The sequence below is a fragment of the Cynocephalus volans genome, chromosome 6 (genome assembly GCF_027409185.1).
Source record: "Cynocephalus volans isolate mCynVol1 chromosome 6, mCynVol1.pri, whole genome shotgun sequence".
Lineage (NCBI taxonomy): Eukaryota > Metazoa > Chordata > Mammalia > Dermoptera > Cynocephalidae > Cynocephalus > Cynocephalus volans.
The window spans coordinates 145,687,091-145,831,269 of record NC_084465.1 but is presented as its reverse complement, the minus strand read 5'-3'; the positions used below and the strand labels follow the sequence as shown (position 1 = coordinate 145,831,269).

Genomic DNA, 144,179 nt, shown 5'->3' with positions numbered 1-144,179 from the left:
CTTTTAAACAATTTTTTTTATAGCATCGCATTCATTTTCACAAGGTTTTAAATTAATCTGACTTTCCATATCTATTTGTAGCATCTTCTATGTTTCTTCTTTATATTTGAGGACTTTCTCTTAAACTGTTTTCAGTGTGGGTCTTTGTGTAACGATATTTCTGAGGTCTTGTATTTCTGAGATTGTTATCATTAAGCTGTCACGTATAAATAGAAATTCAGCAAAATATAAAATTCTGGATTCAAAGTGTTGTCCTTCAATGGATTGAAATATTACTGTCTTTTTGTCTCATATGTTTCTAATGGGAGGAAGAATAACATTGCTTATTTGAAGGTCACAGAAGAAAAGCCCCTCCCAAGATGCTGGCACCTTGATCTTGGACTTCCTAGCCTCTGGAACTAGGAGAAATAAATTTCTTTTCTTTCTAAATTACCTAGTCTCAGGAATTCTATTATAGCAACACAAAATGAACTAAGGCAATATGCTTTATCCTTCACTACTGCTCCAAATACTCATAGTTTTTAAATATAGCATTTATTTCATTCTTCTTTGAAATGTACTCCTTATTTTTCTCAAGTCAACTTAGAATGTTTAGCATGTGGAGACAAATTTCCTTTCCCCTCTACGGAAGTAGTTACCTCTAAAATCTCCTGCTCCCTTGAAATAATGCACAGGCTGACTGAAAAGCCACATGCTATTATTTCCCAGCCGCCTGTATTCTATGTCTATGCTGCATAAATAATTACCACAAACACAGAAGCTTGAATCAACCCAGGTTTATTACCTCACAGTGTCTGTGGGTCAGAAGCCTGGGCACAGCCTAGCTGGGTCCTCTGTATAAGGTCTTGCAAAGCTGCAGTCAAGGTGTCTGCCAGGACTGGCTGTCATCTGGAGACTCAACTAGAGAAGGATCTGCTTTCCAGTTCATGTTGGCAGTTCCATGTGGCTTTAGGAGTTCTGGCAGCTTGCTTCTTCACAGCCAGCAAGGGAGAGAGAGTCTCTGGAGCCAGTTGGTTAGCAAGACAGTCATACAATGTAACACGGTCACAGGAGTGACATGCCATCACCTTGACATATTCTATTGTTTAGAAGCAAGTTGTGGGTCTGGCCCACACTCGAGAGAAGATGATGCAAAGACCTGAATACTAGGAGGATGAGATCGTGGGACCACCTCAAAGTGTATGTGCCACACCGCTACTGCCTTGATCCCATAAACTTCCGTCTTTCCCAAGCCAAGGGACCTGGCTTCTGGGCTTCCAGATGTTTGGTAGAAAACACAACAGTACCTCAAAAAGTTCATGGAAAAATAGAATTAAAAGATAATATAAACTCTTCCATGAACCTTTTGAAAAAGTAGTTCTCAGCAGCCTAGTAACTTCTGAAGATTTTCATCCAATAACTCACTAGGAGAGACCCCTTTCTACCTTGATTTAAGTCTAATGTGCCAAAATTTAAATGTTCAAGGATTAGTTGGGATTTAAGTTTGGATGCATGCAACAGAGACCAAAGATAAAGTGACTTAAACCAAACTGAGTTTTATTTCTTTCTCACAGAACAGTCCAGAGTTGAATGGTTCCAGGGCTCTGTTCCTGGAGATTATCTGGGGACCCTGGCTAGGTATACCTTGTTGCCCTGCTATCTGTATGCACAGAGTTGTCTTCGACACATGTCCACGAAGGCTTCCTATCAGATTCATATTTTAAGCAGCAGGATACAGGAAGAGAGGAAGGCACATCTGACAAGTTCTATTTATCACTTTCCCTCACATCATATTGGCCAGAAATCACTCATGTGGAACACACCTACCAAGGGAGGCTACTCCGCATTATTGAGTAGTCACATTTTTGACCCCCAAAATCAGAATTCTATTTCCAAAGGAAAAGAGGAGAATAAAAATCAAAACACAACCAGCATTCTGCTGCAGTCCATCAAAGTGAATCTTAACTCCACTTTTTTTAAAAATTTTTTCTTGAGTTACCTAAAGGAAGTCCTTCTCTTCAAATCTCCCCAGACCTCCTACACAGCCAATCAAATTGTGCTCTCTAAAATGGGGTATTTGAAAACAAAATATTGTATTTCAAAATAAAAATTTTTAAGTCATTCATTTATTGGACAAGAAAGTCACAGGAAAAAGCCGGATGTGTGTGCCACAGTACTGACTGCAGTTTAATATTTTCATGTTTTTCCATCCCCTTTTGCCTTCAGAATTGGGGGTCACTCCTCTCAAGTTTATTCCCTCCATTGTGTTTTAACTAGAAATAGATTTATTTCTCATTGGTTATCCTAAGACCTACTAAGACATAGGACTGGGACCTATTTCTTATGGCCTCAAGTGCTTTACTCTGCTAAAGAAACAAAATAAAATAACATCATAAATTAAAATGTTTCTGTGGTCCAGCTAGCAGTGATTGAGCAAGAATTTACCTTAATTTTTTTCATAGTCCTTGTAATTTGTATGCATGTTGGACACGTGTTCACATTTCCATAGCTTTTAAGGTGATGTAATCACAAATAAAGCTTCCTGTGTAAGGTAGGGTTTCTTGATTGCTCTGTGCAATCCCTACAAGCATGTGTGAATATGTGTGTAACAGTAAAGGTCTTGAAGTATAACCCTGAACATTAACAGTGGATTGCTATTATTTTATAATAGTGGTAGAGGGATGGGCGACAGTGGGGCAAGCGGAGGAGGTCTCATGTGGAAGGCTGAATGATCCCCCCAAAAGGATGCCCACACCCTAATCCCCAGAACCTGTGAATATGTTTTCTTTCTGGCAAAAGGGACTTTACAGACATAATTAAGTTAAGGATCTTGAGGTGGGGAGACTATCCTGAATTATCTGGGTGGGCCCTAAATGTAATCACAGGTGTCCTTGTAAGAGGTAGGCAGAGGTGACAATGGGATCAGGGATAGGAAAGGTGATGTGACATGGCCACAAGCCAAGGAATGAGGACAGACTCTAGAAGATGGAAAAGCCAAGGAAATTAATTCTTCCCTAGAGCCCGAAAGGGAGCGTAGCCCTGCTGACACTTTGATTTTGGTCCAACAAAACATATTTAGGAATTCTGGCCTCCAGAACTATAAAAGAATAAATCTGTGTTGTTTTAAGCCATCAAGTTGGTGGTAATTTGTTACAGCAGCAATAGCAAACTAATAGAGCTCAACTTTAACATTTTACTTTGATCACTCCTATACATTTGAATTGTTTATAACAAGCATGTATTATTTTTTGTTATGAAAAAATAATAAAGAGAGGGCCGGCCCCGTGGCTCACTGCCCCGTGGCTCACTCGGAAGAGTGTGGTGCTGGGAGCGCCGAGGCTGTGGGTTCGGATCCTACATAGGGATGGCCGGTGCGCTCACTGGCTGAGTGTGGTACAGACCACACCGTGCCGAGGGTTGCGATCCCCTTACTGGTCAAAAAAAAAAGTAATAAAGAGGAAAAAGGATTATTTCTGATCATTAAAATGATCTTTTTACCTTGTAGGTTTTTAAATATGTACAAGTATTACATGTTTAAAAACAAAATATTTATATTAAAAAACAAGGTGAAGGATGCAGATTTATGTTATCTATTGGTCATCCCATAGTCTGAAGTGTGTAGGAGAATGTGAGTATCATGGCCAACCATCCCAGGAACTTGGCCTTTGGCGACTTTATTTTTTATTGGTTGGTTTTTGTACCCATGTTCCTGGTGCCAGTATAGTATCCTAGTGATGTATAATGGCCTACCAACAAGACAGGACTGCGATTTCAATTTGCTCCTCAGCATTAACCAGCCATACTGTCAAGACTTTCAATGATTAAAAAAATATATTAGTGAACACAGGCTTTCTGTTTGATGAGGGTATTCATTAGCTTTTCTTCTACTCTTATCCATTGGTCCAAAGCTGTGGAAATAACCCCAAGTCAATTTGACCCAGTTTCTTCCCTGGTTAATTTTTTATCTCAACAACTCAGCCCCTGAAGATTAGGGACATCCTCAAGTAATACAGAGCCCGCATTATTTGAAGAAGCCACCAGATAATAGAAAAATGGTAGGGAAAGACGCTTGTTGTTCCTTCCACCACCGCCATTCATAGACTTCAGCTTCTCTGTGATCTCCAGCGGGGAGATGGAACCACAGTATGTCAGTCTCTCCAACGACCCACCAATGCTTCCAGACCCAGCCCTTACAGGGTTTTCTCCCTTGCACCAGAATGTTTTTTTCTTATTTCCAAAAATACTACACTGCTGTCTCAGAAAAGGTAGAGAACTGCGACTCTCCCATACCTTCCTTCACTTGGTCCAAACTGTAATGCAGGCAGCAGGAATTCCATGACATTTGTACAATGTGGTTGGCATTGTACCTAAATTCAAGATTTATCTTATTTTATCCACCAAATTTTTTTTGGGGGGGGATCTTTTGAGAGGTTTTGAGGTGAAAAATGAAAACCAGTAACATGTAAAGCTTGCTCTTATGCTTATGTATTCCTTGGTTATCTAAATTTTCTAATTTTTCTAAAGTGACTATATATTTGTATAATATAAAAATAAATTTTGCCTATACTTACTTAAAAATAAATGTCATTACATTTCACTACAGTATTTTCCAATCAATCACTTAATTCTTGCAACAAATATTTGAACTTATAAAATGTGCCAGGATGACATTAGCTTTAGCTAAGTTGTAATTATCTGTTTAGATAGAGCCTCTTTTATTCCTTTTACTGTTAGTAAGAATATTATATGAGCCAATTGAAATGCACCTCTGCTCAGAAAAATGTAGGTGAAAATGACCAATTAATAAGTTTTGAATCTACTCTAAGGCATTCTCCTTGAGTCTTTTCAGTCCAAAGACTATTATAAATGGGATAAAACATCAGCATTTAGATAAATAGCTGGATTTAATTTAAAATATTTCCTAATTATAATCTATTTAATTTTTTTGCAGTTTAAGGGATTTTTGTTGTTATTGTTATTGGGGAAAATCCAATAACAACTTACTTGTGTTTCTTATATGACAATCTTATGTTTCTGGGATTCAGAGCTGAAAAATATGGTGGCAATTGCTCTGGAAGGCTTGTCTTCTTATTTTGCTCTTTTAAGTTTTATACCCAAGCAATAATTCTCTTTAGGGAGAGGTCCTGAACACAAAAGCCTAATCTCACTAAATCATGCAGAAATAGAAGTTGCCAAAACTGGAAGAAGCCCAGTGAATCTCGGGGAAAAGGCACAAAGACCAAATAAACATGCTTACCATATTTACTCCTCCTGAAAATTAGAAAGTCCAGAACAATATAAAAGCTACCTGAGCCCAGGATTCTGGTTTTTCTCACTTTTCTGCGTTTGAGAAACTGGAGACAAAGCCCGGCTATGACCAGCATAGCAACAGCTCTGAGAATCAAAGCAGAGTTTCACCATTTCAAGAGAGACCATTTTTTATTTTACAAGTCCACACATGACAGTTGATCTGATAACTGAGATGGCTACTAAGTGACTACCAGGCAGGGAGCGTCTACAGCGTGGAGACGCTGGACAAAGGGATGATTCATGTCCAGGGCAGGACAGAGCAGGACAACATGAGATTTTTCATCATACCGCTCAGAATGGAGCAGCAATTTAAAACTTACGGATTGTTTACTTCCGGAATTTTCCATTGAATATTTTCAGACCATGGTTGACCATAGGTAACTGAAACCACAGAAAGCGAAACCATGCACAAGGAGGGACTACTGTAGACTTCAAGAAAGAATGAATCACTAATGATAGAAGGGTCAATTAATCAGGAAGACAAATCCTAAATGTGTATGCACCTGACTTCAAAATACGCAAAGCAAAAACAGATAGAACTAAAGGGAGAAATAAAGAAATCCACAATCATAGTTGGAAATTTTAACCCCACTCTCAGTAATCGATAGAACAAATAGACAAAAAATCAGTAGGGGTATAGAATATATCTGAACTACATTATTAATCACTTTTACCTAAATCGATATTTACAAAACACAACCCCAGTACATGAGATGTTTACTAAAATGGATTATACATGTTGGGACATAAAATAAAGTTCAATAAATTTCAAAAGACTGAAATCATATATACCATATTCTCTGACTACAATAGAATTAGAAATTAACAACAAAATATATCTGAAGCTTTTTCAGATATTTGGAAATTAACACACATCTGAATAATTTACAGGTCAAAGATGAGTAAGTCTCCCTCTTCTTCTGTCTTGTAGTCATACAGTTCTTTTATGATCACTGTTGCCAGTTTCTCATACATTCCTTTGTAGATGAGCTATGCATTTTCAAATATATACATAAGTATTCTCTTTGTTAATACAAACACCAGCATACACCCTGTGGCAGCTTACTTTCCTCATCAAACAAATCATGTGGATGTCTTTCTATAATTAGTATATTTAGAAATGCCTCATTTGTTGCAATGTATGGATGAACCATATTTTATATAATCCATTCTCTATTGACAGTCATTTAGGTTGTTTCCAGTGTTTTGCTACCATCTAGGGGTGGAATGGCTGTGGTCAAGAATGTACATATTTCCAAATGTGATTGAAAATTCCAAATCACCTTCTCTAAACTTGTACGAATTTGCACTCTAACCAGCAATGTATGAGTATGTAGAATACCTTAAAATTCTTATTAGGAGTAGGGTGATTGACAGGGTAATCATGAGCAATCAGTGCATGGAATAGACTTACATTTCCAATTTCTAATAGCAGACACCACTACCCACTCTATCTGTGCAGAAGGAGCTTAGGGCAGTGTGTCCTGACAGTGTTAACACAAGGATCTGGGAACACATGGGCCTCTCAGCCCAAGATTCTCATCTCCAGATGTTGCATCAACCCTGCTTGTGCCATTGAATTTGGGAGTAAGCTCTGCATTTCTCCCTGAAAACCCAGGATAACTACTAATCCTTTCGCACTATAATCACATGTGATATCTTTTTAATTAACTTTTCCATTTAGCTTGTGAGGAAAATCTTAAATTCAACTCAGTCTTCATCACAGATGCAGTGAAAAGTCTAGAGCAAGATACTAGAACCTGTTATCTTGCTCTTGTTTCTGGAATGCTATACTTCTTCCTTGAGAAATATCATGTCAACAAAAGTGAGTCATTATAAGTCCTTGGTATGTAAAATATTGCTCAGTTTGATCCCAAAGGAAACACTGTGGGCCATCTTTTACTATTGAAATCAATACTATTGTAATTAGTAATTAATTGTTTTTGTAAGGTACATTAGGATATCATATATGAAATTACCTTTCAAGCCTCCAATAATCTTGAAAGTAAATGTCTTTTTGAAAAATATAAAGACATTTCTTTCCAGTTAAAACATTGATATTACTGGTTTCCTATGTCTTGTCCCTTATCGTGTATAACAGATTCATGTTACTTAGAGTATTTAGTTAGATATATATCTGATATACTCTCAGATTAAGAACTACCTAAATTTGCCTGACGTGCAAATAAAAAAATTGTTGAAGATACAAATCTGGAATATAAAGTTCTGATAATGAAAAGTACGGAGGGTAGTTACCTTCAAGAACATTTCATAATTATACACAGGCTTTCTTGATTTAAAAATTGTTTTTCTTAATTGCTTATTTAGCTAAGTCCATATAGAACTTCAGAAAAGAAAATATTTCAGTTCCTTCATAAAAATACAACCGCTCTTCTGAAGGCATCTGTCGATGGACTTTGGTTCTAATGGCCACATAGTGACCAGGGGAGAAGAGAAAAGCTTAGGGTTCTTTCCTGATGGGATTCTAAAGGAGACACTTCCATAGAGTTGGGACCCCTATATAAAAGGATGAGTTAAGAGAAGCTCACTGGACAGAGGTAGACAACCAGGGAACTTGCTTGTCTTAAATTTGACACCGAATAGAGAATGGAAAAAAATCATTAAAAATTAACCATTAGCTGGTATTCATGCCAGTTATGACTGAACACACAGTACCTGTATGACCAAAAAACTAGAACTAATAATTGATATTAAAGTATAATGCTGGTAGTGCCCCACATGAGTTCCAAAAGGAATAAATAAAAATAAATTTATACTTAAGACATCATAGTGAATCTGCAGAAATGAAAGACAAAGAGAGGATCTTAAATGCAACCAGGAAGAAAACTTACTATCAAAGAGACAAAAATTAGATTGAAAACAGACTTCTCAACAGTAAAAATTATATACCAGAATACACTGGAATAATATCTTTATATATTATTCCATACAATAGAAATCTGTTTTATAACCTACAAAACCTGTTAAGAGTGAGTGTGAAATCAGATTTTTTTTTTTTCTGGACAAAAATGAAAACCAAGAGCTTACCCCCAACAGACTGTCACTAAAAGATCTTCTAAAGAAATAATTTAGACTGATCCCAAAAGAAAAGTTTGAAATGCAAGAAGGGATGAAGAGCAAAGAAAGTGGTATATATAGGCATCTAACATTGATTCTATAAAACAATAATGTCTGTTTGTCCCTAAACCCAGACACACACAAAAAGATAAAAACAAAAATAGAGGACCATAAAACAGCATGTAATTTGAGAGGGTAGTTATGAGAGAGAGAAGTAAATTCCTTTGGATTTTGCTACCATAGTTCATCCCATGCCCTAAAAGAGTTACAGGAAAGAACTTGTGTTTTATTATTAGGATGACAGAAAGCCATTGGAAATTTTTGACTCAAAATGAAATTATTACAAATTATCTGTATTATCAAGAAATAGTGAATTACCTAATTCCATGGTAAGAATTATGGCAACAGAGGATGCAGCAAGTCAGTAGGCTTTTCCAGCAAAGTAAGAGACAGGAGGGTGCCTTGCGCTGGGGTGGCAGTAAAGATATAATTTGGGTTACTTTGAGGATTTGCTTATTGATTTGACAAACAAATTGAGAGAAAGAAAGACATCAAAATAATTATAAGATTTTGGTCCTGAACAACTGGACAAAAGGAGGGTTTCCTTTCTGTTATGAGGAGCCCGGAGCAAGGAGCTACTTGAAAGGGAAAATCTAGAGCTCTGTTTGGATATGTTAGATTGGAAACCTGTCAGACATTCTCTTGAAGATGTGACTTAGGCACAAGGGTATATGAGTCTGGAGTTCAAAACTGGAGGCTTAAAATATAATTGAAATAAGAGAGGGATATTTTAACATGCTTCCGTTTTAAACTAACAAGTCACAGAGACACAAAAATTATTTAGGATAGGGAAGATGTATTTTAATGACACAATTACACACCCACACACCATAACTATATAATACATTGTGCATACTGAAAAACATTTGAAAGTGAAAAAGGACACAAATATTATAATGAGACAGCAGGTATTAACTGCAACAAAGTTACACTACATGTACCCCACATCCTATACCACATTCTCTACTATAATGATACTTAATTAGAAATCAGTAAAGAAAATGAAATAATATCTTTCCTGAAAAAAAATTAACAGCATAAGTTTGAAAACAAAGTGACAAATAACTGGTAATTGTAAGGTAAAATCACAATAAAAATTTTGGGATTTTGGAACTAAGTGGCAGGGAATATATAACATATTAAAACCTGTGAAAATAGCTTCCTCTTGCCATCTCTTAAGGGAGAACCGCTACTGGTGGCCGGTTGTGGGGGGTGACCGCCACTTTGCCCCTGGCAGGAGAGGCTGCCTCATTTACAGGCAACAGCTTTGAAGTGTGGAGCAGGAAAAGAACTGTTTCTTAGCTGCAAAAGTGAGTCTCGAAACAGGGAACACGGCGCCAGGGCTGCTGTGGATGCAGCCAGGATCCCGGAGGCCGGGGCCACGCTGAAGGCGGCCAGCTGCCCTATTCAGGATTTGAGGTTTCAGGCCGGCATTAAAGAAGATTCCTGGCGCACTCGGTAGCGTGCTGCGCTAGGAGCGCGGCAATGCTCCCGCCGCGGGTTCGGATCCTATATAGTAATGACCGGTGCACTCACTGGCTGAGTGCCGGTCACGAAAAAAAAAAAAAAAAAAAGAAAAGAAAAAAGAAAAAAAAAGAAGATTCCTGGGAGCGCCCGAGCTGCACCGTGACTGAACAGCTCGAGGTGGCAGCGGCTGAGAACGGGGAAGGCAGCAAACCAGAGGCAGAGAGTGAGCGCCCGACCTGGCACAGCCCTGTGAGTGACCCTTGGCCCAGCCCTGCTCTGGGGGCTGATGCCCACCTGGCTTCCGCCTGCATCACCGGTTCACTCACCGCCCCGGGGCTGCCTCCATTTTCCCAGGTGCTGGCAGCTCTGCCTGGCTCGGCCATCACTGAGCCTTCCCACTTGCTTGGCCCGGTGCAGGGCTTTCCGGAGCCTGCGGGCCGACCTCCCCTCCCACTCCCTCCGCGGTTCTCTGGCGGGTTGGTGGCGTGGGGCGTCCCCGACCAGTGTTAGGAGGGCAAGGAGGTACGGGCCGGCCGACTGTCACTGCACCACACCCTGGACTCTGGCCCCCAGTAAACTTCCTGTTACTGGGAGGCAGATACCATCTCTGCGGCCACCAGTTCGGAAAAAAGCCTAACCAATTTCTGGTTGGGAATAGTGTGGTAGGAGAGTTCCCAGGTCCACTTGAACCTGCCGGAGAGCTGGCTGCAGGCGGGCGCTAACTCAGCTTATACCAGGGGGATACAAAGGTGAACAAGTCCCGAGAAAGATCTACACAGTGCTACAAAGGCACCCAGAGCGACCGGTCGTCTGTGCCTAGCAGAAACCTGGCAGACTTCCTGGGCGAGGCGGTGCCGAGCAGGGTCTTGAAGGCCCAGCTGATAGACGAGGGTTGCAGAAGACACGCCCCAGCCCAGCACAGTGCGCTCAGAGCAGGGAGACGTGTGGCCAGGGAGGCGGAGACTCAACAGAAACCACACACCCTGTGGGGTCGCCACTGCATGATCCAACAACCTGGGCCAGAGCACACGGAACAGGGAGAAGTCCTGCACAGGAAGTGAAAGCTCAACAGAGATCACAAACCCTGTGGTACGTGATCCACCAGCCCAGCAGAGTCCAAGCTGACCAGAAAGGTGGCTCCCCGGAGAAGCCCAAGACCCGAGGCAACCACACACACAAGGCACTAGAGGCCAACTCAGCAGCCACGGAGGTAGCCATACGAAATTGGCAACCACAGCAACATCCTAGTTAGTCATTAGTCTCAAACTGGTGGACTGTGAAACCCCCCGCCACAATGAATAAACATCAAAAAAAAGATACCAGAAATACAAAAAATCAAGAAAGTACACCACCAAAAGTTAATAAATCTCAAACTCTAGATCCTATAGAACAATAAGCCCCTGAAATGACTGACAAGGAATTTCGAGTGATAATTCTAAGGAAACTGAATGAGATACAAGAAAACACAACTAGACATCATGATGAAATGAGGAAAAGTATAAAGGATCTGAAAGAGGAAATGTACAAAGAAATCAATGTCCTGAAAAAAACTGTAGCAGAACTTGCTGAACTGAAGAAGTTATTCAGGGAAATAAAATACACAACGGAGAGTTTAACGAGCAGGCTTGTCGAAGTTGAAGAGAAAACCTCTGAACTTGAAGATGGGCTGTTTGAAATAACACAAGCAGACAAAAAGAAAGAAAAAAGAATCAAGGACATTGAAGAAAATCTGAGAGAGATATCAGACAACCTTAAGTGCTCAAATATCCGAGTCATGGGTATTCCAGAAGGGGAGGAAAATGGAGATACCATTGAAAACATATTCAACAAAATAGTGGCAGAAAACTTCCCAGGTATAGGAAAAGTCACAGATCTTCAGATCCAGGAAGCTCAACGATCTCCAAACGTATTCAACCCAAAAAGGCCTTCCCCAAGACATGTCATAGTCAAATTGGCAAAACTCAGAGACAAAGAGAGAATCTTAAAAGCTGCAAGAGAGAAGCGTCAAATCACCTATAAGGGAGCCCCAATCAGGCTAACATCAGACTTTTCATCACAAACCCTAAAAGATAGAAAGGAATGGGATGATATTTTCAAAATACTAAAAGACAAAGATTGCCAGCCAAGGATACTCTACCCTGCAAGGCTATCCTTCCGAAATGAAGGGTAAATAGTATATTTCTCAGACAAACAAAAACTGCGGGAGTTCACTACCACACGACCAGCCTTACAAGAAATCCTCAAGGGAGTACTGGGTTTGGTTCCTGAAAAATAACTACCACTGCCATAAAAACTCAAGAAAAATCAATACCCACTAGTATAATAAAAATGGCATTCATGAAGAGAAAACAAGCAAACAAAAACGCTATCTACAACCTAAGGAACCAACAAACACAGAAACCAAACAGTAAATCAGAAAGCAAGGAACAAAAGACACCTAAGACAAACAAACAACCAATAAAATGCTAGGAATAAATCAACACCTTTCAATAACAACTCTTAATGTAAAAGGCTTAAATTCCCCAATCAAAAGACCCAGACTGGCTGACTGGATCAAAAAGGAGGACCCAACTATATGCTGCCTACAAGAGACCCACCTCACCCATAAAGATTCACACAGACTAAGAGTGAAAGGATGGAAAAAGATTTACCATGCAAACAGAAAAGAAAAACGAGCTGGAGTAGCTATTCTTATATCTGACAAAATAGACTTTAAACTAAAAACCATAAAAAGAGACAATGAGGGACACTACTTAATGATAAAAGGACTGATCCATCAAGAAGACATAACAATCATAAATATGTACGCACCCAATGTTGGAGCAGCCAGATTTATAAAACAAACTCTATTAGACCTAAAGAAGGAAATAGACACTAATACCATAATAGCAGGGGACCTGAACACCCCACTGTCAATATTAGACAGATCATCTAGCCAAAAATCAGTAGAGAAACACAAGATCTAAACAAGACTCTAGACCAATTGGAATTGGCAGACATCTACAGAACATTCCACCCAACAACCTCAGAATATTCATTCTTCTCATCAGCACATGGATCATTCTCCAGGACAGATCACATATTAGGTCACAAATCAAGTCTCAAAATTCAAAAAAATTGGAATTATCCCATGTATCTTCTCAGACCACAATGGATTAAAACTAGAAATTAATAACAAACGAAACTCTGGAAACTATACAACCACATGGAAATTAAACAGTATTCTACTTAATGACATATGGGTCCAAGAAGAAATCAAGCAGGAAATCAAAAAATTTCTTGAAACTAATGAAAACAATGATACATCATACCAAAACCTGTGGGATACTGCAAAAGCAGTATTGAGGGGGAAATTTATTGCATTAAATGCTCACTTCAGAAGAATGGAAAGATGGCAAGTGAACAACCTAACACTTCACCTTAAAGAACTAGAAAAACAAGAACAATCCAAACCTAAAGTTAGCAGACAGAAAGAAATCATTAAGATCAGAGCAGAAATGAATGAAATTGAAAACCAAAAAACAATTCAAAAGATCAACGAATCAAAAAGTTGGTTTTTTGAAAAGATAAATAAAATTGACAAACCATTAGCATGGCTAACAAAAAAAAAGAAGAGAGAAGACTCAAATAACAAAAATTAGAAATGAAAAAGGCAATATTACAACTGATTCATCTGAAATACAAGGAATCATTCGAGACTACTATAAACAACTATACGCCAACAAATTTGAAAATCTGGAGGAAATGGATAAATTTCGGGACACACACAAACTCCCAAAACTGAACCATGAAGACGTAGAAAATTTGAACAGACCAATAACAATAAAGGAGATTGAAGCTGTTATCAGAAGGCTCCCAACAAAGAAAAGCCCAGGACCAGATGGATTCACAGCAGAATTTTACCAAACATTCAAAGAGGAATTGACACCGATTCTTTACAAACTATTCCAAAAGATTGAAATGGACGCAAATCTCCCAAACTCATTCTATGAAGCAAACATCATCCTGATACCAAAACCAGGGAAAGATTTAACCAAAAAAGAAAACTACAGGCCGATATCCTTGATGAATATAGATGCAGAAATCCTCACTAAAATACTAGCAAGCAGAATACAGCAACACACATGAAAAATTATTCATCACGATCAAGTGGGATTCATCCCAGGGATGCAAGGTTGGTTCAACATACGCAAATCAATAAATGTGATACACCATATTAATAAACTCAAACACAAGGACCATATGATCATCTCTATAGATGCTGAGAAAGCATTTGATAAAGTTCAGCACTCATTCATGAGAAAGACCCTCTATAAGTTAGGTACAGAGGGAAAGTATCTCAACATAATTAAAGCCATATATGCCAAACCCACTGCCAATATCATCCTGAATGGGGAAAAGCTGAAAGCTTTTCCTTTAAGAACAGGAACTAGGCAAGGATGCCCACTCTCACCACTCCGATTCAACATAGTGTTGGAAGTACTAGCCAGAGCAATCAGAGAACAGAAGGAAATAAAGGGCATCCAGATTGGAAAAGATGACGTCAAACTGTCCCTGTTTGCAGGTGACATGATCCTATATATCGAACAGCCTAAAACCTCTACAAAAAAACTGCTGGAATTGATAAATGATTTCAGCACAGTAGCAGGATACAAAATCAACACACAAAAATCAGTAGCATTTCTTTTCTCCAATAGTGAACATGCAGAACGAGAAATCAAGAAAGCCTGCCCATTTACAATAGCCACCAAAAAAATAAAATACTTAGGAATTGAGTTAACCAAGGAGGTGAAAAATCTCTATAATGAGAACTACAAACCACTGCTGAGAGAAATTAGAGAGGATAGAGGAAGATGGAAAGATATCCCATGCTCTTGGATTGGAAGAATCAACATAGTGAAAATGTCCATACTACCCAAAGTGATATAAAAATTCAATGCAATCCCCATCAAAATTCCAAAGACATTTTTCTCAGAAATGGAAAAAACTATCCAGACATTTATATGGAACAATAAAAGACCACACATAGCCAAAGCAATCCTCAGCAAAAAAAAATAAAGCTGGAGGCATAACACTACCTGACTTTAAGCTATACTACAAAGCTATAATAACCAAAACAGTATGGTACTGGCATAAAAACAGACACACTGACCAATGGAATAGAATAGAGAATCCAGAAATCAACCCACACACTTACTTACATCTGATCTTTGACAAAGGCACCAAGCCTATTCACTGGGGAAGGGACTGCCTCTTCAGCAAATGGTGCTGGGATAACTGGATATCCATATGCAGGAGAATGAAACTAGATCCATACCTCTCACCATATACTAAAATCAACTCAAAATGGATTAAGGATTTAAATATACACCCTGAGACAATAAAACTTCTTAAAGAAAACATAGGAGAAACACTTCAGGAAATAGGACTGGGCACAGACTTCATGAATATGACCCCAAAAGCACGGGCAACCAAAGGAAAAATAAACAAATGGGATTATATCAAACTAAAAAGCTTCTGCACAGCAAAAGAAACAATTCACAGAGTTAAAAGACAACCAACAGAGTGGGAGAAAATATTTGCAAAATATACATCTGACAAAGGATTAATATCCAGAATATATAAGGAACTCAAACAACTTTACAAGAAGAAAACAAGCAACCCAATTAAAAAATGGGCAAAAGAGCTAAGTAGGCATTTCTCTAAGGAAGATATCCAAATGGCCAACAGACATATGAAAAAATGCTCAACATCACTCAGCATCCGGGAAATGCAAATCAAAACCACATTGAGATACCATCTAACCCCAGTTAGGATGGCTAAAATCCAAAAGGCCCTGAACAATAAATGCTGGCGAGGTTGCAGAGAAAAAGGAACTCTCATACATTGTTGGTGGGACTGCAAAATGGTGCAGCCTCTATGGAAAATGGTATGGAGGTTCCTCAAACAATTGCAGATAGATCTACCATACGACCCAGCTATCCCACTGTTGGGAATATACCCAGAGGAATGGAAATCATCAAGTCGAAGGTATACCTGTTCCCCAATGTTCATCGCAGCACTCTTTACAATAGCCAAGAGTTGGAACCAGCCCAAATGTCCATCATCAGATGAGTGGATACGGAAAATGTGGTACATCTACACAATGGATTACTACTCAGCTATAAAAACGAATGGAATACTGCCATTTGCAACAACATGGATGGACCTTGAGAGAATTATATTAAGTGAAACAAGTCAGGCACAGAAAGAGAAATACCACATGTTCTCACTTATTGGTGGGAGCTAAAAATTAATATATAAATTCACACACACACACACACACACACACACACACAAAAAGAAAAAAAAAAAAAACGGAGGGGGGAAGAAGATATAACAACCACAATTACTTGAAGTTGATATGACAAGCAAACAGAAAGGACATTGTTGGGGGGGGGAGAATGGAGGGAGGTTTTGGTGATGGGGAGCAATAATCAGCCACAATGTATATCGACAAAATAAAATTTAAATAAATAAATAAATTTTTAAAAAAGAAGACCTAAATAACAAACATTACAAATGAAAAAGGAGACATTACAACTGATACCACAGAAATACAAAGAATCATTAAAGACTGTTGTAAACAACTATACACCAACAAATTTGAGACACTGGAGAAAATGAATAAATTTCTGGACACATACAAACTACTAAGACTGAACTAGAAACAAGAAATGGAAAACTTGATCAGACCAATAACAAGCAATGATATTGAAGTAGTCATCAGCAGTCTCCCAACAACAAAAAAGTGCCCAGGACCAGATGGCTTTACTCTTGAATTCTACCAAACCTTTAAAGAGGAATTAATACGAATTCTCTTCAAACTATTCCAAAAAATTTAAACAGAGGCCATTGTTGCAAACTCATGAGTTCGCTAGGACTTGACACCACTTCCTATTACTACTTTTTCTGTTTTTTGTTGTCTACCCTTTTTTCAGAACACAATGTTGTAGAAAGAACATTGGCCAGATCAACAATAACAATAATAAAAAATACAGTGTTTCAAATGTAGAGAAAGGATGGTATCCGCCACTGGTAAATTTTTAATTCTATCAACACTTTAGGTTACATATATTAAATATGGGCTCTATCATCAGATTTCACTGCTTGTGAAAGAGTCATCTGTTAATACACGCAGAAAAGCAGGCCATTCATCAAACATGAAAGCTAGACAGGATGCATTGTACAGCAGAGGCCTACCCTATTCTATAGCTAAGCAGCAAAGCTCTGCCATGTGGTTCTCATCAAAGATCTCTAACGGGCATTTCACATCCTAATCTAAAGAGACAACCCAAGATTAAATGCAGGCCCAACACATATACATTTCAGGATTCAGTAGAGGTATTTCAATTGTATAACATATGTAGTCATTTCTGGTACATAAGTTGGATTTTTACAGGCCTGTACAGAATCCATAAAGAACTCTATCTCTTTTTTATGCCCTTTCTGACAATGCTTTGTATAAATGTTGACATTTATCCTTTGAGTTGTATTAATTGGGTGGTATGGCTTCTGCATCCCTGTAAGATGACTTTCAGATATTAGTGTGGAGGAGCAGGAATGAGCAGGCGAAGGAACAAGTAGGAAAGAGAACAAGAGGATGTTGATAGAGGTGAGAGCAGGGAGATAGGCGGAAGTGAGAAGACGAACAGGGAAAGGGCAGAGGACAATTAGAGAATCTACCCCAAACTTAGGATACCTTATTCTTACTGCTCCTGAGACTGCCATGCCTCACCAACCCAAAGGGAGACACAAACCTCTTAGCCTCCTGACAGAGGCAGAATAATGATACCCCCAAAATGTCCACATCCTAATTTCTGGAACCAGTGAATATGTTACCTTACATGGCAAAAGGGACATTGCAGAATTGGATTTAGTTAAGGATCTTGAGATGAGGAGATTTATCCTAGATTATCTGAATGGGCCCAATGTAATCACAAAGGTCCTTAAAAAAGAAAGGAAGAAGGTTCTTACTTAGAGAAGAAGATGTGATGGCAGAAGCAGTGGTCAGAGAAAGAGAGAGAAAAAAAGAGAGTGAGATCTGAAGACTGCATTGCTGACTCTGAAGATGGCAGAAGGGAAGGAGCCAAGGAATGCACGCAGTCTCTTGAAGCCAGAAAAGGCAAGGAAATGGATTTTCCCTAGTGCCTCCAGAAAGAATGCAGACAGTCAACACCTTGATTATAGGACTTCTGAACTCCAGTACTATAAGATAACTGTGCTGTTCTAAGCCACTAAGTTTGTGGTAATGTGTTACAGCAACAATAGGAAACTAATACACCTTTCCACTCCCAGTGAAAAGTTACTGACAGAGAACTTCATTCCTTCAAATCTCGATAGCCCTTCCCATTCTCAAAGTCTGTGTTTCTGTGATTACTAACTAGGAGACTATAAGGAAACCTAGTTATATTTTTAAATAAGCTGACAGTACATTCTTCTAAACAAATTATGTGTCCTGACATGAAAGACTCAGAGCCAAACGCCAGTGGGCCACAGAAATGGGGTTGTATAACACATCGATTGCAGCTGATAAGAAGCACGGGAGCTCTGCACCCACAAGACAAGGTAACCACTTACAGCGAGGGATGTCCACCTTCACGTACATCATCCTTGTCTTTTCCTGCACAACCTGAGAATCCCTACGTTCACTTCCAGAAAACCAAGAATTTTCACCTTTGAATACCTTTCACCTACAAGTACTAAAATGGAAATCCCCCCTTATAAATATAAACACACATCTAAGAACGACCACGTACCTGTGGAAAACCAACAATGTGAAAAAGAACTAACATTTGAGGAAACAGAATTTTCAAAGGAAACTAGAGAAAACTGCAAAATAATTAGTATCCTCACAGAGATCAGAGGATATTACAACAAGAAAAAGTTGGCACACCAAGAGTGATCAGAGTGGTTGAAAAACACAAAAAACTGTCATCCCCCAACTCCACAAATAAATCTTAATACATGGGTTGAATTGCAGGAAGGAAATAAGTGAAGATTAAAGAAGTGACTTAGAAATGCAAGCTGAGGGATTCTTGAGAATACATTGCAAAACAAGAAGTAATGAAATGACAAGGAAAAGGTTAAGAGACAAGGAAAATAGATAAAAGAGTCCACTGAAAGCCTAGCAGGAACTGTTGGGGATAAAGCATAGCAGGCACATCTTATTGAAATTTTTGATAAGAATAAAGTTATTCAGGGGTCAAAGAAGGAAGAAAAAGGAAGAAAGAAAGGAAGAGGGGGAGAGACAAACAGGAAGGAAGGAAGGGTGAGGGAAAGAGGGAGGGGAAGGGAGGAAGGGAAGGAAAGAAGGGTAAAATGCTAAATAGGTTACATATGAAAATATTCACATAGATGAGCATATAACTACGCATCTGCAAGAAGGCTATGGAGCAATGTTATCTCTGTAGTACAATTATTTTAAACTCAGAATTCAAATACAGAACCAAACCATTATGTAATTTTGAAGGGAAAAAAAGACATTTTCAAATTAGAAGTATTCTGTAAGTTTACTCCTCATGGAATCGATTCTGAAAGAATTACTAAAAAACATAGTTTATTAAAAAGAACAACAGAAAGGTTGGTCAAAAAGGCATTATGAAATTCAAGAAATAATGAAAAGCAAAGAAATCAGAAAAATGTCATTTTTGTTTTACATGACTTGGAAAAACAAGTCTACTTGACAAATCATTTTCCTAAAAGTAGAAGAACATTATTTAAAAATAATAAAAATATCAACTACAATTTTACAGACTTCTCACTAAGAAAATTTAATGGGTTGGTTAGTAAAGAGAGGTTGACTTTTCAGGTTATGAAAGAGGCAGGTAACAGAGAAGGATTGTCAATGTTGGTAGAAAAATATAAGGTTACCAGTTTGAAAACTAGTAATAAAATGTACAACTTTCAAACCACAAAAATATTGAAAAAGAAAGGATGGGAAGGATGAAGGGAGCAATACTGGGGATGGGGGAGGGAGAGAAAAAAGAAAGAAAAAGAAATGAGCACTTGATAGGTTGAAAAGAAAGTCTAATAAATGGGAACACCAAGGTGACAAGTGTAATAGTAAATATATCATTTACTGCAATAATAATAAATGGATTAAATCCAGCAAATAAAAGACAGAGATTCTTGAACTGACCTAGAAACAGAAATAGAAATGAAATCCACCTGTATGCTGTTTACAGAAAACACACCCAAGTCAAAAAGATACAGAAATTGAAAACAATAGCATGGAAACTGATAAACTAGATAAATGCTAATGCTTGGACACTATTAATGTTAGCCAAAACAAAATCAAAGCAGAAAACATATTTTGTTAAGAAGATACAAATAAGAGAAGTGCCTTCTTTGTAGTAAGGAGAGACATAGATAAACAGATAAGCATGTTAGGATTTATTAAACAAATCACCAATATGTAAAATGAGGACAAAAAAAAAATAGGAGAAGTTATAACATGAGTATGGCACACTAAGAAATCTCTCACTAAGCTGGTATGATGGGTGGAAGACTGGAGGCAAATGATTACAAACCATGCCCCATGAACAAGCTTAAGCTAAGCAGTTTTATATTGGGATGCAGAGACATTTTTTTTTTTTTTGAAGAAAAAATTATAGAGAGTGAAATGCATAGACCTTAAGTGTCTTTTTGAAAAATATTTCTTTGTGCTCCCTTGCAGTCAATCCCCAACCTCCTTATGCAATCACTCTTCTGATTTCTATCACCATACATTAGTTTTGCCTGTCCTTGAAATTCACATAAATGAAATCAAACATCAATTTCTGGCCTCTTTCAGTTAACACTGCTTTTAGATTCATCCACATTTTGCTTAACAGTTCATTCATTCCTTTCTTAATGCTGAATAGTATTCCATTCCAAAACCAACAGTAAAAAGACAAACAGCCAATAAAATTTATCAAAAGACTGAAGAGACACCTCACAAAAGAATACATGAGTGCTTAATAAACACATAAAAATGTATTCAATATGATTAGTTATCAGTGAAAGCACTAACCATTTAAATTAAAACCTGCTCATTAGAAAAGACACCATTGTGAATGTAAAAAGACAAGCCATAGACTGAAAGAAAATATAGTATACATATCTGACAAAGGACTCATTTCCAGAATATATTTTTAAAAGTAGGCATAGAAATGAACTTCCTTAATCTGATAAAAAGCATTATTAAAATAGATATAAAATTCTGGGTAAAGAGATCTTTTTTTCTTTCAACACATTTAAATATCTTGTTTCATTATCTCTGGCCTCCATTGTACTGACAAGAAATAAGGCTTTGTGTCCTTGTTTCCTTGGCTGTTTCCAAGATTTTCTCTCTTGCTTTTATTTTCAGTTAGATTATGAAATACCTAGGTGTGACTTTCTTTGTATTTACCTTACTTTAGGTTCTCTGAGTTTTGTTTTGTTTTGTTTTATCACTATGTTGGTATTTTTAACTACACTTTGGAAATTCTCAGCAATTGCACCTTCAATTTTTCTCTTCATTCTCATTCTCTCTTTGGGATTCCAAATACATATATATGAGAGTACTAGGTAATGTCCTATAGGTCCCTAATTAGGGCCATTTGTTATTTATTTATTTATTTATTCATTTATTTTTCTGTTCCTCCGATTATCTATTTGTTGATTTATTGATTTGACTTTCTATTGATTTATCTCCAGTTCATGATAGTTTCTTCTGCCATCTCTAATATATAGGTAAGCCCATCCAGAAAATATTTCATTTTAGATATACTTCTTTTCATTTCTGGAATTTCAGTTTAATTCCTTTAATCCATTTCTATGATGAAATCATTCATCTGTTTACTCATTGTGGCCATTTTCCTTTATGTCCTTGTATGTTAATTCTAATATCTGGGTCATCTCAGGTTGATTTTTCTCAACTATGGATTGGATGTTCTTGCTGATTCACTTTTGTAGTAAATTTTAATTGTATAAAGAATTAGTCTATGCTACAATTTGAATGTGTTCCCCAAAGCTGATATGTTGGGAACTTGATCCTCAATGCAGAGGTGATGGGAGATGGGACATTTAAGAGGTGTTTAGGTCATGAGGGCTCTGCCATTATCATGGAAGTGGGTTCCTTATCACAGGACTGGATTCCTTCTAAAAGAATAAGTTTGGCCTCATCTTGAACTCTCTCTCATCCATGTAACGCTTTCCACCATGTTATGATGCAGCAAGAAGGCCCTCACCAGATGCTGGCACCTTGATATTGGACTTCTCAGCCTCCAGAACAATGAGTCAATAAATTTCTGTCCATTATAAATTACCCAGTCTGTGGTATTCTGTTATAGCAGCACCAAATGGGCTAAGACTATTATGAGCTACTATTCTATTACCAAGCATCATGATTTTTGTCTTTTAGACAAAATAGTAACCATATGAGCTAGATGGAATGGTGGAAAGACAGATTCAAAGAGATCAACTGGAAAATTCTAACTAATATTACAGATTATAGTAGTAATAGAGGAGATATTTAATGAGGACCTGAATTAAGGATAAGCAGTGGGGATTAAAGAAGAGGGAAGAGATTAAAACTGTTAATGAGGTAGCAACTACTGGACATTGTCAATGGATAGATGGTAATAAAAATGAGTCTAGCACCTACTAGCTTTCTGCCTTGGGTCATTGATGTTAAGATAGGGAATACACAAGATAGGATATTCTTGGGTTGGAGGAGGAGAATAATGGCCTTTTAGAAATATTGGGCTTAAGGATTCTGTGAGATCTCCAATAGTTATTTACAGTGATTTGGGCCTCAGAAAAAGGACTGTGTGAGAGACATAGACTTTAAGATCAAAAGTTGCAGCCATAAGTGCAGATGAGATAACTCAACAAGAAGATGCAGAGCAGGAGTTTATGAATGGTTCCCTGACTCTTAAAAATGTATACAAAATTGTGGAATATAAGGTGAATGACAGTTTGGAGAAAATATTTGTACAATTTGCTTAAGTTGTGAAACGCTCCCACAAATCAATAGGAAAACTCTAATAATTCAAGCAAAGATGGACCAATAAAAGCAATTCAAAGATAAAATTCAAATCAAATAAGCATATAAATAAATTTTTAATTTCAGTAATAAAAAAATTAAACAATCAGATGCCTTTTGCTATCAAAATGATAAAAATTAAAAGGATGATAATACCATGTGTTGGTAAGGATGTGAATAGATTTTTTTTATATAGTGAGGTAAATTGGTATAAACCCTTAGGAGGGCAATCTGGAAGTGTCTATGAACACAGAATGTTCCCACCATATTTCTCTCCCAACATAGACTTATGGTCCATCATTTTAATTGAATAAACAGAGAATTCATATTCTTTTCAAATACACATGGAACACTTAGAGAAAACAACTGTATTAGGTCATAAAGAAAAATCTCCAAAAAATTGCAAAAAGAAAAATTTAAGACTATTGTTTGACCTGAATACAATAGTAGCAGAAATTATTAACATAAAGTAAGTCCCAATTTTACTGTACCAAAAAGTTATACTATGGTAGGGGGTGGGGGAGGGAACTAAGCCAAACACTTTTATAATAAAGAGTTTTAGGCTACAGAAGTAAGCATGTGATAAAATCCAGCACACATTCAAGATAGACCTTTCAGGAAACTAGGAATGAAAGGAAACTTCCTCAACTTGACAAAAAAATCTCCAAAAATCTACAGCTAACATCATAGTTAATAAGAAGAAACTAGAATCTGTCCCACTAAGAACAGAAACAAGGCAAGGTTATCCCCTCTCACCATTCTTTTTCAACATTTTATTGGAAGTCCTAACTAATGCAATAAAACCAGAAAAGGAAATAAAATGTATACAGACTGGGAAAGAAGAAATAAAACTGTCTTTGCTTGCAGATGACATAATTGTCTATGTAGAAAATCTGAAAGATTTGACCAAAAAACCTCCTAGTAATAACGACAGATTATAGCAAAGTTGCAGGATATAAGGTTAATATACAAATGTCAGGCCGGCCCTGTGGCTCACTCAGGAGAGTGCAGCACTGGTAGCACCAAGGCTGCAGGTTTGGATCCTATATAGGGATGGCCAGTGTGCTCACTGGCTGAGTGTGGTGCAGACCACACTGTGCGAAGGGTTGAGATCCCCTTACCAGTCAAAACAAAAAGCAAAAAAGAAAGAGTACTCTAAGAGGTAGAAAATATAAATAGTCTAATCATGGAGACACTGAAACCTATAATAGGCAAAAAATAAAATAAAATAAATAAAAACAAATGTCAATCTCTTTCCTATACACCAGCAATGAACAAGTAGAACTTAAAATTAAAAACACATTATCATTTACATTAGCACCCCCCAAAATGAAATATTTAGGTATAAATCTAACAAAATACTTATAATATCTTGATGACAAAAACTACTAAACTCTGATTTTAAAAAATCAAAGAACTAATAAATGAAGACCTGTTCCATGTTCACGTATACAAAAAAATCAATATTGTCAAAATATCAATTCTCTACAACTTGATCCATAGATCTAAGACAATTCCAATCAAAATCCCAGAAAGTTATTTTGTGGATATTTATAAATTGATACTAAGTTTATATGTAGAAGCAAAAGACCCACAATAGACTACTCAGTATTGAAGAAGAATAAAGTCAGAGGACTAATACTACCTGACTTCCAGAATTACTAGTATGCTACGGTTATCAAGACAGTGTAGTATTGGTGTTAAAATAGATAAACAGATCAATGGAAGAGAACAGAGAGCCTAGATATAAACCTACATAAACATAGCCAACTGATCTTTGATAAAAGAGCAAAGGTCAATACAATGAAATAAAGATAGTCTTTTCGAGAAATTGTGCTGGAACAACTGGACATCCACATGCAAAAAAAAATGAATCTAGACACAGACTTAACACTCTTAACAAAAGTAAACTGAAAATGGATCATTAAATGTAAAATATAAAACTATAAAATTCCTAAAAGATAACATAGGAGAAAATCTAGATGATCTTATGTATGGTAATGACTCTTTAGATATGACATCAAAGGCATGATCCATGACAGAAACAATTGATAAGCTGGACTTTATTAAAATTAAGATTTTCTCTTTTGCAATAGACACTGTCAAAATAATGAAAAGACAAGCTACAGACTGACAGAAAATATTTGCAGAAGACATACCAGATAAAGGACGGTTATCCAAGACAAAGAACTCTTAAAACTCAACAATAAGAAAACTAACAACTTAACTAAAAAATGGGCCAAAGACCTTAACAAACACCTCACCAAAGAAGATATACAGATGGTAAATAAGCATATGCAAAGATGCTCAAAATCGTATGTCATTAGGGAATTGCAAATTAAAACAATGAGATACCAGTACACACCTATTAGAATATCCAAAATTCAAAGCACTGACAACACCAAATGCTGGTGAGAATGTGGAGCAACAGGAACTCATTCATTGCTGGTGGAAATGCAAAATTGTAGAGCCACTTTGGAATACAGTTTGGCAGTTTCTAGTATTCCCTCAAATTAATTGAAAACTTATATCCATGCAAAAACCTGCACATGGATGTTTATAGCAGCTATATTCATGATTGTCAAAATTTGGAAGTGACCAAGATGTCCTTCAGTAGGTAAGCAGAAAGCAGATAAATAAACTATAGTACAGACAGAGAATAGAATATTATTCAGTACTAAAAACAAATGAGCCATCAAGCCATGAAAAGACACGGAAGGGCTCTGGACACAGGGAAGATGGCCAACTAGAGTTGTCTGGCACTTGTCCCTCCCCCCAAAACAGACCAAAACAAAATACAAACAACTATATTTTGACTGGAATGACTTAAGAAGTACACTGCAGAGCACCAGGGGAGGGATGAAATCCCTGTGGAGCACAGAAGACCAGGATAGTACCATTGAGAGCAGAGAAAGGCATCCAGCCTCTGCCTTGCTGCAGGCACTGGCTTGGAGTCGGGCAAAGAGAAGGTAAGCTGGAAAACACCCAGCTGTTTCCAATGCCACCACAAATGCCAGCAATTGCTGCCACAAGAGAGTCCCCTGGTCTTCACAGACCCCAAACCCAGTTGGAGAGTAGCTGGGAGTTTGTGCAGCTTCATGGCCTCACAGCGGAAGACCAGGAAGAGCCACCCCCACCCCAACCTAAGCAGGTATGGCACAGTGCTATCTTAAAACTAAATCCATGAGTAGAGTGTGGCCTGCCCCAGACCCAGTGAAACTGACTCCCCCTATTCTGAGGTACCACCTACATTCTACCATGTTCACATGGGTAGACCACACATGGCAGGATCACAGCCTCAGCTGTCTGGAGCATAGGACAGACAGAAAGACTGAGACCTCAGCATCTGAACACACACTGGGAAGCCACCAGTAAGTGGAGACCTGCCACATTTGCGTGCACCCACCCTGAAAATCCACAGGCCTGCTGAGCCCACAGGTGCTGCATCAGCTGACAGCCAGCCCAGAGGTAGTTCTGTCTCTCCCACAGCCGTCCACAGAAACGCCAGGTCCTGTTGCACCAGTGCACACCTGCTCCCTGGTCAACTGCAGAGGAGGCAGTGGCATTGGCCCTCTACAACAGGCCTCTACAGAGCTGCAAGGCCTGACTGTACCCTTGCAGGCTTGCACTAGTCTCAACAGCTGATCCAGCTGCTCTCCACACAGATGCCAGCCCCTTGGCCTACTCCTTGCCCAACAGCAAACTGGGCAGCAGCCCTACCTCGCACTGGTGGGCCACTATGGAGCTGCTGGGCCTTGCTACACCCTTTCAGACTTGCTCCAGACTTGACTGCTAATCCACTAGCCCTCCATAGAACTGCCAGACCCTCTGCATCATTGCATGCCTGCTCCCTGCTGGACAGCAAGTTGAACAGCAGCTCCACCTCCACCTGGCCCTCCACAAAGCTACTGGGCCCTGTGGCACCATTGCAGGCCTGCTCTGAACTCAATAGCTGATCTGACAGCCCTCCACAGAGATACAAGGCCCTGCTGCACCCAAGCCCACCTGCTCCCTACTTGACAGTGGATTGGGTGGTGGTTCTGCATCCTCAGATAAGCCTCCATAGAGCCACCTGTCTCTGTTGCACCCATGCGCAACAGCTTCTGACCAGGCAGTGGCATTCATTCCTTTGATGGGACTTCTCAGAGCAGGCTGACCTCCCACCCACACCCAGTCTCACCTATTTCAAGCCCTAAGTTCATCAGGCAGTGCACCAACTCTTGGAAGAGACAACCTCAGAGCTGTGTGCCCATGCCTGGCCTGATAGCTGGTCAGGCAGCAACTCTGAGCCTCAGAGAGACCACAAACAGCTGGTGTCCCTTTACACCCACACACACCTGCCCCAAGAGCAGCCTGGAGTCTCCAACACAGCAAAATAGTGCCAGTATTGGCACAAACTTCTGCAGATATTGCTTAAGAGAATTACAACCACAGAAAAAGCACAGAGATTATGTTACTGAGTCCACCCAGAACCAAAGCCAATGCAACGTATCTAATGGACACCCCAGCACCTACCTACAGAAAAGTCATTTCTACATAACCCACACCATAAAATTGGAAAAAGCAACTACTCAATTACATGCACAGATAACAATGTAGGGACACAAGAAATATGAAAAAGCAAGGAAACATGATGCCCCCAAAGGAACACAATAAGTCTCCAGTAACAGATGCTGAAGAAAAGGACAGTTATAAAATGTCTGTAAAGAAATTTCAAATAATGATCTTAAGGGAACTCAATGAGATACAAGAAAATGCAAACAATTCAATGAAATCAGGAAAACAATTCATTATCTGAATGAGAAATTTAACAAAGAGATAGATATCATAAAAAAGAAACAAATGGAAATCTTACAGCTAAAGAATTCAATGAATGAAATACAAAATACAGTTAAGAGCTTCAACAACAGACTAGGTCAAGCAGAAGAGAGAATTTCTGAACTTGAAGACAAATCTTTTGGAAACAGCCCAGTCAGAGGTGGATAAAAGAAATAAGAATAAGAATTAAAAAGTATGAAGAAAGCCTATGAGACTTATGGGACAGCATTAAGCAAACAAATGTTCAAATAGTAAGTGTTTCAGAGGGGGAAGAGATGGACAAAGGCCAGAAACCATATCTAAAGAAATAATACCTGAAAACTTCCCAAGTATTGGGAGAGATATGGACATTCAGATTTGGAAAGCTCAAAAGTCTCCAATAAGACTCAACCCAAAAAGATATCCAAGGCACCTCATAATCAAACTATGAAACTATTGGAAGAAAACATAGGGGAAATGACCCACAAATGGGGCTGGGCAAGGATTTTTAAAATAAGACTTCAAAAGCACCAGCAATAAAAGCAAAAATACACATGTGGGATTACATCAAACTAAAAAGGTTTCACGCATCAAAGGAAACTTCTAACAGTGTGAAGAGACAACCTATAGAATGGAAAATACTTGCAAACTATATATCTGATAAGGGGTTCATATCAGGAATATATAAGGAACTTAAAGAACTCAACAACAAAATAAAACAAATAACTCAATTGAGAAATGGGCAAGAATCTTAACAGACACTTCTCAAAAGAAGACATACTAATGGCCAACAGGCATATGAGAAAATTCTCAACATCACTAGTCATCAGGGAAATGCAAATCAAAACAACATTACAATACTACCTCACTACAGTTAGGATGGCTATTATCAAAAAGACAAAAGAAAACAGTGTTGGCGAGGATGTGAAGAAAAGGGAATGCACACTGTTGGTGGGAGTGTAAACTAGTATAGCCACTATGGAAAACAGTATGGGGGTTCCTCTAAAAATTAAGAATAGAACTGCCATTTGATCCAGCAATCCCACTAATGGGTATATACCCAAAGGAAATGATGTTAGTATGTCAAAGAGATATCTGCACTACCATGTCTATCACAGCACAATTTGCAATAGCCAAGATATGGAATCAGCCTAAGTGTCCAGCAATAGACGAATGATTTTTTTAAAATGTGGTATATATATATATATATATATATATATACACATACACACATGGAATACTATTCAGCCACTAAAAAGAATGAAATCCAGCAACATGGATGGACTTGCAGGTCATTATGTTAAGTGAAGGAAGCCAGACACAGAAAGACAAATACCATATGATCTCACTAATATGTCGAATCTAAGTGGGGGGTGGGGGTTGGTATTATAGAGGCAGAGAATAGAACAGTGATTACCAAAGACTGGGGAGGGAAGGGTGAGTGGAGGGGAAGGCTGGATAAATGAGTACAAAATTACAATTAGGAGGAATAAGTTCTGATGTTGTGTTGCACAGTAGGGTGACCATGGTTAACAGTTAAGTTTTGTATATTACATAATAGCCAGAGAAGAGGCTTTTGAATGTTTTTGCCACAAAGAAATGATAAATGCATGAAGTGATTCATACATTAACTATCCTGACCCAGTTATTATACAACATATATATGTATCAAAATATTAGATTGTACCCCATTAGTATGTACAATTCCAATGTATAAGTTAAAATAAAAAAGAAAAGACATAGAGGGAACTTAAATGCATGTTACTAAGTCAAAGAAGCCAATCTGAAAATGCTACATACTGTTATGATTCCAACTATATGACATTCTGAAAAGATAAAACTATGGATGCAGTAAAAATATCAGTGGTTGCTAGGAGTTTGGGGAGTGGGCAGGATGAATAGGCACAGAGAATTTTTAGGGCAGTGAAACTATTCTGTATGATACTACAGTGGTAGATACATGTTATTAAACTCTTGTCAAAACCCACATAATGTACAAAACCAAGAGTGAACCATAATGTAAACTATAGACTTTGGGTGATAATGATGTGTCAATGTAGGTTCTTTGCAGGTTCATTAATTGTAACAACTGTACTCTGGTGGGGGTTGTTCATAGTGGGGGCAACTGTGCACATTTGGTGGGGGCAGAGGGTATATGGGAACTCTGTTCTTTCTGCTCATTTTTGCTGTAAACCAAAAACCGCTTTACCAAATAAAGTCTATTAAGTAGAGGGTGGAATTAATCAATATGGAAGAAAAATTAATAGAAACATCAACAATAAAAATTTAGGCTTTGTCAATAAAATCAAGATTTTAAGGTGGCAAGTGTGATCAAGAATGTTAGCTGAAAAAAAGACTTTTGAACCTTCTAAAACTGACCCTAACATTACAAACAAGCATGTCTGCCATAACTCATCCAGAAATAGCATCATTTAAGTAAAGAAAGGGAGAGAGAGAGGGATAGTGCCAGATTCTGATGAAGAATACAATAGCAGAATTGTCTTATAATTTGAAACATTTGGAAAAGGAAGCCTATTAGAATTAAATGTACTCAATATACCAGAGTCAAAATCATTGAACAATTTAGTTTTTAAAGTTTGGTGGAAAATGAAGTGCAATTTTAAATCCCTTATTTTAACTGAGTGTTTCCAGAAAATAGTTCTCTCCTCTCACAAAAGAAACCTACTAAAATCTCATCTTTAATCTCTAAAATAATTTTAAAGCCAACACATGTTAGTAAATAAATAAATAATTTTAAAGCCCTAAATTAACTCACTTTTACAAAATACTGGTGGCATTCTCATTTTATCTATAATGCCTCTATTCAATCCTCCAAAACTTCTCTTTAAAAAGATAAATGTATACCATAGGAAGGAAGTAGTTCTCTCCTACAAAATTCAGGATCAGTTATGCTCTCATTTCCTTCACCTCCAGCCAAGTCAACCTCCATGGAGGCTGAAGTGTTATTTGGCCCCAGGACTGTTATGAAGTCTGTCTGTTCACTTCAGCTAAGCAGGCCATTTCAAAACAAAAAGGCCCAGATACGGGGAAAAAAAGACACAAAGTCACAGAACAAATCTGGCAAAAAAAAAAAAAAAAAGTACAGCCTGTAAGACTTCTCAGCTGGACAGTGTCTAAGTTTTCTCTGAACTTGACCTTTATACAGAATCTCTCATGTTACTGAAGAGCTGCTGCCACCTCATGGAGAACTGAAAGATCTCATTTAGAAGCATTGACTGTAAATCATACATTTACATCTTGCCTTTTTATCTTGCCTTTTCTCTTTTACTGAACTGTTAAAAAGAAAATAGCCCAATGCGGGGGTCCTGAGACGAGGGCATGGGCCAGTCCCACACCCACTGGCAACCAGATTTTAGAATGTACTTATTAGCCACTTGTGTTTCTTTGGGGTGTGTGACTTATCTGTTCATGTCCTTCATCAAATTTCTGCTTAGATTTTTCTAATTCATTTTTAAGAGTTCTTTTTGCAATAAGTTTGTTAATCTTTGTGTGAAAAAAAAAAAAAGAGTAGAATAATGGTTACCAGCAGCTGGGAGGAGTGGGGAAGGTGGGCAGGATGAGGGGTGAAATAATGGGGACAAAACTATGCTACTTAACCTAAGTGAATCATTGTGCAGTATATGCATGTATTGATCAACACACTGTACCCCACAAAAATAAATATAAATAAAATTAAAATTTTTTAAAAAACATATATTTCTTATAGAAAAGACCCATTTTTCTTGATCTTTTAAAATAACTAATTGAAATTTGATAACCACAGTATTATATGAGGGGACTTCAAAAGGTTCATGAAAAAATGAAATTAAAAGATAAAAATAAAAAACATAAACTAAATTTTTAACATAAGCCTCACCCAGTTCAAGATACTTTTGTAAATGATGATACTTCATCCTTAAAAAACTGAGGGCCCTGAGAATTTAACCATGTCAATGCAGTATTTTTACATTATTAACTGAGAAAAATGGGAGCCCTTTTAACATTTTTTTAAGATTAGGAAACAAAAAAAATGTCAGAAGTAGCCAAATCAGGACTGGAAGGAGAATACCTAATGATTTCCCATCAAAACTCTCACAAAATTGCTCTTGTTTGATGAGAGGAATTAGCAAGAGCATTGTTGTGGTGCAGAAGGACTCTCTGGCGAAGCTTTCCTGGGCATTTTTCTGCTAAAGTTTTGGCTAACTTTCTCAAAACACTCTTATAATAGGTAGGTGTTATTCTTTGGACCTCAGAAAGTCAACAAGCAAAATGCCATGAGCATCCTAAAAAACTGCTGCTGTGACCTTTGCTCTTGACTGGTTCACTTTTGCTTTGACTGGACCACATCTGCCTCTTTGTAGCCACTATTTTGACTGTGCTTTGTCTTTAGGATCATAGCAGTAAAGCTATGTTCCATGTCCTATTATAAGTCTTTGAAGAAAGGCTTTAGCATCTTCATCCCACTTGTTTAAAATTCCCATTGAAAGCTCTGCTCTTGTCTGCAACTTATCTGGACACAATGTTTTGGCACCCATCGAGTGGAAAGTTTGCTCAACTTTAATTTTTCAGTCAGAATTGTGTAAGCTGAACCAGCTGAGATGTCTACGGTGTTGGCTATTGTTTCTGCCATTAATCATCAGTCCTCTTCAATTAGGGCATAAACAAGATTAATTTTTTTCCTTGCAAATTGATGTAGATGGTCTGCAGCTGTGGGCTTCATCTTCTACATCATCTTGTCCCTTCTTAAAATGAGTTATTCTTTGTAAACAGCTGATTTCTTTGGGGCATTGTCCCCACAAACTTTTCATAAAGCATCAATGATTTCACCATTCTTCCACTCAAGCTTCACCATAAATTTGATGTTTGTTCTTGCTTCAATTTTAGCAGAATTCATGTTACTCTGATAAGGGCTCTTTTCAAATTGATGTCTTATCCTTCTTAGTGCCTCAAACTAGATCCTGCTCAGACATGTTATAAGTTAGTACAAGTTTATTTTCGTATAAAAATTTTTTTAAATACATGCATTTCATAACATGCATTTTCATAATCACATTTTCCTTGAGCATTTTGAAGATCACTTTGTAGAGCACATGCAAATGAAAGGAATAAACTATCGTGTACTTTAATGATTGTTACTTGGATTTAGATATACCGTCAAATTCTGTTCCCCAAACATGACTGCAGAGAAATAGCCTGACGTGACAGCCTACAATTCTGCCCTGAATGCACATGGTATAAAGCTGATAGCTAAATTTCAAAATTTAGAGAATAGCAAAATTGAAATTGATCTTGATGCTCTGAGTCCACCTTCCCTGCAACATCCTGACTGAAAGTTAAATATCACTCCTTCTTATTTTTGTAGTATTGCCTCTCAAATTTCAAGAGCTAAAATACGCTTTCAAGGAGTTTTGCATCTTATTGGCAGAGAAAAATAATGTTTCCTTTCCTGCCAAAGGGCCACAGTGTGGACTTCGATCCAGAAAAAATGATCTCAAAGTATAAGATGTAATTTTCACAAATGATTTTCTTTACTGGAGATTGAAATGGGATTTCTAATAGTGGCATCTTAATCATTTAGAACCAGGCAAATTTTGCCATTTCCATGTCTTTCCCTTTGAATGCTTCAACCAGGTCCTCTCCCCCATCAAAATGTATTAAAAAGTTAGGTTTTTACAATTTTGGTCACCTACCTTTGACCCCATCCCAGCCCTGTACTCTTTTTGGGATCTCACTTAAACAAACCTTAGTAGAGTTTGAAAACAAATCAGAATTGCTCAATTTGTATTTTGCAAATCTTTCAAATTTTTTGAAGGTTGGAAGAGAAGATTTAAAGGTAAACAGTCTGTTTTCAATTTTATCACCAAGGCTGGTATATACAGAAATTTAAGAAATCTCCAAAAATGAGCTTCACCATATATATGTGTGTAAATACACATACACACACACAAACAACACATAGTAGGGCTTCAATGGGTGTTCCTCATATTACTCTTTATAATATGTCTACATTATCTATATTCTTTTATAAAGATGAAAATTTTATTAAAAATGAAATAAAAACAAAAGAACACATGGTTGCAATATTATAATCAAATTAAGCAAAATTCAATGCCCAAACTAATTAAATAAGACAAAGAGGGACTATTACGTAATGACAGAACATACAACAATAAATCATACATGCATCATATTTCTTCATGAACTAAAATCATAAAGCCAAACTTCCAGAACTTTAGGAACATGATAAAATTATCTATCATGATAATATCCCTAATACAACTCCTTCTGTATTTGACAGTTCAAATAAACAAAACTGCAATGTTTTGGAAAATGTGAATGATAGATGTTTTACTTAATAGATGTATCTATATAAAACTTTGTATTTTATAAATAATGTACATTAAATTTCTTATGTTTATGAAGTATTTTAAAAAATCAGTCAAGATCCCAACTCTATTATGTTTTAGCTTTGTGACCTTGGGAAAGTTACTTAATCTTCCTGAGTTTCCATTTCCCTCCCTGTAAGTAAAAACCATCCTACTCACCTACTCACTGGATTGTTGTGAAAGTCAAATGATTAATATGAGTGAAAGCCAAGTATATGACATGGCACCTACAAGACAGTAAGTAAGAGTGTTTTTCCTTTCAGTAGTCATATTTCTTCTTGGTCTTTCTTCATCATCCCCAACTTGAGTACTAAGCACTTTTTACTCCATCTTTACATCACAGCTCTCTACTACTTGGAAATATTTTAGATGCCTCAAACTGGGCCACCCAACATCCTACAACATCATTGCAGATGAGAATCAGAGTCAGATGGACTCACAGACCAGCATGACAGATGAGTTCTTCTTGCCCTTGGCCACTCTGTGTCATTCAAATGTTAAGTCTAAAATAAGTAACAATAAAATATGAATAAACCAACCAGAAAAACACAATGAAATTCTTGGCCACCAAGAAAACTTTAATGAATTCCAAAAAATAGAGACATTTTATATTCCACATTCTCTAAACATAATTGAATTGCAAACTAGTTTATATGAAGAAAAAAATAACGTAAGGGGGCAATAAATAAAGTCTTTATTTATAGTTTTCACATTATAAACAATGTGAAATTAAGACACATTCTTCAAAATAGTTCCTACCCAAAGACATAATTAAAACTGATAACACAAATTTAAAAAATCCTTGACATAAAAATATCTGGGCATAGCTAAATTATATACAGTAGAAAATAGCTTAATTTTAATATAGTTTCTATTACTAAAAAGAAAGAGTAACAATAAAGTAAGCAACTAAAGAACTTTTCTTAAATTATGATAAATCAAAAGAAAGTTATAGAGAACGAAGAATAAAAGGGTGATGAACCAGTAACCACACTTCTTTGACACTTATGTCCACACAATGTCTGTACACAACTGCTCACAGCCAGTTTATTTGTAATAGCCCCAAACCAAAAACAATCAAAGTGTCCTACAATAGGAGAACGATTAAACCTATTTGTGATACATCTATAGCATGAGATACTACTGAGCAATAAAAACAACTCTTGATAAACACAACAACTGGAGTGGATTTCAAGGGAATTATGCTGAGTGAGAAAAGCTAATCTTAAAAGGTCACAAACAATATGATTCCATTTATATAACATTCTTGAAGTAACAAAGTTATATACATGGAGAATGAATTCATGGCTCTCAGAGGTTAGGGACTGTAGGGGGCAGGGGGAGTCATGACTATAAAGGGATAGAACAAGAGACATCTTTGTGGGGATGGACCTGTTCTGTATCTTGATTGTGGTGTTGGTTACACTAATCTACGTGTGATAAAATGGCACAGAAATATACGCACATATTGTACCAATGCTGATCTCCTGGTTTTGATATTGCACTATAGCTATGTCAACTATAACCATTGGGGGAAATTGGTCAAGGGTACATGGGACCTCTTAGTACTATCTTTGTAACTTCTTGCAAATCTATAATTATTTTTAAATAAAAAGTAAAAATAAAACAAAATCTTGTTATTTGAAAATACAAATAAAATGGACTAAGCCAAAAAGTTTGACCAACTGGGAAAAAAAGAGAAAATGAAAATATATAATTAGGAATAAGAAATAAGACATAATCCCACCTACAGAAGAGAAATTAAGAGAGACATTACATATACAGCTCAATGGCAATAAATCTGAAAATTTAGAGTAAACTGATCAACTATGAGCCAGACACTTTTTTGAGTAGGGTCTCCATGGATGGCCACACAATTTTTGCCATTAAATTTCTGCAAGGTCTCATTCCCACAGATCACAATGGTGAGGTCTACAGGGGAAGTACAATTGTGTGTAAGAACTGCCCTTGTTATAGGTGTTTAACATAGATCAATTTATGAGACCCCCATCCATGCTTTCATGCAATTTATAGATGCAAAAGCTGTAAATAAACCTGAGTTGAATCCAGCAGTACATTTTTAAAAAATACGATACAGACAAGTAAGATATACTCCAAAAATGTAAAGACAGTTTTGCAATAGGAAATCTTCAAAATAATTCATTATATTAAACCAAGCAACCAAACTATTTCATTATATCAATATGTGGCAAAAAAAAAAAAAAAAAGAATTTGGAAAAATTCAGCTACCATTCCAGAAAATACTGAAGTAAGATACTAAAAGAATTAAGTGAAATTAATATTTCCAAAGATTACTTCTTGAAATAAAAGAAAAAAATCAAACAGCCTATTTAAAGGCAAAATACTAAAACTATTGTCATAAAATCACAAAAAGAAAAATTATCTTTACTCACACAATTACAAACCTAGAAAACAAGAAATACTAAAAAGAGATTAGCATTAATAGCACATTTGTTAAGATGAAGTTTATAAAAAATATATGAATAATAATTTTTCTTTGTCACAGAGAAAAATAAACAAGAAATGGAAATTCTCTAAAAAAACTTGATACACTATAGTAACAAAAAATGATAAAATACCTAGGAATACATTAACAAATATGGCTAGAGGGTCTATATGAAGAAAACTCTAAAATATTATAAAGGACATAAAACAAGAACGGAATAAATGGGAAAATGTGCTATGTTTCTGGATAGGGAAACTTTTTAAAATGTCATTTTAATAAATTAATATATAAATTTAATGCAGTCCCTGTTGGAATTCCAAAGGTCCTTATTTTGTAACTATATACAATGATTGCCAAATAATTGTTAAAAAAAAAAACCATGAGTGAACTTGATTTACAAATATACTATAAATCAAAATGGTTATGCTTTTGGCTAAGGACTACATTTGAGGAACAGAGTAGAATTTAGAAACAGATTCAACAGTCTATTGAACTTATTTTTTGATTGAAGAAACATCCATAATTCACCTAGCACCTTGGCCTCCTCACTTTCAACTATCTTGTCTTCCACACCACCTCAGGCACCCACATGTGGTTAAAACAGTGACCTACCACCAAAATCTCAATGCCAAGCATCTCTCTGACATTGCCTATCTTTTCATCTCACTTGCCAGGGTACATCCACAATCAAAGTATTTGAGCACATTAGGAATGCCCATCCTTTGGTTCTACCCTTTTTCCTCCTCCCAACAGTTTCTCGTTGACCTCATCTTACTCTTTATCCAGTTCAGGTTCCATAATACATGATTATATTTGTCCCTTGTATTTACTTCCAAGTAACTTGTGCATCCATCTCCCATTTCACTCCCTTGGGAAAATACAAGCCCTGGTTAAATTCAACTTTCCACCCATCCTGTGCTCCTAACTGAACATAACTAGAGAAAAAATATATGACTGACTGGCCTCTATTTTTGAGCACAAATTTCAAATAATCACTTTGTACTGCTTATCAATTCTACTATATTTCCCTAATAAAGTTTCTTTCCTACTCTTCTAGATAGTTATTTCCCATCTTCCTCAAACCCTCTCCACTAGTCACCTTAGTGAGGATCTTGCTTTCACATGGATGACACAGAAGCATCAGAAGAGAACTCTCACATACTCCTACTCCACGCCTACAAGCTGCCCACCTCTGTGCTCACAAGTGGTCTTTCCGCCTGATACAGGGGCTGCACTATCTTTGCTCCTATCTAGGGCCACTACCTCCACTCAAGCAGTGGATCCAATCCCTTCTCACCTACTCGCAGCAAACTTGTTATTTCCTTGCTTTCTCGTAGATCATTCCCATCAACATACAAACATTCTGTAACATCTCCCCTCCTATCTCTTCCTTTGTAAGCGCAAGACCCACTTACCCTTCCAGCTATGACTTCATTCCAGCAAAACGTCTGTTCTCTCTGCCTTCATTTTCTCGTTTCCCAATCTCTCTTTAAATAACTCCCACCAGGCTTTCATCCTACCACACCTCTAAAATCAGTCAAGGTCACCAATGACCTTCATATTACCATATCCAAGTGTGAATTCTTTGTTCTTGTATGACTCAACTCTCAGCATCGGGGGGGATAGTGTCTAAAAGCACTTTACACCAGAGGGCAACACAGAGGTTCAGCAGCCAGACCGCTGGTCTTGAATCAGGTGGAAAACATGGGCAAGTTTCTTATCTCCCTGTGTCAAGGTTTCTTCATTTGTAAAAGGAAGATGATAATATTATTCTAATATATTATAGGGTTGGAAGTATTCTATGATTAAATATGTGTAAAGCACTTCAAAAATGTATAGCACACCATAAGCATTCAATAACTGTTGACTATTATTATTATTGACCAGACCTTTCTTCTTGAAATCTTTCCTTCAGCTGACTTCCGGGATACCACACTACTGATTTTTCTGGCAACTCCTACTAAAGTCTCCTTTGCTAGCTCCTCTTCCTAGTGTTTAAACAGCAAAAGATCCTAGGAGTGATTACTTAGCACTTTCTTCTCCTCTACTTATTCATAGATATATTCTCTCCATGGGTAATCTCCTGGATATCTCACGTGTCTACAGCTTTGAATTTCATCTAGGCGTTGCTGATTCTCAAATATATGTATTTCCAGATCTCTCCTCTCTCCTAAGCCTCAGACTTTCATACCTAAATCTCTATTCAAATTTTCCTCTTGGATATCCAACAGGGAACTCAAATTTACTAAGTCCAGAATAAATTCTTCTCCCCAGATCTGTTTTCTCTATTTCCCATCTTATAATGGAACACCATTACACAATTGTTAATGCTAAACACCCAGGAATCATCCTTTGATTCCTCTCTTGTCCTCATCTTCCTCACTCAATCTATTAGCAAGTCTTACCATATCTACTTCCAGAATATATCTTGGATCTGATTACTTCTCACCACCTCCCAATACCATCCTTGGTCTAATCCATCAACATCCCTTCATTACACTTTTGCAACACCGTCCTTACAGGTCTCTTGGCTTCCACTCTTGCTCCCAATTACCAGTTAAGTCATTTTTCTGAAACATGTACTAGATCACAATATTTCTACAGCAAATTTGTTAGTTATCTTCCCCATACCCATTATATACTTCTTCTTTACTTACAGAACCTTTATGCTATTGGGGACAGCAATGTGTCTGATCTAGAATGTATTTTCTAGCTTTCTTTATAGTTAGGTGTAGCCAGGTGATTACATTCCAGCCAGTGGAATAAATGGGAATAGAAGTATTATGTAAATCTTTAGGAAGTTTTACTACAGGGTGCTGACTCAGTATGAAAATATGCCCTTTTTTCTTTCTCTTTCCTGCTGCCTGGACTATAGATATGATAATATCTATAGTAATTTGTGGAATTTTCAAGAGGAGAGAACAGAACTGAGGCCACCAGATGCGAAAGGGGGAGGGGATGAGGGGTTGGCAAGAAATTGGTAAATGGCCACAAAAAAAGTATTGCATTGTGTAATACTGAATATACTAACTACTCTTATTTGAGCAGAACATACTGCACACAGGTATGGATATTCATCACCGTGCCCCATAGATATGTACAATCAATTATGCTTCAACCAAAAAAAGAAAATTAGCATACCGAAAAGATATCTGCATCCTGTTTATTGCAACACTGTTCATAATAGCCAAGATATGGAATCAACCTATCCATCAATAGATGAACAGATAAAGAAAATGTGGTATATATACACAAGGGAATACCACTCAGCCATGAAAAAGAATGAAATCCTGTCATTTGCAGCAACATGGATGAGCCTGGAACACATTATGTTAAATGAAATAAGCCAGACACAGAAAGATAAATACCTCATATTCTCACTCATATGCAATAGGAAAATAAAATAAGTTGACTGTTTTTTTTTTTGACCAGTAAGGGATCGCAATCCTCGGCACGGTGTGGTCCACACCACGCTCAGCCAGTGAGCGCACAGGCCATCCCCATATAGGATCCGAACCCACGGCCTCAGAGCTACCAGCGCCGCACTCTCCCGAGTGAGCCACAGTGCCGGTCCTAAGTTGACTTTTAAAAGTAGAAAATAGAATTTTATTTACTAGAGGCTGGGAAGGGGGGCAAGGGGAATAGTGAGAGGTTGGTTAATGAACACAAAATTATAGCTAGATCAGAAAAATAAGTTCTAGTGGTGTACAGCAACACTAGGCATCTACAAATAATTATTGTATGTTCTCAAATGACTAGATGAGAAGGGCTCAAATGTTCTCATCACAAAGAAACAATAAATTTTGCAATGATGAATTTGCTAAATATCCTGATGTCATCATTACACACTGTATACATGTATTAAAATATAACTCTGTACCCCATAAATATGTACGTTTCAATAAAAAAAATAAATTTCAAAAAATGATTGCCTTAGGAACTTATCCTTCATAGATACAAAACAACACATACATAAGGTTATTCACTAAAGCTTTATTTGTCATTGCAAAACATTGCAAACATTTATGGGCAACTGGTTGAATAAAATGGCAATCCACAATGGAGCACTTGCAAACCATAAAACAAAGAATGAGGAAGATCTCTACGAACCTGATATGTGGAATGATTTTTTTAGATTACATTGTTAAGTAAAAAAGCAAGATTCTAAAGAGTGCATATAGAATGCTACCTTTTGCAAAAGAAAAGGGGGGAAATTGCATAATTTTTGCAAAAACAAACAAAAACAGAAGGAATGAACCAGAACCTAGTGAAAATGACTACACATGGGGAGTCTGTGAGAACAAGATGGTAGACAGGGACAGTAACATGACTTCTTTGATGAAGCTTTTCATATAGTCTTGACTTTCAAACCATATAAATGTTTTAGTTATTCAAAAGATTAAATTTAAAAGATGAAAAAGTAAATCCTAAAATTGAATACAAGAAGAAACAAATGAACTTACATCAAACTGATAACAAAACTACACAGAAAAAAGAAGAATTTATTCAAGTAACTTGAACATCTGACTGTACATCCATAGTGAGATAAAACCTAAGGACAAAAAGAATGCAAACATTTTAGTCAGTTTGTGGCTGGTAGTTCTATTGTCATTTTAATCTTGAAACCATTTTCTAGGAGTGATTTAATCATATTACTAGGAATGAAAAGCAAATTGGGCAAGAGGTAAGTGTAAACAGATGTGTTTATAAATGCAGCTATTCCACTGATGGGAATATACCCAGAGGAAAGGAAATCATCATGCTGAAGGGAAACATGTACTCCCATGTTTATTGCAGCACAATTTACAATAGCCAAGAGTTGGAACCAGCCTAAATGCCCATCATCGCTTGAGTGGATAAGGAAAATATGGTATATCTACACAATGGAATACTACTCTGCTATAAAAAAAAATAAAATACTACCATTCACAGCAACATGGATGGATTTAGAGAAAACTATATTAAGTGAAATAAGCCAGACACAGAAAGAAAAATACCGCATGTTCTCACTTGTTTGTGGGAGCTAATAAAAATAAATAAGTAATTATACAAACGAACGGGGGTTGGGGGGAGAAAGAAGACACAACAATCACAATTCCTTGAACTTGATAAGAAAAGTGAACAGATATGATGTTTATGGGGGGTAAGGGGAGGAGGGAGGAAAAGGAGTAATTGGTAAAGGGACACGAAAATCAATTACATTGTATATTGATAAATTAAAATTTTAAAAAAATAAAAAATAAAAATCTATAGCTATTCCTATCCCCCATCAGACAGCCCGATTTGTGTGGCTGGGCTTCTGCCTCTATCTTCTACTGAGTGCTTCCCTGTTAGGCTGCCACTCTGCCTGAGCGTAGGCCCACTTATCCAACCAACCTGACTCTCACTGGCCCCCCTCCCATGGCAAGGGAGCAGGGCATTGGCAACCAAAAGGCTTCAGCTCGCAGTGCTCTGATGGGACAAGCTTAAGCTTGCTGAAGATTAAGACTGAGACCAAGGTTAACTCACTGCAGGGAAATACTTACAATGTAATAATAACTCAGAACCATGGACTTGTGCCAGTGCCAACTATATGTAACTGTCCCATGCTGATTGCTGCCATATTGATTCATTATGTTGGACTTTCTTGGATAGCAATGGCTTCATCACATCTGAGTTCACTGGCACCTTTGGGCAACTGGATATCTTTGTACAAGATGAGCTCCTGAGCCAGAATAATTCTACCTTCCCACCTTCGCCTCCAGCCCCTACAACAAAATCTCCACACAGCTTAGTGTCATTTCCTCTGAGACCCAACTTCCTAGAATTTTCCTCATGGGAATCAGAACTCGAAAAAAAAATCTAAGGATGGGAAAACACACCAATCCTTGCCATGTTGCCCAGAGGCTCCCCCTTATTCCAACACCAGATTTAGAGTCCTTTAACTGAGTTCTGGGAGCTGCCACTGGCTCATCAAAACAAGGTGCCCTAATATTGTTCTCCAGCCCTTGTTCCCTTAATGCTGTTATTTCCAACTAAGATTTTTATTGTGTACTTGTTTGCCAAAACACATATAAATCAGAACATGCACTTTGCAAGGCTTAAAAAAAAAAAAAGATTTGCATGCTAAAAAAAAATTGAAGAGGAGAAAGAACTGGCCTCACAAGCCACAAAACATATTATAAAGCCACTATTCTCAAACCTTTTGCTTTACTAGACCCCTGTGGCAGTGTGATGAAACCTGCAGCCATTCTGAAAATGTTTCTTAAAGCATAAAATAAAATATACAGGATTAAAGAAAGCCAATCATACTGAAATATATTACTTTCCAAGGTTAAGAGCCCCTAAAATAGAAGGCCAAAGTAGATTATAGTACTTAAGGGAATTTCATCTAGGACAAAAATGCTATTTCAGCTCCATGGGAAAAGGAAGGTTTATTTACTGTATAGTGCTGGCACAACTGGCTATCCATATGAGGAAGAATGAGATGGCTCCTTATCTTGTGCCATAAACAAAAGTGAATTCCAAGTTATTAAAGATTTAGAAAGAAAAAAATAAAACAAAAATCTCAGAAGATGTTAAGGGAACCATTTGTACCATCTAAGAGTTAGGGAAAACAGGAGCTATAAACTATGTTTTAAAAAACTGTAAGAAAAACATACACTAAACAAAACTTAAAAAACAAGACTTAGGTTAGAATACTTATACACATTTGGATTAATATCCATACTATACAAAAAGAGCTCATATAACTGATGATAATAACTGATGATAAAACCACAAAAAACTGAACAGAAAAACTGGCAAAGGAAATAATCATTTCAAAAAAGAACTCCAAATGGCCTACAAACATGAAAAAATACTCTGCAGAAAATGTAAAGTAACAGTCACATCCCACAAATCATACCCTACAAATATCAAAGTAGCAAAAATTAAAATGTGAGAACACTTCTTGAGGCTGGTGTGGAATTCAGGAAAAATGATACAATCACATATTGTTAGTGGAAATGTAAACTGTTACAGATTTTTGGAAAGCTATAGGCAAAATACATCAAAAGTAAAAAATACACATTTTGTTAAACCCACGGATCCACCTGTTAGACATCTATCTAACAAAAAGATATGTGTACAAGGATGTTTACTGTGGTACTACCTTGAAGTGGCAAAAAAATAGAAACAACAAAATCCCCACTACTAGAGTAATGTCTTAAACTGTTGTACATCCATACCATGGGATATTAATATTGTACAATCATCGAAATGGATGTTACATGTATATATAAGTTGGCTTGGAGGAATTTTCACAATTATTGTTAGGTAAGAAAAGCAACATGCAGAGATCCCATTTTTATAATATGAATATATTGTTTATATACAAGCAAAATTGTAACTATAAAATAAATGCTTATGTATATATACATATTTGCATATGATTATAGAGGCATGGAGAAATGCAGAAAGGGTACACATGGCCAGGTTGTAATACTGCTACCTCAGGGAGGAGAGGGGTGAAAGAGACTGCTCCAGTGACAGAGGAAATTAAACAAAAGAACAAAGGGTCCTTGTATGAAGTTAACTAATTTACAGTTTTCTATGTATACATCCTTAACAAAATCTATGAAAGTAATACCACTAAAATGTTAAAAGTTACTTAAGAATAGTGGTTTTTCAAGTGATAGGCTTATGCTTTTTCTTCCCTATGCATATAAACATCAACATATTGAACTCATCAACATAAACACCAACATAAAGAACCTCCACAAATAAGAAAAATACATACACTCACACAGCATACATTTGGTTGCAAGAAAAGAGAGAATCAAAGTCAAACTAGCTTAAACAAACAAAAAAAATTTATTGAATCACATAAGTGAAAGTCCAGAAATAGATCTCACTTCAGGTCCGATTTGATCCAGAGGTTCCAGATTGCAGCAGGACTCCAATTTAGACTCCCTTTGGTTTCCTTGGTACTGCCTCAGTCTGGCTCCTTTACACTAGAAAAATGAGCTGGAGCAAGTTCAGAACATATTTTTTCGTAGTACACTATCTCCAAGAAGGTATCTCCTTCAATAGTTTCTAAAGAAGCTTCAGAAAACAACTTCTTATAGACTGAGCTGGGTCAGGTGCCCACCCTTGAATCATTTACTATGGTGGTGAAAAGGGGGGTTGCTTAAAGTTAACTGGGACAATCTAGAAAGCTGAGGGTGTGATAGTGCCACCCAAACTACATGCACGATTATTTGCACGGGTGGGGGGGGTGAGAGAATGGAGTAGAAACTGGATGGGTAACAACAATGGAGAGAACGGAGTAGAAACTGGATGGGTAACCACGACATACATTAACAAGAACTTAAAGTAAGAAACGCAAATATCCACTAAAATATAAAAGTGTTCAGTGACACTAATAAAGAAATGCAAATAAAACTACATAATTTATTGTTCATCAGCTTAAAAAAAAGAAAAAGAACCAGTATGTGGGTATGTGCATGAGAGATAAGAGGGCAAGACTGAGAACAGGCACTCACACTGTCATTCAAAATATGCACGCGTGTGTGTGCACACGTTTGTGTGTGTGTGTGTACAGAACAGCTTTAACTACAAGGCACTTAATACCACAATCAAAAACATTACTGATTCCTACATACAAAACAATAAGTTAGCAACAAAACAGTAAAATTTAAAGCCCCATAATAGAATTTGATTATATTTTTTCTCCTCTAATCTGACAGATGTTCCTGTTTAAAAATTTTTTTAAAAGATATCTGGGTAATTCTATATTAGCCCCGTCTTTTTTTTTTTTGGCAGCTGGCTGGTACAGGGATCAAACCGTGTACCTTGGTGTTATCAGCACCATACTCTAACCAACTGAGCTAACCAGCCAGCCCTAGCCCCAGGTCTTGACTTAGCTTATATACATCTATCTACGAGGGTACTTCAAAAAGTTCATGGAAAAATAGAACTAAAAGATTATAGTAATCTTTCCACGAACTTTTTGAAGTACCCTCATATTCTCTTCTTTCAACTCTCATTTTCTCTTCTTTTATCATTTTAGACAAAAATCCAGGATGAAGTCTATAGTTGACTATCCATGGCAAGGTTGGAGTAAGAACCAATAAAATGTCTTCTGAAAACTGACTAAATATTTTTACCCCTAACTACAGAAAATACATGAAGGACAAAAAACTTCCTAAGTATTACTGGTGAAATGGACTCCAAGGAATAGAAGCATAACACTTGAATAATGAGACAACCTCTAATCTGTAACAGCTGAAGGACTGTTTTCCAAGTTCACTTGAAAAAATAGTTAGAAAAAAGACATACTAAACTGTACTGAAAGATATTATGGATATGACGTGAGTCTGTGCTATCCCACTGGTAGAATAAGTACTGGTGTAAGGATTCTCTTATGAGCTGAGGCCAGTCCCAGGCTTAGTAGAGAATCATGGATATTTCTCAAATATGCAAACAACACTGAATCAAAATCAAGTCTAACCTCCACTGCACTCAACAAGAATGTCAACACCAAGTGTGAGTCTGTAGATGGTGATCAAGTACTAAAAATGAAAACACCCACTCAGATTTCATTTTCAAGCAGCAGACTCTTTCCAGACAATTTCTTTTCTCATATCCAATTACAGATAGGAATTTAAGGTGCTATAAGTCCCCATAACTTTGTACCTTTTCCAAGTCAGAGATTTTTATTATGCTCTGAGAAGGTAAAAGAACTAAGAGGTCACCTACTCCACTACCTTAACTTTTAGGGTTTACATCACTGGGATTTACTTTATAACCATTAAATCTGAAATATTTCTATTACATATGACAAAAGAGAGTGATAAAGAAATAGGGGAACTCCCTTAACTCACCTATGTTAAAACAAAAAGCTAGTAACTAGTCACAGTAAAGGGAGCAGTGGTTAAGAGTGGGGAATCAGAAGGGAAAATGCCTTGACTAGAATCTAGCTGGATCACTGATTAGCTATGTGAACTTTTGGGAAGTTACCTAACATACCTATATTTGATTATCCTCATCTTTTAAATGGGCATAATAGGAATACCAATCTCTTAAGGTTGTTGTGGGGTTTAATGAGATAATTCAGCACTTAGAACAGCACATGGCACCAAAAAAGCTTTCAATAAATGCTAATTATTACTCATAAATTGAATGTTTACTCATTTGTTTAGGTCTATGTCAGTACTCCTAGAATTCAAAATACTATATTCTAATTGTTCTAATTTGTACCATCTGCAAAAGACCCTCTAAGATTTCTTCAAATGATTCTGAAAAAAAGAATTAACAAAATCCTCAGTTATGTAGGGTGCCTGATTTTTAGATATTACAACTATCTCACTTAAAAAACCTCTACTACAAAAGACTAAGCTTGCAACAAAATAATAATGTGAAAGTCACATAATATAATAGAGGTTGAATAACACTATATTCAAATGTTCCTCAGCTGATAAGAGTAATGGGGAATGTACAATACTTCCTGCACAAATTCATCTAAGGAAAGCAGGCTATATTTATTCAAAAACTATAAAGGGTTACAATATAAATCTATGAAACAAAATTAATTTTTAAAGGTTATATTCAAGTGATTCATATATATCCAAATTCTGACCAAATCAAGACAACAATCCAATGCACAGAAAGATTATTATATAGCTCAAGGAGCAAAAAGCAATAAACATAAAAGTCTTGTCAATACAGACTCTACATAAACACACAAACCTAAAGTTTTAATGTAACATGAACAAATCATAAGTACGTGTTGGCTACCTTTCTCCAATATAAGAGTAGCAAATGTTTTATATTTAGTAAAAACATACAGAATGTATGAAACCTTTAATCACATGTAGACTAAAAAGTGTAAACCAAGTAAAATGTGACATTTTCATATGTGACGATGTACATTTCAGAAAGAACCCAACTTGAATAAATCCATTAACACACATATTGTAAAGATAACCCACAAAAATGTTAATCTTTTGCAACTGTATTTAGAGAATAAATGCCCAGAAATTAATATTAGAATCTTACAAAGGAGTATTACAGTGATCAGGCTTAAAGAACAAATTACTTATTTGGGGGCTTAACATAGCAGAGATCAATGTCAATTAAATAACATATGAGTGAAAAAATATATAATGTACAATAGCAAGAGGTTAGAAAACTGAATACTGTGGAAAAGATTTATTAGTCTGTACAAGTTGGTTTTGATAAACTATTAGTTACTTGTTAACAGAAAATTATCAAGATTTTAATTGCAACAGTACATATTTTCCCACACACATCAGAATCTGGAAGCAATATGCCTTTCTCAAATTGTCATTTAGTGTTTTTCCCCCATCCCTCAAAACACAGAAATAGGTTTTTGAATATCAACTAGCCATTTATGGAAGCCATAAGATACAAATATTCATAAACATTACACAAGTACACAAGCTACAATTGAAGTACCTGGACAAACACTATCAACATTTATGAAAAAAGTTGTTGGTTTTAAAAGTGAAAAGCACTACAGGAGTTACAATAAACACTGTTTATATCCTTGTGAAACCAAAATGGGGTAAAACCTTATTACCATTTTGCCAAACACCACTTAACTAGAAATGCTGCACAAAGGGTCATTAATCCAATGTACATATATCACAGGATTAAAACTCCAGTTAAGCAACTGAGATAAACATTGAAGTAAACTAAAAAGTAATACCAACCTTCTTTAACATATCAATGCTATTTTAGAAGCATCATCAGAACAAACAGAGATTTAATTATAATTGGCCTGGGCTACATTCTGTAATGAAGATTTTGCTTAGTACTAAAAGAGACTCAAACACCCTAGAAAGCTATGGAATCATGCTTTTTGCTATTTCTGAAAGGAAATTTGCCAGGTTTGATGATACCTGTATACCTCCTGTGGTCCTAGGAGTTCTACACATCAGGTAATTCAATAATTGATAGGAGTATTTAAGCAAAAAGAGACCAAAAGTAGACCTTATATCAACATATGCTAAATAGATGGATTTTTTTTAAATTACATGATAAATGTAAATCATAAAATCAGATGTACTTATAAAGGTACACTTATTTTATGTTACATAAAAAACTACAGACTGCAAACTGTGCATGCTTACCCTAACATTTTACCTGGGAAAGCCGATGACTGGGATTTCTTGCAAATATTTACTGCCATGATACAAAACAATTATGTGCAAACTGCAAGGTCCCTAAAATAGCAGTTAAAGAGTTTATATACAGAAAGATGTCATTATCTGATCAAATATGCAAGAGATAGAATTTCCCAGAGTTTATAAGACAGAACAATAACCACCACAGGCTCCTCCTCCATGACCTTCTTCCCTGTGTGACAGTTTGACTCCTTTATTCTGGTTCTCACTTTCCCACAGTCCAGGCGTCTGAATGATCTTTTCAACAAGTTCCTCAAAGGCACATTGTACACCATCACAGGTTTTTGCACTTGCCTCTAAAATTCAAGGAAAAGTGTCATAGTATATTCCTTTCTGGCTATATTCCCATGTTCTTCTGGCAACTATTATGGCATAAATATCAGCCTACTATCCAGTAAAAGCCAAATCAGCAATTTTTCTCCACAGGTTTAATATTAGTGAATTTCCCCCCAGCTCTCAAAATTGTGCTATTTAAATTCTATCCATAAGAATATTACATATGGGCCCCAAGATTTTTGATGTAATTGTAACTTGTTTTCAGTTAATTCTTAAACTATCCCCCAAAGCAGATATTATTCCTATTTTTTAAAATAAGGAAATCCATGTTCCAAGTTAAACAATTAACCTGATTATTTTGTGCCTGCAACCAAGCAGCTGTAGGTGTCTGAATAAAATGGCATACAACCACAAACACTAGTCCTATTTTAAATTTATGCTCAATTGCACACTCAGCACTGCTTCCCAACCTTACATTTCCCTAGTGATTTCCTTTTTCACTGTCTCACTATTTTATGTCTTCCTCTCAAAGCTCCTCTATTTCAGCTGATGATCTAGCTTTGAGAAAAACAGAAACAATCTGGCAAAAACTACCTGATCATCCCACTTTGTAATAAATGTGCCAACCTACCAGCATGCGTATCCTGATACACTCTGCCTTCACTCCTGTTACAATGGATGAACTGTCCCTGCTGCTACCTACAGCCACACCCTTTTCTAGTTCCTGGAATGCCATTCCTTCTCATTCACTGAAGGATCATGTATTCTCTACTGGATCACACCAATCAGCCTAAAAGTCTGCCAAATTATTTTCTATCTTATTAAAAAACAAACTTGCCCTCTAGCCCATATATCGTTCTTGCAGCCACCCAGTTTCTAAACTCTCTCTGAAAATTGTTCTAAAGAATTATCTACATAAGCTATTTCTACTTTATCTCACGCTCTTTCTTCAAACTACTATAAATTAGGCTTCTGTTCCCACCACTCCACTTTTCAAGGCCATCAACACCCTTTATCTTGTCAAATCCAATGTCCTAATCTTACCTGGCAACTTTCAGCATTTCACACTGGTAGTCACTTCCACCTCCTTTAAATACTCTGTTCACTTCACTTGCAGGACACTGAACACTCCTGGTAATCCTCCTACCTCGTGGCACATCATTCACAGCCTTATTTGCTGGCACTTCCTCTCTGCTGACCTAATTGTTGGAGAACCCCAGCATTCAATCTTCAGCCCTTTACTATTCACATTCTTTCCCAAAGTGATTGTTCCAATCACATACCCTTGTATGCCACCTAAATGCCAATGACCAGCATGTCCACTGGTTATATGAAAAACATCTCATTCTTATGTCTAAGCAAAATTCTTGATTTCCCACTCCCCTACCCCAAACCTGCTTGTATCTCACTTCCATATCCCAATTAATTGCAGCAAAATCCACCTGTTGTTCATTTCAAAAACCTGGAGTTGTCTTTGACTGCTATTTCCTTATCCTCCACACCCACACCCAATCTATCCACATATCTGGTTCAGCTCTACCCACAACGTATCTCCCAAAACTGCCAATTTGCAACCATATACTACTGCTATGTTGTCAAAGTCATCCAGGCCACTGCAAGAGAAGAATGAGTCTCTTGCTTCCGCTTCTCATTGTCCATTTTTGTAGAAAATGGACTACTTCCCTGCTTTCCACCATACTTGTAATAAAATCCATCTCTTTACCATATCCTTTGAGGTCCAACATGACCTTTTTAATCTCATCTTCCACCTTCACAAGCCTCCTCCCCAATACACACTATGTCCCTGCCCACAAGCTTTCTTCCACAAGCTTTAGTTTAAATACATTAAACTGGTTCCTACCTCAGGAAATATTTGCTATTCTCTCGGCCTCAGATGATCTCCCTCTAGATCCTAATACGATGGATTTCTGCTCAAATGATACTGCCTCAAAGAACTTTCCCTAATCAGCCCCCAACCTGGTCATTCTCTCTCCCCTTATAATGTTTTGTTTCCTTCTCAGCACTACTTATTTCAGTCTGTTTCCTCTACTAAAATGTAAGCTCCATAAGGGTAGGGATTTTGTCCATTTTGTTCATTGTTAAATCTTCAGAGTTCAATAAATTACTGAATAATAAGCAATGTACAGAAATGAGGGATACAGAGCAAGTAACCAGTAAAGGTAGTACTCAATTCCTTTCTGAAAATCTCTATACTTTCCAGTTAAACCACCCTACTTCAATCTACATATGATGAAATTCCATTTGCAGCCTGGTAGCTTCTAATACCATGGAACAGCTAAATCAATAATTCCTAAAGCAGGCTTCACATCAGAATCAACTAGAGTGCTTTTATTTAATAAACTGCCTTTCAGATAAGGCACAGGGACTTATAATTTTAAAAAGCTCCCCTTTTAAAGGGTAATTCTGATATAGCTAGCCCACTTTTTTAGATGAGGCACTGGCAACCTTTTTCTGTGAAGGCCCAGATGGTAAATATTTTAGGCTTTGTGGGCCATATAACCTCTGTTATAACTACTGAACTCTGCCATGGAACACAAAAGCAGCCATAGATAATATGTAAACGAACAGGCATGGCAGTGTTCCAACACAAACAGTGGGGCCAGATTTGGTTCACAGTGTAGATTGCCAACTCCTGCTCTACAATGTTTCTCAAATATTAATCAGCACACAAACCGTATAAAGATTTTGTTAAAATGCATATTCTAATTCAGAAAATCTGGGCTAGGGCCCGAGATGAAGCATTTTGAACAAGCTCCCAGGTGGTGCTGATGCTGCCGGAACATGGATGAGCAAGGCACAAATGCTAGCACTGAGTGCCAAGCTTTATTGAATGACATTACATCTTCAAAGGAATGATGTGACTTTGTTCTACATGATTTCACATGTGATCCTACTTTACTTTTACAGAAAGAAAAATAAAGAACCTCTTTTTATAATTAGATTTTGTAGCACGAGGCAACTATAAGCTGTATAAATATATTTTATGGTTCATAAAGAAATAAACTTAGCAAAAACTCCATTTTTAAATTCCTCATCAATAACAAAAGGATAATCACAAACCTACCTATAAATAACATGGAATGCTTTCGTGCAAATTTCAGGCCTTCATTTCTATCAACTTCACGATTTTCCTACAAGATAAAAGCAATGATTAAGAAAAGCTAACAAAATATAAAACCAAAATGCTAGTGTCTGCTTTCTTACCTTATCAATTTTATTTCCAACTAGCATGTTTACTATGTCATTTCTTGTACAGTATGTTTCCAATTCATTTAACCAATTATCCAGTTTAACAAAGGTGTCTCTTCTTGTGACATCGTAAACTGAAATAAAAGGAAAGTTATTTATTAAATAAGCATTAAAAGTAAGAAGCAATGATATTATATTTCTGATATGTAGCTAGGAGCTAACATTACTACATAGGCAAGTCTGTTTTTTGTTAAGCCTTCAATGTCTACTGATCCAGATGGAAGAAACAAGCGGGTTTTTTTGTTGTTTTTTTTTAAACATATACACACACTTCAATCTTATTAGCACATACTGTAAAAGAAATGAAATTATATCCTGTGTGACAACTAATTAAAAACCAATTAAAACCAATTAAAGCAAAACAGCTGTTTCCATTCATTATGATAAAGAGGTCTGTCCAAAAACCAAACAATGTTTAGACTCACATCTGTGGCAAATATAAAAACAAATTATATGAATTTAAACATCTATGACCCTGTTAACTGGTTCTTACAAAGACCAGAATTTGCAACTTGGAAATAATTTAGTAGACTTAGTGGATGAGATCCTGTCTTCCTCTGTTACCACTTTTATTGTATATCATCCTACATTATAATAAAGAGCTTATTAATTTAAAGTGTTTTCTAAACTTAGGAATTGCTGAACCAAAATGATAAGTCACTCTCAAGTCAAGATATCAAACATATAAATCTCCCTACAATTGATCAATATTCAATTGATCAATATTCATGTTAAACAGTTTCTTGGGAATAGTATGAATAAGCACTTTTTCAACAAATTACACTGAGAATCCACATTTGGTTTCTAAATTTTGTTTGATTATGAATCAATAGTGTTAAGTGCTTTATGCTGTTTTTCAGGATTGATAAAACAGATTCTACTAAGCAACAAATACTCTTCTTCCTTTATAAAATGCAGCAAATACTAATATGCTGATGAGTGAAGACCAGTTTCTGATAATACTCCAAGATAGACCAATATATGTGGATTAATCCTCAGTTATGTCCTCATCAACATGTGCTTTTAAACTAAATAAATTAGTTTTGTCTTTATTTTTTAATTCTAGACAAAGGGCTGAAAAGAAATAAAACAAGTTTTAATATTAGTATTAATACTAGTATTAAATAAAGTTTATATTATTTCGTGTTACATAAAAGTAGCCCTAAGGAAAAATAAAGCAAAAACTTATTGACCTTAACAGATAAGGAAAATCAGAAATTCCAACAAACAATAATATTTTCAAACAGTATGTTAAAGTAAAAACTTACCTAATATAACACCCTGTGCACCTCTATAATAGCTGGGAGTTAATGTTCTAAATCTCTCTTGACCAGCAGTATCCTAAAAGTGACAATCAATTATTATTAAATAAAACAAAGTATAAATAATATACCTTCAATTCTCTAATTTAAGAGCAGAAAGTCAAACAGCACTAATCAAAATAATATCAATGCACGAGCTCATTAAAAACCTGAAATTTAAGTAAGATATGTTCTCTTACTGACAACTCTTACATAAAATAAAATTAAATTCTGATCCATTTCTAGAAAAATGCAACTAAGTACAGTAAAGCTTTTCTGACATTTTGGACTTAAGATTTTTATCACACATAAAAACCATTTCATTGAAAGCCATGATTCTCAACTCAACTGCACAATGAAATTTTCTAGGAATCTTTGGGTCCAACCCCCAGAGATTCTGATTTAATTGGTCTAGGGTAATGACAGGAATTTTAAAAATCTTCCCAGGTGATTCTAATGTAGAATCAAGGCTGAGAACCACTGACTTAGAATTACAAGGGTGTCTTATTTTAGGTAAGAATTTTTAAGTTGGGTTCTTTTAAGTGTTTTCTATGTATCTTCTTTTAGAACAACTCAGAAAACCAAACCACTCCTTATTACATGTTGTTTCTGACTCATGTTAGGGTTAATGAACAACAAAAGTCATACACTGGGTAGGAAATGTAAATTTCATGAAGGCAGGCTCTCATCTGCTTAATCACCAGTTTAACCCCATTGCTCAGAGCAATTCTTACCATAGTATAATTGTTCAGAACTTGTTGCAGGCTGGGGAAAAAGAATGAACTCATTTAACAAGCCTCTACTTCCAGGACTGGTTCCTTCTCTCTGACTTCTTTCTACCATACTTGGACTGTAGCTTCAAGGTGACTAATACTATACAAAGCAGCAGTTGTCAAACTGCTGGCTCCACCCACCATCTGTTCCATTACATAAGGTTTTATCAAATAAGGTTTTATTGAAACACAACCAGGCCCACTCATTTATGTATTGCCATATGGCCTGCTTTAGGGTTGGACTAAATATTTTCTACATGGCCCTTCAAAAAAAAGTTTACAGCCTGCTGATGTAAACTAACCTGAAGAAAAGTAAAGCCATATATCAAACATCAACTTAGGTACCAGTCCCAGTGTTGTACATGTGAGTTTTGCTACAAGACAAGCAGAAACTCCTTGAGATATGAAAAGAGTTAATAACCTCTAAGAGGTTTACATGATTGGAGAGGAATTTTAAACCAGCAATGAGGGGCTCCAGCAATACCTAGTTTCTTTACCTGGCCAAAGTTAAATATGCTTTAAGACAACAGAGAATATCTGAGGTAATTTCTAGCCCCAGAAGAGAAACTTAAGAGGAAAATAACTTCCAATGTAAACCACTTTGAACATTCACCACTCTTCCACCCATACACTTACATAAATGCAGAATGTCCTTGCTTCTAGATTCTCACCACTCTGTAGTGGTTCCACCCACGTAACCTCCACCCACATTACGCTTAAGTAAAGAAGTAACAAATGAGAAATTAAATTTTCTAAACAGATAAATGTATGGGATAGAAAATGATTTCTCTTTACAAAAATTCTCTGTGCTTCAAAATTTCTTATAAAACCTGCCTCTGATATTTAAAATTATTCAATTTGCATATTTACTCAACTTTTCAAGAATAATTATATAAATCAAAAGCTGCATAAAGCAAAGTGGACTTACGATCTAAAGCAGATTACAATTTTGATAACATGATATAGGTCAATACTGTGATTTAATAATCATTAATAAAATACCACATGGATGCCCAGTAAACATTTTTTGATCACTATGATCAAGTGACCAAAACTCAAGTTTGCAGAAAAAAGTAATCAACTGGAAGCCATGATGTTATAACTTCTATGTTTAACTGAACTACCACTTTTAGAAAGCAACTGGCAATATATATATCAAGAAACGAGAAATGCTCATAGCCTTGAACCAGTACCTATTTCAGAAAATCCAATTCATAAAAACTAAATAAAAATTTATATTAAAAAGAAACATTATGAGAAACATATGCTAGCTATTCACTTACACGCAAAAAATGATAAATAAGCAGCATTCAAATTACTCAGTATCCATATACATTACAACTTTTGGAATTACATCACGTTAAGCATTTAACTTCAACTTTGAGTACTACAAACTATCATTTTTTGAGAGAAAGGGGAAAAGAAGGAAAAGCCATTATTTAAAAGACAAGACTCAGTTTTAGAACAGAAAATTTTAAAATTTGAATTAGCTGTTTTTCCATAAATGAATCAATGTTCCATTATTATAACAAATATATTGCAGCAAGAACCAAATATGAAATATTTGAGTCCCAAGACTTTGTTATGATAGGAAAAAAGTCATACTATTTGCATAATGAAACTGCATCAATAACTTTAATAAATTAATTTCCAGAGCTAGCAGAAACCAAGTGAATATGAACTTTGTTCTCTCTGCTCTCCATTGAGATCAACTTCAAAAACAGCCTTGATGAAACACAACATAAAAATCAGAACTGCAATTTCAGTTAAAATGTCCATAAAGCTTAATGTTTTAAAAGTAAAGATTATAGTAAGTTATGTTTTAATGTTAAAATATTACATGTGATTTTAACACTTTACATGTAAATATTTAATTAGGCTAGATATTTAAAGTCTTGACATTTTTGGATTCACTTATAAAAATGTTTAAGTGGGTGTGATAATTTGGGGGGAATAACTGTGCCATATCTTTGGATCAGGATTTATAATAACTATAAAATTCATATGCTTAAGTAGTCAGAAGTTAGATTTTTGTTTGTGTTTGTTTCCAAACCAGGAATATGTTGTAAGTGTAATGACATCTTCATAAGATTAAAAAAAGCAGAGCTTTTTGTCTCTATCCTGTGGTTTTATTTTCTGACGGGGGAGGGAGAGAAGAGACTATTGAAGATAGATATGGATAAGGCTAGAATTGGGCTAGAAAAGATCTAGAAAGGCTAAAAAATGGAATGTAGGACGTGAAAGTGAGGCATGAATGTAGAAAAAGGAAACAGAAGAAAACAACCTTACAGATGGCATTTAGGTCATGATGAGCGTGCACTTTCAAAAGGCAGTGGGGGGCAGGACTATGCTTAATTATCCTATTTGATTTCAGAAGAAGCTTCCAAGTGAAAATGAGTTCCCAGAGGAACTCATTTTATTTATATAAATAAAACCACATAAGAATTAGTGAAAATTATGGATTCAGATATTTTTAATAATGAGTGGAAAGGCCTTCCTAAATACAACATAACACCCAGATGCCATTAAGAAAATAACTCATCTGACCATATAAATACTAAAACCTGGGTATGGCAAGAATATCCCTACTCCCACCCCCCACTCATCCTTAACAAGATATGAAGGTAAATAACAAATTGGAAAAAAAAATCTGCAGCATATGACAGTTATTAAACACACACATAACAACACAAACACTCATCTTAAACAAGATTTTAAAGACAAATGACAGAGTGGAAGAAATATAGCATATGACAAAGAGCTAATATTTGTAATATATAAAGACTTTAACCATGAAAAAAAGAATGCTATTGTAAATTGGGCAAAGTATATAAAAAAGAAAATTCATTTAAAATATGATCAATATGAGAAAAAAACCTCACTGATCAAAAGAAATGCAAATACAAACGAAAAATTATTACTGAGAGACAAAAAATGAGAAAGACTGGCAATAGTAAGCAATCTGTACTAAAGTACAGATTAAGGTGTGGAACAGGGAATATGAAAATATAATTGGTTGGAGAATAAAATGAAAAATAAGGCTTTTTAATGTATATCAATGTTAAATCTTCATATTCTTTAAGCCAACATTTCTACTTCTTGGTATACATCTTAAAGTAACTAGACAAGTATGCATGGATATATAAATCAGGTTGCTCATCAGGGCATTGTTTATCTTTGTGAAAAACTGGTAACAACTTAAATATCCTTCACTGCAGGTTGACTAAATTAAAGTGTGGCCATGAAATGGAATACCAGATGGCCATTTAAACTGACACAGAAAAATGTACACCTTATTACGTGAGTGAGTGGGGGAAAGGAGGAAGACAAACAGATTAAAAAACATAAGATATAATCCCTTACTTTTGGAAAACTGCATATACACACATGGGTAACAGTACATATGCATGTGCTTAGATATTTTAAAGGATGGTCACTAAAATGTATACACTGGTTAAAGATGAACTTTCTTCTCCCTTAATTTCTTATTGTCTCAGTTATCATTTTTAGAATTTGCCTGTATTATTCTTATAGTCAAGGGAAAAACCTCTATTCTTTAAAAATATTTATAGGGCTATAGTAAAAATGTCTCTTCAATAATACCTGCCAGTCTTTTTATTAGGCGGGAACTAGATTTAAAACAAAAACAAAAAACCCTCTTGTATGAGAGAAAAATCTCACTGTAATCGTCAAGCCTCAGCTCCTACTCATTACTGTGTATTTAAATAAGCAGCAGCAAGGGCAGAAAGAGGTGACAAATCAACCATAAAAAGCATATGGAAAATCAGGCCTCTACTTTAGTAGAGAAAGCAGCCAGCATTCTCAAATTGTTCAATATATTTTACTACAGTCTAATCCAACATTTTCCAAATTGTTTTCTGTTAGACATTGCTGTTCTGATTGGTATTAAATATATTTGGGGAAGAAGAGGAGCAAATAGGCTAACAATCATAAAGTATTGTATGTTAGAAAAATATGAACATAAAAATATTAAACACACTTACACAGTTACTCATTATTTTGGAGTAAAATGTTCATGCCATTCAGAACACCAGGAAGTAGAAGGACATCGTACAGTGCATGAACGCTTACTCTTTCAATCTGTGATTGATGTACAGGCAGCATTTACCACTTAGCCACCATGTGGAAGTATGTCTCAATTTGATAACTGCTGATCAGTTCTAATATTATTCATTACTTGTTATAAAAATATATTACAAGTATATGTTTAGCATAGTGTACGTGAAAATTAGATAGGTAAAATAGTATAGTTTTATACTTAAAATAAATAATATATTTATATATTAGCAATAATATTTAGACAGAAAGATAGATGAAACAAAGGAAGGAAGGAGAAAGGGAAAGACAGACAGACATAGACACTAAGCAACTAAGCATCTTGCATGTTTTTGACAGTTAATGCTCCCTTATTCAGCACTAGCATGAAGAGGTCTAGTTAGCAGAGGAATATGGATCAGAGTGGTTGGATTCACAGTGAAAAGAAAAGAAGGCAGTTAAGGAAAGAAGAGTTATCAAAAAATAAATCCAAAGTTGGCAAACTCAAATTTTATAAATACCTATACTAACAAACAGAAAAATAAAATTTTTTCCCAAGTATTACTTCATCTCTCTTCCCCTCAACAACTAACTTTAATGTTAGTTTAGTCTAGATAGTATTTCTAAAACTTTAAAGAAACACATCTAACAACAAGATTCTCTCTGGCAGACAAGATGATTTTTTTAATACTCTGTTTTGAAATATTCTGAAGGGACAGTACATTTTAAAAACTTAAGTACAATAAGTACCTGCCTAATCACCCAATTATAAGATATAATTATTGCTTTATCCTTTAATCAACATCAACTCTCCCAAAAGCTATTTAATATTAATTGTTTGTTAACCTCTAGAACACTATACAAATCCCATTTCTGCTTCCCTAAAAAGTACAAGTTTAATATTTATAAAAAATACATTTAAAGAACTCTTACCCATATTGCAAGTTTAGCCTTATTTCCATCCACTGAAATTGTTTTCACTTTAAAGTCAACACCTTGAAGAAATAAAAATTTTGATAAGTCTCCCAGTAAAATATACTTTTAAAATCTATTACCAAGAAAAACAGAAAGGAAAAGCCACTTTATCAAATGCCCAGATTTACACCACAAATTCCTAGAATTCTGGATGTGAAGATAAAAGAAAAATTGTCACTACAATTCAGCAGCTTAGGATTTAATCAGGATAAATGAAAATCAAATGCCTGTAGAATTCAAACACTTACCTACCTGTACTTTGTCCCAAAAGGAAAAATAAAATTCACTTTAAAGTCATGATAGAATATGCACATTAAAAGTTCAAAAGCTAGAGTTATGATGCTAACATAAAAAGATTACCCACGGCTGACTGTGGACCATGGCGGTTTTCAGGGACTCCCTATGCATCCACACTATTATTAAGAGTGTTGACCATCACCAGTCAACCACTAACTCAGATTCTGACTGTAAGCAGCTTGGAGAACTGGTAAAACATAAAAGGCCACTCACTCCTTGTGTTATGAATTCTTTATTTTGTTTGTTTTCATTGTAAAGTTTCATTGTAAAACTTATCAGTTTTATATAACTTAATCAGTCATCACTTGCTACTGCACAATTTCAAAAAAAGAATTTACACACAAAAACATTTACAACCAACCCTCTAAGAATCTTCATAAGTGAAAGAGGGGTCCCCAAAGGTCTAATAAAAAGCTTCTATAAGTTACTAATATATGTAAAGAGAAGAATTTTCAAAAGAAGTCACACAAGGCTTTATTACAGCAGCAAAAACATTAAAAAACTCACCCTTTCCAGGAAAAGGAGTTGACACATGCCATCTGGCTTAAATGAACAGTAACTGCCTAAATATTTTTAAGAGTATCAAAAATAATGTGCTCTCTACCCCACTGGCCAGAGGGAAAACATTAGCTAAAGAAGCTTGGAAAGAAACTTTCAAAAGATCTTATTAGCTTGTCACAATTAATTCAGATCAGCCCCAACTAAGATGAAGAGCACCCTCATGGACTAAATGCTTACCAGAATACCTGTCACCTATACGGAAATATATTAATAATTCTTGGATGACTTCTGCTGATCCATTACATAACAAATTAGGTAATAAAAATACACATTCAAAATGTTCATTATGCCAGAGTTTTCTGTATGCCAAAGATGGAAAGATAGATAGATATCTTTTTGGTTTGGTTTGGGCTAGGGTGATAAAGGAGTTGATAAAACCATGCCTAGAATGACAGACGGGCAGCCATTAGTGAAAGGACAGTCCTGATTACATTGTCCAAGGAAAACATAAGTATAAAATTTCTTTGCAGCCAAACAAACAAACAAAAAACCACATACACTAAACAATCTTATATTCACCAGGTCTAGATAAATAAGTATTATGCCACTTTATATAAACAATTGTCTATATGGATGGTTCCACTTTTAAAGTGGCATAATACTCTTCCTGTTGCTTTTAAAAAAAATAAAACTTGAGATAATTCAGAGGTGGGAAATGGTTCTGAATTGGTGCAGGAACTAAATTAAGGCCATTGGTAGACATTACATAGAGATAGTCTGTCATGAGAACTTTACAGTTAAATCTCAAAGTTTGTCAGAGGGTATATAAGGCACTAATTTTTTTTTAATAACCCCAAACATATGTTCAGTGGAAGACAGGTCTCTTTCCTAGCTATCAGCTAATTAGTTTACCCCCCAAAAGAAACTCACTGTTCCCTAAATGTCTGGGTTTTCTTCCCCTCTCCCCATTTCTTTCTCTTTTATTATTTCTTGTTTTTACATATGTTTGTTGACAACAGACTAATAACCTTCTCTGTCATACAAATAATTTGCATGTGAATAACTAACAATGTCCCCAAGTTATTCTTTTGACACATTATATCTGGAACTTACTGTTAACACCACAGAAGACACTACCCACTGGAGTCCTATCATCAAAGCCATCAGACATGTGTGGCCTCAAAGGGCACCTTAACAGGATCCAGACACCTAAAGTCCCCATTCATTTTCCCTTAGTTCTTCTGATGAATCTCATATGTAGCAATTGAGCTCTTTAGCTCTCACATGCTAAAAATGGTTCTTCACCACGCCTAGTTCTTCTCTTTTCTAAGTGGTTGATAATTTGTCTTTCTTGGTGGCAGGAATGGGAGGTTTTTTTGTTTTTGTTTTTTTATAAATTTGATTTTGCCAACTTCTTACCAGATTTGATTAAACCATCTTTTCAACCTCTTCATGTGGGTGACAAGGAGCTCATACCAGAAGTAGAAGACTGTCATCTCAGCTCTTTTCTTGTTGTTTATTTGTATTTTGCATTTTAAATATGATCTTTAAATTCAGTTTATTTGCATTAACCTTTTTATAGGCACACTTGCCCATGTTATGAAGGTTATTTCAGTTAAAACTACATGATATGATCAATTAAGCCTTTGAAATAAGCAGTAAATGGAAAATGAAAACTTAGCAAAGAAATATAAACTCAGCAATACATACTTGTCAATGGGAGACCAGAACATAACAGTGGAAGCATGTGCCTTGTCAAAACGGAGAAAAATCAATCAACAGAAACTGACTCAGAACTAACACAGATGTCAGAATTAGCAAACAAGGACGTTAAAAACTATTATAACTGTGTACCACATGTTCAAAAAGTTAAGAGGACATGAGTAATATCAAAAAGACCCAAATCAAACTTTTAAAGATGAAAATGGCAATGTCTGATATGAAAAATACACTGCATGGAATTAAAAGCAGATTAGAAACTGCAGAAGATAACATTAGTGAATGTGAAACTACCCAAAAGGAAGGAAAGTTGCAAGATACAAAATCAACATGCAAAAATCAGTTGCATTTCTATACAATAGCAATGAACAATCCAGAAAGGAAAATTTTTAAAAAACATTCCATTTACAATAACATCAAAAAGCATAAAATACTTAGGAATAAATTTAACCAAGGAGGTAAAAGACCTGTAAGCTGAAAACTACAAAACATTGCTGAAGAAATTAAAGATTAAAGAAAACATTAAGTGGAAAGACATTCCACGTTCATGAATTGGAAAGCTTAATATTGTTAAGATGACAATACCACCCAATATAATCCACAGATTCAACACAAAACCTATAAAAATTCCAAGAGCTTTTTTGCAGAAATGGAAAAGCCGATAATCAAATTTTGTGTGATGTCACTAAAAGCAATACTTACAGGGAAATTTTTTTTTTTTTTTTTTTTTTTTGTCGTTTTTTTTTTGTGACCGGCACTCAGCCAGTGAGTGCACCGGTCAGTCCTATAGAGGATCCGAACCCGCGGCGGGAGCATCGCCGCGCTGCCAGCGCAGCACTCTACCAAGTGCGCCACGGCTCGGCCCCTTACAGGGAAATTTACAGCACTAAAAAGCCTATAATAGAAAAGAAAAATGGTCTCAAATCAATGATCTGAGCTTCCAAATTAGGACAATAGGGAAAAGCAGAAATTTAAATCCCAAGCAAGTTAGAAGAAATAAAATAAAGTTCAAGTCAGAATTGCAAGAGGCACCCTATTGCAAAATGATCTTGAAAAAGAAGAATGAAGTTGGAGAACTCATACTTTCCAACTTCCAAATTTGCTATGAAGCTACAATAATTAAAACAAAATGGTACTGGCATAAGGATACACATATAGACCAATGGAATAGAATAGACAGCCCAGAAAATCAACCTTCACATATATATGGCCAATTGATTTTTGACAAGGGAGCCAAGACTATTCAACACATAAAGGACAGTCTTTTCAACAAACGGTGCTAGGAAAGCTGGATATCCACATGCAAAAGAATGAAGTTGGACCCTTACTTTACACCATAAACAAGTTAACAGAAAATGGACCAAAGAGCTAAATTTAAGAGCTAAATCTCTTAGAAGAAAACATACGGAAAAATCTTCATAACATGGGATTTAGCAATGAAGTTTTGGATATAACACCAAATGCACAGGCAATAAAAGAAAAAAAGAAAGATAAATTGAACTTCATCAAAATTAAAAACTATGTGCATCAAAGGATAATACCAAGATAGTGAAAAGACAACCCTCAGAATGGGAGAAAATATATGCAAATCATACATCTGATAAGAGACTAATATCCAGAGTATATGAAGAACTCCTACAACTCAACAACAAAAAAGTCTACCTCAAAAATGGACAAAGGATTTGAACAGACACTTCTCTAAAGAATATATTCAAATGGCCAACAAACACATGGAAATATGCTCAACATCACTAGTCATTAGAAACATGCATATCAAAACCACTTCACACCCATTAGGATGGTTATCAAAAAAAAAAAAAAAAAGAAAAGAAAAGAAAAAGAAAAGTAACAAGTACAGACAAGAATATGGAGAAACTGAAACCATTGTGCATTGCTGATGGGAATGTGAAGTGGTGCAGCTACTATAAAAAACAGTTTGGCATTTCCTCAAAAAGCTAAAAATGGAATTACAATATAATCCAACAATTCCATTCCTAGGTATGTACCCCAAAGAACTGACAGTGGGGAGTCAAACATATACTTGTATACCAAAGTTGATAGCAGTATTATTCACAATAGCCAAAAAGGTGGAAGCAACCCAAGTGTCCATCAAGGGATTAACAGGTAAACAAAATGTGATATATGCACACAATGAAACATTATTCAGCCATAAAGCAATGAAATTCTGACATATGCTACAACATGGATGTACCTTGAAAATATTATATTAAGTGAAATAAGCCAACCACAAAAACACAAATATTGTATAACTCCACTTATATGAGGTACCTAGAACAGGCAAATTTCATAGAGACAGAAAGTAGAATAACAATTACCAGGAGCTGAGGAGTGAGTGCGGTGGGGAATTACTGTTTAATTGGTTCAGAGTTTCTGTTTGTGATGATGAAAAAGTTCAGGAAATGGATAGTGGTGATGGCTGCACAACAATGTGAATGTACTCAATGCCACTGAATTGTACATTAAAAATCGTTAAAATGGTAAATTTTATGTTATGTTTATTTTACTGCAACAAAATAAATAAACAGATAACATGGACAGTCCTGTATCTATTAAAAAAAATTGAATCTGTGGTTAAAAACCAACCCATGAAAAAAACGCCAGGACCTGAGTGAATTCTACTAAACACTGAAATAATAATCCATTCAAAACAAACTCTTCCAGGAAACTAAAGACGAATAAACACTTCCTTTGTCCTTTGATAAGTCCTACATTACCCTGATACCAAAACCAGACAAAGACATCACAATCACAGAAAACTACAGACTAATTAATATCCCTCATGAACACAGACAGAAATCTGAAACAAAATTTTATATAATGAACCCAAAAGTGTGTAAAAGTACAACACACCATGACCAAGTGGGTTTTATCCCAGAAATGGAAGGTTGGTTTAACACTGAAAAAAATCAATGTATACTTCACTATATTAAACTAAAAAATAAATATCATATGATCACCTCAGCAGATGCAGAAACACATCTGACAAAATCCAATATACATTCCTGATAAAACTTCAGTAAACTTGGAATAGAAGGGAACTTCCTCAACCTGATAAAGGGCATCTATGATATACAGCCAACATCATACTTAATGACAGAAGACAGAATGTTTTCCCCTTAACATCAGGAACGAAATAAGGATATCAGCTCTCACCACTTCTACACATCATTGTACTGGAGTTTTTAGCCAGGGCAATAAGACAAGAAATATCAGGCATCCAGACTGAAAAGATTGAAAAAATCCACTGGAATCTACTGACCCCTCCCCCCGCCCCCCAAAAAAGAAACTTCCTTGAACTAAAAAGCTAGTTTAGCAAGGTTGGAAGATAGAAAATTAACATTTAAACATTTTTGATATATTAGTAATGGACAAATGGAAATTGAAAAAAATGTAAATAACATTTTAAGTAAAAATCTATAGAATATTTACGCCGAGCCCGTGGCGCACTCGGTAGCGTGCTGCACTGGAAAAATCTATAGAATATTTAGGCTAAATGACAAAAGATGTGAAAGACCTGTACAATGAAAATTTAAAACACCCTGAGAAAAATTTTAAAGACCTAAATGAATGGAGAGATATAACTTGTTCAATGATCACAGACTCAATACTGTTAAGAGTTCTTCCCAAATTGATCAGCAGATCGACACAATCCCTATAAAATCCCAGCAAACTTTTATTTTTAAACCAACAAGCTGATGTTAAATTCGTTGGGAAATGCAAAGGAACTAGAATAGCCAAAAAAACTTTAAAAAAGGACAAAGTTGGCAGATTAACAATATCTGATTTTCAAGCTTATTATAAAGTTACAGAAACCAAGACAGTATGGGCTGACCAGTTAGCTCAGCTGGTGATAGCACAGGTTGTAACACCAAGGTCAAGGGTTTGAATCCCCATCCCAGCCAGATGCCAAAAAAAAAAAAAAAAAAGACAGTGAAGGTACTGACATACAGACAGATGAATGGAATAAAATAAGAGTCCAGAAATAAACCCACGCAAACAACTGATATTTTTACAAAGCTGCAAAAGCTGGTGTAGAAAGAACAGTCTTTTCATAGTGTTAGAACAACTGGATACCCATATGCAAAAAAAGAAAAAAGAACTTCAATCCATACCTTACACTGTATGCAAAACTTAATTCAAAAAATTATACTTAATGTAATACCTAAAACTACACAACTTCTTTCTAGAAGAAAACATAGGGAAAAATCATTTTGACTTTCTGTTAGTTATAACACCAAAATCATTATCCATAAATAGAAAAACTGATTAACAGGATTTCATCAAAATAAAAAACTTGTGCTCTGGGCCGGCCCGTGGCTCACTCGGGAGAGGTGCAGTGCTGACAACACCAAGGCCCCGGGTTCGGATCCCTATATAGGGATGGCCGGTTAGCTCACTGGGTGAGCGTGGTGCTGACAACACCAAAGTCAAGGGTTAAGATCCCCTTACCAGTCATCTTTAAAAACAAAAAACAAAAAAAACTTGTGCTCTTAGAAGAATGAAAATACAAGCCAAAGACTAGGAGGAAAATATTTGCAAAGGATAAATACACACACACACACACACACACACACACACACACACACACACACACACACACACACACACACCATTTAATAAGGGACTTGTATACAGAATATACAAAGAACTCTCAAAATTAAGCAATAAGAAAACAAAAAACTCAACTGAAAAATTAACAAAAAATTTGAACAGACACTTCAAAAAAAAATATGTGTGTGTGTGTGTATGCCAGTGTTAGAGGCAGGGAAAAAGTGTGACTAAAAAGAGATAGCAACAGAGAATGATGGAATTGTTCGGTATCCTGACTGTGGTGATTATATAACCATTTACATTTCTTATATGTTAAAATTCAAATAACTACACACCAAAAAAAAGTCCATTTTAATGTATGGTAACTTTTTAAAAATACTGCTATCAACCATTTGCCAGGAACATAATAGGTCAAAAATATTTCCTGAAAGAATAAATCATGAGAGAACGTGTACTGTAAAATCTCTAATTCTTTTAAGATTTACTTTGTTGCAAGTCCAGGATTGATTCTTTAAAACTGTTCTATAGGCTTTTTAAAGTAATGAGTTCTTTATCCCAAAGATTTGATTGTGTCATTCCTCCCTATGGTCTTATTTGTGACTTTTAAATCTATCTAATTATGAGAGAAACAGAACAAATCTAATATAACTGTATGTTCATCAAACTCTTTTTCTTGTGTTTTGAACAAATTTTACTTATATGTATAGCTTCTACATTTGGTGCCTACTTATTAATGACGTTATAGCTGCTTTGTTAATTAATTGGGTCTTTCATCATTACATAATATCCTCCTCTATTCTGTTCGGTGCATTAACCTTAAATTCTACCCTAACTTGTGTTATATTACTACACCCCTGCTTCTGTATTGTTTGCATTTGCCTGGCCCATTCCTTTATTTTCAACCTTTATTTAAGTACTTTTCAACCCTATCTGACAATCTGCATTATTTGGAGAATTAGATCCAATCACATTTAATTTATATATTTAATTTTGCTGCTTCCCTCTTACATTTAGCATTTTTTGACATTTTTTTTTTTTGATCTGTGGTTGATGTTCTATGACGTAATTAACAGAATACCAAATTAGGTACTCAAGGCCCCTCCCCACCACCATGGAGGTGGACCACAGCAGCCTTGCAGACCATGCACTGCCTCCAGCCTGCCCTGCTGCTGCCGCTGCAACTCACCTTGCTCATGGTTGCAGAGGCCCCCGAAGTGCCAGTCAGCGCACATGGGAAGAACTGCTTGCCTGATGTGGGAGCCCAGACTGCAAGCAGTTCTTCCCATGTGCTATTTCTACTAGCAGGTGGTCAACTCGGAGGGCCAGAACCTCACTCGCTCACCCCCAGGTCAAACACTATTCAAAGTAGTAGTCAAATCTTTCACCTAAAGAGTTAGTCCAGATTCATGTCCCTAAAACTCTAGATAGAAATGACCGAACACTTTTGATGAGATATAGGATGTATGAAACTGAAAATAGAGGTCCTTTACGGTGATGAACATGTGGCTCAGTCTCCCTATATTTTGAAAGATCCAGTCTACCATGAGTACTGTGACTGTCCGGAAGAGGATCCTCATGCCTGGCAACAAACTCTCTCTTGTCCAACCAGAGAACCACACACTGCTAAAGATTTTGCTTCTTTCCCCAGCATCAATCTCCAACAGATGCTCAACAAAGGTTTCAAAAGGTTTAAGAACCAGAGAGGCGCCATTGTTTATTATATAACTCTCAACCACATTTCATTGTTTATTGTATAACTCTCAACCACATTTATCAGAGATGTTTAGGGAAATACACAGACTTTAAGATGTTCTCTGATGAGACTTTGCTGTCACTGGCAAGAAAGGTCCTTCTCCAGATTTATAATTTTATATTAATCTTGGAGATCTGCTCTAGAAGTATCAAAAAGTCAGTGAAATTCCTGGCCCCATACCATACCTATTATTTCAAGGTGTGGCTCTCTACATTCAAGATGTTATCCTTCCAAAATATGACATCACCTACTCCACACTTGAAGCAATAAGGGATGTTACAAATTATCTCCTCTCTTTTCAGGGATATAAAGGACCTTTCTGGATCAATATAACAGAGAAAGCTCTCCTCAGAGGTAGAGAAAGCCAAGATGAGAGGCTCCACTTCGTACAACTGTCCAGAGAAATCCACAGGTAATAGATGCAGAAATTACAGAATATTTCTTTCTCCAAGAGAAAGAAAGTGAGCTTGGAAAAGCCAGTTTAATAGGTTTGATTTCTTCAAGAGAATTATCAAGTGAATGTGGTGGGACTGTGGCTGCTCACAGATACCCATGTCTCATGCTGGGCAACAAACAGTCTGGTTCTGAAGCAGGACTCACCATATTATGAATATCTGTACAGGGCACTTAAGCCTTGGAAACATTACATTCCAATTAAAAGAAATCTTAGTGACTTACTAGAGAAAGTCAAATGGGCCAAGGAAAATGATGAAGCAGCCAAGAAGACTGCAAAAGAAGGGCAGTTGACTGCTAGGGACCTGATATAGCCACACAGGCTTTACTGTTACTATTACAGAGTACTGCAGAAATATGCCAAGCACCATTCCAGCAAACCTGAAATATGTGATGCAATGGAACTAGTTCCTAAGCCAGATGATAATACACCCATCTGCCAGTACCACAGGAAAAAGCCTTTAAGAAAAGAGCTTTAAGGCAGCTCAGATTCACACTGTTATGTATGCCACCCATCTTTAAGGGAAGCCTTAAGATAGAATCTAAGCTGTGAATTACAGTACAGAAGACTTTTACCCAGTGGACTGGCTAGTTCTCTTGGTGGCTTTATATAATGTGGAGAGATACAGCAATATATGAGCAAGTATTACAAACATCTTTGGATATTAATTTCCTTTAAGTAAAAATTACTATTATCAGCATAACAACCTCTCTGAAAGGAAAACCTGGAAAACACAGCACATACAGAGGCTTGCCAAAATATAAATCACTGTCTATGAAACTGTTTACATCCTATTTATTGGTTAATTTCTATCCCTTGTTCACTTTCTCTCTTCCACTTCCAATTATGAAGAGAAAATCTTTGTGTGGGTTTTTTTCCCCCCTCACTGTGTAATTTCTCCTCTTACAAGCTTCTTTTGGCATTTGGTAATAGCAGCCTCCTCTTGGAAGGTCTGATGAGAATAATTAAAGAAGATGACTCTGTTATTAAAGACAGCATGGAGACTATGGGGGGAATACTTTTTTAAAGCACTGCTCATATCTTTAAATTTCATCAAGGCCTGAGAAAAAATTAAGGCAAAATTGTGCCTTAAGCTAGTAATTCCCAATCTATATGGGTTGTACACACATCAAGGACAACACAGTTATTACTGTAGATGAAGGCAGCATCCTAAGGACATCATTCATTACCTATATATTCAACAGATAAAAGATAGCTGTAGTCAGGTGAGGACCTTTAACTCTTTTTAACCTTTAAGAGGGATCTTGAAAACATTGAAAACCTCTACAACAAGCTTCAGGAATCCTGATATCCTGGGATGTACTGATAAGCCTACAACAGAGGCCCATTTTTCACACCCTTCATCTATTTCAGCAGGTTTCATTGCTAAGATACAGACTTAGGAAATTTCCTCTGTCTTTTAGGACAGGGTTGAGACTTAGGAATCATTGCCCAGAAATTCATTACACACTTCTTGTTGTAGTGCTACCAACCCAAGATTTAGTTCACTAACGTGCTAAAACAAGAGCTATCCATACTACCAATTTAAAAATATTTACTCCCCTAACTGAAATATTTATTTAATCTGGAAAACAATGTAATCATTTTAAAGTGGTCATATCTCTTCTTTTTGAAGAACAATAAAAACACAGGATTTTTTATTTTTTAACTAGACAAAAGCAAAACCAAATTTCAAATTTGTGATTACAAAAATTTCACTGGAATCAAACCCAAGTATCCAAGGCAAATCTAATACTCAGCAATTGTTCAAACTGCAAGTGTATAAGTATAAAATAAAGGGTAAGCTGTCCTGATACCATTAAAAAATAATAAAAAAACCAAATTAGAAGCTGGGAGACTAGGTTTAGTCCCAGCGTTCTTACTAAGGTCTAGCTAGGCAAGAGAGGAACTTAACTTCTTTAAGCCAATTTCCTTCTCACTAAGGAATATAAAATTCCTGCTTTACTGCCTTTTCAATTTTTTTTTTCCCAACAGGGTGGCGTGAGAGGGTGGAGGGCATCAAAAGTAGCAATACAAAATTTTTCAAAATCCAATGGAGAACAAGAATATGATAACCTAGATCCCTAAATCTATGTTTACAAACAATTTTAAAAACACTAACAATGAAACATGACAAGTGCTTTGCTACTCCAGAGGACAGTGAATAGGTTTCAAGAGTTAAGAGTGGAAGGTGGGGTAAGAAAAGGAGATGTATACAACCATATGAGGATTAGAGTTTGGGGGAATGAAGAATAACCTGGGAGACCAGGGCTTTCTGTGGTGACTATGTAAATAGGGGAAAACAGTATGATGCCTGATGGTCTTATGGCAGATAGCAATAACAGCAAAATAAAAAAAATAAGGCAAGCCAGGTTAGCTCAGTTGGTTAGAGCATGATGCTGATAACACTAAGGTCAAGGTGCAGATCCCCAGAACCAGTCAACTACCAAAAAAACAAAACAGGGCCGAGCCCGTGGCGCACTTGGTAGAGTGCTGCGCTGGGAGCGCGGCGACGCTCCCGCCGCGGGTTCGGATCCTATATAGGACTGACCGGTGCACTCACTGGCTGAGTGCCGGTCACGAAAAAACGACAAAAAAAAAAAAAAAAAAAACACAGAGCACATATGGAGAGGAAAGAGGTATAGTGCGATGTCTTGTCAGAAGCAGTCCAAGGCTCCAACTTGATTCCCTAGTGATGGAGGTAACAAGGCTGGCAGAGGGTGGATCTTACTCCAAACCCAAGAGAATCATTATTCAATAAACACAAATTTTTTTGAAATAAATCAAAGACTTCAAATGTTCGAGAGAAAAGCAAAACTGAAAATTAAAACTATCCAGAGCAATGAAAAAGAAACACTCCATACCAAAACCCATGGGACACAATAAAATTTGTTCTCAGAGGACACCTTTATCAAAGAATAAAGACTAAAATTAAAGTAACTTAATATTCCTCTTAAGAAGCCAACAAAATAAACCAAAAGAAAAATAGGAAGAAGAGAGAGGGAAAAGAAAAAAAGCAATGCTCCAAACAATAGAATAGATATTCTTAAGAAAAAACACACAACAAAAATATACAAGTTTAGAAATGAGAGGAGCCACAATCACAGATAATAAAGCGTTTAAAAGAATACTATGTGCAACTAACTTAAAAGAAAATGAATACTTTCTCAGTTACATTACACTTCTGAGACTGTCCTAAGAAATAAAACTTGAACAGGATGAAAGGAGCAGAATCATATTGATTCACAGGTGAAATATAACTTTTAAAGAATGGATACTTCCAGCATGATTTAAGTTAGTCAAAACCAATTTTAAAAAGTGGAAATCTCCCTCGTTTTATTTTTTAATTTTTTTTAATGTTTTGTTTTGGTTTTATTGGTTATGAATATTCATGGGGTACAAAGCAAATTGTCACCACTCATGCCTAAGATGTGATGGCCAGATCCATACTGGCAGCATGTCCATTACCACAAATTGTGATTTATACCCTGTGTCCCCCACCCAAATATCCCCTCAATTATCCCTGACCTCCCTCCCAATCACCGCTTCCCCACTCCACTTTGTATCCCTAGATATGTTCTCTCCCTCTGCAAGTCCAACGCACCCCTATGGTCTTTCTTTACTTTCTTCTTTATCTCTTAGCTCCCACTTATGAGAGAGTACATATGGTATTTATCCCTCTGTGCTTTGCTTATTTCACTCAGCATAAGTTTCTCCAAGCTCATCCATGTTGTTGCAAATGGGAGAATTTCATTGTTTTTTATGGCATAGTAGTATTCCATGGTATATACCACATTTTCCTTGTCCAATCAACCACTGATGGACATCTATGTTGGTTCCATGTCTTGGCTATTGTGTACAGAGCTGCGATGAACATGGGAGTACAGGTATCCCTTCAACATAATGATTCCATTCCTTTGGGTATATACCCAGAAGCCGGATTACTGGGTCATATGGCAGTTCTATCTGTAGTTGTTTAAGAAACCTCCATACTGTTTTCCATAGTGGCTGTACTAATTTACAGTCCCACCAACAGTGTAGGAGCATTCCCTTCTCCCACAATCTCGCCAGCATTTGTTATTCTCATTCTTTTTGATTATAGCCAGTCTAACTGGGGTGAGATGATACTTCAATGTGGTTTTAATTTGCATTTCCCTGATGACTAGTGATGTTGAGAATTTTTTCATGTACCTATTGGCCATTTGTATGTTTTCCTTTGAAAAATGTCTATTCAGTTCCTCTGCCTATTTTTTAATTGAGTTATTTGTTTTTTTACTGTATAACTGCTTGAGTTCCTTGTATATTATGGATATTAATCCCTTGTTGGATGCATAGTTAGCAAAAATTTTCTCCCACTCTGTAGGTTGTCATTTCACTCTGTTGATTGTTTCCTTTGCTGTGCAGAAGCTTTTTAGTTTGATATAGTCCCATTCATTTATTTTTTCTTTTGTTGCTTGTGTTTTCAGGTTCATGTTCATAAAGTCTGTGCCCAGACCTACTTGCTGAAGTGTTTCATCTATTTTTTCCCTTAATAATTTTACAGTTTCAGGTCTTACACTTAAGTCTTTAATCCATTTTGAGTTGACTTTAGTATATGGTGAGAGGTGCATGTCTAGTTTCATTCTTCTGCATATGGATATCCAAGTTTCCCAGCACCATCTACTGAAGAGGCAGTCTTTTCCCCAATGTATGTTTTTGTTGCCTTTGTCAAATATCAGATGGCTGTAAGCCTGAGAGGTGATTTCTGGGTTCTCTATTCTGCTCCACTGGTCTGAGTATCTATTTTTATGCCAGTACCATGCTGGTTGGGTTACTATAGCTTTGTAGTATAATTTGAAGTCAGGTAGTGTTATGTCTCTGGCTTTATGTTTTTTGTTCAGGATTGCCTTGACTATTCAGGGTCTCAGAGAGAAATAATTAAGATCAGAGCAGAACTAAATGAAATACAAACCCAAAAAATGATAGAAAAGATCAACGAAACAAAAAGTTGGTTTTTTGAGAAGATAAATAAAATAGACAAATCATTAGCTAGGTTAACAAAAAAAAAAAAAAAAAAAAAAAAAAAGGAGAGAGAAGACCCAAATAACAAAAATCAGAAATGAAAAAGGAGACATTACAAGTGATACCACACAAATATAAAGAATCATTAGAGACTGTTATAAACAACTGTACAACAACAAATATGAAAACCCAGAAGACATGGATGTTTCTGGACACATACAAACTACCCAGACTGAACCAAGAAGAGGTAGAAAACCTGAATAGACCAATAACACACAACGAGATCGAAACGGTAATCAGCAATCTTCCAACAAAGAAAAACCCAGGCCCAGATGGCTTTACAGCTGAATTCTACCAAACTTTTAAAGCAGAATTAATACCAATTCTCCTCAAACTATTCTAAAAAATTGAAACAGAAGCCATTCTCCCCAACTCATTCTATGAGGCCAACATAACTCTGACACCAAAACCAGATAAAGACACAACAAAAAAAGAAAATTACAAGCCAATATCCTTGATGAACATAGATGCAAAAATCCTCAACAAAATATTAGCAATGAGAATACAGCAACACATCAAAAAAACTATACACCTTGATCAAGTGGGATTCATCCCAGGGATTCAAGGATGGTTCAACATACAAAAGTCAATTAACATGATACATCACATCAATAAACTCAAGGACAAAAACCATATGATTATCTCAATAGATGTTGAAAAAGCATTTGACAAAATTCAACATCCCTTCAGGATAAATACTCTCAACAAATTAGGTATAGAAGGAAAGTATCTCAACACAATAAAAACCATCTATGACAAACCCACCACCAGTATCATTCTTAATAGTGAAAAACTGAAAGAAGAACAGGAACCAGACAAGGATGCCCACTCTCACCACTTCTATTTTACATAGTACTGGAGGTACTACCCGGAGCAATCAGGCAAGAGAAACAAATAAAGGGCATCCAGATTGGAAAAAATGAAGTCAAACTGTCCCTATATGCTGATGACATGATATTATATATAGAAAAACCTAAAGACTATAAGCTCCTAGAACTGGTTAATAATTTCAGTAACACTGCATGATACAGAATAAACGCTCCCAAATCAGTTGCACTTATATTCTCCAATAATGAGCTAACAGAAAGAGAAATCAAGAAAGTAAGCCCATTTACAACAGCCATGAAAAAAATAAAATATCTAGGAATCAATTTAATCAAGAAGAGGAAAGATCTCTACAATGAGAACTACAAACCATAATTAGAAGAACTTAAAGACACAAAAAGATAGAAAGACATTCCATGCTCTTGGGTTGGAAGAATTAACATTTTGAAAATGTCTATACTACCCAAAGCAATCTACAGACTCAATGCAATCCCCAACAAAATACCAATGACATTCTTCACAGAAATGGAAAAATCAATCTCAACATTCATATGGAACAACAAAAGATCCTTCATTTTATAAAATACTACAACTTCAATAACAAATCCTGATTCAAAAAAATAATATAAAAAAGGAGAGTCCATGTTTATGTATAAAACCAAACATAAAAATCTTAAATTAAACATTAGTCAACAGAATCCAGAAATACATCAAACAATATGAGTGAAGATTTATGTGGAAAAGCAAGGACATTTTAGTATCAAAAAAGTCTACCAACCACTAATCAATGCTGAAAAGGCATATGAAAAAAATCACACCTTTCCTAATAAAATCTCTAGGTAAAACAGAAAAAAGAAACTACTTAAATATGATAAAAACCAACTGCCATTATTCCACATAAAGAAATGCTAGAACCATTTTTATTTATTCCAATTAGAACATTTATTTGAATGAAATTAAACTAAGTAGTTTTATTTTTCTTTGAATTATCTCATATTTCCAAATACTTTAACAAGTTCACATATTGGTATTGGTTATGTTATGGTATTAAGAAGTATAAACCACAACTTTCCATTTTAATTAAATTATCTTTTTGTTAAGCCCAATAATAAGGTAACTTGTGAGAAGAGATTTGGTCTCTGCCCATAGCAGTCCAACACAGGCAGTAAGTGCTCTGTGATGAAGACTTAGTCATTGGTGATTTTAAAAGCCCATCAAGGGAGTGATAAAAATCACTTATCTAAATCAACCAATAACAACCCAAATTCATTTTAGTTGAAATGTATCAACTCTCAAAAAACATTTTCACAAATGGACACAAAGAATAACTACATTTTATAATAATGACTATGCTAATAATGCTGATTTGATCATCACATATTGTATACAAACACTGATGGTCAACTCTGAACCCCACAAATATAAATAATCCATTCTGTTTCAATAAAAAATAAAAAACAAAAACATTTTCACACGCTTTAACAATCATAAGTCTTACAGATAGATTAAGAAATAGGTTGTGAGCCTGTCCTAAGCAGAGAAGTGGTTTTACATTTTCTAATTTTTTATTTGAAAAATGTTTTACTTAAAGCACTCTTTCTATATTCAAAGGTTACCTAAAACAGGGTAAATAAAAAAATAAAACCTTAATATGAAGCAAATTTTGCCTATTTAATCAGATTACATAAAGTTAGTGTAACTAATTGCTATAGAATCTAATTTCCATGCTCACCAAGTCCACCTATGCCACCAATTACCACAGGTAAGCACCCAATTAAGTTCCACCATATATCCTTGCCAAAATACCTTCTTTTTTCAAGCATTCCCATGTGACAAACAAACAAAAAATCCTGGTCAAAATAGTGTTGCAATCTAGTGTGTATGGGTATTTATTATGTCAGAAATGTTATCTTGAATTATATCTTTAAACATTTGTTGTGTTTCATTGCTCTCTTCTTGAGACTCAAATACGCTTCTGTTGGATTTCCTTTTCTGATAACCATATCTACCATTTTCTAATTTAATGTTTTAATTCAGTTTGGCTTTACCCACTTTTTCCTTTTCCTTTTGTACCAGTGTTTTCCACAGTTCTCTACTGTCCTTTTGATCTTCCTAATTTTACCTTCATATCAGTGATGGTTTTATTTTTTTATTTTATTTATTTTTCTTTTTGCTCAATCAGCTCACATTGCATTTTCACATGCAGTCACACCATCCCTTCCCTAGCTTCTTATATCAACTGTTCTGTGCTCTCAGAGGTAAATACTTCATAAAGCTCATTAAATTCATAGCAAAACATGCTCTCATGATTTTCCTCTTCTTCACAGCAATATTTCTTTAGGTGAGTATTCTTCATCTGTCCTTTATTTTTCTGTTCCTTTCTTCCTTTTTGATTCTTGAATGTTTGTAGTGGTCTTGAGCTGAATTATTCCTCTTTGAAGAAGGTGAGGCTTTCCTGGACCAGCTATTCGTAGGCAGTTCCTGCAGAAGGACAGAACGCTTCCAGTTCTGGACTGACAAAAACTTGTTCTTGATTCAGTGTTTTACATGAGAGACAGTTTAGTGTTTTACTTCTCAACAGCCAATAGAGTGTTGAGGTTTTTCACAGCGCAAAGTCATCTCCTCCCCCACTGCTCTAGAGACAGACATATTATTTCTATTAGTCCATTTCTGTTGCTTATAACAAAATACATGGAACTGGGTAATTTATAAGAAAACAAAATTTACTGCTTACAGTTTCTGAGGCTGTGAAGTCCAAAGTCCATGGAAACCAACTGCTGAAGGTCTTGTTTGGGGCAACAGTGACGGCAGGATATCACATTGCAAAAATGGAGGAGCAGACAGACTAACCTCCTCATTCACTCTGCTTTTAAAGCCCTCCAAACCATACCCATGCCACCATTTTTAATACATTCACTGAGGCAGTTCCTACCGTATAATCACCTCTTCAAGACCCCACCTTTCAATTACCATGATAGGATTTCCCACCCTAGTCACAGTGGGGACTAAGTTTTGGGGAGACATTCAAACCAAGGCATTATTATTTCCTGCAAAAATGGCTTGTGTGACTCCTCGTTTGGCATCATTGCCCCAATTCTTAGAATCAAACCAGGTGCAAGAAAGTTTCTGCCATTAGCTGAAGAAACCCCTTTTGCCTTTGTAAATAAGGGACTTAGGTTTTGTACCTCAGGGGGGCCTTTCAGGGGGCTCCTGCTGGCTCTGAGCTCTGTGCCTGTGGTGTCCTCTCTACTTCCCACACGCAGTCTGCTTAATCTCCACTGCTTTTGGCAGTGATTCCATCTATTTTGTGGCACGGGTTTTAGCTATCTCCTAGTTTAGTAGAATAGTGAGTTTGTGTTTTAGTGTTTCCCTCTCTCTGTTATTTTTAGCTAACTGCTAGAAAATAAAAGAAAATGCCAACTTTATGATATCTACAAACCCAAAGTCCAACAATTATCTTAAAAGAGTATTTTATACAAAACAGAAACTTAAGTGTCTCACTATATTACTGAAAGATACAGGTGCACTTTTCTATTTTGCTGTGAGGTAAAATACTAATTTTCCACAAAACACTCATTTTCAGAAGGCTATTAACAATTGAGCTATTTGTTTTTATTTTTAAAACTCATGGGTGTATGGTCATAACCTAAGGGAGAAAGTAATCTGATGTCTAAATGTAAAAGACACTTTTTTTGAACATATTCAAGACCCAGGGCCCATTTGGGGAACAAATTATATACATTCTCATCAGCATGCTAATATCTTAGTCTCTTGATACCTTTTTATTGTTGTCTACTCCCTAAACTTGTTTCTGCAGAAGACAGAGCCTTTTTAGTAAGAAGGACAACCCATGATCTGTCACTCTGCAAGTCCCAAGATTCCATTTGTGTTTTAAATGAAGATAGACAGTTTTATATTATATATATGCTCATTCCTTCAGTAAAAGTTTAACTCTAGGCAAGTTTATTTTCCTGCCAGTTACTCCTCCTCGCTCCTCACTATCCATTACCAGTCATCAAAATGAAGTTTTACCACAAAGTAATTTTTTAAAGGAGCAAATAATACACCAAAGCCAAATTAAAATGGATTTTGAATTAATAATGTTTTAAATAATTCCCTTTCTTATCACTCACAAAAAAGTAAATCTCTAAATGTTAATATCATACAAAAGCTAAGCAGTACCTGAAATAATTTGTTAAACACTTAGAGGCATTATCAGTTCATCTCGATAAACAGAAACAAAGAGTTCTTCCTTACAGAATTCCAAATAAGAAATGTAGACCGAATGATGGCATTTGAAAAAATCACTATCTGACAACCACCACAGTTGGAATGTCAATATCACATATTGTTCTTATTATTTGTTGCGGGCAAAAATCATCAATAGATGCTAAAAGAAGAGGGCAAAAAGCATAAGAAAGAGGGCTGTCCAGTTACTCACTCAGAGCGTGGTGCTGATAACACCAAGGTCAAGGGTTTGGATCCCTGTACCAGCCAGCTGCCCCACCCCCCCAAAAAAGGTATAAGAAACAGGATATCTATAGAGCCTCAAAGTATTTCTCCACAAGAAATCTATTAGTTATAAAGGGAAAAATAATAACTTTACAGAGGAGAAGCCTGGCATAGAGCACCTTAAGGGACCAAAATCCCATCACCAGTAATGAGCACGCACCATGTACCTCTAGACATAATGCTCTGAGAAGCACTTTTGTGGACTTCCTGCCAAAAATGAATAACCTCAATCTAATCGTGAGGACACACTGGACAAATGTCAAGGCCATGGAAAGACAAAGAAAAACCAAAAAACTGTTCAGATAAAAGAGACTAAAGAGAAATGACAACCAAATTCAGTGCATGATCCTGGACCAGAAACAATTCTTTTTCTTTTGTTATATAGGACATTAATGGGACAACTGATGAAATCTGTCTGCAAGCTGAACTGTATCCATGTTCATTTAGGAAATACACATTAAAGTATTTAGATGTCAAAGACATCATGTCTGCAATTTACTCTCAAACAATTCATCCAAAAAAAAAAAAAAAAAAAAAAAAAGAATACCAGGGGCCAGTTCATGGCTCACTTGGAAGAGTGTGGTGCTGACAACACCAAGTCAAGGGTTAAGATGCCCTTACTGGTCACCTTTAAAAAAGAATACTGTGTGTGTATATGTAGAGAGAGAACAATAAAGCAAATGTGATAAATATTAATATTTTAGAAATTTGAGTAGGATATACAAAAATTCTTTGTACTATTTTTACAACTTTATTTCTAAATCTGAAATTATTTCACAATAAAAAGGAAAAAAACAGATAAAATAAATGAAAACAAATAAAGTCAATTAAAAGAGACTCTTTATATTCCCTAACAATAACGCTAGGATCACCTTTACTATATTATACTCATCAAATAATGAAATTTCAAAGTTGGAAGAAAAATGTACTCTCTCCACAAAACCTCCCAACTTAAAGATGAAAACAATGAAGTCAAGTGACTTGCTCAAGACGACACCTAGTTCAAGCCAGAGCCAAGACTACTATCCAGCTCTGACACAGCTCAGCTATCTTTTGACTATTCTAAGCTATCTCTTGATACCTTTATATTGTTGTCTACACCCTAAACATGTGATACCAAAGTATTTACCTCTACCTTCTCATATATTCTGACAAACTAGTGTGACAAACCACTTTTAGGCAATCTAAATTTTATTTTAAAAAGGCATTCAGGTATCATTGCTCCTAACAATTTTTAATAACTAATACCAACAGTACAGGAGAGAAATGTATATACAGATAACCATAATATCAGTGGTACTAACACAAAGTGCCATGAGATAACAGATGAGGAAGTTAATTTTGCTTGGTGAGATCTAGAAAGCCTTCAGAGATTTAATGACACCAAAGTTAACTCTTGAAATACAGCTAAGATTTTGACAGACATGGAAGAAGTGGGGTGGTGAGAGGAGGGCAGGAGGATTTAGATAAAACAGCCTGATGGCAAAAAAAATGTACTCAGCATTTCCACTGAATTTTTAAACATAGGCTTACCTATTGTTGCTGCAAGTTCTGGATCAAAAGTATCATCTGTGAACCTCAAGAGCAGGCTGAAAGAGACATTAAAAGACAGATTAGAAATCTGACTTTGCTTTCTAATCATATGATAAAAGTGTTCGTGATAGTTATTTTTGTCACAAATAATTTCATGCAAATAAGAATATTGGATGTAGGTTTGCTCCCATGAATACTGCCTCAGTGTAGGTATATACAGAGGAATTAAATTATTGGAAAGGAAATTAGAAAATCCCAAAAGCAAAGTAGTTTACTAGTGAATTTATCCCCATGCTTCCCTACAAAAATTCCAAAGTAAAAAAAAGTATGTTTTCTCTGTTATTTTTTAACTGTACTGGTATTATGTTCTTCTGAGAAAATATTAGCATGCTTCAACTGAAATGGACAAAAGGGAAAAAATAAAGTGTCTCTTGAGATGCAACAATTTAACTTCAAAAAAAGTATGCTGTGTAAACCACTTTGAATTCAAGTAAAAACAGAAAGTTATGAAAGACTATGATTTTGTAACAAGTAATATGACTACTACCTAAGTGGGAAGAAAAGAAAAAATAAAATGAGAGGGTAGACAGATCACATGACAGCCAGACTAGGTACACTGACAAATGCTAGGTAGGGTGTACAAAACCAAGTAGGCAATTGGGAGCTAGTGAAGCCTTTTAAGAAATGAATGACAAGAACTGCTCTATGTTTTGAAAAGTTAATGCTGGCAAAAAAAATGGAAGAAAATCAACAGAAGACAACTGCCGTAATTATGGTAAGAGAGAACAAAAGACTAAACTTAGGAAGTGGTAAAGAAACTATAAAAGAAGGGATGAAAGCAAGACATCAGATTAGAAGAGTACTCTAAGATTTTACATCTCCCAGAATTATTTTACTTAATATGAGGCAGAAGTGTCAGTTGTTAAAAGTTCTTCAAAAAATAAAATCTAAGCTTTTGTTAAAGCCCTGGATTTAGAAAATTAATCAGTCTATTAATCAGAAGTGTCAGTTGTTAAAAGTTCTTCAAAAAATAAAATCTAAGCTTTTGTTAAAGCCCTGGATTTAGAAAATTAATCAGTCTATCCTATTAATTCCTAGAGTAGAAGACTGTTCTATTGACCTATTTGCATTAATAAAATCAAGGAAACAGCTGTCACATATATGAATTACAGAAAAATGTTACAAATATTTCTATAGGTTGTCGTTATTACTATTAGAGATAGTTTTTAATCCACAGAGCATATTGCAAAACAAAATGGTCTCCTGGTAGTTTCCAAACCCAGGTAATTAATTATGTTTGAAGAATTAACTCTCCCTTTCTGGGTTTTATTTTCTTGCATTTACATTAAAATCAGCACTACAGAATTAAAGTAAAACAGAAAAGTCAAATTCTTCATTTTTCTGCTTAACATCTTGACTATAATTATATTTACTTACAACATGACTTAGATGACAGCACTAATGAGAATCTTAAAAGACTGCTTATAAAGATTTTCTTCTCCCCAACATTAACTTTTAATAAAAGTAAATATTTCACTAAAAATTTCAGTTATACATAATTTAAGAATAGAAAAGATATCTATACTTGGTCACCACAGAAAAGACTATTACAAAAACATAGGTTAACATAACCTTGTAGAGTAGTAGTAATAATAACAATACCATTATAATAATAGAAGTAATAGTAATGGTATTGGCTATTATTTATTGAACATCGACAGTGTGCCAGACACTGTGCCAGGGGTTTTTCTTCCATAACTGCTAATCTTTACAACAACCCTAGTCATTAATGGCACTCAGTCAGGAAAAGCAGGAAATTGGTATGGTGCAAAGCAACAAATTTTAATACAGGCTCTGAGTATAAGTCAAATCTCAGCCAGGAGTACACTGATAGCCTGAAATCTTTTAAATTCTATGTATGCATTTTTCTAGGCAGAGTCCATTTCTCTATTAGATTTTGAAAAGAATCCACAACCCCAAAATGATTAAGAACCACTGTTCTTATATATTTAAGCCTTCATATTGTCAAAGTTGAAGGAGCAAAATACTCTCCATGCAGAGCTACTGGTAGAAGTAACTACCATCATGCCATTTAGATAAGACTAAATTTATAATAAACAGTGTGATTATAACTAATCTGCATTTCTTAATTTACAAATGAAATTCATCAAAAAGGCTGGGAATGGAAGGCATGTAGAAAGGACGGTAATTTAGGTAATAGAAGGTCTCTATAATCCCTTCCAGTTCTTGATACACTTTGGCTACATCTTTACTTCACCAGGCCTAACCACAGAAGCAAGTCATACATTTAACATTAGACAAGGTTTGAGAGATTTCTATCCCAAACCCCTCACTTTTCAAATGAAAGCCTAGAGTGTTCAAGTGTAACACACAAGGTCATGCAGGTGGCAGCACCTGTTTCATAATCTTAATCTCCTGGCTGCTATCAGTACCCTCTACATTGCAACAGTATGAAATAAACTGGAAAGTAATCCATTAATTTGGATTAGTTAAAATATCCTTTGTTGTGCAATAACTCCTCAACAACAAGTGTTCTCACTTCCACTAGCTCCAGTTGTGTAAAGAGAAACAAACTATTGGTCAGAATGACCCTTTAAGATCATACCCATGACAAATGTTCTTATACTAGCTGGCCTTAAAAGGCACTGGCTTCTTCTTTAGTGGAGTCATTTATTCTCATTTAATCCTGAAAGGTAAGTGTTCAAGATTGTATTCCACAGCACATCACACAGACCAATAACATATATGTAGCCAGAAAAATAAGACAACTTTTTCCTTAAATGCAATCCTTTCTTGAAAGAGGTCAAGCGTTAAAATTTTGCAGTGAGTAGTTGATAACTCGCCACTAAGTACTGAGAAAAAGTTTAAAGTAGATTAGTCCCAAACAAGTTTATTTGGAGCGGGTGAACTAGGGAGACTAAAAACAGCAATTATATACATCTTAACTTAAATAAGGGCCATATTTAAAGGAAAAAAGGAGAAAAGAAAAAACAGGTCACAAGACAATGCTCAATGTATAAACTAACCTTTTAACTCTCAAATACAAAATGTGCAATAATAGATGGTAATCATGAAAACGATTTTATTCAGTCCTTTAACACAAATCACACACACACAAATCATACTATTTTGCTAATCCGTAGTGTTTCATTAATCCATTCCTTGGTATGTATAAATCCCTCACTCCAGTATAGACAGAATACGTTGAATAAGGGAAACCATGAAAATGTATTGTCAAACTTTAAAAATACATAAAACTTAAGAATATATTATATAATAAGCTTTCAAATCCGTAAGCATCAAAAAAAAAGTAAGACTTTATGAAGTGATGTAAAAAGTTATTTGGGATATAAGTCTATCATGAAGTGATTTAAAAAGTTATTTGGGAGATACGTCTACCAGGAGGCACAGCTAAAATATGAAACTGCTTACAACCTCTGGAGTTTAAATATTGTTTAAAGATCAAGACGGCCTAGAATACAACCTACTCATAATCAGATGGCCCAAGGATCACTTCACCTGGAGAACTCTGTTCCAAGAACTGGATGAAATCACAACCCTTTAGCAACACCCACCTAAATCTATGTCTTACCTTACATTCAATTCTAACTATTGTCAATATTATTTTCTCCAAGGAAAGAGTCAAAAAAGAAAAGACAATACTAACTTGTCCTATCTCCATATGATGTGGCAAAATGAGAAATAACAATTACATTTTATTTGCAAAGACCGTACCCAGGTTAAGCACTCGCACCTTACAAGAAAGTGAGTTTTTAAGCAGGCACAAGACCAATGAGTTCTTCTACAGCCAAAGCGGACTAACACAAAAAAAGATTTTTTAAAGTGACAAAGACCTGCGCCAAAATAGGCCAGGAATGCGACCGAAGGCGTCACGAAACTTCCTGTGTAGAACATTACGTATTCAAAGAAAGCCTGACAGAAATCCCAAAGTGATGAAGTTACAACCCCCAAATCCCGGAGTGACGAGCAACCTGAACCCCGCGGGGCCCCAGGCGAGGCGTCGCTGTCGGCCGGACTCGGGCCCAAACCCGCCCGCCACGCCCTGGTCTCCGCGGCAGCAAACTGGCCGGCCGAGTGGCGGCCTTCGGAATTGTTTTTTTCCCCTCGGTGCTACAGGAGGGAAAGCGAACCAGACATCTTGGGCCTGGCGGAGGACGTGAACCAGGCAGACGCGGGGAACAGGGGCCGCAGGGGCGCGCGGCCGAGAGGCCGAGGAGGGCGCGAGGAGGTGGCGAGCGGGGCCAAGAGGAGCCGGCCGGCGCCCAGCCGCCGCCGTTTGCTATTCACGTCCCGGCCCAGCAGACAGCGGCCGCGGAGACAGAGCCCAGCCACCCCCGTCGCGGCCCGCAGACCCGCCTCACCTGGACTTGCCCACCCCACTCTCGCCGATGATGAGGATCTTCAGCGTAGTCAGCACGTCCTCGTCCATCCTGACCCTGCTCCGCTCCGAGCCCAGCTGGCCGCCGGGGTCCGACTTTCAACCTTTCACCGCGGAGAGCCGCCCGCGCACGCGCACCGCCCCACGGCTGCCACCTTCCTTTCACACCGGGTGTTTGAGTTACCGAAGCCCGGGACGCCCCAGTTCCGCCTAGAGGTAGCTCTGCGTCTGCGCACACGCAGTGTCCCAGGCGTCCTTCCGGAGAGCGCCTTCCTCCCATGCGCAAGCGCAGATCGGGAGATATGTGTGTGTGAATCCGTCGATATCTTCGCAGCCTCTAACTCCTCCCCCATCCTAACCTAACCCTCCTTTCGTTGTGTAATTGGAAGACGACTGACTCAGGGGAGTATAAAGCGCTTCTATTTCAGCAGCTGTTCATAACAGATGCCTTGCGGTGGGAAGAGCGCTGTGCTTGCAGCACCTTATCTTAAATTTAGGTTTAACTCTACCGCATAACCGCCCTGTCATATTACCTAACCTACTGAGCCTGTTTCCCCAACTCACGGAGACAGTAATACTTCTTAGAATAATACCTACTGCTTAGAATTGTTATGAAGATTAAATGAGTTAATTTGTGAAGATGCTTTGTTAACTGAAGTGCTCTGTAAAAGGTGTGATCAGATATTGTTAACTTCCTGGCTCACCCTCTGTTAGATTTAGGAGTACCTTTCACACGTTAATTCATCTTGAAAGGGAGAGAGGTAGACTTCAGGTGGACCAGGCGCATATAAAACCTCTGGTGATGCAACTTCAAACCAATTATTCCTGCTTATAAGAACTGCTACATCACGCTGCAGAAATTGTATGTATATACTTTGTCTCTTTAAGTTATAAATCTTGAAGATACCAAACCTTATGTATAATACCTAGCAAAGTGCCTGGTACATGGCAGGCACTCAGTAAACATTAGTTTTTGTGTCTTATTTCTGTATACTTGCAACTAATGTTATATACAATAGATATTTAATTAAAGCATGCATATAAATAACATTTAGAATGAGTTAAGGAATGAATTTGTTAATACCTGGTAAAGCTCTTTCACCGAATATCCACATGGCTCCTTCACTTGCTTCAGGTCTTTGCTCAGATGTTGCCTTCTTAATGAGGCCTTCCCTGTCCATACTACTGAAATTTGCAAATCCCTCCAGCATTCCCTGTACCTCTTTGCAGTATTTTTCTGCATAGCACTTACCACTCTCTGAAATACTATATATTTTAATACTTTATCTGTTCACTATCTAATATTCCTCAAAGAGGAGAGAAGTCTCATGAGGGCAAGGATTTTTTGCCCTTGTGTTTATTGTTAAATCCTCAGTGTCTAAGGTACTTCCTGGCACATAATATGTGCTAAAGAAATATTTGTTGAATGAATTAATTGAACAACTGTTCAAGAGTCCATTCCTAACCCTGGAGAATAATGTCAGTGAGACAACCTCCACCACTCATAAAATAGCCCTTGAAACTTCAGTCAAGTCTCTCCAGCTTACTCTTGGCTATGGCATCAAGACCTTATTTGTGAGGTTCACAGTACTGTTAAGCTCTCTTGCTCTGGGGTAGTGATTCTAAAAGTGTGGTCCCCAGATCCCTAGAGATTGCTAAGAACCTTTCAGGGTGTTCACAAGATCAAACTATCTTCATAATTATTTAAGTTGTTAGTTACTTTTTTCACACTTTTTATTTCATGATAATACAATGGAGTTTTCCAGAGGCTACATAACATGTAATAGCAAAACAGACTTCAGGAAGAACAAGATGTGAGAATTCAGCTTTTTCTTTAAGCCAGATATTGAAGAGATTTGCTAAAATGTAAAACAATGCCACTCATTAATTTTCTTTGTTTTAAAGTAGTTATTTGTAAAACATTTCTATTAACTAGTAATAGGCTTATTTTTAAGTGAATTAATATATATGTTTTAAATGTCCTCAGTTCTAATTTTTAGTAGGATAAAAACAGATAGAACCACATAATCAAAATCTCTTTTGGGTCCTCAATCATTTGTAAGAGTACACAACAATTTGTATGGTCAAAAGGTTGAGAACTGCTGCACTGTACTAGTCACACTAAAATAAATACAAAAACAAAAATATAAACCTGTGAATAAATCCAGGCCTATCTCTTGCAGCATGTAACACTGTCGGCCCACTTTGGAAACACCGTATTCTCCTTGATTTTCTCCTACCTCTTGGCTATTTCTCAGTTTTTTTCGTTTTGTTTTGTTTTGGTTTATTTTTGTACAATCCTCTTTCTCACCTTTAAACATTTTTGTCTTTTGGGTTTCAGCCTGGTTTTATCTTCTTACTCTGCATTTGCTGTCCTCCATTTGTCTTCTTGGACTTATATGGCTTCTTCATCCCCACTTTGATGAGTCCCAAAGTTATATCTCTGGTTGAGATTTTTCTCCCAAGGATCAGGACAACATACACAACTGCCAGTGCATCTCCACATGGGTATGCCCAGGTGTATGCCAAGCTAAACGTAACTGACACTGAACTGATTATCTTCCCCTCTCCTTTAGCTTTTTCCCCTGATTTCCTTCATAGTGAATGACATTAACATCCATTTAGCTTCCTCTCTCTTGTTCTCCACGTCCATTTAGTCCTCACAGTTTTACTCCTTGAGCTTCCCTGAAATTTATTCTTTTCCATCTCTGCCACCACTGCTATGGTTAGGTCATTATCATCATGTTTGCTGGATTACCATATCAGCTGCCCAACCAGCCTCCCTGCCTCCACTCTCCTGTCCCCTCACACTATTTTCCGTACTGCATCCAAAGTGGTATTTCTAAAATGCAACTCTAGTTGAATCATGCTGTCTTCTTAAAGCCATCCATATCTCCTCACTGCTTTTACATGCTCCTCTTAAGTGATCTGCTAGTGTCCTATGCTTCTATTGTGGTATGTATCCCACAGCATTATAATTGTGTATTTAATTGTCTTATACCCCTACCAGAATGTATGCTTCTTGAAAGCCAAATTGATTAGTGTACTGTTCATTGTTTTGTCTCCAGCATCTGGTATAATGCCTAGCCTGGTTGCTCAACAAATATTGGTTGCTATAAAAACCTCAAGTCAACCTCAGGAATTTGAAACAATGTAGTCTGCTTTTTTATTTGTTGTTTATATATGTTGGGATGTCTCCTTAATTTCTATCTTGAACATTGGGGCTAAAAAAAAAAAAAAGAAATCTCAGTAACTTCTATACACCCATTATCAGGTACTGCTAGAAAGAGAGTAAGCATTCATGCACAGATGAGGCAAGGTAGTCTTTTACTACTAAATGAGTGCTAAATGAGTGATAGAGTCATTAAATGCTCCAGAAGTTCAGACAAGAGTCACTGAAGCTTAGGGAAACCAGAAAAGGCTTCTTGAAGGAAGCAGGACTTGAAAGAAGGGTACAGTTCAGACAAGCACAATGGAAAGGGGCTTGTACTGGTAGAGGTGGGAATGTACATGGTATGAGAGGACCCAGCGAAAGCTATGGAAGGATTGTGCTGGCAACTGATGGGAAACAAACAGAGATAGGCGGGGAACAACTTTGATTGCTAATCTGAGTTTCTGCTTTATTTTAAAGATAATGGAGCACCAAAACTTTTCCGGCACCTGGGTGAAATGTAAAATATAATATTTTAGATGGATGAATCTGGTTATATTTAGGAAGTATTAGGGAAAGGGCCAGAATAAAGGTGTGGAGATCTCACAGGAAATTACTGAAGACTTGAATGTGGTGGGGGCAGGGGACTGGCAATAAAGGGATACAAAAGACACAGAGTAATTTCCCTATGCTTGGTGAAGGAGAGGGAGAAGAAAAGGGAAGGAAAAAAGTCAAGCATATCCTAGTGTTTCAAGCCTCAGTGCCAACAATAAGAGAGAAAACCCAAGACAGAAACAGGAAGGACAATGAGTTTGATTTCAGCCATACGTAAATTTATATAAAGGTAAGCCTTTGTATTATTCCATTTCTGTTGCTTATAACAAAATACACAGAACTGAGTAATTTATCAGAAAATGAAATTTATTGCTTATAGTTTCAGAGGCTGGAAAATCGCAATGGAGACCAAGTTTCTAATGCATAAAACTTGGGGGCACAATTGAAGCTTCAATGAGTTTGGGGAGAACATTCAACCCACAGCATTCTGCCCCTGACCCACCCAAAACTCATGTCCTTTTCACATGCAAATACATTCATTTCGTCCCCAAAGTCTTAACGTGTTGAATTCAACATTTCAAAGTTCAGTTTCAAAGTTCAAAGTCCCATCTGTGAAATCAACCGGTTATCTACTTCAAATATACAATGTTGGGACAAACATAAGGTACATATTCCTATTCAAAAAGGGAGAAATAGGCCGAAGAAAAGGTTTAACAAGTCCCAAACAAGTCCAAAACCCAGCAGGGCAGACGTTAAATCTTAAAACTGGTGAATCCTGAACCTGGACTCCATGTTCAACATCCTCTGCACTCTGGTTTGGGGGTTGAGTCCCCAAGTCCTCAGGCTGCTCTGCTTCTATGGCTTTCCTGGTCTGAGACCATGCTTCAGCTCTCGCAGGCTAGCATTGCACTCTGGTATAGTTCCACAGGTCTGGGGTCTCCATGGTGGTCCCACTCTCTCAAGTCCACTAGGCACGGTGCTGTTGGGGTTTTTCTGCTGCAACTCTGACCCCATGTTTCCATTTGGCATTGCTCTAGTGAAGACTCTGTATGGTGAATCCTCCCCTGTGGCAAATCTCTTCTTGGGCCCTCAGCCTTTTCCATACATCCGTTGAAGTCAGGGTGGAGGCTCCCAAGGCTTCACAGCTCTGCTGTTCTGCAAGCCTGCAGACGTAACACCACGTGGATGCCACCAAGGCTTCTGGCTTGTATTTTCTAAAGTCCACACCTGGGACCAATGTAGCCATGGCTGGAGCAGCTGAAGCAGCCAGGGTGCTGGTGCTAGAAGTAGCTCTCCGAGGTGGCCCTGGGCAGTGAGCCTGTGGAGGGTGCCTCAGGCCTGTTCCCCAAGACCATTCTGTCTCCCAAGCCCTCTGGGCCCGCAATGGACGATGCAGCCTCCAAGGTCTCTGAAATGCCTTCAAGGTCTTTTTTTCCTTTCTCTTCATAATCCCTTTCTTCTGCACTAATCTCCTTACCAAATAGGTACTGCAATACACCATTGAATTCTTCTCCTGAAAATACTCTCTTCTTCTCTGCCACATAGTCATTTCCCAAACCTTTATGCTCTGCTTCCCTTTAAAATTTTGGCTTTATGTCATGCCTTTGCTAACATAACTCGGCTTAGGCTGTTACTTGTAGCCATGCAGCTTCATTAATGTTTTGCTGCTTAGAAATTTCTTCCACAAAATACCCTGGGTAAGCACCTTGAGGTTCCACATTCCACAAAGCTTTTGGACATGAACAGAATGCAGCCAGGTTCCTTGCCAGTTCATAGTAAGGGTGATCTTTGCCCCAATTTCCAAAAAGCTCTTTCTCATTTACAACTGAGATCTTCTCAGAATGGCCTTTACTGTTCGTATTTCTATTAGCATTCTGCTTGCACCATTTGACCAGTCTCTAAAATGTTCTAAACTTTTCCTGGGTTTTTTTGTCTTCTAAACTTTCGCCAGCAGCTAGGCTTTTTCTAGGCTGTTCCTCCAAGTTCTTCCAGCCTCTCCTCAACACCCAGTTGCAAAGTCACTTCCACATTTTCAAGTATTTGTTATAAGCAACACCTCACTTTTCTGGTTTCTGTCGCTTATAACATAAATACCGGGAACTGGGTGATTTATAAAGAAAACAAAATTTATTGCTGACAGTTTCAGAGTCTGTGAAGTACAAAGTTCAGGGAACACGGCTGGTGAAGGCCTTGGTGGTGGCAACAGTGACCCAGGGGTCTCACATGGCAGAAAATGGTGGAACAGAGGAAGAGATAGACTCTTCATGTGTTGTTCTCCTTTTAAAGCCCTCCAAACCACGCCCCTGACCACTATTATTAATCCATTCACTATGGAATGGTCCTACAATCCACCTCTTCAAGCCCCCACCTTTCAATTACCATAATAGGATTTTCCACCCTCCCAACAGTCACAATGGAGGCCAAGTTTCTAATACATAAAACTTGGGGGCCCAATTCAAGCTTCAATGAGTTTGGGGGAGACATTAAATCCACAACAGCCTTGGCGACAATTTTTCAGAACTCTTTTAGAGCTGTGGTTCTAAAATTCAGGGCACATAGCAAAATGACTTTCATAACCAATGATTTAGCCTAGGTGTTCTGTTCTATATCCACACTATTATCCCTAAATCCCTGGAAAAAAAAGAGTCACATTCTTTCTTAGGCTTCAGATAGACCTGACTACATTATTCCTTGTGGATCTATCCACTAGTATTAATTCTTTGCAAAATATTTCAAAGATATGATCATCTCATAAGGGACTATCTAAGGCAATATTCTTAAGATCTGAAGTTTGGGATGACCTATGAGCAAGCCCACTGTGCAAAAAGGGATTGAAATGAAGAAAGCACTTGGAGGTGTGATGGCGAAGGCCTCCTGAGTCTGTGCTGTCAGCAACATGCCCACAGTGGAGGCCTCAAAGAGGGACAAGAAAGGAGAGAAAAGATCAACTTCAGGCCACTGACTTTCTCCATCCTTTTGCTGTTACTCTCAGCAGTACTAGTCAAGAGAAGAATAGAAAAACTGCAGAATTCGAAGCTCCAATCAGATACCAACCTAAGCACTGTGACTCAAGGCTTGTGTAGGGCTGCTTGGGTACAAGTGTAGTAGGTGTTCGTAGCTGGAGTTCAGCTGCTAGTAGTGAGAGAAATCACACAGTGTTCCCACCCCGCAACCCCAGCTTCATTTTCCCCAGCTGAGCCGAGGTTCCAAAACAACACCCACCCGCTTCAGGTATCTCCTTGCCTCCACTGATATGCATAGGAGCTTTGGTATGTAGTAAAGGAGGAGTTTATTGCATTCTTTAGTTGTTTTGGTGAAGGCGTGAGGACTTGGAAGAGATGGGTAAGAAATTAAAGTGCCCTTCTGGCCCCTAAGTTTTCAGCCCTGGGAAGAGAGGGGTCAAGAGCTGGAGTAAGCTGTTTTAGGCTGTGTGGCTTATCACCAGCAGTGCTGCCTCATGGTCCATGGGATAGTGTAGCTCAGACTGAAATGAAGGCCATTGTGCTTTTGTTTCCCATTTGTCCCAGCCCCGTTTTCTGCCCTTCTCTGCTATAACCCACACAATATCACTTTCTACCAAGTAACTCATTTTATAGCAAAATAAACATGGCAGTGGGAGCATGCATGCCCCTGAACTTCACTGGTTTTTACCACAATACCCCACCACCAGAAACAGCTAGTCTGATAGATGGTGGAATGTCCCAATTTGGGCTCAGTTAAATTGCTAGCAGGAAGACAACAATATTTTGTGATGTTGGGCTGCTTTTCTACAGGATGTAGTAAAAACTTTAAACCTGCAACCCATAAATGATGCTGCTTTCCTAACTGAATTCATAGCCAATGGGGAGCATCCCAGGTCTGTATTACATGTTCCTCCTATCCCACCCCATCTCTCACTGGGCTCTGGTAACAATATTTCCCCCCTCTGCCTCTTCATATCTAGGATAGAAAAGGCTTCCCACTGAAGTTAACCTCTGGGTTCCTTCCTTGTTGGCTGCCCTGATCTCACCATGCTACTGTAAATAGTCCTTTGATCATAGTCTCTTGAGACATCTGAGTTAGATTCTATTTCTTGCTGGGACCCTGACTAATGTAGCCATTCTCTTCATCTTTTCATTGAACTCAGTACCTAAAGCTTGGTTCCTTGGGAGAATTAAGAGACAATATCTTTGGCACAGATATTAGTGTTTTCAGGAAGACTTCCATCAACAATGATGATGAAACTTTAGGAGACTTTGTGGACAAGAGACATCAATCCATGATAGCATGAGCAGGAGAGGAAAAATACGGCGGAGACTGCATGATAAAAAACTGAGATCCACATAAATACTCTATAGCCAACTGATCTTTAACAAAGGGGCAAAGACAATACAATGAAGAAAAGATAATCTTTTCAATAAAAGATGCTGGAACTGAACACCCACATACAAAACAATGAATCTAGATACAGACCTTCCACCTTTCAAAAAAACCAACTCAAAATGGATCAGATGTAAATGTAAAATGCAAAACTATAAAACTGCTAGGAGATAGCATAAGAAAAACCCTAGATGACCTTGAGTATGGCAATGACTTTTTCAATACAACACCAAAGGGATGACCCATGAAAGAAACTATTGATAAGCTGGACATCATTAAAATTAAAAAACATTGCTCTGAGAAAGAGAATGAGAAGGAAAGCCACAGACTAGAAGAAGGGACACTTGCAAAGTACACTTCTTATGAAGAACTGTTTTCCAGAATGTACAAAGAACCCTTAAAACTCAACAACAAGAAAACTAACAACCCAACTAAAAAATGGACCAAAGACCTTAAGAGACACCTCACCAAAGAACATATACAGGAGGGAAACAAGTGTACGAAAAGGTGCTCCACATCATGTCATCAGAGAAATGTGAACTAAAACTCCAGTGAGGTACCACACCTATTAAAATGGCCAAAACCCAGAACACTGACAATACCAATTGCTGGTGAAAATGCAAAATGATACAGCCACTCTGGAAGTCAATTTGATGGGTTTTTTACAAAGCTAAATATATATACTCCTACCAGGCTATCCAGCAGTGCTTCTTGATATTTATCCAAAGGAGTTAAAAACTTATGTGAACATCAAAGCCTGCATACAGATGTTTACATCAACTTTATTAATAGTTGCCCAAACTTGGAAGCAACCAAGATGTCCTTCAGTAGGTGAATGGATAAATAAACTGAGGAATATTATTCAGCACTGAAAAGAAATGAGCTGTCAAGCCATGAAAAGACATGGAAGAATTAAATGCATATTACTAAGTGAAAGAATCCAATCTGAAAAGTTTACAAACTGTATGATTTCAACTATATGACCTTCTGGCAAAGGCACAACTATGGAGACAGTAAAAAAAAATCAGTGGTTGTCAGGAGTTAGGGGGGAGGGAAGGATAAATAGGCATCAGACAGAGGATCTTTAGAGCAGTGAAACTACTTTACATGATACTATAATGGTGGATAAATGTCACATACATTTGTCCAAACCCATGAAATGTAAAAACCAAGAGTGAACTCTAATGCAAACTGTCATCTTTGCATGGTAATAATAGGTTCATCAATTGTAGAAGCATATCATTCTGGTGGCAGACTGTGAGAGGGAGGGGTTAGAGTATAATACCCTCTGATCTGGTAAGGCACTTTCAGACCAAAATATTAAGCAGTCAGATCCATATAGTTTACAAGGATTTTTACTAAAGGGTAATTTACATACAGAGAAGGTCATACATGGTGAAGAATCAGACATCTACAGCAGATGAGAGCTCTCTCTCTCTGGCTTTTAGGCAAGGCTTATGTAGCAAAAGCAGGGTTACTCAAAATAACTTCAAAGAGATAGCTTAAGAAAAATAAGTTTCTTGCAATCTGTGAAGCAGGGGGCCTATGATTCTTTTGCACAGACTAGCTGATGACTTGAGCTGTGATAAGTCATCTACTCCCTAAACCCTATGTTCCTATTATGCTTGTCCTAAGTTTCATCTATAATTGCTCAGTGAAATAAAAGAATGAGATTAAACAAGAGTCAAGACGGTGGGCCGGGCACAAGATGGCGTCAGTCCTGTTTGCCCTCTAACAGAGATGTTGATAATGGGTGAGGCTCTGCCTACGTGGGGACAGTGAGTATATAGAGAATCTCTGTACCTTTCTTTCAATTTTGCTATGAACCTAAAATTGTTCTAAAAAATAAAGTGTATTTTTAAAAAATGGTCAGTAAGATACCTATTTAAGGAGTTCAAGAAATAAGGGTGGCGGGGGAGACTGGGAAAAGGGTACAAGTTCTGCTAACTAGCCGAAAGGGTGCAGGAAGCATCAACACTTAGGGTATTAATTTGCACAGAATGAGCTGTGTTTCACTCCAAGGCTAGTGAAGCATGTGCTATACCAGTTACATCACCAGTCCTTCTCTATAGGACTAATAATACTCATTCTCAACAAGGGCAAAGCTTGGTGCATTATGGGATGCTTATTCCCAGATAGTTTATAGAGCTACACACTTTCTTAATATTCTATTTCATATTAAAATTTTTACTGAAAGGTATAGAGGGCTCCTTGCATTGTTTTGTTTTAATTTTTCCATGTTTATTATCTGGAAACTAATAAAATTACTTCATAAGTATATGAACAGGAAAAATGCAACCTTTATTTTTCCAAAAAAAAGTTGTACTTATTCTCTCAAAATTTTGTATCTCTGAAATATTTTTAGAATACCTGGCAATAATATATTTTAAAATCCACAGAAGGAGATTTCCATATTCAAATTTCAGTCCACTCTGAGAAATCCATTCTTTGAAAGCCTTGACCACCTTGAGTTTGCCATTCTTTCAGTCTTTCTTAGGTTAAACTACTTTTCATATTCTATTTCCATGAAGACTTCCCTGTTTCATGATAGTAAAAATACAAATTTCTGTCTTATTTAAATACTGAATTCTGAAGAAACTCCAAAGTGTAATTTTTACCATATCTATAAAGTAAATATATTTATTATAATAGAAAGTACAGTAGTGATAATTTCTCTATAGGATGGGTATAAAGCCTACAAACATAGATGAATATACAAAATAAACAATGTATTGATATTACATTACAATACATGACATGGTCAATGTGCCATCCCTCTTTGAAAATGCATACATAATTCAAGATGATGTGTTTTAGATGTTTTTGATCAGATTTAGGAAGTGTTCTTGCAGTCCAGGTTTCTGAGTTTTTATTATGAATGGTTGTTGAACTCAGTAAAGTCCTTTTTCTTTTATCTATTTTCTGGAAGAGATAGTGCAGAATTTACCTAAATTCAATTTAAACTTAAGCCTTTCTTAAATATTTGTAAAATTCACCAGTGAAACTACCTGAGCCTAGTGCTTTATTTTTTGGAAGGTTATTTGTTATTGCTTTTATTTCTTAGAAATTGAGTAGAATTGGTGTTATTCCTTCTTAATATGTTTGGTAGAATTTACTAGTAAAATTATTTAAAACTAGAGATTTATTTTCCAGAAAATTTTTAACTGAGAATTAACTATTTAAAATAGTTACAGCACTGGGCTGGCCAGTTAGCTTAGTTGGTTAGAGCACAGTGTTATTACAGCAAGGTCGAGAGTTTGGATCTCCTTACTGTCTAGCCACCAAAAAACTGAAAAAATAAAAATCTAAAATAAAATAGTTACAGCACTGTTTGGGTCATCTATTTCATTTTGGGTCAGTTTGGTAGTTAATGTTTTTTAATACTTAGTCCAGTTCATCTAAGCTGTCAAATTTATGTATTACTTTGAGTGATCCTTTAACTGTATGCAAGGTATGTTGCGATTTCTCCTATTTCTTTCCTGATATTGGTAATTTGTGACTTCAAACTTTCTTACTTTGTCATTCTTGCTAGAAGTTTATCAAATTTTTTGATCTTTTCAAAGAACCAGCTTTTAGTTTTATTGATTTTCTCTGGTTTTTCTGTTTTTAATTTCATTGTTATCTATTCTTATCTATATTATTTTCTTCCTTCTGCTTGCTTTTAGTTTATTTTTTTTCTTGTTTTTCTAGTTTCAAGTAAGGAAGTTTTTGTTATGGATTTCAGATCTTTCTTCTAATATAAGCATTTAATGCCAGAAAATTCCCACTAAGCACTGATTTAGCTGTATCCTACCAATTTAAATAAGGTATATTTTCATTTTGTTTCATATCAAAACATTTTCTTATTTCCCTTGAGACTTGCTTTTTGACCCATAATTATGTAGACATGAGTGGTTCAATTTCTAGGTGTTCGGAGATCTGTTACTAATTTCTAGTTTGATTCCATTATGATCAGAGAACCATTTCTATGATTTTAATTATTTTAAATTTGTGAAGATTGGTTTTATAAACAGGATATTGTCAGTTTTGGTGAATGTTCCATGGGCACTTGAAAAGAATTCTGCTATATTTTGGTGGTATATTCTGTAATTGTCCATCCGACCCAGTTGCTTGATAGTGTTTTTCAGCTCTTTTACATCCTTGCTGATTTTATGCCTATTATCAGAAAGAACTGTTAAAGTATCCAACCTTAATTATCTGTTTCTTATTTTAGTTCTATGCAGTTTTTGCTTTATGTATTTTGAAGTTCCTCTGTTACAGGCATAGAAGTTTAAGATTGTTTTGTCTTCTTGATTAGTTGATGCTTTTATCATTACGTAGTGTTCCTCTTTACTCCTGGTAGTTTTACTTTCTCTGAAGCCTACTTTGATAAACTGAAGCTATTCTAGCTCTCTTTTGAATAATGTCTGCATGATATAGCTTTATATTTAAAATGAGTTTCTTGTAGATAGTATAGAATTAGTGTTCTATTTTAATTTATCTTGTTAATTGTATGTTTTTTTTAATGTTGCTCTGGAGATTACAATACACATTTAACTTTTCACAGTCTACTTAGAGTCAGTATTTTACCTCTTCAAGGTGAACATAGAAATCTCACACACATATAGATCCTTTATATTTTATGTCTACATTTATTGAAATCCCCTTTAGACTTGTTAAAATTCTTGCTTTCAAACATCAAATATGTTTAAAAACCTAAAGAGAAAAATAACAATCTATTATATTTACCTAGATATTTATTATTTCTGTTGCTCTTCCTTAATTTGTGGTATTACAAGTGTCCTTTGGCATCATTCTTCTGTCTGAAAAATTTCCTTTTGTAATTCTTTCATATTAGGTCTACTGGCGATGAATACTCTTAGTTTTCCTCATCTAAGAATGTTTTTCTTTTGCCTTAGTCCCTGAATGATATTTTTTTTTTTTACCAGATATACAATTCTGGGCTAACAGTTCTTTTCTTTCAGCACTTGCAAATGTCTTACTTCTTTCTGGCCTCTTTTGTTTCTGAGGAGAAATCCACAGTCATTTAGATCATTATCTCTCTGTAGGTAATGAGCCATTTGTCTCCGGCTGCTTTCAAGATTTTTTTCTTTGTCTTTAGTTTATGTTATATATGTTAGTATAATGTGTCTGTGAATTAATTTCCTTGGGTTTATACTGTTCAAGGTTGGCTGAATTTCTTAAATTTGTAGATTTATGGGGGGTGTGGTTAGCAAATCTCAGGATTTTTAGCCATTTTTTCTTTATATAGCTTATTGACACTTTTTCTTTTTTCCTTTTGGGACTTTGATGACATGAATGGTAGCCCTTTTGTTGTTGTCTATTAGGTGCCTGAGTCTACATTCCTTTTTTTTTTTCCCTCTATTTTTCAGATTGAATAATTTCTACAGAATTACCTTCACATATACTGGGTCTTTCCTTTGACATCTCTATTTTGCTATTAAGCCCATCCAGTGAGTTTTTTATTTCAGTTACTGTGTTTTTCAGCTCTAAAATCTCTTACCTGGTTTGTTTTTATGTCCTAATTTTCTAAGACTATTTTTCCATTTATTTTAAAAGCATTTGTAATTGCTTGCTGGAGCATAAGTCTTGGTCAAATAATTTCAAAATCTGTATCATCTCAACATTGGAATCTGTTCATTGCCTTTTGGAGTCAAAGTTTTCCTGGTTCTTTGTAAACTGAGTAATTTTGTATTATATTCTGGACATCTTGAATATTATGTTATGAGACTTTGAATCCTATTTAAATCCTATGAAGAATGTTGTTTTTTTTTTTTTTAAAGCAAGGAGCCTACTTGACTAGGTTCAGGAAACAAGTTTCAACCCACCTCCTGTTGGCTGTGATTCCAACATCAGTTCCATTTTCAGAGCCTTTGAAGGACTATTTTGATCTATCCCCCAGTGTGTGCTCCACCCAGTGGCCAATCTGGTATATGATCAGTGACATATCTGTTAGCTCATTTCTCAAACTTTTTGGTATGCTGAATAGGATCAGACCCGATCATGTGAGCTTGGGGGTTATCCGAGGAGCTCATAACTGTATAGAGTCACTTTCCTAAACTTCTCCCTCTTCCTAGTCTGCCCAGTACTTTCTGATTGCTCATAAATCCTCATCACAGTCCTCCAGCAGAAAGCTAGGGCTTTAGTTACCCCTGCTTTGCAGTGAACTTTTGTAAGTGAGCCCATGTCCATGGTCAAATGGTGGGAGGACCAAGAGAGAGAGAAAAAAAGCAGTGGGTGCTGGCCACAGCATCATGAAACCACAGCTCCACTGAACAGAGATGAAGGTTTTTTTCCCTAAGAGTTTTGCCTGCTGCAGTTTCCTTTGTCACTGGCTGCTTTTGTTACCACAGGACTGCTTGGGAGCTGGGGCACAGGAAAAGAAAGAAAATAGGGCTAGATTTCCACACCGTCTGTGCTTAGGAGTTACTTTTCCTAACCCTTCAAGTCCCGACCAGAGGACTTCTGGAGCTCTTTTCCTGTGCTCCATTGCCCAATTTCAATGCACTGAGCTTAGGCCAGGAGATATTGGAGGGAGGAAAAAAAGGTAAACTCACTGCTGGGTTAGTGGTATTTCAAATTCTGGTCTTCTTTCCCAAGACTATACTACTAGTATTTACTTTTCAGAGTCCTCAAATAGGACTCCTTACATTTTATAGCTTCATTCAGTGGGAGAGACAGGGTGGAGTATATTTATTACTTCTTACCCCAAAATAGACCCTTTTACCAGTGGCTCTTAAGTTTTGGAGTGTATGGCCCTCTGTTACACAGGGCTAGATCTACTGAATAACAAAGAATAATCTACCGTGTCAAAAGCTGGAACTTGAGCAGAATGTCTTTCATTAACGTATTTAAAACATGATGATTTATTTTATATGTCTTTCACTATCCTTGATACACATAGAGGACACTGTCAGGGCCTGTCTCATACTATTCTCAACCCACTTGTATTGTCAAATATATCCATTTAGGAATAGGCTGCCTGCCCTCTCCCTCCCTCAAACCAATGATGAGCCAGCCCAGAATCTTACCGAAATCTCTTACCCTGCTGCTCTAACCTAAGGGTCAAGCACGTCTGTAGTTCCAGTGCACCAGGAGCTGTTGGTAAATACACACCATGGACAGTCTTGGCCCATGTCTGACTCTCTTTTACCTAGAGCACTTGGAGACTCAGGGCTTCCCCACTCCCTGTGTTAGGGTTTCTGTGCCCTGTGGATCAAGCCAGCTGGCTGGAAACTGCTTTGGGCTTCATTCCTGCCAGTCCCATTGCTTAGGGGCTGGGTCCTGTTCTATTTCTCTGGTTCTGAGATAATTCTTAGAACAACCTGGCTCTGTATCTAACACTCACACTGTCCCTGTTCCAAGGCAAGCCTGTGCCCTTGTCATTCAGATCAGGTTCTCCTTGTTGATAAATTGGACTGAATCTGTCAACCTCTGTTAGTTTTGGTCTTTTGCTGCTAGAACAATTCTCCCACTTTCTGTTTATGATGCTTTTTTATATCTGCTTTCTCCCTTAACACATTGACTAGCATTAAAAAAAAAAAAAGAAAAGAAAATTAGATAATGGTGACAATAATAAGCATAATTTTGTCTTGTTTCTAATTTTAATGGGAATATCTATAGAGTTCCACCTATTGTTTGTTATTTCTCATAACTTATTAATGCAATGTATTACATTAATAAATTTTGTTCTAGTACTCTATCCTGAGGTTAATCTTTATTCATCCTGGTAAATTATTCCTTTATATACTATTCAATTATATTTTCTGGCATTTTATTGATAAGCGTGCATATATAGATATATTCCTAAGTGAGACTGACATATCTTTTTATAATTCACTGTCACTTGGAGTTGGGGGCACAGCAGGCATCATTCTAAGATAATCATAGATATAGTATACAGGCAATTCTTTGTGGAAGGGCTCATTGTGGCAGATATCAGTTGTTTCTTGTTACCCCAAATCTGTTTCCCCTTTTTCAGTGAGCACTCTCCTATTTTCCTTGGGAAACCTCTCCTTTAATGTCATTTGAAAGAAGTCAAAAGGATGTAATTCATGGATGGGCACATGATTCAATGAGATGAAATTCTAGGGCTCTTACTGAAACTGTGGAAAAGGTTAAGACACAGCCCTGGAGGTACTAGGAGCCCTCTAGCTATCATGAATAGTGAACCTGAATAAGGATAAAACCCAGAGAGAAGAAAATAGAGCCAAGAGATGAAGACAGAGAGCTCCTGACAACATCACGTGATCCTCTGGATTGAGCCAGACTCACAGCCAGATACTCATAGATCTTTCTGTGATGTAAGCCAGTAGATTCCTCTTTTGAAGAAAATTACAAAATATTTTAAACACCCATCTGAGTAGAGAAAAATATGATAAACACCCAGTTTTACCAAATTTGTTAAGCATCATACATTAGAGATTTTTAATATGAAGCATTAAACATTAAAGACAGGTTTGAGAATCCCCATATGCTCTTCCCTGGTCCCTTTCTTTTCCTCTCACCCAGACATAAATACTGTCATAAATCCAGTGTTTGTCATTCCCATACATGATGTTATATTTTTACTACCTATTTGTGTGTCCTTAAACTTTTTCTACAGAATTTTAAACTTTATAATGTTATAAAATTATACACATACTTTTGCAACTTGCCTTTTTTCATCTAGAGCTGTGTTTGGGGGATTTAACTTTGTTGAGAGATGTAGCTGTCATTTAAAGAGATGTAGTTCACTTAAAGTGCTGTAGTCTATATTCCATAAAGCTATGTATTTATTAATTCTCTCTCTCTCTGATGTTTCTGTAGAGGTTCAAAATATGCCACCCCAAAATATGCCCCTTTAGCAAAAGATTATTTTGAGCTGAAGGCATTTGAGATCCAATAGATGCAGAAAGATACACTTTTTTCCTAGCAAAGACATCTCTTGGAAGTCTGGAGTTCAGAGTAAATCACCCAGTGTGACATTCATTCTCTTAGCCTTCAACACAAGAAAATATTAGGTTAAAATGAACATAAAGAACAACTGGAAAGGGTGAAAATTTTTTGTAAAAACAGAAGTCTGAAGAGAAGAAGGCAGAAAGAAACTGTAGAACTTTCAGTTACTTTCTTTGATACTTGTGGAGAGGGGTATGATAGGGTCAGAGATGTTTGGGGGTGATTTCCTATCTGTGTATTAGTCCCAGGCCAGTTGACACACCTCCTTCTACAATGCCTTCTCAAGGCATTTCCCATTCTTTAGTTTCTGCATCATACAGGTGGTCCCAAGGATATCTTATGCTGGCTGGTTAGTTTATCTGGTTAGAGCGTTGTACCCATAACAACAAGGCACCAAGGCTAAGGGTTAGGATCCCCATACCAGCCAGCTACCCCCCAAAAAGAAAAAAAAAAAAAAACCTCACCAAGGAAGATCTTATGACCACAATACTTCTCAATGATAGAGAAACAGCCAGAGAAAGCAGATGCAAGGTCACATGAAAGGAAACAGTTACTGATTTTTCTTTATTCTTTTTTTCTCTCTTTTTAACTGTGGCAAGAACACTCAGCATGAGATCTACCCTTTCAATTTTTTAAGTGTACAATGCAGAATTGTTAATTATAGGGACAATGTTGTATAGTAGATCTCTAGAGTTTATTCATCTACCATAATTGAGACTTTTTTTCCATAAAGAAAATCCCTGCCACAGCCCTGCTAACACCTACACCTCTCTTTGGATTCATTCTGAACTGAACTTCTAGGACGCTCCTTCCCCCGACAACCACTTTGAACAGACTCAATCTTCTCACCTCATCCCCATCACCACTGCAGATCCAGAGCAATAAAGATGTAGCTGGTGAGTGATGATTGTTGACTGTGAAATTGTCTTCAGAGACAAAAGACAGCCTTTTGTTATGTGGCTCTGCTTAGGTAGTCCTCATGTCCTGAACTGAATGCGACCAGATGAAGGCACAATTTAGTGCTGGAGAAGACTCGACTTCCCTTGGGAGTAGATTCTTGAAAGAAAGTGAGCTGAGACGCTGGGTACCGTTCAAGCTTTATTAAAGGAAAAGAAAATCTGCTGGGCTGCGCTCAAAGTGGTGGCAGCCCAGGGCTGCCCTCAAAATGGAGGACAGCACACCAGATGTTGGGGTGAGGTGTTGACCATAGGAAAAAGGTCAGGGCCCCTCAGATGTTGAGAATCTTGCCGAGCATGTGCTGTAAATATTCTCAGGTGTTCCTTGTTACTACTTAATTTAAATTGGGTATGGGCACCCAGGTGTCCAGGGTGGTGGACTTAAGTATAAAAGACTAACAGCTCTGATCCACAGTGCTTCTCAGAACTCTCAGAGAAGCTACTAGGACAGTTGCTCCTAGATCTGAATAAAACCCATTCATTTTTCTATACCCACGGCTCCCAGAACCTTTCTTTTTCTATTACCTAGCTCACAGACCTGCGTGTGGAGGGTTTATGACCTAATCTGTGCAACAGACTCGAGGGGTCTGTAAGCCCTAGCTTTACAGAGGGGCATTATGCTAACACCGAAGCTATGCAACCAGGGTGGAGAACTGCGCCCTTGCAAATGCAAGAGGGTTTCTGTTTTGCAGAAGTCACAAGGCTTCTCATAAAGGGAAGTGGGGAGGGGTTTGGTGCTGGAGTAGAAGACAAGGCCGGCGGCTATTTTGTGCTTATTGTGTGCACAGTGGCACTGGTCATGTCCAAGATCCATCAATTCTAAAGACCAGATCTTCATTGCAGAGATCCTAGGTGACCTGATCATTCCTGCCCAGTACTCAGTGGAGTAAATGGAGAAATAATGGAGGTGTTTTGCCAGTTTTGACAACTTAAGGGTAGTCCCTTAATTAAAAAAAAAAAAAAAAAAAAAATCCTACCGTATGTTTGACAGGTAGTTAGGGAATCAAGTTTGGGCTAAATTTTTGGTCATCGTGAGAATTTAGTTCTCTTTGAGTTCCTGATAGTCTAAAATTGAGATGGAAGGAAGCTCCTAAGAGAGGTTGAGAAGTTGCAATGCTTTTCAACACTAGTTACATTTTAGAAGAACCTGGAACTTTATGGATGCTGGACACCATTACTCAAGAAATGCTGACATCATAGGTTTAGGGTGGAGATGAGATTTTTTTTTTTAATTCTTCAGGTAATTCTAATGTGCTACCAGGGATAAGATCCACTGGAGTAGAGAATTCAGGGAATAGTATGTGCAGAGACAGTTACGGTGTAAAATGGTGGTGTTGGTGATTACAGGAGCAATAAGTTTCACGTGTAGTTAGTGTGAACTCTGGTGCAGAGCTATAATCACTTGTTAGAAAAGATCATACCCATAGAACCCATGGAAAATTGTGGGTTCTTTGGTGACTAGAGAACCCCACCTAAGAAAGACTGATAGACTGAGAAATCCCAAGACAAGAACCTATGAGTTTTCTCTCTTTCCCTCTAGAACCCCTAAACTACAATCACTACATTTTCAATGACTAATATACAAACTAATATCAGCAACTGTGCCTCATGTTTGAACTTCTGATTGGATGCAACAAAGCAATAAAACCAAGTTACTAATTACAAAGCTCTTGGTTAAAGAGCATATGCTGGTATATAATCACTCTTTGTCATTAGAAAATATTACACTGACTAGTAGATAGAACAGAGTCTTCTGGAATTCTCGTAATGTTCTGTTTCTTATTCTGGATGCTGGTTACACAGGTCTGTTTAGTTTATAAAAATTAATAGAGGTGCGCGCTAATGAATTGTGTACTTTTCAGTATGTATTCTATACTTCAATGCTTTCTTTCAAAATGTGTATGGGGGGTGGCTAGATAATTCTTATCAATGGGAAAATAAGTGTCTATCTTGAATTCTTCGACTTAGAGCTTGGGAAGAATTAAATGGAGGCGTGGTTTACGAAGAAAGGCAGAAATTGCAAAAGCTCTGCCAGTTCTTCAGTGGGTGAGCAGGTGGCCTTTTGCTTAGCAATGTGATGAATGTGTCTTCAAATATGCAGATGTAGACTTTAACTGGAGGAGAGAATGGAGAGCTAATTGCTCTTCCTTGCAAATGAAAGGAATCTCATTAGGGGAGAGGTAAAGGTCAAGGGACCTAAGGAATAAGGGAACGAAAGAGTATACCTGAGGGAGAGGACTGATTAAGCTATGTGATGGCAGATTGGAGCCTGGGAAAAAGATGTCCAGATAGAATGGGAATGCATTCTGAAAATGCGGTGGCCAAAGGACTTTTAAGAAGAGGGGTATTTAACAGTTAACTTCAATTTGTTTATGTGGCTGCAATGAAAACCCATTCTATTTCTCCAAATCACCAGTAAAATCTGGAAAGGATACTGTAACTTACTGACCTAGAGAGACTGGGAGTTGATTTGGCTATTTTGGTTGCAGAGCACCGAATTGAATTTTGTTTTAAAGATGATACATGCTCGCAACTTGGTGATTTGGAACCAGACTCATAAACTGTAAAATGGATAAGTGATTTTAACAAAATGACCTGGGCCCTTGTGATACAGCTAATTCTGACACATAGACTATAATTACTACTTTCACCTTCAAGTATCAAAGATCAGTGTCTCACTGAGCTGTGATGTGGGATAAAGAGTAGTAAAACTTGAAGTCAGAAGATTAGCTGTATTCCTTGGGAAAGCTATTTTACATCTCTAAGCTTGTTTCTTTTTCTATAAAATGGGGGGAAATAACTCATGTAGAGATTCTTTGAGATCTAAATGAAAGACTGTATTGGAAGTAAGTCCTTTAACAGATGGCATATAGTAAATATTCAATAAACATTAACTTCTTTCCTACTTTCTCTTCTGTAATATTATAGAAGTATTTTATAAATTATAGTGCCATGAAAATAGTTACAAAAAATAGTAATAACTACAATTTGTTGACTGATATTTGTAAAGCATATTCCTTCTAAACAACAAATTCCAAAAAGCAGCAACAGTATTTTTGTACAGTAAATTAATTAAATTAATGGCTTTAGTGATTTTCAACTGGGAGCAATTTTGCCTCCCAAGGCTTCTTTGGCAATGTCTGGAGACATTTTTGGTTGTCACAGCTTGGGGAATGCTGCTGGCATCTAATGAGTAGAGGCCGGGGATGCTGCTAAATATCCTACAATGCACAAGACAGCCTTCCACAACAGAGAATTATCCAGCTGAACATGTCAATGGCACTGCTGTTGAGAAACCCTATTTAGGTGGTAAGGCAAGTCAGTCTGGTTATTCTTGGTTTCAATTTTGTTGACTGCCTACACATATATTAACACTGCTTAACCTGAAAGTATTTCCTCTTTAGCCAGTGAACCCTCCCTACATTCTTTAAAAAGAATGAGAAAATTCACTTCTAAGGTGACCCTGTGCTTACATGTTCAGGCATATAAACCATGAGCCTATAATAGTGCAAAGCTTGTGTTCTGCCCCAGAAGAGAGAACTCTCTCAATACATTCTTCTCCACACCCCACCAAAACATTTACAGATTATATTTTGTAAAGTGTTATCAGTTTGAAGACCTGTACAGTCCTGCCTGTCTCAAAAAATACTTAGCAAGCCAAATTCCACTGTACTCAACTCATTTCATGGTTCAACAATGTGGATGGAGCTCTTTCCCACAGAAAAGAGTGATTGCTTCTGAATAAGAGCATACCAATCCTAAATCTCAATTTTACAGATCGGAATGAAAGAACCCAGAGCTAGTAAAAAGATTGTCAAGAAACATTACTGTTACTGCAAAGTAATTTTCAGAAATGTTCTTCCCGGCTATGAATCTAACAGAAGGTGTCGCTCGTAACCTGGGGCAGTGAAGCTACTAGTACTATTCTGCTCAGGTTCTTCATCTCCCGTGGTCCAGGCTCCATGATAGGGCCCAGAAGTTCAACAGCAAGGTCAGAGCTGGGTCAAGGGCCGAGGATGCTTGGGTGCAACAAGCAGCAGAAAGTTGTTCTAGAGTGCACAAATAATTATTCTATAATTTACTTTGTATTTTCACAATACGTTACTTATTTGATCTTTCTGACAACACAGTGATGTAGACAAGATAAATATCTTCATCCCTAGTTTACAGATGAAAAAAACCAAACTAATAAAATTTGAGTGTCTTGCTGTACATCATGTAAGTATTAAGTGTCTAGGATCCAGGTCTTCCAACTCTTAAGAGTTCTTTACACAATGGCACACAAAAACATAGCACTTATGCTCCTGACCCTCTAGTTCTCTGGATTTGATTCACTTGTCTAAGCTGCAGGAGTGTGAAGAAAACTGGTGATATAGACCTGGTATATCCAGGCCTTCAGACCACAGAAAAGGTACAGAAGTCCTTCACTAGAATAAATACATCTTAGCTTGCTAGTATTATCCAAATAGAAAAGTATATGGCCTACAAAAATCATTCATTTCCTTAAAAGTCATTTAAATAACAGAATTAATCATTCTGGATGAAATTTTCAAAATTAGCCTTTATTTGTTCTTGACTAATTTCACCTATTGCTATTACTTAAACCATATTACTGTGATTTAATATGCTTTTCTTCAGTACGATTGATTATTTTAAACATTTGAAGGCAGCTTGTTCCAAATTAGTAGTGTCATGACCCGAATGCATAAGCTTATTTTTTTCATTAACTCTCTTAGCTATTCATTCTTCCTTGAAAGGATCTTTTAGTTCCTTTAACTTCCTCTTACTTTAAATACTCACTGTACTTGTGTTCATACAGAACATAAAGATCTTTTTTTTTTTCTTTCTGAGAATGTACAGCCATGCTTGTTCCAGTTATAGGAAGTAGTTTTGATGAGAGTTTTGTTTGTCTATGTGTAGGGAGGTAATTTTTGTTTTATTTTTGTGTGTTTTTGAAGAAGTTAAAAGTTTCACTAATAACGCTTAGTACTATTTAAAGTTAGGACATTTTTTATATATAGCTGCAAATATTGTAGCTTGTATTAATAACTATGAAGGACAAAACCAAGAATGTAGTATTCCTGCAGCAATGTAGAGCCCTGGAATTAAGAATATATCCCTTTAACTTCTACAAACAACCCAAAGTTATACTGTTTTTTCTTTTTGCTGTTGTGCTTTGAAAATTCATGACCTCAAAGACATGGCAAAACTCTGGATGAGTCGATGTGATTCATTCACTTCTCCATCATGAGGGAGGCTTCAGCTGGAAGAAACAAAAATATTGTTCTGGTATCTTCTAGGAGAAAACAAGGAGGCAGTTATTTTAGGAGTCACTATGAACTTACAAAACTTCAGGGCAGATAAAAGGAGTAAAGGTATCACCAGGTGAAGCCAATTTGCTTGTGTTCACCTGCTCTTTAGCATTTCAATCTTTGTCTACCTTTGAACTATACAATAATAATTTCTCTTTCTGTAACTGAACGATTATTTTCTCCTCTTCAATCCATTTTTTAAATAAGAGAAAAATTATTGCTGACAAATTCCTGTTTCAGTGAATGGCAAGTTTATCAAGACTACAGAAACCAAACTAAGAGAGTCTCTACCTCTCTCACAAACACACATTTTATTGTGAAATATACCTACATATAAGATGGACATGTAGAGTTTAATAAATAGTTTAAAAAACTATACACGAAAGCAAACATCATGTAGGTCACAAAAGGTAAATTATCTAGCACTGCAGCAATCCACCTGTGTGGTCCTTCCTACTCCCAACCCTTGTCTCTCGGTTAGAGAGCAGCACGATCTTGAACTTTATGCTGATTATGTCCCACATTCCTTTATAGTTTTATCATATATACTTTTTTCTTAATCTGTTTAGAAGATGCATCTATATTGTGTGTAGCTTTAATTCACCCAAGTTTATTGTTGTATAAGATTCTTCTTTATAAAAATACCACAATTTATTTTTGTTGTTGTTGATAATAATCATTCGGGTTGTACCGTTTTGTCCAGTTTTATCAACAAAAATGCCGTGCACATTCTTGTACAAGTACCTAGAATACCTAACAGTGAAATTTCTGAGTCAAAGGCAGGCATACCTTAAACATTGTCATGCAGTGTTAGACCATCTCCCAAAGTAGTTGCACTAGTTTAGACTCTTATCCATTGTACGTGTTAGTTCTTGCAGTTCCACATCCTTGCCAACTCTTGGAATGGTGAGACCTCAAAATTTTTATCAATCATGTATCAACTTAGGTGTTGCAATCAAATGGTTCAAGGAAAAGCAAAGTTGCAATTTTCTGTAAATTTAAAATTATTTATGATACCTAAAAAAATCTGCTCTGACCAGGTCTGCTAAATCATAATGCCTTGGGAAATCTAGAATAAGCCAGCAGTCATGTCCGCATGTTATCACAAGACTGTTTCCAGACATACAGACACCAGGAAAAAAGTAATAAAATAAAATGCTTATTGTAACTCTTAACCTAGATTCCTGCATGTAAGATGTAACCTACTAACAATCCAAAATCTATATATGTACTAGCCAGTAGAAAAACTGATATATCGATAAGGGGGCTGTGTTCTTCTCTCTCTCCTTGGTCCCCTTCAGAGCACCTTTCTCAGGGTGATCTGACCTGTGTGTTTCCCCAGTTGCAGTCACCATATTGGCTCAATAAATCCTATGCTTTATATTTTTGGCTTCAGTTACTTTTAGGTCAACATTTCCTGTTAATGAGGATGGGATCCAGAGAGCAAGTCCCCTGACCACCCAGCATTCCTCTGGAGTGCCTGCTTCAGTACCAGCATAAGGGTCTGTTGTGCCCTCTGACTCCAGGAACTTTGTTGGATGTGGAAGGGTAAGTTTCCCCTGGATCTCAGAACTCTCTCTTTTTGGTTGATATTAGGGGTTTTCTCGTAAGTTGTGTTTTTTGTTTGCTTGTTTGTTTTTTTCTAACCCTCTCTTTTCCCTTTGAAAATGAGATTCTGTCTGTCTCTATTTCATAGGAGATTTAGGTAAAAGGTAACTAACTGCCATTTATGATTTGGCAGATCTGTCTCCTCTTTTGAAATTGTGCCTGGGTATGGTTTGGCAGATTTGTTTCTGCTCTGAAATAAAGTTTGGGTAAAGAAATTCCTTAAGATTTCTTTCTTCTGTCTTTCTACCCACCACTGCACAGTGGGGGTTGAGGGCTCAAGTTGGGGATTGCAGGGCAGAGTAAGGGGGATTTTGCCTTTCTACCCCATGGGGATTTGAGTTGCTAGTTAAGCAAGGCATGCACCAGTGTGGTTATGTGTCATTCTCTGAAATTACATAGCATGCTTTTAAAATAACAGCTGTTTGGGCCAGCCCCGTGGTGCACTCGGGAGAGGGCGGCACTTGGGAGCACAGCAGCGCTCCTGCCGTGGGTTCGGATCCTATATAGGGTTGGCCGGTGCGCTCACTGGCTGAGCGTGGTGTGGGCGACGTCAAGCCAAGGGTTGCGCTCCCCTTACCGGTCACAAAAAAGACAAAAAAATAAATATAAAATAACAGCTGTTTTCATCAGCACAGTTTGATCCAAAACTTTATCCCTACTTGGTCATATCTGAAGAAGGCTTTTAAATGATGGGAAATCACTCATCAAAAACTGAGCCTTCCGTTGGGGTACAACTCCCTTTACAACAGCTGGATTTAGGTATAACATCTGTACGAAAATAATCTAAGTGATTCATTTTCAGGAATAATTCAGGCCCAGCCTGAAAGTTGTCTGACCAGTCCAGCCTATTCCTGGGTGATGCTGAACAGATAAAGTTCTCCTTGAGGTGGTGATGAGTTACCAGCCCTTTATTGTTCTCTTCATTCCCTAGTGTTTCTCCTTTCACAGGGTTTCAGCAGGCCTTTTTCGCAGGCTTGTCCTGAGCCCTCAGACAAAGAAATTTCTTAGAGGGGGTAATAAATCGGGGTAATCTTAGGCATCATCTGGGAAGACTGTGTACCCCGTAGTACTCTCAACCAATGAGGAGGTGGAGGCAGGGACTTGGGCACTAAGGAATAAATTACTTGCTACAGCCCTTTTCCATGTACCTGCCCTTCAGACACTCGAAACTTGCAAGGGCATAATTAAAGTCTCACTTAGCTGTACCTCGTGTCTCCATGTCCATCCTTTGGCCTTGGACAGGTGAGGGCATTTCTCACAACATCTATGGAGTTTCATCTTGCAAATACTTAAATAAATGGTTCCATCTAACTTGAGATGATATTAATGGCTAGACAATGGATTCTTTCAAAAGACTTCCTTTAGAATAAGTGAGTTGGCTGTATTCAAAAGAAAGACTTTTAGAGAGCTCTTGTTAAGAGATGCCCCAACCCCTACTGACCTTAACATATGCATTCTGCTTCTGTACAAGTCGCTTGCTAAAATAAATGGGGGGATAAACAGAGTAGCATGGCCAATGCCATTTTAGGCGGCTCTGCCATTTTAGCCTGAAAAGTCCCTATGGGGAATCCATGGTGGGGAGGGGCTACAGGGCTACCCACAAAATTAGCTTATGTACCGCTGGCTTGCTTGCATTGGCTAGATTGTGTCAGGCGTGAAAAATTCCTGCCTAGCTAAAAATAAAAGCTGCGAGAGGTTTCAACTCGGGGCTGCACACTTCGATTGGCCTGCGTAGCCCTGGCTGCCAGAAATAAACTCTTTTCCTATCACCCGGTTCTCATGGGCAAATTTCTCTTACCCGTAGGACGTTGGCCATATCATTTGGGGGCTCGTCTGGGATCCCTTAATCCTCTTTAGAACCGTCCTTTTTGGCCCTGCCCTGGGACTTTTTGGGTCTCTAGGGGGGAATTCCTGAAAAGACGTTCTTCAGCCCCAGAGAGACAAACCCCATGGCAGGCGCCATTGAATTTGGTGAGTCGACTCTTTGGTTGGGAAAAAGGCTCGGCTGGACGCAGCCGCAGACGCCTCTTTCCCTGGATCAAACGAGACATCGTTCTGATCCGTTGGGACCTTTCTGAGGTTGTTGGGACTTTCATTTTGATTTTAAAATCTTTTATTATATGCGTATCGTTTGTTAGTTTGGGTCTGTGTTTAAGTCCTTTTGTTCGTCTAATTTTGTTTTTTGTTGTCTGCTATAAAGTGTAGGTTGACCATTTCTGCTCCACAGGACATCGTGGGACAAGGATCCTCCAGACCAACTGTCCTCCAATGTTTTCTTATGAACTTTAACACCTTCCGAGAGAAGGCTGCAGACTTTGGGGCCTCCGTGGACCCTGAAGTCTTGCGAGTCCTTTGTGAGACTGATTGGCTGGCCTTCAGTGTCGCTGGCCAGCAGAGGGCTCTCTTAGCCTCCCTTAGCTCAGGCTGTCAGACGGGTCATCTTCGGAAAACCTGGACACCCCGATCAGATACCTTATATTCTCATTTGGCTTGAGATTCTGTCTTACCCTCCTCCTTGGTTAAAGAGATGTTTTCCAGGTTTAAAGAAAGATGCTCCCCCGCCGAGAAACGGCCGCCATTCTCCTGACGAGGCCGCGCCCTGATTCTGCCCCTAAGCAAGTTTTATCAACCGCTCCAGAGGAGCCGGACCTGACCTGCCGCCCTCCACCTGACGCAGAGGACCCGACCCATGGGTCTAACCCACTTCTCTCTCCCACACACCCTCTCTGGGGCCTCTTATTGTCTCCAGAGTCCCGCCCCACCAGTGTCCCCTCCTTCCTCTGCTTCCCCTTCCTCACCTTCCTCAACTGCTTCCCCTCCTGGACTCTTCCCCTTGCGTGAGGCCGCAGGGGCAAACGGCCCTTGTGTGGTACATGTTCCCTTTACCACCAGTGATCTTTACAACTGGAAAAACCAGAACCCTTCCTTTTCCGCCGATCCGCACGGTCTCATTTCTCTGCTTGAGTCTGTCTTTTATACTCCCCAGCCCACCTGGGATGATCACCAACAATTGTTACAGACTCTGTTCACTTCTGAGGAACGTGAACGAATCCGCCGAGAGGCCCAATGGGCTGTCCTGGGCCCCAATGGTCTCCCCACGTATGACCCTAAGTGATTGGCTGCTGTTTTCCCCACCCACCGCCCCGATTGGGACCCAAATAGTAATAGAGGTAAGGAGGCTCTCGATCGGTTTCGCCAGGTCCTGTTAGGAGGGGTTCAAGCTGCAGCCCGAAAACCCACAAACCTATCTAAGGTTAGTGAAGTAATCCAACAGCCCTCCCAATCTCCAAGTGTGTTCTTAGAGCGCCTCCTTGAGGCGTACCGTATCTATACACCCACAGACCCAGAAGCACCTGAAAATTGAAGGGCAATTAATTTGGCCTTTGTAGCTCAGTCTGCACCTGATATAAAATGGAAGTTGCAGAGATTAGAGGGATTTGAGGGCAAGGTTCTTTCAGAGTTGGTAGAAATAGCCCAAAAGATTTTCGCAAATCGCGACCCACCTGAAGATAAGCAGCTTAAAAGACTAACTAAGGTTCTGCTGGCCACACAAGGCCAACCCAAGAAACCTCAGGCCCCTAAAGGAGCAGTCAACACGGGGGCGAAAAAAACGCCCACCGTTGGATAAAGACCAAAGTGCCTACTGTAAGGAAAACCAGTATCATTTCTGGTGAACATGGGGGCTATATACTCTGTACTGAAAAAACCAGAATTGCCTAGCAATAAGCCCCCCATTGCCATTCAAGGGGCCACACGAAAAACTAAATTTTGTTCATGGACAGAAGGGCGACTCACCAACTTAGGCAAGAACACAGTCACTCATTCGTTCATTTTAATGCCTGACTGTCCAGTGCCTTTATTGGGCAGAGATTTACTCCACTAAGCTTGGAGCAACCTGCCACCCTTTTGGTGACACTGCCTTTGTCCAAAGAATATAAGCTCTTGCCAGAACAATTGCAGGAGGATAAAACCTCCAACTATCCAAGAATTGCTAGCTTATTACATGAAACTTGTGCCCCAGGTGTGGGCTGAGTCTAATCCCCCTGGGCTAGCAAGGTACCAACCTCCAATAGTGGTCCAGCTCATGGCAACTGCCACCCCCATCAGAGTAAAACAATACTCTCTTCCATTAAAGGCATGACAAGGGATAGAACCTCACATCAGTAAATTAAAAGAAGAAGGGATGGGCTGAGCCCGTGGCGCACTCGGGAGAGTGCAGCGCTGGGAGCACAGCAATGCTCTTGCCGCGGGTTCGGATCCTATATAGGACTGGCCAGTGCACTCACTGGCTGAGTGCCGGCCACAAAAAAGACAAAAAAAAAAAAAAAACAGGAAGGGATACTAGTGCCTTGCAAGTCTAGCTGGAATACTCCCCTGTTACCTGTCCAAAAGCCAGAGACAAATGGCTACAGGCCTATCCAGGACCTCCAGGAAGTCAATAAGAGGGTGGAAACTATCAATGCAACTGTACCAAATCCCTATACGTTGTTGAGCCTGGTTAATCCCCTCCATCAGGTTTATACAGTGTTGTATTTAAAGGATGCCTTCTTCAGTCTGCCCCTAGCCAAAATCAGCCAGCCTCTCTTCGCCTTCGAATGGGAAGCCCCAGATGGAAGCTACTGTGGTCAACTAACATGGACTAGACTGCCCCAAGGGTTTAAGAACTCACCTACGCTGTTTGATGAAGTGCTGAGCTGAGACCTCTAAGATTTCAAGGTAAAGTGGGGATCAAATATAACACTGTTACAATATGCCGATGACTTGCTATTGGCTGCACCCACCCTGGAGATTTGTAAACAAGCCACAGGGGATTTATTAAAGACCTTACAATACCTAGGATACCGGGTATCCACTAAAAAGGCCCAACTTTGCTCCCTGATGGCGACGTATTTGGGATATATCTTAAGTGCAGGGAAAGGAAATTGTCCCCTGACCACATAACAGCCATCCTAAATATACCAGAGCCAAAGACTAAAAGGCAAATTCGAGAATTCCTAGGAGCCACAGGATACTGTTGCTTATGGATTCTCAACTTTGCTGAAATGGCCCAGCCCCTCTATGAGGCTACTAAGGGACCAGGGGATCAAATAACTTGGACTGAGAGACTCCAATTGGCATTCAGCAACATAAAGGCCACTCTCACGCAGGCCCCAGCCCTGGCACTGCCCAATCTAGAAAAGCCTTTTACCTTATTTGTGGCCGAAAACAAGGGCATCGCAAAGGGGGTGCTAACCCAAGATCTAGGGCCATGGAAACAACCGGTGGCTTACTTGTCATGCAAGCTGGACCCAGTGGCCACCAGCTGGCCCACATGCTTACAAGCTACAGCTGCAACTGCACTCCTAGTAAAAGAAACTAATAAGTTAACCTTGGGCCAGCCCCTAAATATTGTTACCTCTCATGGGGTAGAGACTATACTAAAAACCCCACCAGGAAAATGAATTTCAGATGCAAGGTTAACTCATTACCAGACCCAACTGCTTGGACCCAAACATATTACATTCTCCAACCCGGTTGCCCTAAATCCAGCCACCTTGCTCCCTGACAGTGACCCTGACCGCTGTGAAGTCACACATGATTGCCTTGAAATCTTAGCCGCCTTCCAGGGCACCCAACCAGGGTTGCAAGACACTCCTCTCAAGGAAGCAGAGATAACTCTTTTCACAGATGGCAGTAGCTACATGGTTGACGGAGTCAGGTATGCAGGTGCCACGGTGGCTACTCCTGAACGAGTACTATGGGCAGAAGCTCTCGGGTCCCAGACCTCAGCGCAGCGGGCAGAACTTAGCGCTCTCACAAAGGCCCTTCAGCTTAGCAAAGGTAAGACTGTAAATATCTACACTGACAGAAGATATGCCTTTGCTACTGTACATGTACATGGGGCCCTCTACAAAGAAAGAGGGTTACTCACTTCAGAAGGAAAGACAATTAAAAATGTTCCTGAAATTCTTGCACTATTAGAAGCTATTTGGCTTCCAACCAAGGTTGCAGTTATTCATTGCAAGGCACTCCAAAAGGGAACAACTGTAGAAACTCAAGGAAATAAATAACTTCGCTGATAAGACTGCTGAAACAGTGGCACTCCAACCAACCGGGATGTCAATCATAGCACCTTTGCTACCACAACCTCATTTGCAACTAAAACCTGAGTACTCTCCAGAAGACGAGAAAAAGGCTGAAACATTGGGATACCAAAAAAACATAACCACTGGGTGGTATGAATCAAAGGACAAAGCCATATGGCTACCAGAAAAAATGGGTCAACACTTGGCTCATGAAATTGACCAAGCCACCCATTTAGGGGGGAAAAAAAGCTATTAGAATTAATTAGACAATCATTTAATTTTAATAATGCATCAAAAATTGTTGAATCATTAACTAACTGATGCCTTGCATGTACTCAAGTAAACTCTAAACAGGTCACTCATCGATGGTCTGGAGTTCAACAAACAGGTAATACTCCAGGAGAATATTGGGAAGTTAATTTCACTGAAGTTACGCCTGGAAGGTATGGATACAAATACCTGCTTGTATTAGTAGATACATATTCTGGATGGGTCGAGGCATTTCCTACCAAGTCTGAAACAGCCTCTATAGTAGTAAAAAAATTAATCAATGAAATTTTACCCTGGTTTGGGCTACCCACAACCCTCGGGTCAGATAATGGACCTGCCTTTATGGCACAAATATCCCAACAATTGGCCAAATATTTGGGAATAGAATGGAAGTTGCATTGCACCTACCGCCCTCAAAGTTCAGGACAGGTTGAGCGCATGAACAGAACTTCAAAAGAAACCTTGACTAAGCTTCATTTAGAAACTGGTGAAAACTGGGTAGACCTCCTTCCCTTTGTACTATTAAGGGTACGAAATTCCCCATATAAACAGGGATATACACCTTATGAAATTCTTTTTGGTCGCCCCCCACCCCTATTACCCAGGGTGCCAATGGAGGCTGACCCCCAAAAGCTGCCTGCCCCTATTTTGGGGGAACTTCAAACCCTACAACAGATTTTTCACAAATCAGAAACAAACTAAATGCTAACGCTTCCCTTCCAAAGTAGGAGCCACCCGGACCCATCCCTCAACCCGGGGACTTGGTGTACATAAAGAAGTTACCTGCCTTGTCCCTCCAGCCCTGCTGGACTGGACCATACCTGGTGATCTTCAGCACGCCTACAGCTGTAAAGGCTGCCGGAAAGGACGCTTGGATACATCAGACTCACGTCAAACCGGCACCAAACTCAAACCCCAACATCGACTGCTGGAGCATCCAGACCACCGACCGCCCAACTAAAATAAAACTAAAGAGACTTTAACATGCTTTTTAAAAATCAACCCTTAAGATAGCGATGATTTGCTATAGCTACAACAACAGGGGGGAATGTTAAGGGACGCCCCAACCCCTACTGACCTTAACATATGCATTCTGCTTCTGTACAAGTCGCTTGCTAAAATAAATGGGGGAATAAACAGAGTAGCATGGCCAATGCCATTTTAGGTGGCTCTGCCATTTTAGCCTGAAAAGTCCCTATGGGGAATCCATGGTGGGGAGGGGCTACAGGGCTAACCACAAAATTAGCTTATGTACCGCTGGCTTGCTTGCATTGGCTAGATTGTGTCAGGCGTGAAAAATTCCTGCCTAGCTAAAAATAAAAGCTGCGAGAGGTTTCAACTCGGGGCTGCGCTTCTCGATTGGCCTGCGTAGCCCTGGCTGCCAGAAATAAACTCTTTTCCTTTTCCTATCACCCGGTTCTCGTGGGCAAATTTCTTTTACCCGTCGGACGTTGGCCATAACACTCTCATCTTAAACAGCTGGCTTATAGGTATCTATGAAAAAATTAATATAATAATTAGCCTTAGAAATTCCCTTGACAAGATTTAAAAAGCAGAAATTAGATTTTAAAAAGGTAAATTCTTTGAAAATTCATACTGTCTGCTTTAGCTTCCCTATGGGACTTTCAAAAAAGGCACTCCACCCCATGGTCTACTGATTAAGTTTCTTCACTTTTATGGAGGTGGCCTGGGTTTGATTGCCAGCCAGGGAGCTAGTCCCTTGGAGATGTAAATCCCTTTGGAACGGGCCGGCCCGTGGCTCACTCAGGAGAGTGCGGTGCTGATAACACCAAGGTCCCCGGGTTCGGATCCCATATACGGATGGCTGGTTCACTCACTGGCTGAGCGTGGTGCTGACAACACCAAGTCAAGGGTTAAGATCCCCTTACCGGTCATCTTTAAAAAATAAATAAATAAATAAATAAATCCCTTTGGAATGTTAACATCCATGAAAGTAACAAAACAGCCTTCTGAAGAGAATGTGCATTTAAAACATAAAGTTCTTTAGATCTACCACAAGATTCCTTTAATTCAGGAAAGAAACATAAGAATTCATTTAAATTATTTTGAATTATACTCTTAAGTTTTGGAGGTACACATTTGTGATCCTTCTATCCTCATTGACAGCTTTTAATTTCCTGATTATCTTACCGATAATTATCGTACCGGTTTTGATTTTTTGTCTGTATGGGCACACATGTAGTCAGGCCTTTGTGTACAGTCTGCTAAGAAGCTAAGACCATAGAAAATATGGCAGAACAAAAATGTGGGTTGGGCCCCATGTGCAGACAGCAAAACTTCTAAAACTTTTCTGTTTACCATTGGAAGGGTACAAAATTCTCATTTGCTTTGAATTTTTGAGTCATTTGTTCAGATATACTTTTGATTTAAAATTATTTGGGGTTATAGTTTGTTAGGAACTTTTGTTACCTGTTTAATTTCTCTCCTGAGCTAAATAATTAGGCCCATTTGTGGCTACTGTAATGACTGTCGCCCACTCTCTAGGCATTGACTTTAGTTGTGGCTCTGGATCCTGAAAGGGCTTCTTTGTATTGTAAAGAAAAATATAACTTTAACATGCTCAATTTGCTTCTGTGAGAAAACATAACTAATGCCATTTTAAGTAAGGCAGCTTCTAATGGGATATGCAGAGGCCAGGCAAGTCAAGGCAGGCCCAGGCACGCTAAATTCCAGGAAGGGAGTAATTACCACCCGGTTCCAGGAACTGACCAGTTCCTTATCTAGAGGCCACCTGGCCACAAGGAAGATAAACGATTGGGAAATACACTATTCCTTATCGGTGTGCCAGCCCGCTAAATCCCACCAATAAATCCAAAGGTCACCTCTGATAACCTGTAAGCAGTATACAACTCATCCTGTTGCCAAAGTCTGTCTAAAAAAACTGTATAAAAAGTGCTTGTGTTAAGAGCACAGGGTCACTCCTGTCCAGGAGACTAAGTGACCCCAGCATGCTGGAATAAACTCTCTTGCTTGATTGCAGCGGTCTCTGTCTTGTGGTCTTTGTGAGGTGAGCCATCCTGACGTGTGGGATTTGTGCATGGTCCACAAGTCTTACATTTTCTCCTTGGGTTTTTTGTTATTGTTGTTGTTGTTGTTTTTCTTTTAGTCTCTTGGTAGCTACCTTAAAAAATTTTTTTAAGCCAAAACTATTGGCTGTTTGTTTTGCTAAAATTTGATAATAGGAGTATTGATAAGAATTTTTTAGAGCTCTATGGTCAAAATTTGGCTTGCTTAAAAGCTGTGGGGCTGCCCAGTTAGCCCGGATGGTTAGAGAGTAGTGTTATAACACTAAGGTCAAGGGTTTGGATCCCCATACCAGCCAGCTGCAAAAACAAATAAGCAAACAAGACCTGATAATTTAAGCTATATATATTTTTAAGCCTTCTCTATTTCTCTCTTTTGGATTTTTTATTCTCCCTATGAGAACTTTTTGGTTGACTGAACCTTTTTTTTTTTCTTTTTGGCCCTATTTGTTAATGATCTTCACTCTTATCTCAGTAATTCAGTTAAAGAACAGAAATTAAGTTTTGTTTTTTTTTTTTTAAGCCACCTGTCTAACTAGGTTGGTCCCTAAAATTAGGACTTTCTGGCTTTCAACTGGTTATTTCAAACAAACTTTTGAATTTTCTTATAGGTTCATCCATGTATATTTTCTTGTAAACTCTTGTAGTAAATTTATATATTTTTATATTGCCTGAATATCTATTTTTAAATCCTCTTCTGTGTTTTATCTAATTGACATACCTAAACCTAATTCTGCCCCTGTCAGGGTTCTTTCTCCTAGAGAGTGGCTAAATTGACAAACCTGTCAGGCCAGATCTAGAGTTTACAGCCACTTTCCAGAGAGAACCCTCAAGACCAATTTAGAAGAAAATCAGCAAATCCAGTTTTAGCACAAATGGATATTTTGTCTACCCAGATGAGCTTTGAAATAATAGGCAATATGTCTTAAGCTCTTTCCTGGAAAAACTCACATTTCTTCTCTGTGCCTTAAGAAATAAATCTTCTACCTTGTTCCACCTAAGAGTCATCCTTTTGGAAGTACAAATTTAAGGCTTTCTAGCTAATAATTGCTTAGGGCAATGGGACAGGTAATTAAAGATTTATAGTCTGAGGGAGAAAGAGAAATTCTTTAAGAACTAACAAATAAAAAATCTAAATGAAAGCTATAGAACCTTTACTTGATTCTGTCTGTTTTCATATATACATGTATACATATGTATATGGTATGTTCTGTCTACAGTATATGTCTATACTTGTGTTTATATATTGTCTACATGGTACTAAATTGGCTTATAAATAATGCACATTCATAAATTAAGCTCAAATACTTCTAAGTTTATGTGACTTTAGTAATCTTTGGCAAATAAAGCTAGTTATTAAGCTGCTGGTACAATTAAATAGAAATGTTTTCAGAATTTAATTTAAACTTTTTGTGAATCCATTGGTCAGATATTTATGCTGTCTCTGCTAGCTAATTTAGCGCCATAAAACCACTGCCTCTATGATTTGTTTAACAGTAAACTAAATCTGTGAGCACTGATTGTAAACATGTCTTTGGTTTTAAGCTCTGCATTCTGGGGTCTAGACAAGTCATAGTGAGAACTAGGGACATGTGTGTCCACAGTACTTGGGTTACCAGCTGCAAGGCAAAGCCAGAGCTCTAACTCCTGGCTGGAAGGGAGTCAAACCCTCCAAGTATAACCTTTGTAACTCTGCCCTCTGTCCTGAGATCTGCACCTGGCATGTGAATCCAGGACCCAAACAGGACCTGCCTTTCATAGCAGCCCCAGGTGCCACGTGGACTCAGGATGTCTAAGAACGACATGATTAGGGAGGTTAACTGTGTCCACTGTCTCAAAGGCTTTGGTGAAGACAAGACTGACTGATATAGGACTAGCCTGGTTTTTGCCTTTTCAAAAAGAAAATTTTAACAAATGGCTAACTTTGCTTTCTATATATGAGGCACCCATGTTCTCCTGACTGCTCTCCTGACTGTGTCCCACCCTGCTATCATATATGCCCAGCTGTGCCCCACTCTGCTGCAATGGCTGATGCAATATTTGACTTTCCCACCCTGCTGTAACCACTAACGACCCGGAACTTTTCCCACCTAGACAGAAGCTATAACCATAGAAGGTCACCCCTTTACCCCACTGTAAAAACCGGAAGTGCAACAATATAAAAGAGATAGCCCCAGTGTGTTCGGGGCACAGCCTTTGTGGCACGAGTCCACTGAGCTATTGCTGACATCAATAAACTCTGCTTCCTGCTGCCAGCCTCAGTGTCCTGCCTCTCCTTCAGAGTTCGCTGTAACACGGCTGTAACATGCTGTGACATATACAGTTCAAATATAACTGTATATAATGAGTAAATTAGGTAAATGTGATTGAGATGAATGTTTATAGATAAAGTTATCAGAGTTTCCAACATTTTTTCAATAGTTTAAAATTAAGAAGCATGACTAAGTCATGTTAAATAATAGGTAATCATAATATATCTGAGTTATTTATAAGTAAGGTAAAATATTAAGACATTAATTATTAAGCAATCTTAAGTTTACATACTTTAACATCTTGTTTTTATGGCAAAGAAAAAGCTAAACATGTTTATATCTGTGTATTAGTCCATTTTGTGTTGCTGTAACAGCTGACACTGGGTGATTTATAAAGCAAAACATTCATTGCTTACAGTTTCTGAGGCTGGGAAGTCCAAAGTCCATCTGGTGGTGGCGACCATGATCTCACATTGCAAGATGATGGAAGCAGAGAGAGCAGAGAGAGCAAGAGAGACTCTCCTCTTTTAAAGGCCTCAGAACCACGCCTCTGACCACCATTTTTTAATCCATTCACTACTGCACAGTCCTGCAATCCAATTACTTCTTCAAGGCTCCACCTTTCAATTACCGTAATAGAATTTCCCACCCTCTTAACAGTCACAATGGGGGCTGTTTCTAATACATAAAACTTGGGGGACACAATTCAAGCTTCAGGGAGTGTTAGGGAGACATAATTCAATCCACTACATTCCATTGCTGGCCCCCCAAAACTCATGTCCCTTTCACATGCAAATGCATTCATTTCATCCCCAAAGTCTTGTTTCAGCTCCAAAGTCCAAAGTTCAAAGTCCCATCTGTGAAATCAATACAAGTTATCTACTTCCAAGATACAATGGTGGGACAAACATAGGGTACCTATTCCCATTCCAAAAGGAAGAAATAGGCCAAAAGAAATGGGTAACAGGTCCCAAACAAGTCCAAAATCCAACAGGGCAGATATTAAATCTCAAAGCTCATGAATCATGTACCTTGACTCCATGTTCAATGTCCTCTGCATGCTGGTGTTAGGGTTGGGTCCCCAACTCTTCAGGCAGCTCTGCTCCTATGGCTTTCCTGGTCTCAGGCCACACTTCAGCTCTCCCAGGCTAGTGTTCCATTCTGGCAGCTCCACAGGTCTGGGGTCTCCATAGCAGTCCCACTCTCACAGCTCCATGGTGCTGATGGGGTTTCTCTGCTGCAACTCCAACCCCTTGTTTCCACTTGGTATTGCTCTAATGAAGGCTGTCTGCAGTGACTCTGCCCCTGTGACATATCTCTTCCTAGGTGTCCAGACTTTTCCATACATCCTTTGAAATCTGGGTGGAGGCTCCCAAGCCTCTACAGCTCTGGCATTCTGCAAGCCTTCAGACCTAACACCATGTGGATGCTGCCAAGGCTTCAGGCTTGTATTTTCCAAAGCTGCATGTCCAGCCATACCTGGGGCCAATTTACCACAGCTCAAGTAGCCAAAGCAGCAGGGGTGCTGGTGCTGGAAGCAGCTTCCCGAGATGGCCATGGACAGTGAGCCGATGGAAGGCTCCTCAAGCCTATTCCCCAACACCATGTCTCCCTAGGTCTTTGGGCTTGAAATGGGAGAATTGGCCCCAGAGGCTTCTGCAATGCCTTCAGGGCCTTTTTCTCCTTCTCTTGATATTCCCTTTCCTTTGTACGAATCTTCTTAGCTAATGGTCGCTGGGCTGCACCACTGCATGCTCTCTGCTTCTCTACCACATGGCCAGGCTGCAAATTTTCCAAATCTTTATGCTCTGCTTCCCTTTTAAATTCTGGCTTTACATCGTGTCTTTGCCACCATAACTCAGCGTAGGCTGTTGCAAGTAGCCATGCAGCTTCCTTAATGCTTTGAAATTTCTTAGAAATTTCTTCCACCAGATACTCTGGTTCACAACTCCTAAGTTCCAACTTGCACAAATTCCTAGGGCGTGGACACAATGCAGCTAAATTCCTCGCCAGTTCACAGCAAGGGTGATCTTTGCCCCAGTTTCTGATAAACTTTTTATTTCTATTTGAGGCCTCCTTAGAGGGTCTTTACAGTCCATATTTCTATCAGCATTCTGCTCGCCACCATGTAACCAGTCTCTAAGACATTCCAAACTTTCGTTTGTCTTTTCATCTTTTTCTGAGTCCTCAAAACTCCTCAGATCTTTGCCTAACACCCAGTTCCAAAGCCACTTCTACATTTTCAAGTATTTGTTATAAGAAACACTCCACTTTTCTGGTACCAATTTTCTGTATTAGTCCATTTACGTTGCTTATAACAAAATACATGGAACTGGGTAATTTATAAAGAAAAACCAAATTTATTGATTACAGTTTCTGAGGCTTGGAAGTCCAAAGTCCATCAGGTGGTTACAACTGTGACTCAGGGGTCTCACATTGCGAGATGGTGGAAGCAGAGAGAGCAGGGAGAGAAGAGACTCTCCTCTTAGCAGAGAGAGCAGAGAGAGAAGAGAGACTCTCCTCTTTTAAAGCCCTCAGAACCACACCCCTGACCACCATTTTTTAATCCATTCACTACTGCACAGTCCTACTATCCGATCACATCTTCAAGGCTCCACCTTTCAATTACTGTAATAGGATTTCCCACCCTCTTAACAGTCACAGTGGGAGCTGTTTCTTTTCCATAAAACTTGGGGGACACAATTCAAGCTTCAGGGAGTTTTGGGGTGATATAATTCAATCCACTACAATCTATTAATAAAATATTTGAGAAAACACATTTCTAGAATTATAAAATAGTTTTTATCTATAGATGCTGATATAAAACAGTTTAAAATTGCTTGCTTCGCTGGAAGTTAGGGCTACTAAGAATTAAAATTGTAGCTAATATATATAATCAAAACTACTGGATATAAGAAACAATTCTGTATATGGAGTGTATAAGGAAAGAAAGGTGTGTTTTTGGCAAAGAAGTTTATAAAAAGGTATGAAGATGTGATTTTTTGTTGTTGTTAAAGAAAAGGTAATTTGTCTAAGCTTGAAGGATATTTAAGGAGTGTTTGAAAATGAAAAAATAATGTTATAGATAAAACTAAATGAATGTGGAAAGTTGAGAAAAGGAAAAAAGTGCTAAAAAGTTATAAAAGGTTTATAAAAATCTTATCTTGTGTGGTCAAAGCTGACTAAGATTGGACAAATGTGTTTATAAGATTTTATCAAAATTAGTATTAAATAATACACTAGCCCTGCCCATTGTTTTTGAGTTTTTTTTTATCTAAACTAAATCCTAGATTTTAACAAATATCCCTCCCTGGGGAGCTCCCAGTGGGCTCCACAACGATTGAGAGATACATTTAACTGATCAAATAATTCAGTCCATTTACAATATATGGCCAAAGGCATTTCCACTGGAGTTGCTCAGCCTGTGCTCTACTACCCCATTTGGAAAGCATCAGCGCTCTCCCTTTGAAATAATAATAGGTAGACCTGTGTGCTGAGACAAAGAAGTTTATAAACCAGATCTTCTAAAAGGTAATATTCTTCATTGCTGCCAAGGCCTTATAAAGCTCCTCACCAAAAATTCCAAATTAATCAAGGATTCCTTCCATGGTGAGCTCTGGCGAGATGAAGACATCAAAGACCATGGTCTCCAGCCCAAATACTTTACTAGAAATGTCATCAAATAAAAGGACTCCCTCCAGCCATACTGAAAGGGACCATATCAAGTATTGTTAACCAGCTAGGCTTAAAGGCATTGACTCATGTATTCATGTTTCTCCTTTTAAAAAGGCAAATCCACCTGGATGGACCTCCTTCACCACTTGAGAACTTCAACTGAGGCTAACCCATACTTCACTCTTCCATCCAGGTGAGAAGAAGATGCCATCTGAATATACCGCTTTTACCCAAGACTCCAGACCTGATAACTCCGTGATCAACGTTGCTAAAATATTTGGACTTTTATTTTTACTCTGGGAAATTCTCCTAGTTTTGGGCCTTTGTTAGACTGTGGGCCTCATCTCTTGCTTCACATTCTATCCAGGCCATATATCTCAAGATTATTTACAGAGTTTTAAACTTTTCCTTTAATATTTGTTTTCCCAGGCCTGTGCCAACTTGAAACTTACTACCTCCTTCAAGTTGTAAAAATGCCCTTAGTTTTTCTCTTGCTATTTTTCTGCCATCCAGCCCACTAACACTTTTTTTTTCTTTTTTTTTTTTTAAGTTTTATTTTGTCGATATACATTGTGGCTGATTATTGCTCGCCATCACCAAAACCTCCCTCCCTTCTCCCTCCCCCCCTCCCCCAACAATGTCCTTTCTGTTTGCTTGTCGTATCAACTTCAAGTAGTTGTGGTTGTTATATCTTCTTCTCCCCCCCCCGTTTTGTGTATGTGTGTGTGTGTGTGTGTGTGTGTGTGTGTGTGAATTTATATATTAATTTTTAGCTCCCACCAATAAGTGAGAACATGTGGTATTTCTCTTTCTGTGCCTGACTTGTTTCACTTAATATAATTCTCTCGAGGTCCATCCATGTTGTTGCAAATGGCAGTATTTCATTCGTTTTTATAGCTGAGTAGTATTCCATTGTGTAGATGTACCACATTTTCCGTATCCACTCATCTGATGATGGACATTTGGGCTGGTTCCAACTCTTGGCTATTGTAAAGAGTGCTGCGATGAACATTGGGGAACAGGTATACCTTCGACTTGATGATTTCCATTCCTCTGGGTATATTCCCAACAGTGGGATAGCTGGGTCGTATGGTAGATCTATCTGCAATTGTTTGAGGAACCTCCATACCATTTTCCATAGAGGCTGCACCATTTTGCAGTCCCACCAACAATGTATGAGAGTTCCTTTTTCTCCGCAACCTCGCCAGCATTTATTGTTCAGAGCCTTTTGGATTTTAGCCATCCTAACTGGGGTGAGATGGTATCTCAGTGTGGTTTTGATTTGCATTTCCCAGATGCTGAGTGATGTTGAGCATTTTTTCATATGTCTGTTGGCCATTTGCATATCTTCCTTAGAGAAATGCCTACTTAGCTCTTTTGCCCATTTTTTTTTTTGTCAATATACATTGTAGCTGATTATTGCTCCCCATCACCAAAACCTCCCTCCCTTTTCCCTCCCCCCCTCCCCCCCAACAATGTCCTTTCTGTTTGATTGTTGTATCAACTTCAAATAATTGTGGTTGTTATATCTTCTCCCCCCCCCCGGTTTGTGTGTGTGTGTGTGTGTGTGTGTGTGTGTGTGTGTGTGTGTGTGTGTGAATTTATATATTAATTTTTAGCTCCCTCCAATAAGTGAGAACATGTGGTATTTCTCTTTCTGTGCCTGACTTGTTTCACTTAATATAATTCTCTCAAGGTCCATCCATGTTGTTGCAAATGGCAGTATTTCATTCGTTTTTATAGCTGAGTAGTATTCCATTGTGTAGATGTACCACATTTTCCGTATCCACTCATCTGATGATGGACATTTGGGCTGGTTCCAACTCTTGGCTATTGTAAAGAGTGCTGCGATGAACATTGGGGAACAGGTATACCTTTGACTTGATGATTTCCATTCCTCTGGGTATATTCCCAACAGTGGGATAGCTGGGTCGTATGGTAAATCTATCTGCAATTGTTTGAGGAACCTCCATACCATTTTCCATAGAGGCTGCACCATTTTGCAGTCCCACAAACAATGTATGAGAGTTCCTTTTTCTCCGCAACCTCGCCAGCATTTATTGTTCAGGGCCTTTTGGATTTTAGCCATCCTAACTGGGGTTAGATGGTATCTCAATGTGGTTTTGATTTGCATTTCCTGGATGCTGAGTGATGTTGAGCATTTTTTCATATGTCTGTTGGCCATTTGGATATCTTCCTTAGAGAAATGCCTACTTAGCTCTTTTGCCCATTTTTTAATTGGGTTGCTTGTTTTCTTCTTGTAAAGTTGTTTGAGTTCCTTATATATTCTGGATATTAATCCTTTGTCAGATGTATATTTTGCAAATATTTTCTACCACTCTGTTGGTTGTCTTTTAACTCTGTTAATTGTTTCTTTTGCTGTGCAGAAGCTTTTTAGTTTGATATAATCCCATTTGTTTATTTTTCCTTTGGTTGCCCATGCTTTTGGGGTCGTATTCATGAAGTCTGTGCCCAGTCCTATTTCCTGAACTGTTTCTCCTATGTTTTCTTTAAGAAGTTTTATTGTTTCAGGGTGTATATTTAAATCCTTAATCCATTTTGAGTTGATTGTAGTATACAGTGAGAGGTATGGATCTAGTTTCATTCTCCTGCATATGGATATCCAGTTATCCCAGCACCATTTGCTGAAGAGGCAGTCCCTTCCCCAGTGAATAGGCTTGGTGCCTTTGTCAAAGATCAGATGGCAGTAAGTGTGTGGGTTGATTTCTGGATTCTCTATTCTATTCCATTGGTCAGTGTGTCTGTTTTGATGCCAGTACCATACTGTTTTGGTTATTATAGCTTTGTAGTATAGCTTAAAGTCAGGTAGTGTTATGCCTCCAGCTTTATTTTTTTTGCTCAGCATTGCTTTGGCTATGCGTGGTCTTTTATTATTCCATATAAATGACTGGATAGTTTTTTCCATTTCTGAGAAAAATGTCTTTGGAATTTTGATGGGGATTGCATTGAATTTGTATATCACTTTGGGTAGTATGGACATTTTCACTATGTTGATTCTTCCAATCCAAGAGCATGGGATATCTTTCCATCTTCTTGTATCCTCTCTAATTTCTCTCAGCAGTGGTTTGTAGTTCTCATTATAGAGATTTTTCACCTCCTTGGTTAACTCAATTCCTAAGTATTTTATTTTTTTGGTGGCTATTGTAAATAGGCAGGCTTTCTTGATTTCTCGTTCTGCATGTTCACTATTGGAGAAAAGAAATGCTACTGATTTTTGTGTGTTGATTTTGTATCTTGCTACTGTGCTGAAATCATTTATCAATTCCAGCAGTTTTTTTGTAGAGGTTTTAGGCTGTTCGATATATAGGATCATGTCATCTGCAAACAGGGACAGTTTGACTTCATCTTTTCCAATCTGGATGCCCTTTATTTCCTTCTCTTCTCTGATTGCTCTGGCTAGTACTTCCAACACTATGTTGAATAGGAGTGGTGAGAGTGGGCATCCTTGTCTAGTTCCTGTTCTTAAAGGAAAAGCTTTCAGCTTTTCCCCATTCAGGATGATATTGGCAGTGGGTTTGGCATATATGGCTTTAATTATGTTGAGATACTTTCCCTTTATACCTAACTTATAGAGGGTCTTTGTCATGAATGAGTGCTGAACTTTATCAAATGCTTTTTCAGCATCTATAGAGATGATCATATGGTCCTTGTGTTTGACTTTATTAATATGGTGTATCACATTTATTGATTTGCGTATGTTGAACCAACCTTGCATCCCTGGGATGAATCCCACTTGATCGTGGTGAATAATTTTATGTATGTGTTGCTGTACTCTGTTTGCTAGTATTTTAGTGAGGATTTTTGCATCTATATTCATCAAGGATATCGGCCTGTAGTTTTCTTTTTTGGTTATATCTTTACCTGGTTTTGGTATCAGGATGATGTTTGCTCCATAGAATGAATTTGGGAGATTTGCGTCCTTTTCAATCTTTTGGAATAGTTTGTAAAGAATCAGTGTCAATTCCTCTTTGAATGTTTGGTAAAATTCTGCTGTGAATCCATCTGGTCCTGGGCTTTTCTTTGTTGGGAGCCTTCTGATAACAGCTTCAATCCCCTTTATTGTTATTGGTCTGTTCAAATTTTCTACGTCTTCATGGTTCAGTTTTGAGAGCTGTGTGTGTCCAGAAATTTATCCATTTCCTCCAGATTTTCAAATTTGTTGGCGTATAGTTGTTTATAGTAGTCTTGAATGATTCCTTGTATTTCAGATGAATCAGTTGTAATATCGCCTTTTTCATGTCTAATTTTTGTTATTTGAGTCTTCTCTCTTCTTTTTTTTTTTTTGTTAGCCATGCTAATGGTTTGTCAATTTTATTTATCTTCTCAAAAAACCAACTTTTTGATTCGTTGATCTTTTGAATTGTTTTTTCGTTTTCAATTTCATTCATTTCTGCTCAGATCTTAATGATTTCTTTCCGTCTGCTAACTTTAGGTTTGGATTGTTCTTGTTTTTCTAGTTCTTTAAGGTGAAGTGTTAGGTTGTTCACTTGCCATCTTTCCATTCTTCTGAAGTGAGCGTTTAATGCAATAAATTTCCCCCTCAGTACTGCTTTTGCAGTATCCCACAGGTTTTGGTATGATGTATTATTGTTTTCATTAGTTTCCATAAATTTTTTTATTTCCTGCTTGATTTCTTCTTGGACCCATATGTCATTAAGTAGAATGCTGTTTAATTTCCATGTGTTTGTATAGTTTCCAGAGTTTCGTTTGTTATTAATTTCTAGTTTTAATCCATTGTGTTCTGAGAAGATACATGGGATAATTCCAATTTTTTTTAATTTATTGAGACGATTTGTGACCTAATATGTGATCTATCCTGGAGAATGATCCATGTGCTGATGAGAAGAATGAATATTCTGAGGTTGTTGGGTGGAATGTTCTGTAGATATCTGCCAGTTCCAATTGGTCTAGAGTCTTGTTTAGATCTTGTGTTTCTCTACTGATTCTTTGCCTCGATGATCTGTCTAATATTGATAGTGGGGTGTTCAGGTCCCCTGCTATTATGGTATTAGTGTCTATTTCCTTCTTTAGGTCTAATAGAGTTTGTTTTATAAATCTGGCTGCTCCAACATTGGGTGCGTACATATTTATGATTGTATGTCTTCTTGATGGATCAGTCCTTTTATCATTAAGTAGTGTCCCTCATTGTCTCTTTTTATGGTTTTTAGTTTAAAGTCTATTTTGTCAGATATAAGAATAGCTACTCCAGCTCGTTTTTCTTTTCTGTTTGCATGGTAAATCTTTTTCCATCCTTTCACTCTTAGTCTGTGTGAATCTTTATGGGTGAGGTGGGTCTCTTGTAGGCAGCATATAGTTGGGTCCTCCTTTTTGATCCCGTCTGCCAGTCTGTGTCTTTTGATTGGGGAATTTAAGCCTTTTACATTAAGAGTTGTTATTGAAAGGTGTTGATTTATTCCTAGCATTTTATTGGTTGTTTGGTTGTCTTAGGTGTCTTTTGTTCCTTGCTTTCTGATTTACTGTTTGGTTCTGTGTTTGTTGGTTCCTTAGGTTGTAGATAGCGTTTTTGTTTGCTTGTTTTCTCTTCATGAATGCCATTTTTATTATACTAGTGGGTATTGATTTTTCTTGGGTTTTTATGGCAGTGGTAGTTATTTTTCAGGAACCAAACCCAGTACTCCCTTGAGGATTTCTTGTAAGGGTGGTCGTGTGGTAGTGAACTCCCGCAGTTTTTGTTTGTCTGAGAAATATACTATTTGCCCTTCATTTCGGAAGGATAGCCTTGCAGGGTAGAGTATTCTTGGCTGGCAATCTTTGTCTTTTAGTATTTTGAATATATCATCCCATTCCTTTCTATCTTTTAGGGTTTGTGATGAAAAGTCTGATGTTAACCTGATTGGGGCTCCTTTATAGGTGATTTGACGCTTCTCTCTTGCAGCTTTTAAGATTCTCTCTTTGTCTCTGAGTTTTGCCAATTTGACTATGACATGTCTTGGAGAAGGCCTTTTTGGGTTGAATACGATTGGAGATCGTTGAGCTTCCTGGATCTGAAGATCTGTGAGTTTTCCTATACCTGGGAAGTTTTCTGCCACTATTTTGTTGAATACGTTTTCAATGGAATCTCCATTTTCCTCCCCTTCTGGAATACCCATGACTCGGATATTTGATCGCTTAAAGTTGTCTGATATCTCTCTCAGATTTTCTTCAATGTCCTTGATTCTTTTTTCTTTCTTTTTGTCTGCTTGTGTTATTTCAAACAGCCCACCTTCAAGTTCAGAGGTGCTCTCTTCAACTTGGACAAGCCTGCTGGTTAAACTCTCCGTTGTGTTTTTTATTTCGCTGAATAACTTCTTCAGTTCAGCAAGTTCTGCTACATTTTTTTTCAGGACATTGATTTCCTTGTACATTTCCTCTTTCAGATCCTGTATACTTTTCCTCATTTAATCATGATGTCTAGCTGAGTTTTCTTGTATCTCATTCAGTTTCCTTAGAATTATCACTCGAAATTCCTTGTCCGTCATTTCAGGGGCTTCTTGTTCTATAGGATCTAGAGTTTGAGATTTATTAACTTTTGGTGGTGTACATTCTTGATTTTTTGTATTTCTGGTATCTTTTTTTTGGTGTTTATTCATTGTGGCAGGGGGGTTCACAGTCCACCAGTTTGAGACTAATGACTAACTAGGATGTTGCTGTGGTTGCCAATTTCGTATAGCTCCGTCCGTGACTGCTCAGTTGGCCTCTAGTGCCTTGTGTGTGTGGTTGCCTCGGGTCTTGGGCTTCTCCAGGGAGCCAGCTTTCTGGTCAGCTTGTACTGTGCTGGGCTGGTGGATCACGTACCACAGGGTGTGTGATCTCTGTTGAGCTTTCACTTTCTGTACAGGACTTCTCCCCGTTCCGTGTGCTCTGGCCCAGGCTGTTAGATCGTGCAGTGGCGACCCCACAGGGCGTGTGGTTTCTGTCGAGTCTCCGCCTCCCTGGCCACACGTCTCCCCACTCTATGCGCACTGTGCTGGGCTGGGGCGTGTCTTCTGCAACCCCCGTCTATCAGCTGGGCCTTCAAGACCCTGCTCGGCACCGCCTCGCCCAGGAAGTCTACCAGGTTTCTGCTAGGCACAGACGACCGGTCGCTCTGGGTGCCTTTGTAGCACTGTGTAGGTCTTTCTCAGGACTTGTTCACCTTTGTATCCCCCCGGCATAGACCGAATCTAGCACCCACCTGCAGCCTGCTCTCCGGCAGGTTCAAGTGGACCTGGGAACTCTCCTTCCACACTATTCTCAACCAGAAATTGGTTAGGCTTTTTTCCAAACTGGTGGCCGCAGAGATGGTATTTGCCTCCCAGTAACAGGAAGTTTACCGGGGGCCAGAGTCCAGGGTGTGGTGGAGTGAAATTCGGCCTTCCCATACTTCCTTGCCCTCCCGACACTGACCGGGGACGCCCCATGCCACCAGCCCTGCCAGAGAACCGCGGAGGGAGTGGGAGGGGAGGCTGGCCCGCAGGCTCCGGAAAGCCCCGTGCCAGGCCAAGCAAGTGGGAAGGCTCAGTGACGGCCGAGCCGGGCGGAGCTGCCAGCACCTGGGAAAATGGAGGCAGCCCCGGGGCTGTGAGTGAACCGGTGATGCAGGCGGGAGCCGGGTGGGCGTCAGCCCCCCGAACAGGGCTGGGCCAGTGTACCCCATAATCTTAATGCCTCATGTCAGCTGTCATGAGAGTTTAGAATCCCCAGGATTCTTATCCATAGATCAAGCCTGCACCTGCCGTCAATTCTATCCCATGGGCTTTCATCAAATATGCGGGGTGGTAAGCCACAGCCTGGGAGCAGGTAAGGAGGGCGAAATCTTTCTGAATGCTTCACCCAGTGCCAGGCATTGACTGCCAGCTTCTTAGGGCTAGAGGGGGACGGAAGGCTGAGACAAACACCCTGGGCTCTGTGTGCCTTCACTGATTCCACTGCACAGGCCCTTCAAAGCCTTAGAGTAGAGCACAGAGAGATCTCCTGAGGCCCTCTGAGTGGGGGTTGTAATTGAAGAGCAAAAGGAACCTCTCGCTTACCCAAAAAGCAGGCAGATGACCTATAAAGCAGAGAGAGAGACCTCCTGCGGTTTAGAAAACTGGTGACTTGGTAATAAAGCATAAAGAGATCAGTGGGGTTTCCAGCCCTACTGACAGGAAAGTGTTAGTTCCGCACTCAAAATATTTGAAGTCAGCGATGACCTAACAAAGCTGCAACAAAGCCCATACTCAGATCAACTACAGATTAGAGTAACTCAGGCTCCCTACACTAGGAGCCTCACAGAAGAATCAGAATGCACTTTTGGGGAGGTAAATATGATTTACTTCCCTCCTCATTGTTATATATATATATACATATACATATTTTTTTAATTGAAACATATTGATTGTACATGTTCGTGGGGTACAGAGTTATATTTCAGTACATGATACAAAGTGCGATGGTCAAATCCAGATAGTTAGCATATTTATCATAACAAAAATGTGTATTTCCTTGTGATGAGAACATTTGAACCCTCTTCTAGCCATTTGAGAACATACAATGAGTTACTGTTACGGATGCCTAGCACTACTGTACCCCACTAAAACTTATTTTCCTTACTTAGCTGTAGTTTTGTGTTTATTGATCAACCTTTCTCTATCCTCCCTCCCCCTCCCTTTCCCAGCCTCTAGGAACCACAGTTCTACTCCCTACTTCTAAGAATTCATCTTATTTTTTTTTTTTAGCTCCCCCATATAAGTGAGAGAATGGAGCATTTATCTTTTTTATTCCTGACTTATTTCACTTAACATCATGTTTTCGAAGATCATCCATGTTGCTGCAAATGACAGGACTTGTTCTTTTTATATAGAAACATATTACCAGCTGGCACAGGGTGGCAGGAGTTTTAGAGTCTGAGTAGACGTAAGAAAGAAAAAAGTAGTTGTCGTGGGGCTGGGAGTGGGTAGGCGGAGAGGGGGCATAACTACAACCAGCTTCTAACAGAGCTTATCTACAGAAGAGACAGGGCCGAGAGCCTCTCTGGTGTTTTAGTCTAAGGCAGTGCCTTGTTCTGGGCAGGCAGCTACGGTGAGCCAAAGCCCCTTTCTTGCTGTTATCCCTGCTGCTGTAGTTTAGAATTCAGAGCACATATCATCCCAGAATGTATCCCTTCACCCACCCCAGTATATAATAATGGAAACTGTGGGAATCGTGTTCAATTTTGCAGTCTTTTTCCCCCCTAAGTTTTCAGTATTATCTCCAGTTTTTGTCCTTTTGTGTGTCTTCCTGGGTATTTTAATGGGAAAGATGGAGAGGTCATATCAGGCAAGTCTAGTCTGGGTTTTTTCCCAACTTTTTATTATTTAAACTTTAATATAGGCAGGAAAGTTGAAAGGATTTGTAAAGTTTTAAAGTTGAAAGAACATTCGTATACCCACCAACTAGATTCTACCTAAGGTATTGTTTTTATTTATTAATGATAACTTTTCATTTTTAGATACTCACTATAATAGATTTTAGTTTAATTCAAGAAGATCGGTATTATGCACATTCAAAGGACCTATGAGTATTAGATATGCTTTAAAATATTAATAAAAAATAATTAAACCAGAGAAATAAAAACCAGAGTGTAGGTAATTGGGCTGTAAATGATATGTCTTCACTATATTAATAAATAGAGAACTGAAGTAGTCATTTTAATAACTCATGCTTCAAGATTTTTTTGTGATAGTTGAATAATTGTTTACAACTATCCACCTCATTCATTCCACAGATAAAAATTGTCCAAATGAGGTGAAAAGAGACAAAAAATGACCTTGATGTCAATTTGGGCCTATATCAAAAAAATTACCTAAAATATAAATCAGTCTTGGAATTTGAGGGATCTCTTTTCATAGATAAATTTTTAAAGATGCTATATAGTCACATAGTCTCATCCCAGATGATGAAGACAATGAGAAGATTCTTTTTTGTTTTGTGATGCATCATATTCCAATACTTTTATAACTTGGGTGAAAACAACAAAAGCAGCAGCAGCAGCAAGTGGATTTACTTCTTGAGAAGTCCAAGGATGGCCTCAAAGTTCTTTAAAGGAGCACTTAAATTCCAGTCTTCTCAATCAGGGTATGTTTTATACCAAAACCTTGGTTGTAATGTTTCTCCACTTTACGTCTTTCCCCTTGTAAATACAGCATTAGAAACATCCCAGCCAAGGGACCACAAAGCAATCTCACTCTTATATAACAATTCCCTTCATTTTTTTTTTTAATTGCATTTCCTTGGCACACATTACAAAGAAATTTTCCTACAGATCAAAACCAAAAGCTTGGCAGAGCCAAAGTTAATTTCAGCTTGAATTACCATCCACCTGTGCTTGCCGCAGGCTGGCAGTCCAAAGGGAAAATACTGCCTAAGTGTATTAGCAACCTCTGGATCTGTCCCCTGCTCAGGTGTAGACAACCGAGATTAATCAGGAGAGGTGACAAGGCAAATTTGACTGGAGATAAATTCTGGGAAGCAGTGGGGCTTAGGGCAGACCAACCATTTAGCGTGGAGTAAGTAGAAATGACTTTTGAGTGGAACAGTCTGAAAAAGAACAAGGTTGTTCATGATTCCAAACTGCTGAAGCTTTTTAGCTGGAAATGCTTTCAAGAAAGAACTTTTCCTACTGGAGAAGCTTAAGAACTGAAAAACAGCCACATTTTGCTATTATGAAACTTCACCGTATGTATATGTTAAAACAAAGACTCATGTGTAAGAATTTACTTAAAACAAAAAGAAACCAGAATTGATCTGTTGTTTGCCTTTCAAATCTATATTTTTATATACAAAAAGTTCAATCCTTTTTCAAATTAACTTTCAGGAAAAGGAAGGGTAGTTTTATTAGACAATTATTGTTCTTTCCTTTTTCCTATTGACTAGATTTTTCCAGGTGAGATAACAATGTTAGTTGGCCGAGTCTTTCTAGTTTTAAATATCTTTAGCTCTCAGACCCTGGGATATTGTTTAAAGACAGGTATTAATTACTCTCTACCCAAGGACCCAGCAATGTGGTGTGTCTCCTGTAGAGCTGGTGAAGAGGAGGTGTGATAGCCCTTATCTGGGTTTAACCCTGAACCCAGCCTGGAAGAACATATTGGCTGCTCATGGGAGGTTTTATAGATGTGACTGGAGAACCATGATAGAGTTTCCAGCTGCTCCACTTAGTGGCTGGATAGACTGGGACAAGTTATTTCATCTCTAAGGCCCATTTCCTCATCAGTAAAATGGCACTGCCAGTAACGCCTACATCATAGAGCAGTTTTTAGGACTAAATGACATATATAGATAGAACAAAGTAAATGCCAAGCATATGTTAGCCGTTATTATCAGATGTCTGTTATGTGTGTGTATGTTTTATGCGTGTGTTCGTGTGCCTCATGAGACTGCACTCAAACCAATTTTTATTCATGCCAGCAGGATTTCATTGTCAGCTCTACTCAGAAATATCGTTTTTATTTTTATTTATTTATTTATTTATTTATTTATTTATTTATTTTAGAAATATCGTTTTTAAACTTCTCTTATGACCATGAAAAGATCATGAAAAAGAAGTAGTGAACTGATAAGCTGAGGCAGAGGGAGAACAGAACTGCTACTCCCAATGTCCTCTTCAGCTCCAGTCACCATTGAAAGCTACTTTATTGGACCAGGAGAAAGCACTCATGGGAGGCATCTGTGGAGAGGCTTTGTGTGTTTTTCTAAAGTTCCTTAACAAATACACTGAGTTCTGCTTTGGGAATTTATGTCAAAGACCCACAAAGAGAAATCAATAGAAAGAAACATTATGGACTAAAAAGCATCACAGGGACTTCACTAATGCTTAGCTACGTACACACTTTATATTTATAGAGACACTTGAAATTACCCAAAAAGGTGACTTGAATAGGCACAACCTGAACATGCTTTTAATCTCATTAGTGTCCATATAGGACCTAGCTACAATTTAGTTTCAAATAAATTAGCAATAAATGAAATTACAAAATGTGGTTTCTGTCCCTCCAGAGCAGTTTTATTGCTTTTGCATCAATTTTGCCAACTACATTTTCAGGGTAGAGACTTGTATACCTAGTGATAGTGAATAAAATCATTGGATATTAGAAAATGATCTTTATTGAAAGATATCCAGATTCTTAGAAATTGAAATCTTACTTTTTTCTTTCATATTTTATTTTTTCTACGAGAAAAAATGTAATTAGTTTTTTTGCTATTATTGCCAGGGAAATACAGAAGAAATCTTCATGTCACTCCCATTTAAAAGATGTTGTAATATACACTCTCCGGATTCTGATGCCTGTATAGACATTCTCAGCCACAGGGGAACTATTCTCACAAACATTCAAATTCACGACATGGCTGCTGACATCATAGGAAATTATTTTATTGTTCCATTGGCCAAACAATAGGAAAAAACTCAGACATTCAATATGACTCTACTAAATATTAACAACATCTCTGAGTTTTTATAACACACTATATTCTGGTATCACCCACGGTGCTGAAAGAAAAGTTTTTTTTTTTAGTTTATATAAATTCTTGATTTTCATCTTCTGAGATGTAGCAAGGGTTACAGATGTCTCATAATTCCACAGGTATCTTAATTTTACACAGAGACAATGACATAAAACTGAAAGGATTTTGGTCATTGTTATGAATTGACGTCTATGTAAGTGTCCAAATCTAACATTAGACTAATGTTTTAATTCTGCCGTAATGTAGATATTTCGGGGAAATAATAAAACCAAGAACACTTTAGTTGGAGAAAGATTAATTTTTTAAAACTAGAAATGCTCCAATTTATTTTAGACATTTTTTACCAGGAGCTATTTATAAACACTTTACATTTTCTAATTGTGCTCTGCAGCATGAAGTCACTGTCTTAAAATACTTATGGAACATTAAAACTTTTAAAATTAAGGGACCAACATTACCAACTATTTGTCAGTTGAGGATATTAAAAACAAAAGCAAAAACCTACCATTTTTTATGCCAATGTCATTTCACCTCGAACATTAACATGCCCAGAAAACTGCTCCTCTGGTGTCATTCAAATTAGTAAACGGCATCGCAGTTGACCCCAAAATGTTTGTTCAAGCCAAAGCATTGGGGGTCATTTCTGACTCCTTTTTTTTTTTTTTCTCACATCCAGCAAACATCCAATTTAAGAGAACATTCTTTTGGCGTCACCTCCCCAATTATCTCCACTTCTCATCACCTTGATCTGCTGATACCCTGTCTTAAACCACCATTCTTTCTAGCTCGATTTACAGCAGTAGATTCATAACTGGCCCCCTACTTTTGCTCTTGTATCTGATATTTAGTCCATATTCCATACATCTGCCAGAGCAATCCTTTAAAATATAGATTATATTATTTCACCCCCTTTCTCAAAATCTTTCTATGGCTTCTCATCATGTAAGAATAAACCTAAGTTCCTTCCATGCCTTACAGGGCTCTAAATGATCTGGCTCTTGTCTACCACTCCAGCCTAATGCTATTTCTTTCTTCCCCTCACTCACTCTGCTCCACCTAAACTTGCCTCCTTCCTGTTCCCAAGGCAAACCAAGCATCCAGTCACCTGGGACTTGGCTTGTGTGATCCATCTACCTGGAACACACTTCAGATATGCCTTTGGCTCACTCTCTCTCTTCATTCAGACCCCTCCCCATGTTACCTACTCAAAGAAACATTCTCTTACTACCCACCTAAAGTAGCACCCACTGTCACTCTCTAACACAGTGGCTCTCAACTCTGGCTGTACATTAGACCCACTCGAGGTGCTTAAAAGTCCAGATCCTACACTGTACTCCTGACCAACTGAAATAGAATCTCTCCAGGTGCGACAAAGGCTCCCAGGTGTTTGCAATGTCTAGCCAAGGTTGAGCCCCACTGTTTGAGTTCCTGAACCTGCATCACTTCTCTTCAAAGCACTTACTACTATTGGCATGGCATTGTGTATTTGTCTATTTGTTGTTTAGAATTTGCTCTATGTAAATGATAAATTTTTAAGGTGATGAATTTGCCAACTACCCTGATTTGATTACTACACATTGTATACATGTATTGAAATAAAACTGTGCCCCCAAAATAAATATAATCAATACATTTCAATAAAAAAAAATTTTTTTAAATTTTGCTCTATGTGTTTAGAGACTTCTTGTGTTTTTGTTCACTGCTAACTCCTTAGGACTTAGAGCACTTCCTTGCAAATTGTACTTTGTATCTACTTTTCTTCCCTCATATATGTCTGAGTCTGTCTGTATATTATCTATCTGTCTGTCTGTCTATTCATAGGCTGGCTGGTTAGCTTACTTGGGATAGCGTGGTGCTGGTAACACCAAGATCAAGGGTTCAGATCCCCTTACCAGCCAGCCACAAAAAATAATAATAATAATAATAATAATCCATTCATCTACCTGTCTATGTCTATCTCAGAGATATGTCTACATATCTATGTAAGCATTCTTAATTAATTTCATAAGAGGAAGGGCATTCCTCTTTCCAAAGCAAAAAGAGCACGATTACAGAAAAAAAGTACAGTTCTTTCCAAGAAAGAAAAATTGGCAAGTTTATAGTGATTTACATTTTTTTACTGTGATTACAGGAAAAAAATATGGCATGCTATTACATTATGGATTGTATGATTTATTTTTCCCCCACATAAATGTTTCTAAATTAGGAATCTATGAAGTCTAAAGTGAACACCATACTAAATGGGAAAAGGTTAAAAGCTTTTTCTCTAAGACCTGGAACAAGACAAGGATGGCCACTTTCACCACTCTTATTCAACATAGTTCTAACCAGAGCAATAAGGCAAGAGGAGGCAAAGGGCATCAAAATTGGGAAAGAGGAAGTCAAATTGTCCCTGTTTGCAGATGACTTGATCTTATATGTAGAAAAACCTAAACCTCCACCAAAAAACTCTTAGAACTGTTAAACGAATTTCATAAAGTTGCAGGATATGAAATCAACATATAAGAATCAGTAGCATTTCTACACACCAACAACTAAACAGCCAAAAAAGAAATCAAGAAAGCTACCAAAAAAATTATAATAGCTACCAAAAAATAAATAAAATACCTAGAAATAAATTTAACTAAGGAGGTAAAAGATCTCTACAAGGAAAACTACAAAACACTGATGAAAGAAATTAGAGAGGACACAAAAAATGGAAAGATATCCCCAGTTCATGGATTGGAAGAATTAATATTGTCAAAATGACTATACCACCCAAAGTGATCTACAGATTTAAGGCAAGCCCTATCAAAATACCAATGAAATTCTTCACAGAAAAAGAAAAAACAATCCTAAAATTCCACAAAAGACCCTGAATAGCCAAAGCAATTCTGAGCTAAAAGAACAATGCTGGAGGCATCACACTGCCTGACTTCAAAATATACTACAAAGGTATAGTAAACAAAACAGCATGGTTCTGGCATAAAAATGGACCTATGGGCCAATGGAACAGAGTAGAGAACCCAGAAATAAGTCTGCATATCTATAGCCAGCTGATTTTTGACAAAGGCACCAAGAACATAGAGTGGGGAAAGGACAGCCTCTTTAATAAATGGTGCTGGGGAAAATGGTTATTCAGATACAGAAGAATAAAACTAGACCCCTATCTTTCACCATATACAAAAATCATCTCAAAGTGGATTGAAGGCTTAATTGTAAGATCTGAAACTATAAAACTACTAGAAGAAAACATAGGGGAAATGCTTCAAGACATTGGTCTGAGCAGAAATTTTATGGTGAAGACTTCTAAATCACAGGCAGCAAGAGAAAAAATAGACAAATGGGACTACATCAAACTAAAAAGCTTCTGCAAAGCAAAGGAAACAACTAACAGCATGAAGAGACAACATGCAGAGTGGAAGAAAATATCTGCAAACTATGCACCCAACAAGGGATTAATATCAAGAATATACAAGGAACTCAAACAACTCAATACCTCCCCACCCAGAAAAAACCCAAATCCAATTAAAAAATGGGCAAATGATTTGACTAAACATTTCTTAAAAGAAGACTTACAGATGGCCAATAGGTATATGAAAAAATGCTCAACATCACTAATCATCAAGGAAGTGCAAATCAAAACCACAATGAGATATAATCTTACCCCAGTTAGAATGACTATTATCAAAAAGACAAAAGACAAATGCTGGTGAGGATCTGGAGAAAAGGGAACTCTTATACACTGTTGGTGAAAATGTTACATTAGCATAGCCATTATGGAAAACAGTATGGAGGTTCCTCCAAAAACTAAAAATAGAACTACTACATGATCCGGCAGTCCCACTACTGGGTATTTATCCAAAGGAAAGGAAATCAGTATATTGATCAGATATGTGCAACCCCCCCACCAGCCCCCATGCTTATTGCAGCACTATCTATAATAGCCAAGATGTGGAATCAACTTAACTGTCCATCAATACATGAATAAAGAAAATGTGATGTATATACACAATGGAATACTACGCAGCCATAAAATAAAAAGAATAAAATCTTGTCATTTGTGGCCACATGGATGAGCCTGGAAGATAATCATGTTCAGTGAAATAAATTGGGCACTGAAAGATAAATACCACATGGTCTCACTCATATGTGGGAGCTAAAAAAAAGTGAGCTAATGAAGTAGAGAGTAGAATTGTGGTTACTAGAGGCTGGGAAGGGTAGGCGGAGTGGAGATAGGGTGAGGTTGGTTAGTGGATACAGCACTACAGCTATATAGGAGCAATAAGTTCTAGTAGTCTATAGTCATGCCAGGTGTCTATAATTAACAGTGATTTATTGTATATTTTCAAATGGCTAGAAGGAAAGAGTTCAAATGTTCTCATCACGAAGAAATGATACATGTTTGCGGTGACAGATGTACTAATTAGCCTGATCGGATCATCACACAGTGTGTGTATTGAAATAGTACTCTGTACTCCATAAATATGCATAATCATTACATGTCAATTTAAAAAATAAAATAAATTAGGAGGCTATATTCAACAATGCAAAAGAAATGGAACTCAAATGTCCAGCTTGTTCAAGTACTTCATTTTTAATGCTGTACCTCAAAACAGAAGCAACACTCACTGCTGTTTTACTCAACTTGAGATAGTCCCCAAGTTACCAAGCTGACACCTAGCGAGTCCAGGAAGACCAGCCCCCACCACTGCCTCCAGAACTGAGTGCTGGGAGCTGCCTTCAGGCATGAGTGATGGTTGAATGTGGAGGGCTCTGCCACGCCTCTCCAGCCTTGGGAAGCGGAACTTCTAGGACTGTTCTTTGTCTCAGTCCTGGGGGAGGAAAGCGAGAGAAAATGCATATCGTTCTTCTGAGAGCATGAGAATCTAAGGACAGCACATTTCTCGTCACCTTGGAGGGGAAACAGAAGTCACACTGGGGCAAAGCCAAGCATTGCCTTTCCTCAATAGTCCGAGCAAAGGAGAAACATCCTCTTTCATCCCCAAGAGTAGAAAGTGGAACAGATAAGCTATTTGCAAAGGGTTTCATCCCCAAAAGTGTGTGAACATCTTTATGTCAAGAGAAAAACCATACTTGCATACCTCTGAAAAGAAGAACATGTAACTTCCACTCCTGATTAAGTCAGGTTCATCCCAAGTAGAGGAGCAGGGTGTTTTTTGGCAGGTGGATAATGCTTTTTTCCTCTAGGCCCTATCCTGGGGAATTGGATGAAACAATCTGTCTCTTCTCAATACCCAAGACACTCAAAGGAGCGTTAAGCTAATTCATTTCACGAAAGGGAAAACCAGTCCAGAGACTTCTTTTCACCATATTACATTTTTTAAAAAAATAATAATACAGAGACTACAACCTCACTTGAAAGTTCAAACAGCATAGAATTAAAATGTAGACCGTTCCCAATTCGGCCTTACCATCTCACTCCCCCAAAGCAAACACTATTTGCAGTTTGCAGTGAAACCTTCTAGACATTTCCTATGTATAAACCACACATACACACACGTGCACACACAATGCCATCGAATGTAAACTGCAGGATGAAATTGGTACCGCTCCTCCAGGCGACTGTACTCTCCCATTGACCCTTTGCCTCAAGTGTAGGAACAGGCCAATCCCTCTCTCCACAGTAAGACTAAGGTCAGGAAGCAACAGTTTACACAGCAATACTGACATTTTGAGGGGTAACTGGCAAGAATTATATCACGTACCAGGCAAGAAACTAAAGCTAGATATTACACAATATTGCTCTAGAATTCGACAGCCCACGCTCATATCCCAGCCTTTCTACTCACTCATGGTATGACCGTGAGCAAATTACCCAGGCTTCTCAATTTCCTCACCTCTGAAACGAGGATGATCATAGTACGTACTTGCAGGGTTGTTCACAGAATTATACTAAGCATATGTGAAGAGTTAGTGCTCGCAAGTGTTAAATTTCAGTTTTACCCTCCCTTGAGTAATCCTTGAGTTATACCACAAGGCAGGGACAAGCAAACTTTTTCAGTAAAGGGTCACACAGTAAATATATAAGGCTTTGGGAGCCATATGGTCTCTGTCAAAGCACTCAACTCTGCATGGGGGAAAGCGGCCATAGATAACACATAAATGAATGACTCTGGGGTGTTCCAGTAAAACTTTGCTTATGAACACTGGCATCTGCATTTCACATCATTTTCACAAGTCAGGAAATATCATTTTTTATAATTTATTCCTCAACCATTTAGCATAAAAAAATATTCTTAGCTCCCGGGTCATACAAATCAGGTGGTGGGTTGCATTTGGCCTGTGGGCTGGAGTTTGTCAATAAATCCCCACCACCACCATAGGGTGTCTCCATCTGGCTGTTTTACACTTGACTCTGCCATGCTACTGACTATTCATATCAAAGCATCTTCTCTGCATCCTCTCTTTTCCAGGTCCCCATTTCCCTGTTTTTGCTCATCTTTCCTTCA

At 37.6% G+C, this 144,179-nt stretch overlaps 1 protein-coding gene, 1 non-coding gene and 1 pseudogene across 3 annotated transcripts; 1 reads left to right on the top strand and 2 right to left on the bottom strand.

The window, feature by feature from the left end:
- Positions 1–45,377: 45,377 nt before the first annotated feature.
- On the bottom strand, positions 45,378–45,451 carry TRNAI-GAU (transfer RNA isoleucine (anticodon GAU)). The gene has a single exon. It is a non-coding gene; the product is annotated as a tRNA-Ile (tRNA).
- A 1,950-nt stretch (positions 45,452–47,401) lies between these two features.
- RAB18 (RAB18, member RAS oncogene family) lies at positions 47,402–85,327 on the bottom strand. 2 transcript variants are annotated; one of them, XM_063099997.1, is made up of 7 exons: positions 85,044–85,327; positions 80,641–80,696; positions 59,372–59,433; positions 53,577–53,649; positions 52,264–52,382; positions 52,124–52,190; positions 47,402–49,058 (listed from the first exon to the last, which is right to left on the bottom strand). In XM_063099997.1, exons 1-7 carry the CDS (start codon positions 85,109–85,111, stop codon positions 48,883–48,885), a joined length of 621 nt encoding a protein of 206 aa, XP_062956067.1. In that variant the 5' UTR covers positions 85,112–85,327; the 3' UTR covers positions 47,402–48,882. The 2 variants fall into 2 exon arrangements, with proteins under 2 accessions (XP_062956067.1, XP_062956068.1); XM_063099998.1 differs by lacking the exon at positions 52,124–52,190.
- On the top strand, positions 67,645–69,187 carry LOC134380103 (protein O-glucosyltransferase 3-like; annotated as a pseudogene).
- Positions 85,328–144,179: the final 58,852 nt, after the last annotated feature.

Excerpts from the sequence above, each read along its gene's own strand:
- RAB18 (XM_063099997.1), bottom strand. The coding sequence starts at position 85,111 with ATGGACGAGGACGTGCTGACTACGCTGAAGATCCTCATCATCGGCGAG. Across the intron at positions 59,434-80,640 it reads AGAACTTGCAGCAACAATAG|GTGTTGACTTTAAAGTGAAA; the intron begins GTAAGCCTATGT and ends TATTTCTTCAAG. Across the intron at positions 53,650-59,371 it reads AGGCTAAACTTGCAATATGG|GATACTGCTGGTCAAGAGAG; the intron begins GTAAGAGTTCTT and ends TGTCACTTTTAG.